At 35.7% G+C, this 144,179-nt stretch overlaps 4 protein-coding genes across 9 annotated transcripts; 3 read left to right on the top strand and 1 right to left on the bottom strand.

The window, feature by feature from the left end:
* The first annotated feature begins 58,255 nt into the window (after positions 1 to 58,255).
* Positions 58,256 to 93,897, top strand: LOC127853711 (fanconi-associated nuclease 1-like). 6 transcript variants are annotated; one of them, XM_052388440.1, is made up of 16 exons: positions 58,284 to 58,404; positions 71,472 to 71,494; positions 72,647 to 73,920; positions 75,834 to 75,974; positions 77,224 to 77,431; positions 80,123 to 80,257; positions 82,096 to 82,194; positions 84,332 to 84,466; positions 84,903 to 85,131; positions 87,517 to 87,678; positions 89,234 to 89,450; positions 90,323 to 90,519; positions 91,142 to 91,240; positions 91,589 to 91,717; positions 92,088 to 92,193; positions 93,390 to 93,897. In XM_052388440.1, exons 3-16 carry the CDS (start codon positions 72,648 to 72,650, stop codon positions 93,431 to 93,433), a joined length of 3,174 nt encoding a protein of 1,057 aa, XP_052244400.1. In that variant the 5' UTR covers positions 58,284 to 58,404; positions 71,472 to 71,494; position 72,647; the 3' UTR covers positions 93,434 to 93,897. The 6 variants fall into 6 exon arrangements, with proteins under 6 accessions (XP_052244398.1, XP_052244400.1, XP_052244399.1 ...); XM_052388439.1 differs by lacking the exon at positions 58,284 to 58,404 and adding an exon at positions 61,745 to 61,969; XM_052388438.1 differs by lacking the exon at positions 71,472 to 71,494 and having other exon boundaries at positions 58,256 to 58,404.
* Positions 93,898 to 101,792: 7,895 nt separating this feature from the next.
* On the bottom strand, positions 101,793 to 110,024 carry LOC127854132 (glutathione S-transferase P-like). The gene is made up of 7 exons (XM_052389136.1): positions 109,899 to 110,024; positions 109,338 to 109,447; positions 108,329 to 108,416; positions 105,274 to 105,377; positions 103,701 to 103,757; positions 103,087 to 103,128; positions 101,793 to 102,616 (listed from the first exon to the last, which is right to left on the bottom strand). Exons 1-7 carry the CDS (start codon positions 109,933 to 109,935, stop codon positions 102,428 to 102,430), a joined length of 627 nt encoding a protein of 208 aa, XP_052245096.1. The 5' UTR covers positions 109,936 to 110,024; the 3' UTR covers positions 101,793 to 102,427.
* Positions 110,025 to 119,093: 9,069 nt separating this feature from the next.
* On the top strand, positions 119,094 to 130,550 carry LOC127853433 (glutathione S-transferase P 1-like). Its single transcript, XM_052387967.1, has 7 exons — positions 119,094 to 119,212; positions 120,503 to 120,535; positions 122,672 to 122,772; positions 124,666 to 124,753; positions 125,679 to 125,785; positions 126,891 to 126,989; positions 130,060 to 130,550. Coding segments are annotated over exons 1-7 (618 nt in total). The 5' UTR covers positions 119,094 to 119,211; the 3' UTR covers positions 130,249 to 130,550.
* A 4,789-nt stretch (positions 130,551 to 135,339) lies between these two features.
* LOC127853803 (glutathione S-transferase P 1-like) lies at positions 135,340 to 141,860 on the top strand. The gene is made up of 7 exons (XM_052388581.1): positions 135,340 to 135,444; positions 136,869 to 136,901; positions 138,296 to 138,396; positions 139,227 to 139,314; positions 139,783 to 139,886; positions 140,187 to 140,285; positions 141,551 to 141,860. Coding segments are annotated over exons 1-7 (603 nt in total). The 5' UTR covers positions 135,340 to 135,443; the 3' UTR covers positions 141,728 to 141,860.
* The last annotated feature ends 2,319 nt before the right edge of the window (positions 141,861 to 144,179 follow it).

Here is a 144,179-nt window from a genome sequence, read left to right as displayed (position 1 = left end):
AATCTATGTTAAAGGTTGCGTACTACCCCAAATATTTCCTATGTCCCTTTACATATTGCTTTCATATTGTGCATACTTCTTTACCAACATGACCCCAATCTATAAAAAGAGCAGACAACTGTATCAAGCATTTTGACAGAATTATGGCCCCTTTTATACTTAGATTAGAATATGCATATTATTGATAAATCTATGTAAAAGTTTGACAAAACAACCCTTACCTGACATACCACAATGCCAAAACCATCCCCCACGCCCCTCCCCAGAAGCCCCCCCCACCCGCCCCCAACCTCCACCCCCCCCCCCTAAATTTTTTTTTCTTATTTTTGAAAGATCATCTCTTAAATGATCACACACCCACATTATACCCCCTTTCCCCCCAACCCACCCAAAAAATTTTTTTATAAAAAAAATGTTTTTTGTCTTATTTTTGAAAGATCATTATTAAATGATCACACACCCACATTATACCCCCCAACTCCCCCCCCCCCATCTCCATGATGGGTTACGTTATTATGTCAAGCACTGGAATAGTCGAATATATCTCAAGATGATTGAAATTATACAAAAATGAATAAAAAATAAATTTGTTACACAGAAATAGAGTCAAGCTGGCAATACAAGGAGGGAGATTATGGGAGATTACAGTTGACAAGGGTTATGGCTAGTATTTCAATGGAATTAAAGATCAAATTCAACTGTGCATTTTAATTACAGTAAAGTAATTTTAAGTATAATATGATAATCATAATGGTTCATAAGTATTGATTTCTTAAACAATGAACAACTGAGCATATCTCAGTATCTGGATTCAATTTAAGCGCACACAGAGATGGATTCCTTTCCTCCTTTTTTAACTTTCCTAAATATCCATAAACACCACCAAAAAAAAGATGTCAAATTGATGCCAGTTACTTATGTTGTGTAATATTTCATACAGAACTGCCAATTAATTTTGTCATCTAGTTTATGGCTATATGGGTGTTGAAATGTCACTTATCAGTTGATGTATCTCAAATTTATTATTGCAGACACAGTATGATATCAGATAAGAGATTACGGTAGCTCTCCCCAATTAAATCAACTTTTTATAATAATTTAAACATATATTAATTGACTTCATTCTCATTCACAATCTTACTTTGTGTAAATAAGACTAAATAATGGTTTGTTTATTTTGTTCAGTTAAAACTATCAACAATGTGCTTAATTAAAAAAGTGCTTCAGTTTTATAAGTTAAGGAAGTTTTTAATAAATTGAGCATTTAATATATGATTTAATTTATAAAATTAGTTTTGATACAATAGTCATTTAATAATTAATATAAGAATTTAATTAATAATTTAGTTTTAATCAATTAATCAAGGAATATTAAATCTAAGAATTTAATTTGAAACAGGTGCTTGTTGATCAATTTATAATATAGGAAGAAAATTTAATAAGGTGTCTTAGCTCAGGTAATATTTAATACCACACAATACCTGGAAATAGGACACAATTTTGTCTTATTACCAGATATTGTGTGGTGTAAATGGTGTATTGGTTGTTTATTGTCTTTCGGTGTTCATTTGCTGAAATATGACAATGAATTTATAAAAATGAAGCTCATTATATTACAAGAAAATGGATTTTGTATTATTGAAGTGTTTTTAAGTTACAATGTTACATACTTTCATGTAACACACATAAATCCTTATTTTAAAGGTAACTGGCTTTTGGGGACGTCAACTGCAGTAGTCTCTTATATCTCATAGAGAAATTGCCATTATTGTCCCCTACCGGTTTTCGCTCTGTCTGTCTGTCTGTCAGTCAGTCACACTTTTCTGGATCCTGCGATAACTTTAAAAGTTCTTCATATTTTTTCATGAAACTTCAAACATGGATGGATGGCTATATGGACTTAATGCAAGTCATTTAATTTCGTTCCTACGTCGAAACTTCTGGTTCTATAGCAACAGCAAAAAAAATATTCCGACAATGGTGGAATTTCTGACAATGGTGGAGCCGGTTTGGGACATATACTGCTTGGCAATAGTCTTGTAACAAGTCAACTGAAAAGCCTGAATGTTGTCAGGTTAAAATGCTGGTAGAAAAAAAAATAATTCACCTATGAAACATTATAAATTGCATACTTATATGCCTTTTTAAAAATTCCATGAGGCCTTTATATTTTTTATTAGCTCAGCCTGATTGCTCAGGTGAGCTTTTCTGACCGGTCTTTGTCCGTCGTACGTCCCTCCGTCCGTCCGTCCGTCCACATTTGTTTGTAAACACTCTAGAGGCCACAATTATTGTCCGATCTTCATGAAACTTGGTCAGAAGCTTTTTCCCAATAAAATCTCGGTCGAGTTTGAAACTGGGTCGTGCCGGGTCAAAAACTAGGTCACCTAAAGGTCAAAAAAAAGAAAAAACTTGTAAACACTGTAGACGTCAAATTTCATGCCCAATCTTCATGTAACTTTGTCAAAATGTTTGTCTTAATCATATGTTGGTTGAGTTCAAAAGTGGTTCCGGTCCATTGAAAAACATGGCCGCCAGTGGGCGGGGCAGTTTTCCTTATTTGGCTTTAGAGAAATATTGTAAACACTCTAGAAGTCGGAATTTTTTCCCAATCATCATGAAAGTTTTTTTTTTTTTTTTTTATTCAATATAATACATACAATGTATACATGTATATTATCATACAACATAATGGTTGTACAAAGCAATTAAGTTTAGACATGTTATACAAGATATGCTAATATATATTTTTTTAAAAGAGAAAAAAAAGAACAACAGAAGAATAGTTATGAAAAATGATGAGTTGTATAAAGTCGGAAGAAAGCATACTGGACTTGTGTGTTTTGTTGTATATTCACAATGATCTTATAAGATGGAAAAAAATTATATACAAAAATATTTTAGAAATATAAACTAACATTAGAGTGACATGTATATAAGTGGACAAACATTATAAGAATTTAATCCGATTCCATTTTTGTTCAAAGATTTGAAATGTGTCATTACTGAGGGCTATTTCTTTCTCAATCTGGATTTTTAGTTTAAGACTATTGACAAAACAATTAAAATTTGGTACTTGTTTTTTGTACTTCATGTTAAAGATAAAATATTTCATCAATATAAGAATAAAATTCACAATATTATTACAGTCTATTGATTTCAATGAGTAAATTCCGAAACTTACATTTAAGAATGATAGTTTAACGTTTAGTTGCTGTTGTTCAAGAAAAGATACTAATTGATTCCAAATAGGCTGGATGTGTTTGCACTCCCAAAAAAGATGTTCTATAGTTTCGATGTTTTCACCGCAGAAGTCACACAGATTTGAGTTAGATAATTTACATTTAAAGAGATATTTATTTGTAGCTATTATTCTATGAATGTATTTATATTGAAAATTTCTCAGTGTGCTTTCAATAGTTGCTTTATATGGCATGGTAAATATATGTTTCCAATTAAGTTCATGTTCTCCGAAAAGGGCTTGCCATTTATTTTGGGGTTTGGAGTTTTCTGTAGGTTTTTTAATTTGCAGTGTGTAAAATATTTTATTCGGTTTATTTTTTCTTCCAAGTATGTTTTCTACGAATGTTGTTTGAGTACATGGTGTATTATTTGTATTGATTTCAGATTTAATATGCATGGGTATGCTTTTGATTAGTGTGTAGTACTTCAGAAAATTATTTGAAGGTATTCCGTATATGTAGCATATATCATCAAAAGAGTAGAAATCCTTGATTCTGTAGTCATATAATTGGTCGACATATTTAATGCTTCGTTCAAACCAATTTTTATAGAAAAACGTCTTATTGTTTGAAGTTATGTCTTTATTGTTCCATAAAATAGTTTTACTGCTGGTTTTGGTTTCTAGGTTATAAGTGACATCACTCCATGCTGATAGAACATCAGACAGAAATATGTTTTTGTTTGCAATTTCATGTAAGATAGTATTGCTGATGTTACATTCAAAGAGTAAGGAGTCACCATATTGTTTTAGGATTTTCTGGTAGAATAATTTCCAATTACTCGTATTGGTATTATCTAGGTATCTTTTAACCCAGCTGCATTTGATTGCATTCAAGAATGAGTCAATGTTCGTTAATTGAATACCTCCATTTTCTACAGATTGAATTAACTGAGTTCGTTTTATTTTATCAGGCTTACCGTCCCAAATGAAATTAAATATTGCTGATTTTATATCGTTAATAACATCATTTGGTGGATTTGGGAGAACTGTTAATACATAAATTAGTTTAGGAAGTGCAAATGTTTTCAATACTGTGTTTTTTCCGATTAGTGTAAGTTTACGGTGATGCCATGATTTTAAGCAGTTTTTGAAATTCTGTAATTTAGGTAGTATGTTTTTAAGAACTGTATCCTTTTCATTATTTGTGAAAGTAATTCCTAACGTTGTGGCTTCATCGGATGTCCAATTAAATTTCATTTCTTTTTTATATACGACATTACTTTGTTTTAATTTACCTACTCGTAGCACAGTACATTTACTTTTGTTTAGTTTAAGACCCGATGTCATTCCGTAGATGGTTAGTGACTCTATTAGGTTATGGAAAGAATCGTAATTGTCGTTTAAGAAATAAGTTGCATCGTCAGCAAATAGGGACTGTTTGATATCTTCATCAGGATCAAGTGATATGCCTTTTATGTGTTTATTTGATTGGATGTGATGTGATAGATACTCGATGCAAATAATGAATAGCGATGATGAGAGTGGACATCCTTGTCGAACCCCTCGTTCGATGTTAAAACTATTTGAAAAGAAGCCATTGTTAATGATTATACTGTTAATATCGGTATAGAATAGTTTAACCCATTGAATGAGACTTTCACCAAAGTTCATATTTTCTAAGCAAGAGAACATAAATGAATGATCGAGTGAATCGAATGCCTTTTCAAAATCTGCAAAGAATATAAGACCAGGATTGTTTGAATTGTTAAAATAGTTTATGCATTCTTGGATAAGACGAACGTTTTCACCAATGTAACGTCCTTTTATGAAACCAGATTGAGATTTTGAAATGATTGATGGTAATTTTTTTTTTATTCTGTTTGCTATACTTTTAGTTGCAATTTTATAATCATTATTTAGTAAACTAATCGGGCGCCAGTTTGATAAGGATTCTAAGTTTTTTCCAGGTTTTGGAATGAGTGATATAATACCTTGTTTTTGTAGCGTAGTTAAGTTTTCGTTGTTAAATGAATAGTTAAGTGAATTAATTAGATGTGTTTTTATATCATTCCAGAATATTTTATAAAATTCGATTGTGATGCCATCAGATCCTGGGCTTTTGTTATTTTGCATATCTTTTAGGGCTAATCCACATTCATATTCATTAAGTAATCCGTCGCACAGTTGTTTTTCCTCTTGGTTTAAAGCGTGATGTGTATTTTTAAAAAGGGTGTTATTTTCAACATTTTTTCGTTTATAGAGTGTTTCGAAAAATAAACGTTGTTCTTCTAGTATTTGAGTCATGTTTGTTATATCTTTGCCATTGACTACTATTTTGTGTACAGTTTTTTGTTCACTTCTACGTTTTTCAATGTTTGCGAAGTATTTTGTATTTTTTTCATTGTGTTCAACATGCTGTGCACGCGCTCTTAGTATTATTCCATTGAGATGTGTATGATAAATTCCGTCTAATATTTGTTTTTTTAATGTTATTTCATTTTCAATGTCGGTGGTATCCTTTGTGTTTTTGTTTTTTGTTTGATGCAATTGTTTTTCAAGTGTTTCAATGGTTTTGATGGTTTCAGTTTCAAGTTTGTGTGTTTCTTTACGTTTAAATGATGTGTATCTAATTGTTGTGTTACGTATATTTCCTTTAATTACTTCCCATAAGGTGTTTGGGTTTGCATCTTTATTATTTTGAACTGTATTTAATATTTCCTGTTTTATTTGTGTTTGATATTGTGTATCCAATAAGATGCTGTTGTTAATTTCAAAGTATCCTGGGCCTCTTTCAGGTTGTATATTGTGCAGTTTAAGTTCAACTATAGAGTGGTCAGTCATAAATCCTGGTTTTATGTTACATGTGTCAATAATGTTGCAAAGAGATTCAGATATTAAAAAATAGTCTAATCTACAAAATATTGTTGGTTTTGTGTTTGAGTGCTAGGTGAATTTGCTTTCGTTTGGGTATACTGTACGCCAGATATCTATCATATTGTAGTTTTCAATTATGTTATTTAAAATGTTTCTATTTTTAGGATGAGTATAAATGTTTCCATTCTTTTTATCTAATAATGGGTTCAGGACAGTATTGAAATCACCGCCGATTATAATATTTTTATCTTGGTTACTAATTATAAAGGATTGTAATGTTTCGTAAAATGCGGAATCATCTATGTTGGGACCGTAAACGTTGATTAATGTAAGTTCTGTTTCATGTATTTTGATATCTATACTTGCTAGTCTGCCAATTATTATTTCGTTAAGATTATCAACTGTGATCCCTATGTTACTTTTTATCAGAAAGGCAATGCCTTGTTTATTAGTACATTGTCCACTGATGTAGATATCCCCGTCCCATTCATTTTTTAAGGTTTGCGCTAAAGTGTGTGTCAAGTGACTTTCTTGTAATAAGCATACATTATATTTTTTTTCGTCTAACCATTTGAAGATTTTTATGCGTTTATCTTTGCTGTTTAGCCCTTTTACATTTAAAGTACATAGCTTGATCATTTAAAAAAGGGTGATGTAAATGATAATGTATGTGTGCTTGTCCAGTTAGTTTCTATTTGAAAACGTGTCCAGTTGGTTTCTATTATAAGCAGTAAGATGTCTACACAACAAACAAAATTAGAAAACAAAAATAAGGGATACAAAAGGATGAATATTCCATAAAAAAGAAGGAGTAAAAAAAAATAATCATAAATGTGAGATTATAACAATAATAAACGACTGGTCTCCAATAGAGACATAAACAGCGCATTTCCTTACACTGGAAATACACAAACTAATTGAATTAGTGATCTGAGATACAAAAAGTATATATGTATAACACCGTAGATTATATGGTAGCTTATAGTAATAATAATAATAATAATTTTATAGCAAACATGAATATGCTAGTCCTTTTCTTTCTTTTTTTTAATATCTTTTCGTTTTTGCTCCCATATAGACCGCGACAGTTCAACGACGCAATATTTTTATCATTCATTGACAAAAATAGGTGGCATTAAATTATAAAGACAGTGTTTTTGTCTCTTCTTCAAAAGATATTTTAGTGAAATAGAAATAAAGGTCAGATAAGTACACTGTACACAACAATTCACCATCCAAGTTACAAAAATAGCTATTTCATAAAGAAAAACATTGTGTTCTGCTAAACATTATCATATGTAAGAAGATTTTTCTTTTAAACAAACATACATAGATTAAAAGAAAACAACACAAAAATGTATATGTACAAACAAAATACAAATATTATGTTAAGGGATGATGATTAAATACGGTTCTGTCAACATCGTATAAATGTAGGTAGTGTTCTGAAAAAAAAACACGTATATATGACACCGTTCAATGGATGATGACTCTTTGAAAAAAAAATCACTGTATAGCGAAAGTCGTTTTCTACCTAATATATAGCATTACAAGTGTACATATCCTGGTTTCCATGTGATGTAGATTTATATTCAAAAATTTCGTTTTCTACCTAATATATAGTATTACAAGTGTACATATCCTGGTTTCCATGTGATGTAGATTTATATTCAAAAATTAAAAAAGAGTCGATCAACTAACGTACTGTGTGTGTGTGTGTGTGTGTGTGTGTGTGTGTGTGTGTGTGTGTGTGTGTGTGTGTGTGTGTGTGTGTGTGTGTGTGTGTGTGTGTGTGTGTGTGTGTATGTGTGTGTGTGTGTGTGTGTGTGTGTGTGTGTGTGTGTGTGTGTGTGTGTGTGTGTGTGTGTGTGTGTGTGTGTGTGTGTGTGTGTGTGTGTGTGTGTGTGTGTGTGTGTGTGTGTGTGTGTGTGTGTGTGTGTGTGTGTGTGTGTGTGTGTGTGTGTGTGTGTGTGTGTGTGTGTGTGTGTGTGTGTGTGTGTGTGTGTGTGTGTGTGTGTGTGTGTGTGTGTGTGTGTGTGTGTGTGTGTGTGTGTGTGTGTGTGTGTGTGATCGCGTATGTATCCGCACGTGTGTGTGCGCGTGCGTGCATGTGTGTGTGCATTTTTGAGTGTGTGCGTGTGCTGGTTTTACTTTGCGTGCGCGCGAGCGTGTGAGTTATGGCCATGCGTACGTGTATATGTTTGTGCGTTTTTGTGTGTTGGTTTTTGCGTGTGTGTATGTTGTTATAATTATTAAGCGTTGATTACAATAATAACTAAATAAATATGGCTATTGTAATTACAAAATATTGTTAATATCAAGAGACACATGCTCTATAAGAAAAACAAATGATTTGTATGGTAAAGCTGTAAAATAACAGATGTATACAGGTACTTTTTCACATCCGTCTCTTTGTCGATCCAAATATACGAAAACGAAATGTGCTTAGATCGACTGACGGATACTCACGCGTTTATTAAATAAAGGGAGACTTGTTAGAAGTTATCTACGTTTGGAATGTAAATCTCATATTTTAGTCAGTCTGTATCCGGCCGTCAGTTAATCTAGTTCCGAAAAAAAGATGAACTAGACTAACCACCGGATGTGTTAATACTAAACTATCAAAGTTATGAGCGTTAAACTTTCAGTAGGAAAGTTGTATTTGGTAAATAAAGAGTTCGAATACTTTTAATTATGTGAACATCTGTATACCATGCCTTTAAAGTGTACCTGTAATAATAATAAAGCACAGTAATACTACTGGAAAAGTATCTTGAAGAAAACTAACAACAACATGGAAAACAAAAAGAAAACATACATAAATAAATATATATGTAAGTGTACTGGATGTATTCAGTACAATAGTTGGCAGGTCCCATGACAGGAAGAGAATGATCTGAGATTATAGAATCAATGATTATGAAGCTATATCAGTCTTTTTTTTAATAATGTGAGGAATCTTCAATTGGCCCATTTAACCGCTTCCAAATAAACTATAAAAAAACATTTTATTCTAGGTAGTGTTAAATAGGAAGATAGAAATGGGGCCATTGATTTATTTAGGTAGTAAGACTTCGCATTTTGTTAACATATAAACATAGAATGAAAACAAAATTTGTTTAAATGAAATGATGCCATGTAGCATGGTGTAAAAGCTGAACTATTAACACTTAGAGTATTATTTCTACAATTTGAATATTTATATTATAAACAGTATTTAAGTAATCGTACTATTAAAAAAAATATGCACGATACTCTAAAGACAGATAGATTAAATAGACTATACATGTATACTAGTAACAGGCGTATATTTTTTTTTCTTTGAAAAGGCAAATCTTAACAGTTATTATGCGTTTTACTACTATGACATTCATAGATGTAATGTTTGCTTTAAAAAAGAAAACACGCATCAACTATATTCAATATAAATTATTTTCTATAATCGAATCACAGTTCTTGAGAATAGAAATCTAAATATACCATACAAACAATAATCATGTACTTTCCATAAACGAATCACAGTTCTTGAGAACAGAAATCCAAATAAACCGTACAGACAATATTCATGTACATATCAAGACAATATTTCATTTAGACATGTAACAGGTGTGAGGGTTCAATTTTATATAAAATACTAGCTATTCCAAAATTCTATAAAAACACTTTATAAAATGTTTAATATTAGTAGATCACTGGCTGTTCAATTATTGGAAAAAAAACACTAAATATTTCTATTATCATAACATTTATCATCAAAAATACCTTACTGAAAGGATCGGGAAACAAACACTACCCTGTTTACATATATAAAGTATACTCCCTCTTAATTGGGTTTGCTTTTTCTCTGCGATACGTTCATTTCGGAAATGTGTACATTTTTAAATTTTATGGCAATGTTTTGAATGAGGTAACAACATACGAATATATACACAATTCCCATTTCAAATAGATAAATTAAGTTATACAGTAAATTGCACGCAGTTTTTGGGGATATGAATAAATCTTAACAAGTTTAATAGGTACGTGTTTTATGATATCCGATGGTTGTTAAGAATGTGATTATTAGTTTGTGACAAAAATTAATAGCTGTCTATAGGTAATGGTTCGTGCGCCAAGTAAATGTGTGTTTGTGTAAGTGTACGGATGCGTGCGCGTGTGTGTGTGCCTGCGTACTTACATGTGTGCGTCTATATGGTAGCATGCGTCTGTGTGGTGTGTGTGTATTTGTGTGTGTTACAAATTACATTTAACTTACAAAAACACAGCTACATGTGATATCACAAAAACATACTTTCTAAAGGGAAAATACACATTGGGTTCTACAGGGTATCTATAGAAAGAGAGTGTGTAATGTCCGGGTCCAGAGTTATCGCCCCTATTTTATTGATTGTGTTCTGTTGGTCGATCTTGAGCTGCTGCCATTTGACACTTTTCGGGCGTAAGTTGTATTGTTTGTCGCATGCTTTTTGTTTGGCCATGCCTTTGCCAGCCAGAGTTTGTATTTATCAAATGTCACTAGCTCGTTACGGTCTTGTCCCCGATAGCGTACGAAAAGTTTCCCGTCGCGGGACCAGGCCTTCTCCACCAACTCAGGTTCTTTGAGACGTAATGAAGCCAGAACTTCTGCATTCATCTTTGTCAGGTCTTCATTAATGAAGATGCCAGTATTCTTTAGACAATTGGCACGCTTCATTATTTCGATTTTCGTTTGGCGTCTGACGAGTTTTACAATGACTGGCCTGCATTTATTCTCTACATATTTTCCGAGGCGATGGGCAATATCGATATCTTTGGTCTCGAGTTGCATGCCTAGCTTGTCATTTAACATTAAGACCGTTTCGTCGGCCACGGCCATTGACGACTGTTGGTCCGAATCATTGGAGAGGCCAGTAATACGAATGCTGTTTCTCCGGCCATATTGTTCAAGATCATTTTGACCGGATGTTTGGCTGCACTCTGTATCGTATTGCAATTTTTTCAGGCAATCGATTTCACTCTTCTGTTCCTTAATTATTTTGTGTAATGAGTCTATTTCGTTTTTAGTTTCAAAAACGCTACTTTCCAGTATTTCAAGTTTTTTTATAACACTTCCTAAAAACTTTTCCTTTATTTCTTCAAGAGTTTCCTTTATTATGGTTTTGATTAGAAAAGTGTCATTTTTTGTAAGCACGTTTGTAAGCTTGGAGCTAATTTCATCGAGACGTTTTCCGATTAATGTTTCCGTGTGCTCGGTCACGGTTTTTGTTGCCCCGCTTTGCACGAAGTCCGTCATGGTTTTCTGATTTTGATTTCCTTGATCTGTTTTCGTCTTTTTACTACTTTTTTTGTTCTGCTTGTTTGGTTTATTTGAGTTTGGTGTATCGAAGACAGGTACTTCACTCAGGCTAGCGTTGCTCTCACTAGCTGTGGATGAGTATTGCCTTTTGCTCATTATAATGTTTATATTTAGGTTTTCTCAAGTTTTTTTCCGTTGATATCTCGGACGAGTTTGAAAATGGTCCAGATCGGTGAAAAAACATGGCCGCCAGTGGGCGGGGCATTTTTCTCTATATGTATATAGTGAAAACATGTGGACACTCTAGAAGTCACATTTTTGGCCCAATTTTCATGAAATTTGGTCAGAACATTTGTTTCCTTGATATGAGAGTTGAGTTCGAAAATGGTTCCGGTCAGTTGAATAACATGGCTGCCGGGGGGGGGGGGGGCAGTTTTCCTTATTTGGCTATTGAGAAACCTTGTAAACACTCTAGAAGTCACAGTTTTTGCCCAATCATCATGAAAGTTGGTTAAAACATTGGTTTTATTGATATCTCGTACGAGTTCGAAAATGGTCTAGATCGGTGAAAAAACATGGCTGCCAGTGGACGGGGCATTTTTTTCTATATGTATATAGTGAAAACATGTGAACACTCTAGAAGTCACATTTTTGGCCCAATTTTCATGAAATGTGGTCAGAACATTTGTTTCCTTAATATGAGAGTTCAGTTCGAAAATGGTTCCGGTCAGTTGAATAACATGGCTGCCGGGGGGGGGGGGCAGTTTTCCTTATTTGGCTATAGAGAAACCTTGTAAACACTCTAGAAGTCACAATTTTTGCCCAATCATCATGAAAGTTGGTCAAAACATTGGTTTTATTGATATCTAAGAAGAGTTTGAAAATGGTCCAGATCGGTGAAAAAACATGGCCGCCAGTGGGCGGGGCATTTTTCTCTATATGTATATAGTGAAAACATGTGAACACTCTAGAAGTCACATTTTTGGCCAAATTTTCATGAATTTTGGTCAGAACATTTGTTTCCTTGATATGAGAGTTGAGTTCGAAAATGGTTCCGGTTAGTTCAATAACATGGCTGCCAGGGGGGGGGGCAGTTTTCCTTATTTGGCTATAGAGAAACCTTGTAAACACTCTAGTCACAATTTTTGCCCAATCATCATAAAAATTGTTCAAAACATTGGTGTTATTGATATCTCAGACGAGTTTGAAAATGGTCCAGATCGGTGAAAAAACATGGCCGCCAGTGGGCGGGGCATTTTTCTCTATATGTATATAGTGCAAACTTGTGAACACTCTAGAAGTCACATTTTTGGTCCAATTTTCATGAAATTTGGTCAGAACATTTGTTTCCTTGATATGAGAGTTGAGTTCGAAAATGGTTCCGGTCAGTTGAATAACATGGCTGCCGGGGGGGGGGCAGTTTTCCTTATTTGGCTATAGAGAAACCTTGTAAACACTCTAGAAGTCACAATTTTTGCCCAATCATCATGAAAGTTGGTCAAAACATTGGTTTTATTGATATCTCGGACGAGTTTGAAAATGGTCCAGATCAGTGAAAAAACATGGCTGCCAGTGGGCGGGGCATTTTTTTCTTTATGTATATAGTGAAAACATGTGAACACTCTAGAAGTCACATTTTGGCCCAATTTTGATGAAAATTGGTCAGAAAATTTGTTTCTTTGATATGAGAGTTGAGTTTGAAAATGTTTCCGGTCAGTTGAATGACATGGCCGGCGAGGGGGGGGGGGGGGCAGTTTTCTTATATTTATATAAAAGCTTGTGAACACTCTAGAAGTCACATTTTTTGCCCAATCATCATGAAACTTGGTGAAAAGATTTGTCTTTTTTATATATCACATAATTAATGCCATAATTATTGCCCTTAGATTGTCCAAATTTTCATTATATTATACAAAATCCTTGTTAACACTCTAGAGGTCACAATTTTGTTTTAGACTTTATGAATCTTGGTCATAATATTTATTTTTGTAAGCAAAGTTTTATGTGCAGTGCAGTCTGCACAGGCTAATCAGGGTCGACACTTTTCGCCTTAACTTGATTTTCTGTAAGGAGGGATTTCCTTGAAACTAAAAATACCATAAAAGCGGAAAGTGTTGTCCCTGATTAGCCTGTGCGGACTGCACAGTCTTATATTGGACGACACTTTATGCACATGTATTAAGCCCAGTTTTCTCAGAACGTGGCTCATATGTAAATTCTTCCGAGCGACTGACATGCATAATCTTGTTTAAGTTTTAATCATAAGATTTATCAAAAGATTTTGTTAGCATGCATGGAATTCAAAGAGAAGTATTCGTGGCTCATGGCCCATGGCCCATTGTTTGGTAATATTTTCTTCATCATAATCTCGGTGATTACCGATTATGAAAAACTACAGAACACTTCTCTTTTTATGCGAGACGTTTGTTTATTTATGTGTTGTAAAGAGACGGTCACATAAAAGTGTCAGCCATTTCTGTGGTATTTATTTTCACGTTTATGAACATTTATGTGCTTCTTTCTGCCATATTGTTGTCATGTTTTATAAATCACAACTGAGTGTTTTACTTAATTACAGACATTTAAAAAAAAAATCATGGCTGTTGCTGATATTGTTACAAATAAATATATGTGATGTTTTTTGTGGTTTTTTTTATTACCTCACCTGATTGCTCAGGTGAGCTTTTGTGACCAGTCTTTGTCCGTCGTCTGTCCGTCCGTCCGTCCGTCCACATTTGTTCGTAAACACTCTAGAGGCCACATTTATTGTCCGATCTTCATGAAACTTGTTCAGCAGCTTTGTCCCAATGAAATCTCGGTCGAGTTCGAAACTGGGTCGTGCCGGGTCAAAAACTAGGTCACTAGGTCAATAAAAACAAAAAAACTTGTAAACACTGTAGAAGTCACATTTCATGCCCAATCTTCATGTAACTTTGTCAAAATGTTTGTCCTAATAATATGTTGGTTGAGTTCAAATGTGGTTCCGGTCCGTTGAAAAACATGGCCGCCAGTGGGCGGGGCAGTTTTCCTTATTTGGCTATAGAGAAACCTTGTAAACACTCTTGAAGTCACAATTTTTGCCCAATCATCATGAAAGTTAGCTAAAACATTGGTTTTATTGATATCTCGGAAGAGTTCGAAATTGGTCCAGATTGGTGAAAAGACAAGGCCGCCAGTGGGTGGGGCATTTTTCTCTATATGTTTATAGTGAAAACATGTGAACACGCTAGAAGTCACATTTTTGGCCCAATTTTCATGAAATTTGGTCAGAACATTTGTTTCCTTGATATGAGAGTAGAGTTCGAAAATGGTTCTGGTCAGTTCAATAACATTGTGGCGGGGTGGCAGTTTTCCTTATTTGGCTCAAGAAAAAAATCTTGTTAACACTCTAGAAGTCACAATTTTTGCCCAATCATCATGAAAGTTGGTCAAAACATTGGTTTTATCGATATCTCGGACGAGTTCGAAAATGGTCTAGATCGGGGACAAAACATGGCCGCCAGTGGGCGGGGCATTTCTCTCTATATGTATATAGTGAAAACATGTGAACACTCTAGAAGTCACATTTTTGGCCCAATTTTAATGAAATTTGGTCAGAGCATTTGTTTCTTTGATATGAGAGTTGAGTTTGAAAATGGTTCCGGTAAGTTCAATAACATGGCTGCCAGGGGGGGCAGTTTTCCTTATTTGGCTATAGAGAAACCTTGTAAACACTCTAGAAGTCACAATTTTTGCCCAATCATCATAAAAGTTGGTCAAAACATTGGTTTTATTGATATCTCGGACGAGTTCAAAAATGGTCCAGATCGGTGAAAAAACATGGCCGCCAGTGGGCGGGGCATTTTTCTTTATATGTATATAGTGGAAACATGTGAACACTCTAGAAGTCACATTTTTGGCCCAATTTTCATGAAATTTGGTCAGAACATTTGTTTTCTTGATATGAGAGTAGAGTTCAAAAATGGTTCCGGTCAGTTGAATAACGTGGCTGCCGGGTGGGGGGCAGTTTTCCTTATTTGGCTTTAGAGAAACCTTGTAAACACTCTAGAAGTCACAATTTTTGCCCAATCATCATGAAAGTTGGTCAAAACATTGGTTTTATTGATATCTCGGACGAGTTCGAAAATGGTCCAGATCAGTGAAAAAACATGGCTGCCAGTGGGCGGGGCATTTTTTTCTATATGTATATAGTGAAAACATGTGAACACTCTAGAAGTCACATTTTGGCCCAATTTTGATGAAATTTGGTCAGAGCATTTGTTTCTTTGATATGAGAGTTGAGTTTGAAAATGTTTCCGGTCAGTTGAATGACGGCGAGGGGGGGGGGCAGTTTTCTTATATTTATATAAAATCTTGTGAACACTCTAGAAGTCACATTTTTTGCCCAATCATCATGAAACTTGGTGAAAAGATTTGTTTTTTTTATATATCACATAATTAATTCCATAATTATTGCCCTTAGATTGTCCAAATTTTCATTATATTATACAAAATCCTTGTTAACACTCTAGAGGTCACAATTTTGTTTCAGATTTTATGAATCTTGGGCATAATATTTATTTTTGTAAGCAAAGTTTGATGTTTGGTAAGGTGGGTCAACTCAAAAAATAGGCCACCAGGTCAAATCTTACAAAAACAAAATCACTCCATATGCCAGAGTTTTGGTTCAATAATGATGAAACTTGACCAGGATGTTTGTCTGGACAATATCTAGGTCAAGTTTGATGTTTGATAAAGATTGAATGAACTGACTACTCTCAGGTGAGCGAACTAGGGCCATCTTGGCCCTCTTGTTAAAAAGATATTTATTGTTTCTTCTCCCCACAGTGTTTCTCGCTTACAGAATAGAGTTTCATCGATAGTAAACATGGGTAAATTGTCTGAAATACCAAATACACACCAACATGCAACATTCTTATACGTTCTGTAATAAGTGCAACAGTAATTAAATATTACTGAAATGTGACATGTAAATAATTTATCATGCTTTTAATGACTGGCTAGGTGCCTTCTAGGGTATTAAACACCTGTCATCCTTAAGAACATGAAATATACCATCCCTAAATGATCTGGGCAAATACGGTCCATCATATCTTTTTACATGTTCACCATTAAATCAGTGAAAATAAAAGAAGATTTATCTTTTTTCACCCTCTTTTGCCCAAGAGTTATATCAGTCTGATACTGCACATGTAGCATCATATGTCGCCAAATCTGCTTAATGCACAACATGTTTGTAGCTAATATAACGCACATTTACGTATCAGCACAGAAATGTAGACATGGCTTCTATTGTTTGCAATACCTAGGGGTTCTCAAATTAATGTTGTTAAAAAATATCTGTGCACATAATTTGTTTAACTAGATTCAGCAAGGTCAAATTTTATGAAGCGATATTTAAACATGGCGTGTTCAATAGCACTATTATATTTTAAATACCAATCCTTTAAATACTCCACTCTTGTTGAACAATATATTTGCATGATGTTAAAGCTCATATGACATATATACGTGATAGACAGCAATGCACCCATTACATGTGTTTTGACACATACACAAATTTTGTAAATTTAGGGTTATCATACATACAGTCAATCTTGTATTAAGAGACCACTCAAGGTCAGTAAGCAAAAGACGTCTCTTAATAAAATGATCTTTAAAAAATGTTAATAAAAAAAGACAAATCTGGAAAAAAGTAAAATCATCATCATGGACAAATCTATAGACCAATTCTGTGACACCAATATCTTGTTTAGCATTTAAATTATATTAAATAATCTAGATATTATAGTGTAGTTACAAATATCATAATAGCTTGCAATTTGACTAGTTATAATCCAACAAAACACCGTTGCCGTTATTGACAACAAATGTGTTTAAAGAATTTTGTAAACACAATATTTTTGGAAATGTACCAGAAGTTGGTATATCGGAACTACTTGGCCTTTTGTGGAAAGCCAAGTTAAATTTATTCATTGGTTCCAAGCTTAGGCGGATTAATTACAATTGTAACTCGGAAATGAACATGCAGGAATCAGACGACACGTTCAATATCAGTGCATCAGGTAGTGCATTCAAACTTTAACTCCATCTTTACTCTCTGTAAAAGATTTAAAAGGCAGAACTTTGCACGTGCTGACTGTCAACACATTTTTAGCTCACCTGAGCTTTTTGTCCATCGTCCGTTGTGCGTTGTGCGGCGTCAACATTTGCCTTGTTAACTCTCTAGAGGCCGCATTTATTGTCCAATCTTCATGAAATTTGGTCAGAACATTGGTTTCAATGATATCTTAGATGAGTACGAAAATGGTTACGTTTGCTTGAAAAACATGGCTGCCAAAGGACGGGGCATTTTTCCTTATATGGCTATATATGGCTATAGTAAAATCTTGTTAACACTCTAGAGGCCACATTTATTGTCTGATCTTCATAAAACTTGGTCAGAAGATTCATCCTAATAATATCTTGGACGAGTTCGAAAATGACGCCGGTTGGTAGAAAAACATGGCCGCCAGGGGGCGGGGCATTTTTCCTTATATGGCTATCGTAAAACCTTGTTAACACTCTAGAGGCCACATTTATTTTCCGATCTACATGAAACTTGCTCAGAAGATTTGTCCCACTGATATCTTGGATGAGTTCATAAATGGTAACCTTTGCTTGAATAACATGGCTGCCAAGGGGCGGGGCATTTTTCCTTATATGGCTATATATGGCTATAGTAAAATCTTGTTAACACTCAAGAGGCCACATTTATTGTCCAATCTTTATGAAACTTGGTCAAAAGATTCATCTCAATAATATCTTGGACTAGTTCGAAAATGATGCTGTTTGGTTGAAACACATGGCCGAAAGGGGGCGGGGCATTTTTCCTTTTATGGCTAAAGTAAAACATTGCTAACACTCTAGAGGCCACATTTATTGTCCAATCTTGATGAAATATGGTCAGAAGATTTGTCTTAATGATATCTTTGATGAGTTCGAAAATGGTTATGTTTGCTTGAAAAACATGGCTGCCAAGGGGCGGGGCATTTTTCCTTATATGGCTTTATAAGGCTATAGTAAAATCTTGTTAACACTGTAGAGGCCACATTTATAGTCCGATCTTCATGAAACTCGGTCAGAAGATTCATCCCAATAATATCTTGGATGAATTCAAAAATGATGTTGGTTGGTTGAAAAACATTGCCAACACGGGGGCGGGGCTATTTTCCTTATATGGCTATCGTAAAACCTTGTTAACACTCTAGAGGTCACATTTATTTTCCGATCATCATGAAACTTGGTCAGAAGATTTGTCCCAATGATATCTTGGATGAGTTCGAAAATGGTTTTGGTTGCTTTAAAAACATGGCCACCAGGGGCGGGGCATTTTTCCTTATATGGCTATATATGGCTATAGTAAAACCTTGTTAACACTCTAGAGGCCACATTTATAGTCCAATCTTCATGAAATTTGGTCAGAAGATTGGTCTCAATGGTATCTTGGATGAGTTCGAAAATAATTATGTTTGCTTGAAAGAAATGGCTTCCAAGGGGCGGGGAATCTTTCCTTATATGGCAATAGTAAAATCTTGTTAACACTCTAAGAGGCCACACTTACTTTCCGATCTTCATGAAACTTGGTCAGAAGATTCATCCCGATAATATCTTGGACGAGTTCAAAAATGATGCCGGTTGGTTGAAAAACATGGCTGTCAGGGGGAGGGGCATTTTTCCTTATATGGCTATAGTAAAACCTTGTTAACACTCTAGAGGCCACATTTATTTTCCGATCTTCGTGAAACTTGGTCAGAAGATTTGTCCCAATAATATCTTGTTATCTCAGGTGAGCGACTTTGGGCCTTTAAGGCCCTCTTGTTTTATAAATCTTTGCCAAGTGTATGAAAAACATTTAAAAAATAAAAAGATAAATAAGAAAATGTAAGCTTTATTTTTTTTCACTTCAGGTGTTCTGTTAATACCAAGGGTCATACATTTAATTTAGTTTGTAATATTGATCATAAAAATTAAAAACAAAATGATTTAGCAAGATCACACCATGTGTAAAAAATGTACAACAAATACTCACCCATGCAAATCATAAAACACTTCTGTCATTATGTTGAGTATATGTTCAAACCATTTAACATGATATTATAACGTGTCCGCCCATGAGAAATGCTAATTTTAATCAATTAGTGTAAATGAAGCTTTGTTAACCATTGGATGAAGTATGGTATTCAACAAAATTATGGCATTTAAAATGAATCATTTTCTAAAAAGATGAAATAAATGTGACTTGTCATTAATCTAAAAAATGCAAATCTGACAATTGAACCATGTGCGCTATACTTTATGTAAGCGGAATGATGTTTACATTAAGTCAGATACTGTTACAAAAGTTTTTATGCATAATAATTCAATAATAAGGAAAATACTATTATATGTCTCCCAACTCACAAGTTAGGGTATACAATGGTATGAAAACTTAACACAATATGTGTATGTTCTTTTCTCAAGTGAGGTCAAAATTACAACAACGTGGAAGCGTCTGTGTTTGTAAAAATACAACCCCATCAAATTTATTGTCTAATTCTATGGCACAACTATTAAGTTTCATATTTGTATTTAATGAAATTATCCAGATATAATTGCAGTTAAAACTATCACCTTGTCTAGGTTGGCGCTCAGGTAAAAAACTTAGTCACCAAATCAAGGGGGGTCCGGGTGCATGCCCCCCCCCCCCATAAATTTGTGGATCCTAGATCGTTTGTGGTGCGTTTTGGGGCAATTTCCTGAGCAAAATTAAGACTATTTTTGTCTGAAATTAGCCCTTTTTTTGCTTGAAAAGTTTTCTTTGCTGGTGAGCCACTTGCTGATATTTTGCAGCCGATTTTTTTGTTTGCATATACACTGGTGGCGTAGTGATAATGATACATTAACACCGTTAAACAGTTTTCGGTACATGTGGTATTTAGGTTTGAAACCACTAAAACAGCCCTCCCGTCTCGGGAGTAATCATACGACATTTTATAAAATCCAAACATTTCTTTTTTTATTTTTTTGTTAGCTCACCCGATTGCTCAGGTGAGCTTTTCTGACCGGTCTTTGTCCGTCGTACGTACGTCCGTCCGTCCGTTAACATTTGCTCGTAAATACTCTAGAGGCCACATTTGTTGTCCCATCTTCATGAAACTTGGTCAGAAGCTTTGCCCCAATAAAATCTCGGCAGAGTTCAAAACTGGGTTGTGCCGGGTCAAAAACTAGGTCACTAGGTCAAAAAAAAGAAAAACCTTGTTAACACTGTAGAAGTCACATTTTATGTTCAATCTTCATGTAACTTTGTCAAAATGAATATCTTAATGATATCTTGATTGAGTTCAAAAGTGGTTCCGGTCTGTTGAAAAACATGGCCGCCAGTTTCCTTATTTGGCTATATAGAAACCTTGTAAACACTGTAGAAGTCACAATTTTTGCCCAATCATCATGAAAGGTGGTCAAAACATTGATTCAATTGATATCTCGGACGAGTTCGAAAATGGTCCAGATCGGTAAAACAACATGGCCGCCAGTGAGCGGGGCATTTTTCTTTATATGTATATAGTGGCAGTTTTCCCTATTTGGCTATAGAGAAACCTTGTAAACACTCTAGAAGTCACAATTTTTGTCAAATCATCATGAAAGTTGGTCAAAACATTGGTTTTATTGATATCTCGGACGAGTTCGAAAATGGTCCAGATCGGTGAAAAAACAGGGCCGCCAGTGGGCGGGGGCATTTTTCTTTATATGTATATAGTGGAAGTTTTCCTTATTTGGCTATAGAGAAACCTTGTAAAAACTCTAGAAGTCACAATTTTTGCCCAATCATCATGAAAGTTGGTCAAAACATTGGTTTTATTGATATCTGGGACGAGTTCGACAATGGTTCGGATCAGTGAAAAAACATGGCCGCCAGTGGGCGGGGCATTTTTCTCTATATGTATATAGTGAAAACATGTTAACACTATAGAAGTCACATTTTTGGCCCAATTTTTTTGAATTTTGGTCAGAACATTTGTTTCTTTGATACGAGAGTTGAGTTCAAAAATGGTTTCGGTCAAACCATGTGATCGAACACTATGGAAGTCACATTTTTATGCCCCCCTTCAAAGAGGGTGTATATTATTTTGCTCATGTCGGTCCGTATGTCTGTTCACCAGATGGTTTCCGAATGATAAGCCAAGAACGCTTAGCCTAGGATCATGAAACTTCAAAAGTACATTGACCATGACTTGCAGATGACCCCTATTGATTTTGAGGTCACTAGGTCAAAGGTCAAGGTCACAGTGACCCGAAATAGTAAAATGGTTTCCGGATGAATTCAAGAACGCTTACGCCTAGTATCATGAAACTTCATAGGTACATTGACCATGACTCGCAGATGACCCCTATTGATTTTGAGGTCACTAGGTCAAAGGTCAAGGTCACGGTGACCCGAAATAGTAAAATGGTTTCTGAATAATAACTCAAAAACGCTTATGCTTAGGATCATGAAACTTCATTGGTATATTGATCGTGACTCAGAGATGACCCCTATTGATTTTCAGGTCACTAGATCAAAGGTCAAGGTCATGGTGACCCAAAACAGTTAAATGGTTTCCGGATGAAAGCTCAAGAACTCTTATGCCTAAGATCATGAAAGTTCATTGGTACATTGATCATAACTTGCAGATGACCCCAATTGATTTTCAGGTCACTAGGTCGAAGGTCAAGGTCAAGGTGACCCGAAATAGTAAAATGGTTTCCGGATGATAACTCAAGAACGCTTATGCTTAAGATCATGAAACTTCATAGGTACATTGATCATGACTTGCAGATGACCCCTATTGATTTTCAGGTCACTAGGTCGAAGCTCAAGGTCACGGTGACTCAACTTAGAAAAATGGTTTCCGGATGATAACTCAAGAACGCTTACGCCTAGGATCATGAAACTTCATAGGTACATTGAGGTGACCCAAAATAGTAAAATTGTTTTACTCAAGAACGCTTATGCCTAGGATGATGAAACTTCATAGGTACATTGATCATGACTCGCAGATGACCCCTATTGATTTTCAGGTCACTAGGTCAAAGGTCAAAGTCACGGTGTTTCAACTTAGAAAAATGATTTCCAGATGATAACTCAGGAAGGTCTATGCCTAGGATCATGAAACTTCATAGGTGCATTGATCATGACTTGCAGATGACCCGTATTGACTTTCAGGTCACTAGGTCAAGATTATGGTTTCTTGACACAGTTAAATGTTTTTTGGATGATAACTCAAGAAAGCTTACGCCTAGGATCATGAAACAATATAATGGTCAAGTTGATAGAATTGTCTTATTAAATCAATCAAAAATGGAATTTACCATGTAGATGTTTTGAACACCTTATAACTTTGTTATCCATCTGGCATGTTTGCATTATAATCATTGCATCTTTTTAGCTCACCTGGTTGCTCAGGTGAGAGTTTGTGGCCACATTTGTTGTCCCATCTTCATGAAACTTGGTCAGAAGCTTTACCCCAATAAAATCTCGGCCGAGTTCGAAACTGGGTCGTGCCGGGTCAAAAACTAGGTCACTAGGTCAAAAAAAATAAAAAACTGTAAACACTGTAGAAGTCACATTTCATGCCCAATCTTCATGTAACTTTGTCAAAATGTTTGTCTTAATAATATGTTGGTTGAGTTTAAAAGTGGTTCCGGTCCGTTGAAAAACATGGCCGCCAGTGGGCGGGGCAGTTTTCCTTATTTGGCTATAGAGAAACCTTGTAAACACTCTAGAAGTCAAAATTTTTGCCCAATCGTCATGAAAGTTGGTCAAAACATTGGTTTTATTGATATCTCGGACGAGTTCGAAAACAGTCCAGATCGGTGAAAAAACATGGCCGCCAGTGGGCAAGGCATTTTTCTCTATATGTATATAGTGAAAACATGTGAACACTCTAGAAGTCAAATTTTTGGCCCAATTTTCATGAAATTTGGTCAGAACATCTGTTTTCTTGATATGAGAGTAGAGTTCGAAAATGGTTCTGGTCAGTTCAATAACATGGCTGCCGGGGGGGGCAGTTTTTGTTATTTGGCTATAGAGAAACATTGTAAACACTCTAGAAGTCACAATTTTTGCCCAATCATCATGAAAGTTCGTTAAAACATTCGTTTTATTGATATCTCGGACGAGTTCGAAAATGGTCCAGATCGGTGAAAAAACATGTCCGCCAGTGGGCGGGGCATTTTTCTCTATATGTATATAGTGAAAACATGTGAACATTCACATGTTTGGCCCAATTTTCATGAAATTTGGTCAGAAAATGTGTTTCTTTGATATGAGAGTTGAGTTTGAAAATGGTTCCGGTGAGTTGAATAACATGGCCGGCGGGGGGGCAGTTTTCCTTATTTGGCTATAGAGAAACCTTGTAAACACTCTGGAAGTCACAATTTTTGCCCAATCATCATGAAATTTGGTCAAAACATTGGTTTTATTGATATCTCAGACGAGTTTGAAAATGGTCCAGATCGGTGAAAAAACATGGCCGCCAGTTGGCGTGGCATTTTTCTCTATATGTATATAGTGAAAACATGTGAACACTCACATTTTTGGCCCAATTTTCATGAAATTTGGTCAGAAAATGTGTTTCTTTGATATGAGAGTTGAGTTTGAAAATTATTCCGGTGAGTTGAATAACTTGGCCGGCGGGGGGGGGGCAGTGTTTTTATATTTATATAAAAGCTTGTGAACACTCTAGAAGTCACATTTTTTGGCCCAATCATCATGAAACTTGGTGAAAAGATTGGTCTTATATATATCACATTATTAATGCCATAATTATTGCCCTTAGATTGTCCAAATTTTCATTATATTATACAAAATCCTTGTAAACACTCTAGAGGTCTCAATTTTGTTACAGATTTTATGAATCTTGGTCATAATATTTATTTTTGTAAGCAAAGTTTGATGTTTGGTAAGGGGGGTCAACTCAAAATATAGGCCACCAGGTCAAATATTACAAAAACAAAATCACTCCATATGCCAGAGTTTTGGTTCAATAATGATGAAACTTGACCAGGATGTTTGTCTGGACAATATCTAGGTCAAGTTTGATGTTTGGTAAAGATTGAATGAACTGACTACTCTCAGGTGAGCGAACTAGGGCCATCTTGGCCCTCTTGTTACAATATATTGCGAGTTTATTTAGGACTTTGGTTTTAGTGTTTGTTAACAAAAGAATAAATTTATGCATACTAGGTCGGTTATAATAGAATTTGTCAATATACATTTTTCTTATATCGGTATAAAGAGTACATACAATTACAAGATGGTATTTGTCTTCAATATCACCTGAGTTACATATAATACATTTGCGTTCGTTTTTAGGACTATTTATATGTCTCCCAGATTCAATTTTTAACATGTAGGACGAAAGTCTTAATTTTGATATGTATTTTCTTAAATTAAAGTTTTGGATTATGTTAAGGTAATCAGATAGTTCAAATCGATGTTTCAATTTTTTTATAGAGTTAATGAACTTTTAACATTTAAATCATTTAGCCACAAACCTATGTAGATATCAATAAGTCTATGTTTAAATATCGGAATAAATACACTTGCATTTACTGATTCTGAATACATCCAAACATCTACTAAACCAGTGTTTTGTAGCAAGTCCCGTACTTTGGTAATCCAATTATAACATCGTATTATATTTTCAGCACCATTTCTCATATAACATAGTGTACTATATAATATACAATTAGTTTGTTTAACAGTATACAATTTTATAAAATATTTTATAATTCGTACATAGCGATTTATATATAATGGGTATCGCCCTAGTTCCCCGTACACAGCTGAATTAGGGGTACTCATTTTGACACCAAGTATTCGTTTAAAAAATATTCTATGAACTCTTTCAATATCATCAGCATTTACAAACCCCGAAACCTCACACGCATAACACAGTATTGAAGTGACATAAGAATCGAACAAATTTAACATTATTTTAACAGGAACATGCATGTCTTTGGTGATTGCATAAAGCAACCCCATAGCCTTCAAGCCTTTATCGGATAAAGTTTGAGTAGTTTGTATAAATTGTTTTGAGAACAATGGTAGCATAAAATGTGCATAAAAAGTGCATAAAAAGTAAAATGGGTCATAATTTCAGTTTGTTAATAACGTGTTTAAGAAAAGAAAATATAAAGAAAGAGTGTATATGATAAAACATATGTGTTTAACGTAAATACATGTATACTTGAACTGAGGGATGTAAAGTCATGAAAGATATATATGCATATCATTTTTAAATATTCATGTGTGTTTTCAGTCCATACATTTACTTAAAGTCCCAGTTCGCGGAATAGATCGTTGTTTTGCATATAAATCGTATAGCGAGAACTAAACTTTACCTCAATTCATTGAAAAATCGAAAACCTGGTCAAAATCGGTTTTGAATCGATAAAATAATACATGTATATAAATGATCATAAATACATGAAAATCATTGCAGCGTCCCGAGTTATGCAAATTATATCTATGTTTAGCTTTCGATAAACATTATTAGCATATGGAATATACATACATAGATTAAGCAAACTCAATCTCCGTCTGTAACAGATTAATATTCTCTCCGCTAAATGCGCCCGTATCCGCAATTTTGTTTGTTTAGGTTTATATTAACGTGTCGAATCATGAATATTTATTAGGTCGTTTTCGCACTTTACCGTCTCGACCCCAAAATAAAAATCGCTATAATTTTGGTTTTCAACCGATTTCAACCCGATTTTCAGTGATATCCTCAATAAAAACACGTTTTCTTATGATTCTGCCCATATATATAGCTATGAACTGGGACTTTAATAAGGTGCTATCGTGTGAACTTTATATGACCTAACAGACCTTGTCTTAAGAGTCAGCCAGCTGAGCATAATTGGGAAACGCACACGTCCATGCCAGGTTACTGTGTGACACATATTGATATAAATATATTTAAAAAAAAAAATACTGGGAATTACAGGCCGTAAACGCCCTGTGTTTACATAGAGTTTTGTCTTCAACATTTGAGCTTTAAATATGAGCTTAAACTGTATGATACTATCTGCGTTTTATGTTAAACCCATAATATAATATAAATTAATATCTCTGCCTAATTTATTTGATTGTTTGCATTTTTATATGGGGACACAATTCGGTCGATCCCCTTTTTACAATTAAATTGTGTTGCCATATTAGGAAATTCACATTAATGGCAGATACGTGGTTTAAGTATTTATCATCTAACATTGTAAGTGTTTACATGTGTTTCAAAATAGTTTTACTCCTTTAATAAATCAGGAAGCTATAGCTTGTAGAAGTCGTTCTGTAAACTAACATTTGACTTGTGTACTTTAACTAATAACTAATCGCCTATGTAAAGCAAAACAGCGAACACAAGCTCATGTCCGGTACTTTAATTAAAGCATTATCTTTAATATCCCAACCCCCAGAGTGCAAAGTTAATTGTCAGGTACAATTCTATATGTACAGCTCACATTACTTGATTTGGGCGGTTAAAACCATAGCACAAATTTACTTTAAACACCATTGTACGGTACAATTGTTTTGTTTTTATCAAATACAAAGCGTGTTATTTTCGAATAGTCATTTTATTTAAACTCATACAACTTAATAACTGATATTGTGATTATCTCATGTGGTTTAATGAGAAATGTCATCAATTAATTGTTTCAAATACCAACAATGACGGTGAACATTATCGATATTGTCAACTGGTACACTGTAAAATGACGAAATTATTTTGACGTAATGACACTATCATTCTCGCAAAAGTATCAAATTTAACTTTTTTTAAATATAAATACACGGCTGAAAAGCATTAAACAGGTATTTTTTAAATGTTGGTTTCCATAGATTGTTGACTTTATTCATTCGCGCTCATAGGAAATAAGCATTTTTACTCATAGCTGCGTCACTGAGAAAAAAAATTATTTTTGTCTCCTCGTGAAAAGCAAGCAATACACTACTTAAACCCACACATACAATCTACATGTATGTATGCACCATCTCAGTAATACTCCTGTTTTAACATTAACCGTTAAACACAGAAGACTTTGATATTTATTAAAAACACATGTTTGTGTACCTTTGGAGGTAGAATAGGACGTTTTGCTCTCTCATAATGTGTTATTAATGTATTGTCAACTAATGCAAGCCATTTAAACAGATATATTTTGCATTATAGGTGCGGTTGAATTGCGTTTACAAATGTCCTTCTAATAAACAAATTTTGGATTTTGTTAACGTTGAATTTTAAAGCCAAGTAATATTTTATCCTTGAGTATAATTTTTCCCTTGTATGCGCCAGCTCATTTCTTATAGTGTGAACAAAGACTAGAAGTGCGTCTCGAAATTAAAAGGCATGTCTTTAACAATACGCCAGCGAGTTATTGTCCATTTATAGCATGTGATTTTATTACAATTCTGAAGTATTAACGACTACGGGAGTAACCTGTATCTGAATAGGTTTTGTTTACCTGTTGCGAAGCATGTAAGATTTGGACACTTGCCAATAAGGAGCAGCCTAGCTACTGCCAAACATGAAAGTTGATAATTCGCAAGCATTGCATAGCTATGCATTGTGAATTTAAAGTTTTAACTCTAAAACATATATCTAGTTCGATAAAGCGTGGTAAACAGAAAAACTTCGCCGTGTTTAGCGCTACGATTTAACACTACATACTGTTTACTCGATGAGATAGTTAAGAAGTACACATCCAGGTACATTATTCAGATGGTGGTGTTCAGAATGAGCACGTTCCCTTTAATTTAACGCCCGCAGAAACATAAACAGTATAAAAACATCGCCTAAATATTGCATTGTAACGCAACGGCTAATAATTAAAATTACATGTTCGGAAAGCATAAAAATCGCTTCGTATGATATAATTAAAGTGTTTATGTAGTTTCAATTTTAATTGTTAATCACGAACATCAATAATTATATTAATAGAAGAAATTAAACCTTGTTCCTCAAAACATTTCCAAAATACGTTTCAAGTAGGGACAACACTATAAGCCAGATTAATTAGGAGAGCGAGCAATCTTATACATCTGAATACATATGTTGTATTTACCGCACAAATATTTCATAATATTTCAACGGCAAATTGTTCTTCCAGTTTTATTTGCAATTCGTAAGTATGTCAAAGGATGCAACAAGTCCGCCTTTATTTACAATAAAAACACAACATTATGTTCAGCAATCGGTCAATTTTTAAGTATGGCACAAACACAAATAATATTAGACATATACACATGAATGCAATCGCATATGGTTTAGTCTATTAGCATCGACCAGCATGTATCCGTGTATAAATACAGCTAATATATACCTGAAGTTTTAATCCCCAAAAAATAATATATATATATATCGTGTCATATAATTTGTAGAAAGCTAAGAGATCCGGGATAGGCCGCAGGTTATAAGGATTGATCGTAATGGGTGTTTATCGAAAGGTAAAATCTAATTTATTATTCAAAGGCATGTAGACATAGTTTCGGTTTTCGAGACATGTTATGTGTTTGTGCACGTACCGTAATACTTGATTTACAGGCCTTTACAAGGTATGGCTAGTAAACAGAGAACACATGCAGAAGCATGCAATACCGGGAATACGTATCAGGTAAACTGTTTACGAGGACGTTACCAAATTTCATCAAAACACCCCATATAATTTTTATGGCAGTGAATTAATTCTGAATTAATTCCAGCATACAAAACCCTGGATCTTTTTATATATTTACATTTCGTTAGGACGCCAAACTGTCGAATGTAGTGCATTATTTAACAGCGCAAAATTATAAATATATATGCTATTTCAAAATGACTTTTTGTTTGTTCAAATATCGGAACGCTGAGCACGCAAGGAGTGTCCATGCAAGCTATTCAATTCAATAGAAAAAAATTGTTTTTTGCCAGAAAACAGAGCCTCGTTTGATAAGACAATAACTTTGAATGATATTTTAAAGAAGGTTTTAAAAAATTTAAACAATCGGACGGTGTATATAAATAAAATATTTTAAACAATAATGAACATTGTTATAATTATGAACTTAACATTTTAAGAGCAAATGATTGCACCCACATGTAATATTTCCTATTGAATGTATGAGAAAACTTGATGCAATTTTATACAATATATGAGTTGAGAAGTTTATTTCAATAGTTGGGTAATTACATTTACGCTAGTTTTTGGGCATTTGCACACAAAAAAATCGGTAAGTCAAACCGAACAGCAAATAACAAGCTGAAACCTTTTTGCATCCTACGTGTGCTGTTCAACGTAATTTGATAAATATTTACAAAACATAACGTACAATACCTACGCCGAGATAATAGGACACTAGCAATTTGCGTTACGTGTCAGATTCGACAAATACAATGACATAACCGAAACTGAAATAAATATCAACTGACAGCTTCAGTATATTGAATACACTATTTTTGCGACAGTTATTTTTAACGCATATAACGAATATCAATCTAAAAGCAGTGCAATGAAGCCAAGATTCGGATAGTATAATTGGGTTTGCACAATTAAATGATCTCTATATACTCTATAGATACATAGCATAACAACTACAACGCATCCGTTTAAGCCTTAGTTATGCATCCGCTTTTTTAACCATCAAACGATCATGCTCGTTTAATGGGAGCCAACTTTAACTACATTATATATTTATTGGTCTTCATTACATCAACGACACAAAAGAGAAACAAAACAAAAAAGAAGATAAATAAGAACCTAATCATCGTTTTTTTCTAGTGGATTTATATGTAATTGTTTCACTTTCTTCCTGCCTCAATAAGTAGTATACGCTTCTTTCAGAATGATGCAAAATCTACCCATTATTAGGAAATTACACATTGTCTCCAGTAAAGATGAAGCATAACAAAACAATAGTGCCCATCACACAAACATGATGCAAGATAATTATTTCACAAAGACTTATGTAGATTTGGGTAGATTTCGGTAGATTTGGGCAGATTTAGGTAGATTTGGGTAGATTTAGGTAATTCGTGTCGCCGCAGTTTTTCTCATTTGGCTATAGAGAAACCTTGTAAACACTGTAGAAGTCACAATTTTTGCCCTATCATCAAGAAAGGTGGTCAAAACATTGATTCAATTGATATCTCGGACGAGTTCTAAAATGGTCCAGATCGGTGAAAAAACATGGCCGCCAGTGGGCGGGGCATTTTTCTTTATATGTATATAGTGGCAGTTTTCCCTAATTGGCTATAGAGAAACCTTGTAAACACTCTATAAGTCAAAATTTTTGCCCAATCATCATGAAAGTTGGTCAAAACATTGGTTTTATTAATATCTGGGACGAGTTCGACAATGGTTTGGATCGGTGAAAAAACATGGCCGCCAGTGGGCGGGGCATTTTTCTCTATATGTATATAGTGAAAACATGTTAACACTCTAGAAGTCACATTTTTGGCACAATTTTCATGAAATTTGGTCAGAACATTTTTTTTTAATACGAGAGTTGAGTTCATAAATGGTTTCGGTCAAACCTTGTGATCGAACACTATTGAAGTCACATTTTTATGCCCCCCTTCGAAGAAGAGGGGGTATATTGTTTTGCTCATGTCGGTCCGTATGTCTGTCCACCAGTTGGTTTCCGAATGATAAGTCAAGAACGCTTAGGCCTAGGATCATGAAACTTCATAGGTACATTGATCATGACTCGCAGATGACCCCTATTGATTTTGAGGTCACTAGGTCAAAGGTCAAAGTCACGGTGACCCGAAATAGTAAAATGGTTTCCGGATGATAACTCAAGAACGCTTACGCCTAGGATCATGAAACTTCATAGGTACATTGATCATGACTCGAAGATGACCCCTATTGATTTTGAGGTCACTTGTTCAAAGTTCAAGGTCACGGTGACCCGGAAGAGTAAAATGGTTTCTGGATGATAACTCAAGAAAGTTTATGCCTATGATCATGAAACTTCATAGGTACATTGATCGTGACTCACAGATGACCCCTATTGATTTTCAGGTCACTAGATCAAAGGTCAAGGTCACGGTGACCCGAAACAGTTAAATGGTTTCCGGATAAAAGCTCAAGAACGCTTATGCCTAAGATCATGAAAGTTCATAGGTACATTGATCATGACTTCCAGATGACCCCTATTGATTTTAAGGTCAATAGGTCAAAGGTCAAGGTCAAGGTGACCCGAAGTAGTAAAATGGTTTCCGGATGATAGCTCAAGAACGCTTATGCTTAGGATCATGAAACTTTTTAGGTACATTGATCATGACTTGCAGATGACCCCTATTGATTTTCATGTCACTAGGTCAAAGGTCAAGGTCACGGTGACTCAACTTAGAAAAATGGTTTCCGGATGATAACTCAAGAACGCTTACGCCTTGGATCATGAAACTCCATAGGTACATTGAGGTGACCCAAAATAGTAAAATTGTTTTACTCAAGACCGCATATGCCTAGGATGATGAAACTAAATAGGTACATTGATCATGACTCGCAGATGACCCTTATTGATTTTCAGGTCACTAGGTCAAAGGTCAAGGTCACGTTGTTTCAACTTAGAAAAATGGTTTCCAGATGATAACTCAAGAAGGCCTATGCCTAGGATCATGAAACTTTATAGGTACATTGATCATGACTTGCAGATGACCCGTATTGACTTTCAGGTCACTAGGTCAAGGTAACGGTTACTTGACACAGTAAAATGGTTTTTGGATGATAACTCAAGAAAGCTTACGCCTAGGATCATGAAACAATATAATGGTCAAGTTGATAGAATTTTCTTATTAAATCAATCAAAAATGGAATTAATCATGTAGATGTTTTGAACAACTTATAACTTTGTTATTTATCTGACATGTGTGCATTATAATCATTGCATCTTTTTAGCTCACCTGATAGCTCAGGTGAGCTTTTGTGACCGGTCTTTGTCCGTCGTCTGTCCGTCCGTCCGTCCGTCCACATTTGTTCGTAAACACTCTAGAGGCCACATTTATTGTCCGATCTTCATGAAACTTGGTCAGAAGCTTTGTCCCAATGAAATCTCGGTCGAGTTCGAAACTGGGTCGTGCCGGGTCAAAAACTAGGTCTCTAGGTCAAAAAAAAGAAAAATTGTAAACACTGTAGAAGTCACATTTCATGCCCAATCTTCATGTAACTTTGTCAAAATGTTTGTCTTAATAATATGTTGGTTGAGTTCAAAAGTGGTTCCGGTCCGTTGAAAAACATGGCCGCCAGTGGGCGGGGCAGATTTCCTTATTTGGCTATTGAGAAACCTTGTAAACACTCTTGAAGTCACAATTTTTGCCCAATCATCATGAAAGTTGTTCAAAACATTGGTTTTATTGATATCTCGGATGAGTTCGAAAATGGTCCAGATCGGTGAAAAAACATGGCCGCCAGTGGTCGGGGCATTTTTCTCTATATGTATATAGCGGAAACATGTGAACACTCTAGAAGTCACATTTTTTGCCCAATTTTCATAAAAATTGGTCAGAACATTTGTTTCCTTGATATGTGAGTAGAGTTCGAAAATGGTTCTGGTCAGTTCAATACCATGGCTGCCGGGGGGGGCAGTTTTCCTTATTTGGCTATAGAGAAACCTTGTAAACACTCTAGAAGTCACAATTTTTGCCCAATCATCATGACAGTTGGTCAAACATTGATTTTATTGATATCTCGGACGAGTTCGAAAATGGTCCAGATCGGTGAAAAAACATGGCCGCCAGTGGGTGAGGCATTTTTCTCTATATGTATATAGTGAAAACATGTGAACACTCTAGAAGTCACATTTTTGGCCCAATTTTCATGAAATTTGGTCAGAACATTTGTTTCCTTGATATGAGAGTAGAGTTCGAAAATGGTTCTGGTCAGTTCAATAACATGGCTGCCGGGGGGGCAGTTTTCCTTATTTGGCTATTGAGAAGCCTTGTAAACACTCTAGAAGTCACAATTTTTGCCCAATCATCATGAAAGTTGGTCAAAACATTGGTTTTATTGATATCTCGGACGAGTTTGAAAATGGTCTAGATCGGTGAAAAAACATGGCCGCCAGTGGGCGGGGCATTTTTCTCTATATGTATATAGTGAAAACATGTGAACACTCACATTTTTGGCCCAATTTTCATGAAATTTGGTCAGAAAATTTGTTTCTTTGATATGACAGTTGAGTTTGAAAATGGTTCCGGTCAGTTGAATAACATGGCCGGCGGGGGGGGGGCAGTTTTTTTATATTTATATAAAAGCTTGTGAACACTCTAGAAGTCACATTTGTTGCCCATTCATCATGAAACTTGGTGAAAAGATTGGTTTTATATATATCACATAATTAATGCCATAATTATTGTCCAAATTTTCATTATATTATACAAAATCCTTGTAAACACTCTAGAGGTCACAATTTTGTTTCAGATTTTATGAATCTTGGTCATAATATTTATTTGTGTAAGCAAAGTTTGATGTTTGGTAAGGGGGGCAAAATCAAAATATAGGCCACCAGGTCAAATCTTACAAAAACAAAATCACTCCATATGCCAGAGTTTTGGTTCAATAATGATAAAACTTGATCAGGATGTTTGTCTGGACAATATCTAGGTCAGGTTTGATGTTTGGTAAAGATTGAATGAACTGACTCCTCTCAGGTGAGCGAACTAGGGCCATCTTGGCCCTCTTGTCTAAATTTAGAATAGCATATAATACATATCATATGATTTGGTGTTCATCTGATATGCTCATTTGTATTTTCAGTTTGGCCATGCCCAGGAGGAAGTGACTGAGTTATGGGGTGCAGAAGAAGCACAAGCCATCTTGACATGATGAATCATCCCCAACAGCGCTTGACGATGATTTCCTGCTCCTTGAGGATGAATCCATAACTGAGAACTGAGGATGATACTTCTCTCAACACTGCATTGTATGAAGACAAAGCAATTCAGTGTGGTTCGTCATCGTCAACAACAGAACCAGACTCAGCTGACGTTGGAGACTGTCAAGTTGAGATCACTGTGCCTATCAGGGTTGAGTGTTACATACTGAACGAAGTGATCCAAAGCCATGTATTGTCAATATGCACGCTAGAGACCTTGACATTCTCTATTTACATTCAGATCAACGCAATGGCAAGACATATTTAAGTATGAAAGTATGTTTTAATGAAGCAGGACACACTACGGTGTATGTTCATGGTAAGGAAGTTGCACATGACCATTTTTTGTGGAAACAAACTTCTAGTGATTATCTTTTGCCCTTTAGCTCACCTGAGCACAATGTGCTAATGGTCCGTCATGCGATGTGTGTTGTGCGGCGTAAACATTTGCCTTGTTAATAATCTAGAGGCCACATTAATTGTCCAAACATCATGAAATTTGGTCAGAACAATTTTCCCAATGATATTTTGGAAAAGTAAAAAAATTGTTCCAGTTTATTGTCCATCATCATGAAACTTGGTAAGATGATTTGTCCCAATGATATCTTGGGCAAGTTCAAAAATGGTTCCGGTTGGTTAAAAAACATGGGCACCAGGGGGCGGGGCATTTTTCCTTATAAGTCTATATATAGCTATCGAAAAACCTTTTTAACACTCTAGAGGCCACATTTATTGTCCGGTCTTCATAAAACTTGGTCAAACAATGTGTCACAATGAAATCATGGTTTAAAAACATGGCCACCAGGGGGCAAAGCTTTTTCCTTACATGGCTATGGTAAAAACATGATAACACTCTCAGTCACATGTGACAATGATTTTTCTTCAGCAACATTAATACCCTGCCTCATACGATAATGGCTCTTATTCTTACATGTTTGTTGCCTGCATAACTGCAGAATATTAGCTGTTTTCTTCCAATATGTTATTTGTAATATCAACAACTTGCTTAATATGTGTAATGTTTGATACATTGCTCAATTTTTTATGCCAGGTGTATTGATATTTGTTCATGAATTATGAAGTTTTGATGAAATATCATTAAACTGTAAAAACTGTGTTCATGCATTCTTTTATGCACAGACTAAAATTGTTACTACAGAGGTTTATTAAGAGACTGTATCACATAAATGGTTGCATAGGTTCCTCTGTAGAAGCCGGGACACATTTCATTTAGTTTATCATTATGTACATAAGGGGACATACTTTTCAATTTTAGATTATGCTTTTTAACAATATATGGAATCCATATATTCTTTGCATTAACTTTTTGAATTCTGGGCACTCATACACAACTGACTGATTAATGTGCTGAACAAATGCACTATCACAGTGCTCATCATTATGGGTATACCTAGAAGTAAATCCAGATTTAAATCCTCGTCATCCTATGACACAAAATCCGTCGAAGACATAGTGAAGAAACACAGAAAAGTGACTAAATAACTTGATCGATATGCTAAATATTGGAGAATGGCACAGTATACGGGTCTGGAGATTTCTAGATTGTAATGTTATTTATAATTGGTAAAATTATGCATTGCATTTAGCGGTAATTAAAGAGAACAAAGACCATATACAGCCGATTATATACAGATCATATATAGACTGAGAATAGATTCTCTCCAAAAGAAAAAAAAAATCAGAGCTTTATTCAAATTATACTACAGGTAAATGGCATTCAGATTAATCAAATTTAAACACTGCAATTTTAAATGAAAAACAAAAATCTAATTAAAACAACCTATTATTAGTTGTTTGTTGCAAGATTCTGATCGCTCCTTTATCGTATTACAAAGGCCATCTTTATATACCGGAAATCTTTTTTTTCAAACTGGAGCCGGATAAAATGGCTTAATAAAACAATGCGGCATGTGATTACTTGTCCTCTACCAGTGAAACCGGAGGGGACTTTTGGTTTGCGCTCTGTCCGTCAGTCAGTCTGTCGGTCCGTCACACTTTTCTGGATCATGCGATAACTTTGAAAGTTCTTCCTATTTGTTCATGGAACTTGAAACATTGATAGATGGCAATAGGGAGATTATGCACGTCATTTCATTTTGTTCCTACCTTAAGAATTGTGGTTGCTATGGCAACAAATAAAAATTGACAATGGTGGAGTTTCACCGGTAGGGGACCATATTACTTGGCAATCTCTCGTTTTAATTGACAAATTACAATTGAGTGATAATACTGCATACATTCTCATTTTAATAATACATGACAGTATATTTGTTTCATATAAAAAAACTGGAATGCAAAAGCGTGTTTTAGAAATGTTGATAAGCATGTTAACTACCTTTGCAACCAACAAACAGTTGCGCGCTTAGACTTGTCTCGCCAAAACCACTCGACATGCGAGAGTTTGCCGATATTTGGCGAGCTGCCTAGCTCTGTTATTTGTCTCTGATAAAACTAATTACTGCTGGTTTTCTTTTCATCCTTTCCATTTGTCTTTTATATAAGTCCGTCTTATAAATGGCATATTAAGGGATTACCTATTTCATGTCGGGGGTCAGGCAGCTTCCAGTCTTTGTCCGGACTATAACTCTTTAACTATAACACCTATTCACATGAAACTTCATATATGGATAGATCTCATTGATGAAAAGTTTAGTGTACAAGAATTATAGCAATAGCCCCTGAATTACTATATTTATCTCGCTTTTTTATTGTCAGGGTCATAACGTAATTACATTAAGGCCTAATGACATTAAATTTCGAATAAAGATAGGTTGTGGTGTATAGAAGTGCAGCGCACAACAATCGTAACTCGAGAACTCTGGCTTGCATATTTCACAATCTACGCATTTGTTGCTTTCACCTTTTTCTTGGTTTCCTGTTTTCTTGAAATTACAAGTTCATGATTGAAATTTTTCTTACATTTAGAAAGGAAATCATGCTGCTGATAAGGTTATATCAAATATGTTTCAGTTTTGTGTGGTATTTTGTATTTTATACACAATAATGAAAGTGATCAAAATCCTTGAGGTAAAATGTCTGTTTGTTTAGAGAAAAAAAAACAGCACAGGCACTGATGTCTGGGATATCATATCCTCATTAGAAACCTTACCCCAGTAAATAACTGAAACTTCAAATATAACTCAAATGTATTTCAACATCATCGATTCTATTGGAGAAGTGGTGTTGTGTCCCATAATTGAAACTGCTTGTATTGGTTATGTTGTAATGTACTGTAGCCAGTACAGTATGTTTCAAGAAGACTCCCTCATTTCTCTGATAATAACCCCACCAGTGCACGGTGTTGTTAAAGATAAAAAACAAACAACTACAGTAACAAAACAATGAACCTAACACACTGCCCTATTCAGGCATTTTGTGTAAAAACTTGTGGAATGTAACCGGTACACTAAGGTACGACATTGCACCGAACATGGTTCCAAGCAAAGTTTCGAGCAAAAAACTTCCAAAACTGTTACACGGGAATAAACAAAGAAATACAAGTCCGGATGACAATAACTATGTTTCCAATGTTATTGTCTTTCTGAATTGTATTTATCATCACAGTAATGGATAAAAGCAACGTTTGGATTATCAAAACGTAAATGTAATATATTTTCGAGACAAGTCACTTTATACAGTGAGTCTTTCATAATTATTGAACGTTTTAAATTCATCTTTACAGAAATATCGATATGTGGGTCTAATCTCTTACCCATAAGGCATTTTATTTATCATAAATCTTGTTACTGATTTAAGAAAATTCAATCATAATAAATTGATTTTGACACCTAAAAAAAGAAAACATAAATTATATAATTAAGTTTGGTGTCTTTATACAATGGAATATATTGCAATGGGTATTAAATGTTTATTGAAGTCTGATTCCCCCCCCCCCCATCAAACTCCCACTGGAGTTCTTTGTAAATGGGCGGGAGGCCCTCGTCAAACTCCTATTGGGGTTCATTGAAAATGGGAGTTTGCAGGGTCCCCCGTCAAACCTCCCACGGGGGACCCGTCAAACCTCCCACGGGAGTTTAATGGAAATGGGAGTTTGGCGGGGGCCCCCGTCAAAATCCCACGGGAAGAGAAAATCTACAAACACTTTATTTTCTTATTTAAGTTCATATTTCTTACAATTATGACTTAAGCATGTGTATATGTAAACATTGAAACAGTTAACAAAGCATAATATTTAAATTTCATTTGTTGTAAAATATAGGACAAATTCTCTCGTCTGGAAAAAAACCCGTGGGGGAATTGCAATTCTTAACGGGGGAGCCAAAACTCCGTTGGGATCCCAAGGGGGATGGCAACTTTATCATCAAATAACTCTACTTTCCAAAACATTTTTACTTTTTTTTTCAGTTATATGTATGTACTCAATGCCCCCTACAAATATGCAAAATTTCATTACAATTGTTCAATAAATATAAAAAATAAGTTTGCAAATAATCTGGATTTGCAAACTTAATCTGGATACTGTTATATGTTAAACGCAATCGTTTGATGACGTTCGCGAACTAATCGGCATGAATTTGCTCGTCACACAGGCAAAAGACATCGATTTACTTTCAATTCTCCACCATGCCAAAACTTATAAAGGTCCCCACGTTCACACATTGGTTGTGATTGTATGTTTATGTAGATTTGTGGGAGAATTAATCTTCGCTGAATCGCACTACATTGCCCGATTTTTAAAATAATGCGAAATGTGTTGGTAAACATATAAAACATATTCCCTCTGAAGAATTACCCGTGAAATTTAAAAACATCAGGTCCTTAGCGCCACCTAGGAAGTAGCATTGGCTCATTTAGTAATGCGTCGCTAAAAAGAGTCATAGCCCGTGATTGGCTGCCGTGTATATTCATATCAGCCTCCCCATAAGGAAAAGCTAGGCTACTTCCGATACATCTCTACTTTATTTATAAGGCTTTGGTGCAGATTGGCGTAGCCTTTAAAGTAGGGAAGCTAGTGTATTTTAATTTAAAAAAAAGATTGACACATCTTCACCCCCGGAAACCCGATATGCTGTGAGAAGTTGGATGTGCTAGGAGAATTGCCGATATATTTCGTAGATTTTCGATAGGGTAAGCAAATCCAGTTCTATAATTGTTTAAAGGCATTTTTGAATTAAAATATATTTTGGTGTATGCAAAGGAGGTATTACCATCTATGTTAAAAAAATCCTGGTTATTAATATTCAGGATTTATTGAAATATGGCTACTAGTATTAAAAGTCGACGATGCAGGGATTTGTCCCATATTTAGCACTTTATTTGCAAATTTCTTTAAAGGTATGCCAGTGAAAAAGCTTTTGCACCGATAATTATATTAATCAATGTCCCCGAGTAACATATCCGCCAGGGTTTCTTAAAAATAATTCGAATTGGTGGAAAAATTCGACTTTACATTCAACATGTTGATGAAAAAATGATATGACATGATGCTGTACAAAGATGTCGAGATATGACATGAGTGCAGTTCATTTATAAACTTAAAAGCTCACTATTACAGCTGATTTATGCCAACTCTGATGCATTGCAGATCATTTTCATTGAACTTTTTTATTTTGTAAATAAAGTGCTAAATATGGGACAAATTCCTGCATCGTCGACTTTAAATAGCCATACTTCAATAAATCCTGAATATTAATAACCAGGATTTTTTCTAACATAGATGCTTATACCTCCTTTGCATACACCAAAATATATTTTAATTCAAAAATGTCTTTAAACAATTATAGAACTGGATTTACTTACCCTACCGAAATTCATCAAAATCTACCGGCAACTTCTCCAAGCACATCCAACTTCTCATAGCATATCGGGTTTCCGGGGGTGATCGTTTGAATTAATCTGCTCGACGTGATACATTTGGATGCTTTAAATCTAAATGCTCTCCGCAAAATATATCGGTATAAAGATATACCTGTTCTCTATACACAATGATAAGCTAAATTTAGATGTTCTAATCACAAATTAAAAAACAAAAACGTTTGCATATAAATGCTTATACATGTGATGGAAATTTTCAAATTTGTAGTTTTTATCACAATATATAAGCAATATTTTGCTTTATGTATCGTCAAAACGCATGAAATAACACGGAAATGTGTTAATATCAGTGTAATATCGCATTATCATTTTATTTATGATAATATAAAACAGATTATTTTGTAAAAGATTGCTAATGTACGGAGAATATATAAGAGTATATTTTGTACAATTTGACTACATAACTACATATTCTTTTGAATGTATCAACTATTTTAAAATTACAGTGTGTTACATTTGTATAAAAACAAATATGATTTGATATTATATGTTCCAAAATCAATTACTCCCTAAAAGTTGTCAAACAGCGACAAAGGTAATCCTGGCCGATAGAGTTGGAACATTGTTAACTGAACATCACATAATAACAGATTCAATGTGGATTGATGAAGAAGGGTGTTCCGTTAATCAATACATATTTATCAATAAGGAAAGGAGTATATTCGTTCACATTTAATGTGAACATTAATTAAGAAAATCTCTGTTATTTTTATTGTTTTGTAAAAGCAACATTTTAACGACATTTTTTTATTTTTACATACAGTCACCGAATTTACATGTGCCCGAAACAATAGCACATAAAATGTCAAGAAAATATATTCTCAAATATGGGCAATTCGTGAACTAGCTGAAAACTATGAAATCAATAAATTAATTGAACAGAAATATGTAAGACCATATATTATTAATCACTTACCTATCGTGAATATAACTCCTGAACATTTTGCCTTGAAAATATTCTTTAGTAAACGAACACAGTGACGTAACATCTCGAGGTTATTACAAAATACGTGTGACTTTTAGCAGTTAGCTAATTAAAAAAATATGCAAAAACGTGTTTATTTTAAATAATCTCAATGTGTATTTTAAATAATCTTCAAATATAAATGTTTCATTTTGAGCTTAAAGTTAGTTCCACAAGTATGTGTTTACAGTGGCGCAGCTAAATGTAGACCTTGATGTGATACACACTTCAAACTGTTCAGCGTGTGAGCATCACTTGAGACTCTTCTGACGCAACACTTTTCAAACTTTAACCCATTTATGCCTAGTGGACTCTCCCATCAATATAAATTGTATCAATTTATTTCCAAAATTAGGGATGTCTTGTATATTTATTTCTATATTTAGAATATTTCTTACAGAAATGCGGCGTCTCATCTGGGTCTACGATGTTTGCCAATGCCTTTTTTCTAGACGCTAGGCATAAATGGGTGAATATCTCAGTTATGAGTTGAGATTTTGATTAAAATTTTTACATGTGGTCATGTGACTACATTATGAGGAATCTCACGTTGTATCCATTCATTCTTGGCGATTTGACGCTGTAGTACGTGGGGTTTGTATAGTTTCGTCTCTTTGCACGTGGAAATGGCGAAACGCAATATTATTCTAAATTTGTTTCAATTTCATTATTGTAGGTGGGTTCTTTGTGTGTTATTTAAAAGAAGAAATTTATTTGTTTGCCAATATCAGTATCGATGCATCATACCTTTGTTAATGTTTACATTAATTCGTTTAGGAGATGTTGCTCAACGTTTTCACTTCTTTTTTTTTGTCAAGCTTATCTCAAGTGATTTGCAAGAACAAGTTGGGTGATCCAGGGACCTATGATTGTATAGGTTGTATTCTTGTGTTGATAAATCGTGTTTTCAGTGTCACTTTCAATAGAATTATTATTATTTATAATACTATAAAACAACTCCAAGTCCTTTTGGATTAACTCATTCTTTTTCTTTCATTTATATTTTTGCATATAAACCATTATTGTTTACTTTTTTTAAAAGTACAAAGTCAGCCGTGGGAAAATCTATTTTTAAACGGATTGACCTACTGGCAATCCTTAATAAGAAATTTTGGCCAATCAGCGCCATCGTTATATAAGCGCATCAACCAATTAAAACGCCGCTTTTTAACCGCGTTAGGCCTATCCACTGTAGAGCACTGCGTCTTTTTAACGCTTTATATAAAGGTTATATATTTTTAAACCAATAGATTTTTATTAAGGCACCGCACCAACACTGCAAAGTTTTATATTTATACCAATGGTACAGCCCAGTAAAATCGGGCTGTCCATTTTATGGCCGTTTTCGGCTTTTTATGCAGAGTTCTATGTTAAGCAGTGTGCTCGGGCAATGGTTTTTAACCGAAGTCCCGAGGGTAAATAACCCCATTAGTCAGACTTTCAATAGACCAGTTTCACAATACTACCGCTGTTGCTATTTTTAGATATCACGTGACGCGTCGAATTTCAGAACGAGGCTGAACGTGTATTGATCTTTGGCGGAGGATACTGATGATTATAAACTAGTTGATTTTTATTAATTACATTAGGGATTTTTATGAGCACTGACACTGGTTGCAATAACGGCAAACATATGCATACATGCATGTGTTGTTTAGTCAATAAATTTATGAGGGGTTATACAATAAACATTCTTACACCTAAGTCATATTTAAAAGCCATAGTATTTAGTACCACTAGTGTATACGTGTATATACATGTTATTTAATCTTTATTAAAATTCAAAATACGCACGATCATCAGAGCAAATGTGGTCTGAAGAATTAACATTGATAATTGCACACAACAAATGCATACATAAGTCGTATAATACAAAACGTTTTTAAATAACTTAAATTATCAAAAGTATATTTGTTGGTTTCAGGGGTCCCTGTTGGTTTGTACTATTTTTTATGAACAATCGAACGAGTAAGAAATGTGTTGACTCAATCAAAAGAAAAAGCAATATAAAATGCAAAAATACAAACATGAAATTATTTAAATGTTCTGTCATTTTCTTTTAATTTGAATTAATTTTCTTTAACAGTTAAACAAGTGAAAAAAACGAACATGGAGCAAACTGAACTGTCTACGCATGCACCTTGATTTCTCTTTAAACGTGATTATGAGTGATAAATATGTCACTTTATTTCATAAATCTCTTTTGTCTGTATTTTTCGGAAACATTATTAAACCCCGTTGTGGTCAACGAACATGCTTGTTTTAATTTTGTTGTTCTATACACTAACGAACACTCTTTATAAGACTACGTAATGACGGCGTTTTATTTTAATGGTACCCGCTAAATAGGTATCCTGTTTAGAATAAAATTTTATAAATAATTCAAATGTATAGGTACACATGAATTAAGCACTTAATTATGTATCCGAACATTCTTTCACAAGAACAATTGTTCTTACGATAATTTTGACAAGGCGGACATTCGTTCATAAGTTGTTTCAACTACCCGGACATTCATTCCCACGCTATTTTGACATCCCGGATCGTTCCAGCATTATTTTGACAGACCGGATATTCGCTCCTTCATAGTTTTCACGCCCCGATTTCTGCAAGGTTTCGCAAATTACAGTTCTCAGTGTATACATGTATTCGAATATATTGTAACGTTATCATTCTTATGATCATGATAAAGTCTTATTGCAGAATAAAGTATTAAACAAAATATGAGAAAAAAATATATATAACGCAACTATTTTAATAACGACACATTAAAATACCGGATAAAATGCCAAGAGTGTAATATTATTTTGAAAAAAATGTGATAATAATGACCGGGATAGCAATTATTCAGGAACGAATCTCCGGGCTGTCAAAATAACGAAGGAACAAATGTCCGGGCTGTCAAAATAACGAAGGAACGATTGTCCGGGCAGTCAAAATTATGTGGGAACTATTATCCGCATTGTCAAAATAACGAAGGCACAACTGTTCAGACCCCGTGTTCACAAAACGATTTTGCAATAGAAAATCGACTTTAACAGTCATTGGTGGTGTACGGAAGAAACCCCCTTCGGAAGAAACCCCCTTCCCGAAAAAAAGCATAGCGGAACAAACCCCCTTTCATATTTTGCATACGCGGAATAAACCCCCTCGCTAGTTTTGCATTTGCGGAATTAACCCCCTTCCATAGCGGAATTAACCCCCTTCCATAGCGGAGCAAACCCCCTTCCATAACGAAAGAATATGCACGTTTTTGTAAAATATTTTGTAAATACGCTAGCTATTCTTACGACACAGGAACAGTAACTCCGATCCTAATAAAAAGACGAATGCTTCGGTTATTGTAGGAAAATATGTACGTAATATCGTCGTCACGATCGGCGGGAGCGCTAATTTGTCCTTGCTGCATTTTATTTAATTCGTCTTCAATGTAAAAAAATTCTTGCCTATTTTGGGTTATTGTAACATATCTGTATCCATATAGTACTATTTAACACATATAAAACTCTTATAATCTCAGTTTAACGAATGCAAGTAAAATTCACACGACCATCTAAACATTGTCAATTTGTTAACAAACTGCCGGTACACTTCATTAATCAGCACAAAGCAGTTTGGAAATAAATTTAATTAAACAGACGAATTAACAACTTGTGAACTAACGACCGGTACACTCCTTTAATCAGTTTTTCACACCTTCTTTTAAAGTGATATTATGCGCGTTTTTCATTGTCGAATTGAGATTCACAGCTTGAATATTTAATGTGTATCTTTAACAACTTGTGAACAAAAGGCCGGTGCACTTCTTTCATCCGATTTTCGCACATTCATTCAAAGTGATTTGATGCGCTTTTTTCACTGTTGAATTGAGTTGAAGCTGAAAAGAAAAGAATTAACATGTCAATATACTGTCCCGTAATGTCCCGAAATTATCCGTATAAAAAAAATTGTGTCTGTGTGTCGTATGAATGAATCTGCACTTAAAGTAAATTAAGATTCACGTCGTACATCGAGTCATTTCGTCAATTGTCAGAACGAAAGTACGGTTTATATTCCAATGCATTATTTTCTCTTTCCTGGATATTGTTTTGTTATGTTGATGCTGCATTTACAAGTATTAGTATATATGAAGTGAAAACACCAAAAAATAAACAACGGTTGCGATACACACTCATAAAGTTTAAAACATAGCATATGCTGCTAGATGCGCATAACACTTTGATAATGGATTTTGGATACCACTTCGGAAGGGGGTTTATTCCGCCAGTCTAAAAACTTGAAGGGGGTTTGTTCCGCTATGGCGTTTTTAGGGAAGGGGGTTTCTTCCGCTATGGAAGGGGGTTAGTTCCGTGTATGCAAAATATGAAAGGGGGTTTGTTCCGCTATGCCGTTTTTAGGGAAGGGGGTTTCTTCCGAAGGGGGTTTATTCCGGTAATCGTCATTGGTTTTCATTTTTGCTTATCAACTACAATGGAAACCATTTTCAATGACAAGCAAAATCGATTTTCGATTGAAAAAAATGTTTTGTGAACAAGGGGCCAGGTTGTCAAAAACATAGGAGCAGATGTCCGCTTGTGTGAAAAATAGGCTAGGAAGAATGTCCAGCATTCACTGTATTATTATGATAAAACTGTCTAATACCTATACAGTATTTAGTTAGAGTATTTGGCGTTACATTAGTCTTAGAAATGTCTACGTAATACTAATACCACGATAAGATATTAGGGTACCATACTTGGTGTTCAATGACCAGGCATCTACCACGGGTGGTTTATGACACCATGCTGTTATTTAGTATTTGTCGGCACAATATCTGATCATAACGAGATAATGGGTTTGTGCTGAACACAGGGGCTATTAAACTACAGATGTATCAATAAACAATATAGATCTTTATTCAAACCGCGCGATAAAAAAGCTGTAGACTGTATCGACAATATTCCCGCGCCAGCGAAACAGGTAAACATGAGAGACGCGACTCTGCAATGCACTACATTACTAGTGGTTTACAACTGTTGAATGGGGTTAAGAAGTATTCTCAACAATTGGCCATGCTTATCAGCAACGGTAATAAATAATCACTTAACACCACATAATCACACATGCATGAAGAATTTACCATCTGCAGGTCAACAACCTGTTTATAGAATATAGTTTTATCCTAAGAATATAATTTAATAAATGTTAAAAGCCCTGTTAAAGCATTTACTGATTCTTAGTTTTAATACTATCTTTTCTTGTAATTTACATTATATTGTAATTTACATAATTTAATAAATGTTCTTGTAATTTTCATAATCTGGTTATTTGCATAATTTAATAAATCCTAAGAATATAATTAAATAAATGTTAAAAGCCCTGTTTAAGCATTTATTGATTCTTAGTTTTAATACTATCTTTTCTTGTAATTCACATTATCTTGTAATTTATATAAATTTAATAAATGTTTTTGTAATTTACATAATTTAATAAATGTTAAAAGCCTTCATTCTAAGAATATAATTTAATAACTGTTAAAAGCCCTTTTTAAGCATTTATTGATTCTAAGTTTTAATACTATCTTTTTTGTAATTCACATTATCTTGTAATTTAAATAATTTAATAAATGTTCTTGTTATTTAAACAATATTGTAATTTACATAATTTAATAAATGTTAAAAGCCTTCATCTTAAGAATATAATTTAATAACTGTTAAAAGCCCTGTTTAAGCATTTATTGATTCTTAATTTTAATACTATCTTTTCTTGTAATTTACATAATCTTGTTATTTAAATAATTAAATAAATGTTCTTGTAATTTACATAATCTTGTAATTTACATGATTTTATAAATGTTAAAAGCATACATTCTAAGAATATAATTTAATAAATTTTAAAAGCCCTGTTTTATCATTAATTGATTCTTAGTTTTAATAACATATTTTCTTGTAATTTACATAATCTTGTAATTTAAATAATTAAATAAATGTTATTGTAATTTACATAATCTTGTAATTTACATAATTTAATAAATGTTAAAAGCCTTCATCTTAAGAATATAATTTAATAACTGTTTAAAGCCCTGTTTAAGCATTTTTTGATTCTTAGTTTTAATTCTATCTCTTTTGTAATTATTATAGCGTATATATGTTCTGAACCTAATAACGGCAGTATGCTACATATGTGTTTTTATGCATAAATTTGGACTTAAGATAAAGAAATAATTAATAACATGGAAACATTTTCATCAAATCCTGAAGCTTTGCAATTAAGAACACAACAATAAAACACCATAATTACAGAGGAATGTATACAAGTCAGTTATAAACTGATATGTACAGCTGGCTGGCAAAATCTTTGTTTACCTGTTTCAATTCACTGGCGGTACGTTGTCGATACAGTGCATAACAAAGAGTGTCAAATGTTTGCAAAATGTAGAAAAACAAGTACTTTGATCAAGATTTTTTTAATGTATTAACACTTTAACTGTGTTATGTACTTAAAAAGTACATATTTATTACTTTTTCTGACTTTGTCACATTGTGTTTTCTAAATCGTTTCATCGCCGAATGTTCAAAAGAGTGAAAGGTTGAAATCAGATGCGGCGTTGCGTGGGACTATTGTAAATGGTTACACGTTCAGCCTCGTTCTGGAGTTCTGCGAGTCACGTGACTTGGGGAGGTATAAAACCCGGAAATATCCGGAAAACTCGGAAATCTTTTAGGTAAAACCCGGAACCAATATAAATGGTTATAAATGCATAATTATTCGTCCGATATTAATTATAATGGTACCGTTGTAAAGAAGATCCTCTACGGTTTCTAATCATATCAAAATATTTTATGGCAGGGTCGTATTCGGCCTGTAAATCGCGGACAAAGTCGGCCTGTTTTAACGGTTTTTTTACACACGCAAATGCCGTAAAGAAAACCCGGAACCGATATAAATGGATATAACTGCATTATTATTCGTCCGATATTAATTATAATGGTACCGTTGTAAAGAAGATCCTCTACAGTTTCTAACCATATCAAAATATTTTATGGCAGGGTCGTAGTCGGCCTGTAAATCGCGGACAAAGTCGGCCTGTTTTAACGTTTTTTTTACACACGCAAATGCCGTAAAGAAAACACGGAACCGATATAAATGGTTAGAAATGCATTATTATTCGTCCGATATTAATTATAATGGTATCGTTGTAAAGAAGATCCTCTACAGTTTCTAACCATGTCAAAATATTTTATGGCAGGGTCGTAGTCGGCCTGTAAATCGCGGACAAAGTCGGCCTGTTTTAACGTTATTTTACACACGCAAATGCCGTAAAGAAAACCCGGAACCGATATAAATGGTTATAAATGCATAATTTTTCGTCCGATATTAATTATAATGGTACCGTTGTAAAGAAGATCCTCTACAGTTTCTAACCATGTCAAATATTTTATGGCAGGGTCGTAGTCGGCCTGTAAATCGCGGACAAAGTCGGCCTGTTTTAAAGGTTTTTTTACACACGCAAATGCCGTAAAGAAAACCCAGAAAAGGTAAAAGGGGTTATAAAAACAGTATTATTCGTCTGATATTAATGATAATGGTACCGTTGTAAAGAAGATCCTCCACAGTTTCTAATAATATATAAAATAGTTTATGGCAGGGTCAGAATCGGCCTGTAAATTGCGGACAAAGTCGGCCTGTTTTAACGGTTTTTTTACACACGCAAATGCCGTAAAGAAAACCCGGAAAAGGTAAAAGGGGTTATAAAAACATTATTATTCATCCGATATTAATGATAATGGTACCGTTGCAAAGAAGGACCTCCACAGTTTCTAATGATGTTAACATATTTTATGGCAGGGACAATGTCAACCTGTAAATCGCGGTAAAAGTTGACCGAAAAATACCGAGTTTTTTTACACAGAACAATGTCTTGAGGAAAACACGGAAAAGCTAAAAGGGGTTATAAAAGCATCCTTTTTCCAACCGACCATACATTTTGTGTACCGTTGTTATGGTATTCTTCCACTGTTTCTAAATATGTAAAAAATATTGTGAGAAAGCATAATATGAAATAAGGCGAAGCATCAAAGCGAAAATGGTTATAAATGCATTATTATTCGTCCGATATTAATTATAATGGTACCGTTATAAAGAGTGTTAGTGTTGTTTGTCGTATTTGTTATCCCGTATGTTATAGGGAGATGAATAATTGCCTTAAATAAAAAAATATCTTTTAGCGAGCGGACCATATAATTGCGAATTACGTTACACGTGAATTCGAATTCAATGCTATATTTAAAACTTGATTTGAATGTAGCTGAATGCATAAAGTTTTATATGTAACGCCATTATATATATAACCAAACGCATTTTGATAAAAAGTTCATATTAAGTTGGTCCAAAAACATTGCATTGAAATCGAAGTCGCTGTACATCAAAGGCTTACCGGATGTACTCAAGAATGTTGTTCAGTCATCCCGAATATTGCAATATTGCAAACGCCCTGATACTTAATTGAAATGAGTATTTCACTGATTGAATCATACACCTAATTATTTCACAAATGTATTCTGGTCGCTGAAATATACACCGTCACTGAGCCTCGTATGTATGAATTACTTTCAGCCAATCAGTGAATTACCCTGAAAAATATTGGAAATCACCCGCTGATTCATGCACACACATTGAAAATAATTTCAGCCAATCAGTAAATTAAATTGAGAAATATGGAAATCACCCGCCTAGTCAAACAAGCATAATCAAAACTTGATTATTTCAAGTAAAAAATAAGACCAAAAAAAGCAAATGATGGTAAACTTCTCCCATCCGTGTACCATATTAAGGCAAAGTAAGATAAATTGGGACTTGTTGTTCAATGTTCAATGATGATTCATAGTAAGAAATCAAAACACATCAATGGAACTGATTGTGACAATTTATTCAAACAGGCAAATCATTTTAAAATCCATATCAAGTCATATACAATTATATCAAATTTTGTTTCCCTAAAATGCTGTCATAAAGAAATCAAGTTTGATGTTATGTTTTCTATCGTTGTTTAGGGGATTTTATAGCAAAAGTTTGGCCGAGTTTCCTTGAGAAAGTGGTTCGTGTCAGTAATCTGGGTCTTTAAGATACAAAACTAGCTTCCATTGAAATGCGCATTGTATAAAGCGTGTGTTCGCATCCGTTATAATATATTATAATATTATAATATTTAATATGTTTATCCACAATTATATATTGCATCAAAGCCAGTAAGCCGTTATTTCTGAAAAAGGAAACATAAATGTGTACAAACTTTCTTCCAGATGGAACCCCACAGTTTGCACGTTTGATAATTCAGTAGAAATGGCCATTTCTATATGATTTGCCTATAAACATGACTCATTTAAAAAGAAGTGCGTTACCTTAATTTCAAAACGCCTTTATTATTTCTAACTCAATCAATAAAACAGGTAAACAGAAAAACACGCAACCGGATATGAAGCATAACATTTCTATTTACGAAAGAAAAGGTCGCTATACGTAGCGAGTTGCCTCGTTTGCAAAACATGCCAGTGTTATTAGAGTACAAATGCCACGTTTTCAATCAAGTGAAATAAAAACCAGTTTATTACACAAATTTCTAACCGAGAATTCGTTTTTTTTTAAATATATAATATATTGATAATTTAAAGGGGCCTTTTTACAGATTTTGGCATTTTTTTAACTTATTCATTAAATGCTTTATATTGATACATGTAAACATTGGATCGTAAAAGCTCCAGTAAAAAATCAAGAAAAAAAATAAAAAAAGGAAAAGAACATTGCCCGGAGCAGGTTTCGAACCAGTGAACCCTGGAGTCATGCCAGAGTCCTGAAGTAAAAACGCTCTAGCCTACTGAGCTAATCCGCCGAGTACACACTCCTAACGTATTTCATACATTATATAAGCAATCTTCGTAGTTTCAAAAAATTTACCGACAAAAACAGAACTCTCCAAATTATTCAATCGTTTCGCGTTGCAACGCTTTATAATTTTTTAGGTTTTAAAATCGTCAAAAGATGCATATAATGGCTACATTAGAGCATGGTTAATGTTCAGTATTACTGTTTCCTCACAAATATCATAACTAAAACGAAAACTTACGAATCTGAAACAACTTTTTTCAATTTTGTCAATTTACCAAAGCGTGAAAAGATCCCTTTTAAGGGGCCTTTTCACAGATTTTTGGCATTTTTTAACTTATTCATTAAATGCTTTATACTGATAAATGTAAACATTGGATCGTAAAAGCTCCAGTAAAAAATCAAGAATAAAATTTAAAAAAGGAAAAGAACATTGCCCGGAGTAGGTTTCGAACCAGTGACCCCTGGAGTCCTGTCAGAGTCCTGAAGTAAAAACGCTTTAGCCTACTGAGCTATTCCGCCGCGTACACATACTGGACGTATTTTATACCTTATATAAGCAATCTTCGTAGTTTCACAAAATTTAACGACAAAAACAGAACTCTCCAAATTATTCAATCGTTTCGCGTTGCAACGCTTTATAATTTTTAGGTTTTAAAATCGTCAAAAGATGCATATAATGGCTATATTAGACCATGGTAAATGTTCAGTATTACTGTTTCCTCACAAATATCATAACTAAAACGAAAATTTGCGAATCTGAAACAACTTTTTTCAATTTTGTCAATTTACCAAAGCGTGAAAAGATCCCTTTAATATTATGTCAAGGCAATTGGTTATTTGACTTAAGTCATGGTAATATTTCTGGGGTTAAAATATTCATTTATATGTAAATATATTTGGCAACCGCGAAATTGCCCATTTAAACAAAATCCACGGAAATAATGTATGTGGCGCCGCCAGAAGAACACAACTAGTGTTTTCGCAGGCAAAACCAATTTTACAAAAACAACATTTAATATATCCTCATCCCATCGCTTATGTTGATGCAGTCAATTAGTCGCAAAACCCGTTTTGATCAAATGTCAAATAAATCCTTTCGCAATACGGTACATCAAGTTGTTTATTTGAAGTGAACTTGTTTCAAAACTTTTAATGATTGTGCAATGTTGCGGTAAAACTACAAACGCGTTGGCCTTTGAACATACTGGTTATACGTTGCAAAAGATGATATCAGTTAATTAAAATGTTATTTTAAAGTGGTATATTCTCCCATGGACTCATCTGTGTATGAACATTTCTACAAATAAATACTCAATTAATGTGCACGCTTATCGACAAAAGGTGCGATAATCCCTATTTATACTAATTTACCGAAACCTCCACGGCATTTACTATATAAATCAATTTACCGAACTTGTCATTTACCGAAACCTCCATAACCCCACAGAATCACCGAAAAGCACTCAATTTCTTCACATTTACATAAAAGTAAGCTATAAGTGCCGTTTATAATGGATTGAAAACATGAACGTATTAATTAAGTCATTAATGACTTCGTTAAATATTGATTAAAGTTTAAAGATAAAGCACAATAGTATTTTATTTGCCACCGAAAAGCACTATCGCGCCAGCACAGAAACACCGAAAAGCACTCAATTATTCTATATACACATGAAAGTAAACTATAAGGGCCGATTTTAATGGAGTGAAAAAATGTACATATTTATTTAGTCAATAATGACTTCGTTAAATATTGATTTCAGTTTAAAAATAAAAAAGGCAGTTTTTCTTTTCATTTGCATCAAATTAAAGGTTAAAGTCCGATTGTTTAAAAAAACTGCTATTTTATGAATATATATCAAGCACGTTCACTTAACAAAAAATACGATATTTCTTTATTTAATGTAGAATTTTGCAAAAGAAAAGCGCTTTATACATAACAATGTTTCTTTCTGGTACTTCTTGAGTAAATAAACAAAACAATGTATAGCATATTATATTTGTACATAATTTATAAAAAGAACTATGCGCGTCCCATTGAACGTTGAGTTAAGCGAGAGTTGCGAATTAAATTACACATGTTCATTGTTTCATTTTTTTATTTATTTAAATGATTGAAAAATTATGTCAGAAAACCAGCTTTTCGCATTAAATGACCTTTTACATAACGCCATCAGACCCGAATGAATACACGTCATTTATTCCAAGCAGGTAAATAACAAATACTATAATAAAACAGGGGAAGTCTACACTGTGTATTAGCAACCTGCTGTGGTGATCTTATCAGCTCAATACACAGGAACATGGCCAGCTTAGAGAAATTATAGTTAAATACAGCGTATCGCATGAAATCATCATAGGAGGAGACATGAATACAGATTTATCAACACAAGCGCCGATGTTAGGGAGAACAGCATACTTAAACGAACTGATCTTTGATTTTGACCTACATTATGACATTTCTGGGAAAACATTCACAAACTCGCAAAATGTTGAGTGTACGGAGATTGATTATTTTTTGATAAAAACCCATGAAAAGGACAAATACACTAAAAAAGTAGTGTTAAATAACATAGACGTTAACATCTCGGACCACCACCCGGTGCAGATTTCTGTGGCGACACAACTTCGGCGAAAGCGACAAATTAAAGATCTTACAACAAATATACTGAAGACAAATTGGAACAAGGTTGATACAGATCTCTACTCTGAAACACTTAGACGTCGTATTTTATCACTCGCTCCTACTGAGTGAGACACTGTGGAACAGATTGAAAACTATTCTTTAAAAATAATGTCGATAATAAAGCAATCTTTGGAAGACCAGGCAAGAAAAGTGAAACCTATGAACTCTAAACCTAAATTGAAAGTTTGGACCGAAAAAATTGGCAATGAACTTAAGAACATGAGAGCAGCGTTTTAAGCTGTGGTCATCACAGGGGAAGCCCAGAGAAGTTGATAATATATTTTTGATGTCTCTTAGACAAGCAAAAAAGTCATTTCGCAGTTCTTATCGTTGTGAGCAAGCGAGAAGATTGACCCAAGACAGGGAAAATCTATTGAATTCTAGAACCAGTGATACAAAACTTTTTCACAAATTAATTAACAAACAAAGAAAGAATAAGTCTCTTATGGTTGACGATCTGTGCGTTGATGGACAGAAATATTCAGGTGAGGAGGAGGTAGTGAATGGCTTCAAAGCCTATTTCCAGAAACTTGCGGAACACTCGATTAACAGTAACTTTGATATTGGCCATAACCAAAATAATGAAACTGAATTTAAACATATTAGTGACATAGTGCGTGAAAAAGATGTCGAACCGATTACATTTGAAGAATTAGAAAAAGCAGTCAACAACATGAATAAGGGTAAATCAGCCGATATATATGGTCTAACTATTGAAAGTATCTTGAATGGTGGAAAAACTGTTTTTATTGCAATCCTTCAAATATTAAATGCTATACTGAAAACTGCTGAAGTACCCAAATGTTTGAAAGTTGGACTTTTAACGCCGGTGTTCAAAAACAAAGGTTGCAGCTCAGAAGTAACAAACTATAGAGGAATCACAGTCTTACCAGTGATAGAGAAACTACTAGAAACCGTAATTAAGTTCAGAATTGTATCAGTGTTGGAGAAACATCAAAGCGTTTACCAAAGAGGGTTTACAGCGAACACTTCCCCACTTCACGCAGCACTTATCGTGGAAGAAATAATGAAGAACTTCAAGGATAGCGGAGAATCAGTAGATCTTATATTTTTAGATGCAAAGGCTGCTTTCGATGTAGTTGATCACCACCACCTACTTCGTCGAATATACCACTCAGGAGTAAAAGATAAAATCTGGTCAATTATAGAGAGTATTCACTCAGAAGCGACTAGCGTTGTGAAGTGTGCAGGGATACGCTCTGATCCATTTTGTGTTCTACAAGGAGTGCGCCAAGGAGGTATTCTCAGCACAGATATGTACAAAGTGTATATCAATCCTCTGCTGAAACGTATGGAACTCACAGACAGCGGTTGTTGTATTGGTGATATACGCTGTAATGCAAGTGCTTGCGCGGACGATGTGACTATAAACTCTACGAAAAGTAACGAAACAGCAACTCTGATCAGTATGGCAGAAGATTTCGCCAATTGTGAGAGATACCTACTTCAACCAAATAAAACAGAAGCCTTAAAAGTATATCCAAATAACTGTAAATCAAAAACATATGAATATTTTGAAATCTATGGTAAACAGATCACAAACTCAGAAACCAGCACTCATCTAGGCCTTAAAAGATCTGAAACCGTGAATTCAACAGCGGAAACCAATGTTGACCATAATATCCAGAAAGCAAGGCGCACAGCATACAGCTTTATGTCAGCTGGACTGCACGGTGCAGGGGGACTCGACATTCCTACTACTTTACATGTTTATAAAACCTTTGTATTACCAGTGTTGGACTATGGTTTGGAGATTATTCTGCCGCGTAAAACTTTATTGGACAGACTTGAACTTTTTCAAAAGAGACTCTTGAAACAACTATTTATGTTACCTACAAATACCTCTGATATTGCTGTATACGTGCTAAGTGGACTATTACCCGTAGAAGCGCAAATCCATAAAAAAGCATTAGTACTCTTTAATAATGTATGTCACCAAAATAAAAACGCTGTAGAACGAAGGTTGGCAGAGAGGCAATTGACAGTTAAGACCGGAAAAAGTAATAGCTGGTTCATTGAATTGAGGCGTCTATTTTGGTGGTATGAACTTGGTGAAGCTGAAGACCTACTGAAAACACCTGTAAAGAAAGAACAATGGAAAAGAACAGTTAGTAAATCGGTGAGTTTATGGTGGTATAACAACTTTCTAGATCAAGCACAACACATGAAAAGTCTTAAAAATCTAAATTTTAAAGCAGTAACTCCAGGAAAACCACACCCACTACTTCAACTACCCTCAAGTTCATCTTATGATGCAAACAGACTATTAGTGAAGCTGAAATTCATGAGTGGCACCTACATACTCCAAAGTAATCGAGCGTCGTTCAACCAAAATAGCGTCGATCCAACCTGTCCTCTGTGTAACGAAGCTCCAGAAACGCTAAGTCATTTTATTCTGAACTGTTCTTTGATGTCAGAAATACAAAAACCCATTATAGCCGACATCCGCTTTGAAATCAAGAGACTAATGCCAAATACATGGGACTCATTCAACACAGACGAGAAAGTACACACAATTATAGACTGTTCTGGTTTAAGACACAGGGGTAAATTAACAAAAACAGAAATACTGAGGCTTCAGAGTGTTGAGTTCCATTGTAGAAGACTTTTATTTACTCTACATACTGAAAGATATAGACACTTACAAATAATAAACGTCATTAAAAACAAGGCTACATCCGCGGTGCACTCTTATAAGTCTAATATAAGTAGGAAGGTCTCAACGGTGTCACAAACTTTACACTAACACTTTGACGTGCTTGTCACGGTTGGCCCATAAGGGCTGTTAAGACAAGGAATACGAATACGATGGCTACTGAACTGGAAAAATTGGATTTACAGTCAATATAACCGATTTCATTTAAGTCTACACTGTGTATTAGCAACTTGCTGTGGTGATCTTATCAGCTCAATACACAGGAACATGGCTACTGTACTGAAAAAATTGGATTTACAGCCAAAATAACTGATTTCATTTATTGCTGAAGTGGTGTGTACTTTAAATTAACAACGAGAATTGATCCACCTCACCGTTGCACATTATATTAAATTAATTAATTTACTGAACTAATTAAAGACGGCGCTAATAAAGTGTGAAGGTGGAAATTAAGAAATAAGATCTATTTTCGCATGACACTGAATACACATGATACATGGATAAAATATAAATAAGACACATTTGAATCTTTCATTTCTCCAAAAAAAATAGCACGTAGTCACATATATAAGATAGCTTAAAGACCAATTTACAGGCCGACTCTGACCCTGCCATAAACTATTTTGTATATTATTAGAAACTGTGGAGGATCTTCTTTACAAAGGTACCATTATAATTAATATCGGACGAATAATAATGCATTTATAACCATTTATATCGGTTCCGGGTTTTCTTTACGGCATTTGCGTGTGTAAAAAAAAACGTTACAACAGGCCGACTTTGTCCGCGATTTACAGGCCGACTACGACCCTGCCATAAAATATTTTGACATGGTTAGAAACTGTAGAGGATCTTCTTTACAACGGTACCATTATAATTACTATCGGACGAATAATAATGCATTTATAACCATTTATATCGGTTCCGGGTTTTCTTTACGGCATTTGCGTGTGTAAAAAAAACGTTAAAACAGGCAGACTTTGTCCGTGATTTACAAGCCGACTACGACCCTGCCATAAAATATTTTGACATGGTTAGAAACTGTAGAGGATCCTCTTTACAACGGTACCATTATAATTAATATCGGACTAATAATAATGCATTTATAACCATTTATATTGGTTCCGGGTTTTACCTAAAAGATTTCCGGGTTTTCCGGAGATTTCCGGGTTTTATACCTGCCCCGTGACTTTGCGCTCTTATCAATTTCGGCCTATTGTGAAAAGGGTCTATTGTTTGTGAACATTTCCCCATTGGTATTAACAGAGATGTAGATAACGTCTCCTGTATTAAGTGCTTTTTCTATAGATGTTTTATTATACAAAGTACTGCCTATCAAACATGTATATTGTTTTAGCATAGTTTATATACTTATATACTTCTTTCTCTTTTCAATCATATCCTGTTTTCCATATTTCAATTGGGAAACATTCATGTTTGTTATTGAAGTTTAGTGATGTTTTCAGTTGAGTGCCGGTTTATTTAGTACATAACTGAAAATGACACAAACAGATAAAAAGGATTTATTTTTCCCATTTGGCTTACATTTGATAACGAAACATCTTTTTGAAAATTTGAATTATTAAACTTATTGATCTGTAACTGTATGTCATTTTTTATTTACGCGTTTTTTTCTTATTGTACATAACTCGTGTGTGAAGAAAAGAAGAAATTGGTCGCTCAAGTATAGTTGATTATCTATCTGGAGTGCATGACTCCAATATTTGATCAGAAAAAAAAGACAACGAAAAACGTTATTCTTCGTCATATATATTACCCTATTTCAAGATCACTGGGAATTGTTATTATTAATATCAGATATATCTGTTGATTTCATGGTCACGCATGAATTCATACGCTGTTCGTTTTCGTAACGAGCCTTTACCCTACGAGTCTTTGCCGCATGCTGAATCTTTTTTCTTTAAAGGGAGGCTACTGTCAATGAGTAACCTCCCTTATTTCCAAAAATGTTCATGGATAGAAAGATAAAACCGCCACTGGTTTGCGTTGTGCAATTTGAATGTTTCAACGCTAAAAAATGCTCCTCTTTAAGACAACACATTTATAATATAAGTCCGTACATATGATCTAGGTAGCTTTCAGGTACGTGTGTGACATCATTGATTTGTTGTGGAAAAAATCTACAGCTTGCATGTTAATTAAAGAGGCCTTTTCACAGATTTTGGCATGCATTGAAGTTTGTCATTAAATGCTTTATATTTATAAATGTAAACATTGGATCTAAAAAGCTTCAGTAAAAATATCAAGAATACAATTAAAAAAGGAAAATAATGTAACCCTCAACAGGGCTCGAACCACTGACCCCTGGAGTTAAAGTTTACCACTTGACCATCCGTGCTCATACAATGAAGAATGTATTTTATACTTGATATAAGCAATCCTTCGCCAAATTATTAAATTGTTTCGTGTTTCAATCGTCAAAAGATGCATATAATTTCTATTTTAGAGCATGGTAAATGTTCAGTATTACAGTTTTCTCACAAATACCATAACTTAAACGAAAAATGTGCAAATCTGAAACAAGTTTTTTTAATTTTGTCAATTTACCAAAACATGAAAAGGCCACTTTAAATTTTCTATCAAAATATTTTATTATTTTTAAAGTGGCACTTCGATAATTGAGGAAAATTTAATACAATAATATTTTCTTTCAGGATACAATTTATTCATGAAAATATCAAACCTCAAGATATTTGTCCATGATTATCTGATAGCAGCGTAAACAAAACATGACTGATTAATTATTTCACCATATTTTTCCGCTTAATAGTTCTTCTTGAAAGCTTTGAGCTTTTATGAGTACATAGGTACAGCTCATAGTTCTTCCTGATAAAACCAAATTCATTGTCAAAAAAATTAAGTCTCAAGTTTGTCTATAAAATCAAATTTAATCAGCCTGCTTGTTGTTAGTGGTTAATGCACAAAACAAAAAGTTGTTAAAAAACGTTATCAAACTGAAAGCCCATGTTTTGAATTTACGATTCAATCTACCTTACGGAGGTTCCAGAGATAGTCAATGTAGCACGATTGGTTGATTAGACATGAAATTTATCATGACCAGAATTCAAGAGTAAAATAGTCGATATATAAATTAGCATAGTTTCAAATTCCAAAAACTCTATGTTTTCTATTGCAAACACTTATCACATTTTCGTTAGAGGTTTACGTGTTTGAAACTTGGATTAATATCATTATTTTGCAAGCACATCATATCAAGTAAGTTGTTTTAATTTGCGCATTAGTGATATGAGCCCGGTTTTTCCGTCCAGCACTTTCTGGTTACATCATAAATAGCTTGATGTCCAACATTTTGTGAATTTTAAGCTGGTGTGTTAACCACAAAATTTTATGTCAGTGCTGAGTTTGTGGAAAGTCCTACGATTTAATAAATTGAAAAAAAAAATATGTTAAAGGGGCCTTTTCACAGATTTTGGCATTTTTTTTAACTTATTCATTAAATGCTTTATATTGATAAATGTAAACATTGGATCGTAAAAGCTCCAGTAAAAAATCAAGAAAAAAATTAAAAAAAGGAAAAGAACATTGCCTGGAGCAGGTTTCGAACCAGTGACCCCTGGAGTCCCGCCAGAGTCCTGAAGTAAAAACGCTTTAGCCTACTGAGCTATTCCGCCGAGTACACATTCATGACCTATTTTATACCTTATATAAGCAATCTTCGTAGTTTCACAAAATTTAACGACAAAAACAGAACTCTCCAAATTATTCAATCGTTTCGCGTTGCAACGCTTTATAATTTTTAGGTTTTAAAATCGTCAAAAGATGCATATAATGGCTATATTAGAGCATGGTTAATGTTCAGTATTACTGTTTCCTCACAAATATCATAACTAAAACAAAAACTTACGAATCTGAAACAACTTTTTTCAATTTTGTCAATTTACCAAAGCGTGAAAAGAATCCTTTAAGGCATTTTGCAAAAACAGACAATTTATATTGGTTTAAAGTCAATGATGTAACAGATTGGACACCACTTAGCAAACATGATTTGTATACAAAATCTTAAAATATTCTCGTTGAAATAAACGGCATTGATTCTTCATCACAGTGTTTCGACCTCATCATTGTTTCTATCAAAACATTTGTAGACGCTAAGTTATGTAAAAACAGTTTGAGATCTGACTTCAAGATGTAACATATTGGACACAAACTGTTACATCACCATTCATAAAAAATAATGATTGTCTGACTGAAAATTGTATAGGTTCAGGCTTTTTCCGCTCCATTTTGGGAAAACGCCACACTGGAATTTTGGGAATTTCGCATCGTGAAAACCCCCATTTTGGGAAAAAAAATTAATCGCAAAATTGGCTCAATTGGGAAAAATTATCGCATGTAAATAGTGTTTCTTATATTTCAAAGAAGCCGTTAAATGGTAAAAAACGACTATTTTGATAACTTATTATTAAAATTTTACAAAATATTATGAACATGTGTGATAAGTGCAGGTTTTTTAATCTGAATTTGGGGAAACTTATATATTTTAAGGTAAAAAAAAAAAAAAAAAAAAAAATTTTTTTTTTTTTTTTTTGGAATTGGGAATATTTTTTTTCAATTGGGAAAAAACAACCAGATTTGCATTGGGAATGGGGCCGAATTTCGGACCCGTGGCATAGGGCGGAAAAAGCCTGCAGGTTTGTGCCTTTTTTAAGTTTTATATCCAAGAAATAACCTTTATTGATAATATTGAAATAAAGGTAAGTAGCCCAAGTTTTTTTGGTAGAGCAGGGGTGGCGAAATCTCAAAAAACTATACTTGTCCACGGACAACCATTTAGGAAATTTAACTTGTCCGTTGCTGAACTACACTTGTCCGTTAATGTTTATATAAATTATAAACGCATTTATTGTTATACCTACACGTGTACCATTCTAACTGACCCTACGGTGTACACCTCCACGATAAAATCGTGGCCAGTTACTTAGAAAACTGATGATGGCAACGGTGTCATCATCATTGAAATTGTGCATTTGTGTATTGTCAAAACATTTTTTCATCACTTTAAGCGTTTTAACAAAGACTTGTGTCATTAATTACACACAACTGTAAACTTTTAGTTTTATTCTCAAATGAGCATAAGTAAATGTGTAATCCGACAAACATTTCCGAATTTTAATGACAGCCATTGCCATATGCAACGTAACTATCCGGCTATGCTCGAATTTGTATGAAGTAAAACATGAGAAAAAAATTATGCTAGAATTTAGCAAACATTTGGTATTAATGCATTTTAAAATTTAAGACGAACATTCAATGTTTAGATATGGAATGAACGAGCAAACCAGCCTTTACACTGTCTGGCCGAATGTTGAAAATGCGGCATGCTCCCGGTCTCTTATAAAATAAGGGAGATCACTGCGCAGGAGGGTGCCCGTATTTTAGCTTGATTGCTCCGCAAAAAGCACTGACAATGTAATCGCGTGTCAACATCCGGTTTTGTAAAATTTAATTACGGCTTTAATACAATGTATTTTGTTGTATTCCTTGACCCGTCTGGTTGTCCACGGACAACTTAATTGAAAAAAATCAGTTGCCCAGACAAGCAAATGTACGACTCGGGCAACTCGAACATTTGATTTTGCCACCCCTGTAGAGTGATGGAAACAGGAACTCATGGGCACTATAAAAGGTATACCTTTTTTGTCAATGCAGAATCCTCATGTATTTGTTACAAATTTGTTTACTAACAGGGTAGAACTTGATATTTATCAACAAGTATTATGTTAATCTTATCAAATATGGCCACAACATTTTTAAATACATTCATGAAATTTATATTTTACATGTTTTTTGGGATGTAACTAAAAAGTGCTGGACGGAAAAAACGAGCTCATACATTTATGATCTGTTTGGGATTATTTATGCTAGAAAATTGTTTTTATTGCTTAGCCTCATTTTAAGTATTAAAGTGACATATGGATTTCGGGCAGCAGAATTGACATGCCGTTACCAGTTGGATTATTGCATCTATTCCTCTGAATTAATATACTGGTTTGCTAATGTTGGTGTGTGTGGGTATAGTCTGTTGGTCAATATGGACCTTGTTGTTTCTGCTCTTGACGTCAAACAGTTTTCATTTGCTTCTCTCCAAATGATTGAATTATTTTGAATTGTTATGGTTAACATTGAGGCCAGAATCCACAATAAGCCAAATCATCAATGGAATTTTTCACACAAAATAAGGGACCTTTTCACAAGTTTTGGCATGTATTGAAGCAGAGGGCCAGATAAGATGCGTAGTTGCATAAAATACACATGAAAAAAAAGAAAATACGCATGACTTAAAATTTTGTTGCGTAAAAAAACTCCTGGCTAAATTCGTATTACGCATCGTGTGCAATTTCAATGCGTATTAGCTGTTAATACATGCATATTAATTCATGTAAACATGACTGGTTCCCGTCATTGTGTCCACACCGGTAAAAACTTTACGACACATTCTATACATACTGTAGATGGTGACGTCACTTCATTATTGTCAGTAAGACCGTTGTGTACACAATGCGTAGTGACATTATATGTAGAGAATGTGGTTCCCGACCTTATTTACTCCTCAGTCAGAACGGTTTAATTTCATTTTGGCCCGCGATAAAGGCCGATGTTGACACAATGGGCTCCCCGCTGCATTGTTGAGAATCAATATACGCTTATGGTGAAAACATTTGACATCACATTCAATAAAACCCGAATCGCCCAACTTCAAGCATATAATGTTTTCTTTCAGTTCATCTCTTGTGTGGCACTATGGAAAAACCGTTTTCCTTCAAGCACTTTTTAAATGGCAGCCAAAATACACATATAATAAACAAGTTTTAAGCATACCACCTTTTTCCATTCAGATAACGTGACTAAGCACATGTTTAACCTGTTAGATATATTGAAAACCAGTTTGCAATCAATGTATCTACTTGAATCATAATGTAACTCGAAAACTTGCTGCTAGCTTGTTTTTCATATGACCGTCACTATCTGTGCCGTCCTGACCGGCAGTGTCTGTCCTGAAAGTGCTTTTCTTTTTGTGACGTATGCCGCAGCGTCTGCATGTGTTTGTGTTTTATTATCATGTAAATAAAACATAAAGTAAAGGCGAGCCAGTTAAAATGGTCGATTTTTTAAGTGGCTTGCCAAATCAAGACGGAAAAAAAGAAAAACTGTTAAATAAAACAAAAGTGATTGCTTTATCGTGTGCACGACTGCTTGTTAAAGCGAGTTAACGCTACATGTACAATTTATTATTAATTCTGATCCTTTGAACATAAATACTCCTTAAAACTATCGGATTTTGATTTTTACTCATCAATTAAAAATTTCATGAGTGAAATACCCCTCGGCTGAAAAAATTATCTGGAGCTCTGTATTGAAGTTTGTCATTAAATGCTTTATATTGATAAATGTAAACATTGGATCTAAAACTCTTCAGTAAAAACCAAGAATAAAATTAAAGAAAGAAAAAAATGGTACCCACAACTGGGCTCGAGCCACTTACCCCTGGAGTAAAGGTCTAACGCTTAGACCACTCGGCCATCCATGCTCATAGAGAAAGTGAGGTATTTTATACTTTATATTAGCAATCCTCGTACTGTCATAAAATATAACGACAACAACAGAACTTTCCAAATTATTCCATCTTTTCGCGTTGCTACGCTTTATAATTTTCAGGTTTTTTTTTAAATCGTCAACAGATGCATATAATGGATATTTTAGAGCATGGTAAATGTTCAGGATTACTGTTTCTATCATAACTACAACAAAAATGTGCGAATCTGAAACAATTTTTTTCAATTTTGTAAATTTACCAAAAAAATGAAAAGGTCCCTTTAATTGTCTTAAATTAAGACCAAGTCTCTTTACCAACTCAATCCAGTCATTATCATTATTATTCAAAAAATAGCTTTGGCCATTCGGGGATTGAAAAGGTATTATGATTGTTTTATTTAATTTATATATTTAAGCCGTTTTTCTGTCTTGGCCAACCTTTTTTTTCTTCAAAATATAATTTTGTAGAATTCTTTCAAATGGTGAGGACACATTTTTGCATTTTTAGCTCATCTATTTTTTGAAAAAAAATTATGAGCTATTGTCATCACCTTGGCGTCGGCGTCGGCGTCAGCGTCCGGTTAAGTTTTGCGTTTAGGTCCACTTTTCTCAGAAAGTATCAATGCTATTGCATTCAAACTTGGTACACTTACTTACTATCATGAGGGGACTGGGCAGGTAAAGTTAGATAACTCTGGCATGCATTTTGACTGAATTATGTGCCCTTTTTATACTTAGAAAATTGAAAATTTTGGTTAAGTTTTGCGTTTAGGTCCACTTTTTTCAGAAAGTATCAATGCTATTGCATTCAAACTTGGTACACTTACTTACTATCATGAGGGGACTGGGCAGGCAAAGTTAGATAACTCTGGCGTGCATTTTGACAGAATTATGTGCCCTTTTTATACTTAGAAAATTGAAAATTTTGGTTAAGTTTTGTGTTTAGGTCCATTTTATTCCTTAAGTATCAGAGCTATTGCTTTCATACTTGCAACACTTATTAACTATCATAAGGGGACTGTGCAGGCAAAGTTATGTAACTCTGACTGGCATTTGGACGGAATTATGGGCCCTTTATACTTAGAAAATTTGGTTAAGTTTTGTGTTTTGGTCCACTTTACCCCTAAATTATCATAGATATTGCTTTCATACTTGGAACACTCACAAACTATCATAAGGGTACAGTAAAAGGACCAGTTGCATAACTCTGGATGTCATTTTTATGGAATTATGGCCCTTTTTTGACTTAGTAACTTTGAATATATGGTTAAATTTTGTGTTACGATCCACTAAACTTCTTAAGTATCAAGGCTATTGCTTTCAAACTTCAAATACTTTCATGCTATCATGAGGTTACTGTACCTGGCAAGTTGAATTTTACCTTGACCTTTGAATGACCTTGACTCTCAAGGTCAAATTATTAAATTTTGCTAAAATTGCCATAACTTCTTTATTTATGATTAGATTTGATTGATACTTTGACAAAACTACTCTTACCTGACATACCACAATAGACTCCACCCAAACCATCCCCAGTGCCCCCCCCCCCCCCCCCGAATCCCCCCCCCCCTATTTTTTTTTTTTTTTAAGATCATCTCACAAATGACCACCACACCCTCACACTATACCCCCCCCCACCCCCCCCCCCATTTTTTTTTAAACAGTTAAAGAACACAACTATTTATTATTATTATTTAAATTTAATGTTTGAAATACCCTACAACCATCGCAGCCAAGAATCCCCCCCCCCCCTCCCCCCCCCCCCCCCCCCGAATCCCCCCCCCCTAATTTTTTTTTTTTTTTTTTAAGATCATCTCACAAATTAACACCACACCCTCACACTATACCCCCCCCCCCCCCCCCCCAACTCACCCCCCCCCCCCCCCCCTCAATTTTTTTTAATTTTTTTCAGATCATCTCACAAATTACCACCACACCATCACACTATACCCCCCACCTCCCCCCCCCCCATTTTTTTTTCAAGCTGTTAAAAAACACAAATATTTATTTTTATTATTTTATGTTTGAAATACCGTCCAACCATCGCACCAAAGACTCCCCCCCCCCCCCTCCCCCCCCCCCCCCCCCCCCCGAATTATTTTTTTGTGCATTTTTTTCGCATTTTTGGAAGATAATGTTATAAATGTCCACACCCCCACACTATACACCCCTCTTCACTCCACCCCTCCCTCCTTTGTGATTGAAAATGAGAGTCCCTTCACCTTTAAAAAGAAAATAGATGAGCGGTCTGCACCCGCATGGCGGTGCTCTTGTTCTTATATGTCTTACCATATTACCAATACATTTAATTGCATTATTAGTAGGATGCAAAATTGATACTAAAAGTAAAAATTGTCTTAAATTATTTAAAATAAACATTTCTCCTGCACAGAACTCAAACTGGAATTTATACTGGTCAGAATACCCAAGGAGACAAATGATATTGTCTTTGTTGTAACAAATTAGATATATCAAAGATATACGCCAATTTGTACGTAGATTTGATTCATACACTGGTATTAGACAATACTATTTGAAGGAATGTTATTTTTAAAATACCTTCTGCTTACAAAGTTCACATATTGCAAAATACAACGGATACATGTGAATTTAAGATAGCTAAATTTGTAAAAGAAGCAATAATTACAACATTTTTTGTGTGTGTGTTTGTGTTGCCTCAATATACAAGTAGTTATCCTCAATAAAGTTTATTGTAAGTACTACCGTTGAAGCTTTTGTAAAATTATTAAATGTCCAACATGCCTTTTTGTATGATTGTAATTGTTCTGTGAAAAGGGGGTTTAATGCATGTGCGTAAAGTGTCGTCCCAATCACTTTCCGCTTTTATGATATTTTTCATTTAAAGAAAGTCTCTTCCTAGAAAAAATCTTGTTTAAGCGGAAAGTGTCATCCCTGATTAGCCTGTGCAGACTGCACAGGCAAATCAGTGGGACGACACTTTACGACGCACATGCATTAAACCCCCTTTTCACAGAGTGCGGCTCATTTATCATTATTATATTACCACTTATTTGACTTAATATATGTACATTTACTGTGTGAACCCTTTACCACCTAGATACGTATTTTGACACATTTGGAGTCCCATAGAAAGTTAAATTTAATTCAAGACCTCTCTTACTAGATTCAAGTTTAAAAGGCTTCATTTCCATGATGAGCAGCAAACAGCATAAAACCTGAACAGACTACGAGTTACTCGTAGGCTGTTCTGGTTTTATACTGTTTGCACATAGCAATGTCACTTTGCTTCTGAGTGGGAAAGGATTTAGAAGTTGTACACTGTACAAGTCTCAATAAATAATTTTCTTGTTTGAAACTAGTGTTGCTGAAGTACACGTTTTGTATTAGTGGTAAAAAGTATCATGCATTTAATATAGGGACTTCACAGATTATCAAAATGACTTTTCCCAACTTTTTGTTGCAGCTTTAAAAAAGAATAACATTAACATTAGGAATCAAACTTGAACAAATGAGATTTAGACTCACAGTGACAATTAAAATACAGTTTGGACTCTGAATAATTATCATTTGAAATTGATAGAATTACAATGTATTAACTACTTAACAATTGTATAATTTGGAATATTTCTGTTGTTTTGGTTACATTTTTTTCAACACTTGGGTCAGTTATTTTAAGCACTCAACCATGCAACAGCCCAGATATCGGAATGGTGAAGGGGATAGCATTTAAACTAAAGGACACTGGTTTGAGCCTTTGTGAGTGAGGAAAAACTTGTTTTCTTCAAGTTTATATTGTTATTACAATGGAGCTATACAGTTCAAATTTTTTAATCTAGAATTTCATTCATTTACCGACACACAACAAAATGCCCCAATCTCTGAACAAGGCGCAGATAAAACAAATTTTCACTCGATTCCAGGGCCGGTATTCATAAAGCACCTAAGGGAAAAAAATAACCTAAGGTTGTCATTTTGCCTTAGGTTTTTACCGTTTTTTCCTTAAATTTGAGGAATTGCCTTAAGTCATATTCACAAACTTCCTAACCTTAGAAATATGCCTTAGGTTCACCGTTTTTTCCTTAAAAGTTAAGGACGTAGACACCTCCCTTAACTCCAAAGAAATCACCTTAAAAATGGCGTCGTAGCGGACGTGTTTCAGAGGTTTTCGTCAAATTTAAACAAAATTTCATCAAACGTGTATGTTTTCTTCAACATTTATTATCGCTCTAAACACAGACCGATGTATGTACTCGAACGGCTCGAAAATCTGACTTTTAAACAGTATAGCAACAACAACTTTAGTGGAAGTAAAATTGTTGTCATTCGTCGTTGGACGTGATTTTCAAGTTTACAATAATAATTTGAGTTTTGTTACCATTTTACGCCATTTCTTTGGATGAATCAATGATCATGTTTCAATAAATGGAAAGAATATGATTTTAATGTGAAAATAGCAGGCGTTATGTACTTGCGACTGGGATATGTTTACATATCTGACATTTGTGGTTATGCTGTATCGCATGTCAGACTGTGTTTGCTTTCCCTTTCACACTGAATGAATGTGTGTTTCATCTCGGAATTATCGAGTAAGTACTAAATATGTTTAATTGATTTATTTTCTAACATAACTGACTGCCCTTTTTTCAGCATGGCCAGACGTTATGTAACAGTAAATATGGTAATGTTCTTGATAAACTTAGAACTATCAAATTACACTCATTAAACGCTACTGTCGCCGGGTGGTGAAAAGTTGCGGCCAATCCGGGACTCGAACCCGGGACACCTCGCTTACATGTTGAATGCTCTCCCAACTGAGCTAACCAGGCCGCCACACATCTTTTCACCAATCCCACTTAAGTTCGGTACAGTGACATTCTCCCCTGCCAAGTTGGAATTCGTCCTCGAATTTAAGTCACAGAGAACAGTGAAATACTGATCTCGACAAACCCACAGTCAAGTTCTATGGAGAACTGCATGTGAATGCGAGCGCCACGGCCCCCCGTTGGGTGCATTGTCATTATAATTCAATGTTTTTATATAGGCAGTGGCTAGGCGTACGGCCCCGTACGGGAAGACACAACGGCTACCCGTACGGCTCTGTTCGTATAGCCTTTCCTATGGAGATTTGACATGCTTATTAAAACCTAAACAAACACAATGGCGGATACGTTCGAATTTAGCAATGAATAGAAGACTTAGAGATGTATATCTTAAATTGCATTGTCGGAAAAAGGTTAACCTGGAAAAATGTTTAATTATGTTCTTTTCATGGAATAATTCGTACGATTTTACTTTTTTTGCCTGACATACTGTCAACTTGAGCTGGCGACTAGTTAGAACAACATGCCGCAACATAGATGGTAATAAATAACGTCACGTGTCAACAATCAAATTAATAAAGCAATTAATCAATACCTTTGTGATAACAAATAGGGGTAAGTATTGATAATTGACACTATTGTTGTTGTTTTTTTGACTCGCTAAAATTTAACTAGTGAACTGCGGTGAGTGGGAGCTATTAGCGAAGACGTAATTGACACGTTTATTGAACTCAATTCCACCATTTCCTAGTTTTATTTAAGAAAGCAAATAATCAACTAATTATATAATTTAAAATCACTTAATAAAATTTTTTTTTTAAATAAACCAGTTAAATTTAGTATTTGTGTAATTGCTAAAAATGTGCGCGCTTTGGTACATTAACAAACATACGTAACTATCAGTATTTGAGATCATAATACTTAGTTAATTTGCATTCGTGTCCTTTATTTTACCCACATTTTTTAATTGTATAATGAAAATCAAGCGATAATACCTCGGCTACAAACGTTTGTTGACAGGATTAATTGATCATTCTTGTGTATTTGCAGTCTGGTTTTTGTTTCGTCTTGGTGGAAATCCGAGTCGTGCATAGTATATAAAGGGTGTAAACAAGTGAGATATGAAAATGTAAATTTATTTCGCCAAACAACAATTACAATAATCAATAGAAATCACAGTTATGGAGTATATAAATACGCATTGTACATGCAAATATCAAATGTTTATAAGCCGTACGGCTAGCAAGACAATCTCCATACGAAAGGCAATACGAACAGAGCCGTACGGGTAGCCTGGTGTCTACCCGTACGGGTAGCCTCGTGTCTACCCGTACGGGGCCGTACGACTAGCCACTGCCTTTTATATATTTCAAGGTTTTTTTGCAATATGAAATGCAAGTAAGTGATATAATTAATTGTTGTCATATAATTATACTATATATAAACAGAGTGATTTCATTATGCACTGCATAATATGCATGTTAGAAATCTGCACACAGATCATTCAGACATGGCTGCCTTACAAGATCATTCTGAAAATTACAATGGAAATGAACATGGCCTTAAATTGTTACAGGAATATGGTGGAAATAATTTTTTAGATCATTTTCACATTATTTATTAAGTTATGTTCACAGACCTATTCATGCAAATAAACTTGCATACTTAATTTAAAGAATTATAAAGCAAACATTGTAATTGAACACTGAAGCCTACAATTTACCCCAAAATCATTTGGAATACACAATGTGGATGAAGTTCAAGGTCTATAGTTTTATCTACATAATAACAAATGAATACTGTGCAGTTTGTTTATCTAAACATAATATAATTATTCCTCCTGCAAATGCGCCAAAAGGACCTTATACAATTTTATATGGAGCTCAAACTTCCTTTTCTTAAGTGCATTCAAATTATCAATTATGCAGATTGCAATTAAAAAAATAATAATGGAAATAACAAAATGATATTTTAATGATAACATTTGCATTTCATTTTCAATAATAAAGTTGATATTTTAAAAATATCTTCTTTTGTGTTTATTTAAAGATTTATTTTTTATTTGCTTTGACATTTCTTTTTTTTATTCAATATAAGACATACAATGTATACATGTATATACAAAGTGATACCATGTAGCAGCAATAATGTTCAAACATGTTACTGTGAAACCATTATTATTCGTCCGACATTAATTTTCGCCTTTTTCGTCCTTCGACCGATGGACGAATTCAAGATCCGAACGAACAATCATGTCCCATATTTGAAACAAATAAGACTGAATTACCGTAGGCCTGAGGCATTTAAATCCAGCGTAATCAACGCATATACACAGGGCTCGAAATTAACACTCGCACACTCGCAAAATGCGAGAAAAAAAGATTGCGAGGTAAGTTATAAGCCACTAGTATTTTTTGCAAATAAAGAAATAGTGAAAAAAAACGAGTTATATTGCTTAATGCGTTCGACGGCGTGAACGCTAACCCGTAGGTCAATTTTTTGAACGTCCGAATACCCAAATGCCTTGTTTGTTCACTGGTATACTTATAATACAGATACACAGATGGTATTGATACAAAGAACATGAAACAGTCGACTATTCACACTCAAGTTAAATCCGGTTTTGACACAAAGGGGTGTTCATCATACAGTGTAATGACAACTGACATTTCCTGTAAAACACGAATGCAATAAGGCTGTATCGAATGCGTCGACTTCGTTTAGGTATAATAGTGTTGATTAGCGCTAATTGTTAACAACTTTATTACCCATTGTGTGTATTGTGTTTTTCAGGGGTGTTGCAGGCGATACCTAAGGTATGTTTTGAATACGAAAGTTAAGGAAATCCTTACCTTAGGAAAATTGTTTGATAAATAAGGAAATTTTCTCCTTAAACCTTAGGTGCTTTATGAATACCGGCCCAGGTTAACACTTACACAAAGTGTTATAGTAAAATTATTACATTTATCACAAATGATGAGATAAGATAAGCATAAATTTGCAATTTTGTTCATGTTTAGATTCAGATAGACACATTTATTTTATTTTGTTATTCTCATAGAAAGCAAAAGGGAATATTGCAGTGATTTTTTTCTCCCAATTGGGAACAAGTCCGGTACCCATGCCATTGGGAATTTTTCGCATCGTGAAATCACCAAATTGGGAAAAAAAGGAGTCGCAAAATCTTCAGATTGGGAAAAATCAAGTTGTGAATTGTACCAATTGAAGAATGGTATTTTAATGACTTTGTTTAACTTTTGTCAGCTTTAAATGACACAGGAAAGCAACATAAACTTTTATTCACAGTCTTGCACAAACAACAACATGCTATCGGAACACAGATGGTGTTGTAATTAGTTGCATTATTTTACCCTTTTAAATTGCTGAATACAAGATGTGCATTAATCCTGCTGATTCAATTCTCTTTATTGTAAATTAAATCAACAATCAAGTACAAAGAAAACAACACAATAAACAACCCTCTTACGGCATTTAAGTGTACATGAAAGTGCTTACAGTGTTTTTTTTGTTAAAAATCCGGGCCGGTATCCGGCCCCATTCCCAATGGAAAATAGTATATATATTTCCAAAATGGGACTTAACAATTCACAATTCAGGAATAAAAAAAATATTTAATTTTTTTTCCCGAAATTGGGACGGGTCCGGTTCATTTTGGGAACGGGTCCGTAGGTCATTGGGAACGTTTACCGGACCCGTCCTTAGAAGGAAAAAAACACTGATATTGTAAAAAATTATACACACACAAACAAAACCAGTCCTGCCATATATAATACACTACTATGCACCATCAATACATATTTTTTCATCATAAGTTAAAGTTTAATTCATTTGTTATTATAAATTATCTATTTTGTGTATTACAATTTTAATTGGTTGTGTGTTCTGGAAATTATCTTCAGTGTGTGTTCACCAATACAGTACATGTATTTTTTTCTTTTTATTAAAAGGATGAGTGCACAAAAGAAAAGAAACAGGTTGTCACTGAAAAAGTCACCTGTTGCATCAACAGCTCAGAACACTATTGTATCTATGTTCAAATGTCAGGCAGTAAAACAAAATCAAGTACAGAAAGATATTATAATAGTATCAGAATCTGACAGTGATGTTGACAGTGTTACTGGAGAAACTGAAGAGAATGGCAACAGCAATGGGAAAAATTGCAACCAATATTTCCAAGCACCTAAAAATATCAATGTTGAAAGCAACCTTGATGTAAAGAAAGAAGCAAATTACAGAGGTTCTCTTTCCAAGAAAATCTCAACTGATGCTAGGAATGAATGTGAAAATAAATTGAATGCTTTTAAGAGTGAGAATGGTAAAGATGAGGAAAGTGGTGACAATGGAAGTGAATCTGAATTTAAAATAAACTTAAAAACTATAAACTCAAGAGGAGAGGCCAACAACACAAAAGCAAATTTGCAGCAGTCTAATTCGGAATCAAGAACTTACAATTTGAGGAAACGAACAACTCGTTTGCGGGATTCTGATGCTGACAATGTTGATACAGCTGAACTTAATGCTAATGAAAAATCGAATTGCAGTGGAGAAGTCATAAAAATAACAAGAAAAAGAATGATGAAGACCTCAAGGATACTTTCACTCAAGAAAGCAAAGATTGATGGCGTCAGCATGGAAAAGAAGGAATCTTTTGTTGGTAAAGATCTTACTGTTGATAATCCAATAGATCTTACAATAAGTGATAGCCTTGAGGTTGAGGAAATGGAAGACATTCGAGGAAAAGGGGTTCATAAGGAAAAGCTGAAAAGTCCAAAAAGACCGTCTATTGGGAATTTCCTTTTAAAGATGAAACAAGATATTGAAAAGCATGAAGTCATAAAGTCTAAAGATTCCAGTAAGACAAGTACAAGAACTCTTAGCAAGAAAAGAAACAGGAATGTGAATCTAGGTGAAGATGAATCCAGTAGAGACAGAAATAAAGTAGAAAATGCTATGTCAATTAAAAATGTTGAAGGAGCCAATCATGAAAGTCACTTTAAGGTATCAGAAAGTGTTAAAGCAGATGATGACAGTCGTGATGTCAACATAGTGGTTACTGAAGACAAAGATGATGTAGCAGGTGGTGGAAGAGTAGAGTTCCAGGTGCCATACTATTTGGAGAACTTCCATACAATCCTGGACAGTGTACTGAGTGACGTGGTGAACAGCAAGCTGTTTGATGACCAGGACATGGCGTACATTGCCAGCTTCAGGAGTCTGGATGGTGAGTTTCACAATATGATTTACCTTACAATAAGTAGGAATATGGACTGTGCTCTGTGGAAACGGGCTTTGATACATGTAAAGTGTCGTCCCAGATTAGCCTGTGCAGTCCGATTAGCCCTGATTAGCCTCTGCAGACTGCACAGGCTTATCTGGGACAACACAGCACGCACAATGCATTAAACCCCCTTTCCACAGAGCTAAGCTCATATACATATGAGCCTTGTTCTGGGAATACTGGGCTTAAAACTGATGACTGATCACTCTAAGCTGGGATGACACTTAATGCACACGTATAAGTATGGTATTCCCAGAGCACGGCTTATATTATTGCATATATGCAATAATATGAACTGTTAAATGACGTAACAGTTGTTATTCAGTATGATGTTGACAATGAATACCATATAATTTAAGTTTGTATTCAGCTAGGTTGAAACCTAATCCTTAAACAATTTGATGACATCCAGGGCTTGTTTCCTTCTTAAGAAAGTTCCTTATATAGGCTCTTTCCCTCAAGAGAAAGGCCCTTCCCCAAAGAGAATTTCTTTAAAATGATGCAATTTTCCCCAACTTTCAAGCTTACTTTGGAAAATGTCTTCCCCTAACAGTTTTGTTGATAAGTTTTTCCCCCAAAATGGAAAGCCAGCTAGGTCCTTCCCAAATCAAGTTCAAGAAAAAAAACTTGACACCATAACTGTTAAGATTATGTGTAAACAAACTGGCACATTTCAAACAGATTTTTTTTTCTCAAAAATGGTCGGAAAATAAATATCAATTGACCCATTTTATGTTGATTTTACTTGTACACATAGATTTATCTTGTCTCTATTTTGGTAATGTTTCTAATTTTGATTTATATACAATATGACAGTAAATAATATAAAATAATATTATTGTACTAGGGATGCCAACAAAATTAATAGCAAAATAGCAAAATTGGTATTTGAATCTTAAATTTGGTCATCAAAGTATTAGAAAACTGAAAAATGCAATGGTCATAAAGGTTATTAAAGTGAACAAGATCAAAATGCTTTTGTTCAAATACTTAATAGATTGTGCTGAAACAAACATCATTATAATGAGAAAAATGTGCAATACGTAATAATAGATCTTTTTATCAAAATACATAAAATTTTAGACATATGTATTGGGAAATGTACATACAGACCTACGTTGCAACTTTTAACAGAACATGAACTATAATCATTACCATTGCTTGACAACAGAAACTGTTTTTAATCATGCAATGGCAATTTTTTTTTTTTATGTTTTATATATATTTATTTTTTTAGCTACCCGTTGTTTATTATAATGCATACACATACTAAATCAATAAAAATCTCTCGAAAAAACTTCTTATTAAAAAAAAGATAGTTTGACTATGTATATAGATTGTCAATATCTATGTACATAAAACTAAATATATATAAAACATAAATAATAAAAAATTGCCTTAGAGCGCCTATGATACAATCTTGTCAATCATGGCACATGAGAATCTGTTCAGCAGTTTGTTCAGCAACCTTCAAGCACACATTATACCCTTGGTAGTTGACCGTGGATGTCTGGATGACACAACCGTGCGGAAAACCGCAAACGGTCATTACAATCATAGATCGATACGTACACATGTGTACTCTCAAGCAATATTTGGCATTGAATTTTGGTAATTATAGGCAAATATGACACTCACTGTACTAATTATCGTGCTAATTTGAAAGTATTCAAATAATTTTTATTACACAAATATTTTGTGTCATCCCTATATTATACAAAACATCTTAAGATAATTACTGAAAGTAAAAAAATAAAAAAGGAAAAATTCCCTCATCTTTTCTGTAAGTGATTTGTATTTTAAGTGGTTTTGATTGATTACAAATTGAGTATATCACTTTGTCTTTCCCCTTACAGAAGCCTCTCAGAAGCTGTATGTCCGGCTGTTCTCACGGAAGTTAGCATGGTTGCCTGTGTCCAGACTGGCTTATCCAGAGATCAGCTCAGAGCTGGGGCTACAAGTGCAGAGACTGCAGGAGGCGGGGCTTCTCATGTCAGGTAAGTGGTACTTGTGTGATTTGTGGGGCTTCTCATGTAAGGGGGAGGGGCTGTCTACTCATCATGGAGAATCTCATTTCAGGTGGGGTAAGATTCTTATGTCAGTAGAAAGGGGCTGGACTTCTTACATTGTAATTTCAGGGGTCTGGGACTGTCAGGTTGGAGGGGCTGCCCGTGTCAGGCTGTCAGGGATTTTAAATATTCAGGGGGCGTCAGGGTTAGCATGTCAGGTTGGAAGGGCTGCCCATGTCAAGCTGTCAGGGATTTTATATTCAGGGGGCGTCAGGGTTAGCATGTCAGGTTGGAGGGGCTGCCCATGTCAGGCTGTCAGGGATTTTATATTCAGGGGGCGTCAGGGTAAGCATGTCAGGTTACGGGGGTGTTGGGCCTTGTTAGGCCAGTGGTGCTTCTTTTTTCAGGGGGGCCAGGCTTCCCATATAAATGTGAGCCGGGTCAAATGGCAGAAAATTCATTGAAACACAAGCATCTATTAAAAAGAAAGTACTTGTATTAAAAGTACTTGTATTTTGTTGAGAACTTTACATTATGGAAGGGGTTTAACAGACCTTATTATTACATCTCTTTTATTTTAATCCTATGGTGTTGTTAAAGCATAGAATTAACTGAATTAGGGATTTTCTGTTAACTCTGTTGATGTCATAGTTGTATATTTTTTACTTTTATTTTAAAAAATTTAGTAGTTTTATCACCTTTAAATGTCAAACAGGATTTTTCCTGGCATATCCACTGGCTTGTTAAATTGTTAAAAGGACCCATTCCCAAAGAGAAATGGCGAAAAAAATCCCAATATCCAAGTATTTTGTGTGTGTGTTTAATATATATTATTGTTACCGGTATATCTGTATTTTATTTCAATTACAGCTAACAAAGTATTTAAGTTAACTATCATTTATATGATTTTGTTCTTCTAATTTTAACTATTCTTAAGAGTTTTATTAAATTAGTTTTTCCCAAATCAGTGGACTTTTTGGGGGAATACAAATTTCCAATCCCAAAATTGCATTTTTACCCAAAATGTCCAGAAAAAGGCCTGTCAAATATCAAAGAAATTTAGTGTCATACCAAATGTATAGGACAAAAATCTTTTATGTGGCTATATTATGCAAGAAAACAATGTACATTTTAAGTGAATATTATTGTCCAATTATATTGTTCCATTCCTCCATTCTCTGTTGTATACATGGTTACTACATATATGTTCTATTCTCTCTTGTATAATTATTGCTAGGAGACCACATGACTGACCTTGGCCTAGTTCTGAAGGTCATGTCCGCCCCCGACCTCCGGGCCCTTGCCAAGTCCCTGCACATCCCCGCCCAGGGACTGCCAAAACCCCGTATTGTAGAGCTGCTGATGAAACGAGCCAAGGAGAGTTCCATATCCACCATGTTCTGTGGAAAGGCAGGTTCAAACATGGAGAAAACCATCCTCAACAGGTACAGTGTCTTTTTTGCTCAATTTTGGGTCGTGTTTTGATAAAAAGTTTGAAATATTGTTTGTTTTTTCTAACAAATACTTTAAAATTAAGAAAAATAGAATTTCCAACCATCCTCAACAGGTACAGTGTCTTTTTCTCTCCATTTTGGCTCTTGATTTGAGTACAAGTTGCAAATACATAAAACAAAATTTGACAAATACTTTAAACTTGAGAAAAAACGTGTTTTCAATTTTTTATTTTCTAAGGTTCAAGTAATACAGCTTTGTAGGTAGAGGAACTAAACCTTGAGGATTTATATATTAAAAATTCTATTTTTTGGAAACCTTTAATTGCAATTTAAAGGCAGTCATTTGGGAATAATATTCACTTTTCTAGATTTGGAATGGGGCTGAATTTTTGCCAAAAATTAAAGCCTCTATAACGCTTAAAATCAACAAAAAATGTGTACAATATTTCATAAAATAAAGTTAAACAATTAAAAATCAGTGTTCCTTATGGCAATTGGCGAAATTTCAACGCCAGATGTGGTCTGTTAAAATAGATGATTGTAGATACAAAATGCTCGTTTTTATTATTGTTTTGCATATTTGATTCCATTTTAATTTCCCGCAACAATATCTATTCATACAACACATGAACACTAACATGGTACCATATTAGTGTTCGTGTCATATGAAAAGATATATTCGCGGGAAATAAAAATGGAATTAATTGTGTCACAAATAAATAAAAACAAGCATTTTGTATCTACAAAAATATATGTAATCATACCACATCTAGGGTTGAAATTGTGGCTATTTCTACAAGGAACACTGATTCTTTAGGTGTTAACTTTATTTTACGAAATATTTACGAATTTTTCGTTGATTTTGAGCATTATAGAGGCTTTAAACAAACAACCGACTGAGAGGTATGCACTGTCTCGCATGTAGGAAACTGATTGGTGTGAACAGGCAGAATGTTAATTTTAGTATTGTTTATCCTTGTTAACCCTTTCCCACTTAGATACGTATTTCAGGCATTTGTAGTTCCTAAGAAAGTTCCATTTGATTTAAGAACTTTCTTACTAGAATTAAGTTTTTTAGGCTTCATCTCCAAATCTTTGATACTGATGAGAAGCAAACAGCATAAAACCTGAACAGACTTCGAGTTACTCGCGAGTTACTCGCAGGCTGTTCTGGTTTTATGCTGTTTGCACATATCCATTTTTACTTTGCTTCTAAGTGGAAAAGGGTTAAGCAGCAACTAATAACCTATTAAAAACATGGGTTTGATGAGAAAGAAATTAAATATAAAAGAGAGTTCGCTTTAGAAGATTACAAAATAATAATGCAAGTGTTTTGATTATAATGGAATGTCACACATAAAGTTGTAATTGAAATTAAAAATAAAGTTTATTAAGCTTTGCTCAGGATTTTTAATTCTCTAATGAAATGTATGTGGTGACTTTACAATGTTTCTACAATTCTCACTGTTTATTAGCTAATATACAGCTCTTTGTCATGATTAAATAGTTATTTATTTTAACGGCTGTGGATTAAACCCTGATTGTTTTATTTTATAAACATTTGTAATAGACTTGGACTGAATGATGAATTCAAAATTATTTTGAAATGGACTTGTTTACTGATGTTTGTGTTGTTTTATTTTTGTAATTTTGCTTTAATAGCAAAAATAATTGTTTTATTGCTTCTAAATAAGTATAATAGCAAGAAAAATAAGTTAAATAAAGAAGTGCCTTTACCTGAATTTGAACCTTTAACCTCTTGGACCACAATCAAGCGTATTTTAATTTCTATGGTAGAAATACACATATTTTTCGATTTATCTACTAAAAGTGTTAGTTACAAACACTTAAAGGCTTCTATAAATTTCAGTTGATGATAATTGATAGATTAACTGTTATTGGTGGACAGGGCAGCTCCTGACTGTACTGTGTCAAAGGCAGGCTGGTCTGGAGCTATCCTGTCCACATATGGTCCATTTTCAAATGACTCGGGTCAAATAGTGGTCCTCTACTATGTTTGTATAATCATATACCTGAGTAAAAAATTGAAGCCAAAGAGTGTCTGTGAGTGAAATGTTTTATATTGAGTTGTATGGAATTATAGCTTAAAAAACATTTATGTGAAATCAGAAAGCAAAAAGCTTTGATATTTGGATTTGTGTAAATCATGCTACTGGGTTCCAAACTTGACATGGCCCATTACATTAAGGTGAGCGATATAGGGCCAGCTTGACCCTCTTCTTTGAATATATGACAATTTGTATTAAAATATTAATATTGTCCTGTAACTGTAAACAATTCACTTTAAAAATAAATGTTAAGACATTTAAATATTTCATGGTGGCTTTTTTATATTTAATTGACTGGTTATTTCAAGTATGTAGCGCATGAATTGAGCCCCGCTCTGGGAAAACAGGGCTTAATGCATGTGCGTTAAGTGTCGTCCTAGATTAGCATGTGCAGTTTGCACAGGCTTATCAGGGATGACACTTTCCTTCTAAATTGGGTTTGTACTCAGAAGAGACCTTCTTGAAAAGAATAATACCATAAAAACGGAAAATGTTTTCCCTGACTAGGCTGCGCAAACTTCACAGGCTAATCTGAGACGACACTTTATGCACATGAATTAGGCCTGGTTTTCCCAGAGAGAAGGTTTAAATTGAAAGTACATGTTTCCCCCAGAGCTCTCACATACCTGGGCGAGGTATGTCACCTATGCAGGGAGGCGCGGGCCATGTTCATACGGGCCATCATGTTGTTCTCACTCTATCAGACCAACTTTGACGAGGATAGTGCAGGCGGCGGACAAAACCAGCTGTATGTTACCTTTTCATTTTAACAAACACCTCATTACAACATGATCAAACCATATGATGAAACATTACTGATTTTGTCGGTTATATGTACTTGAGTATAATATATTTACTATTGATGTTTATAAAAATGATTAAGGTAAATCATAAAAAGACAAAATCGGTATTAAATTTAACATCCATGTGCTTACGCTTTATATAGTTACCAGGAAATACATTATTTAGATGATGCTATAGTAATTTTATAACCATTGAAAGTAAGATGGGAGATTAAAGGTTAAATATTAAGGGAAAGTGATAAATGATAAATAAATTTAAATTAAGTTGTATGTAACCTACATGGAGAGAGGTGATGTTAATTGTCCCATTCTTCCAGTTTAAAAATGTTGTACATTTTCAAACTGTTAACATGTTAAATAGCATGCATAAGCGTTTGCTAAATTAACGTATGATATGTAATGAAAGTGAGATCTAATTAATGCATTGTGAACAGACTTTAAATAGTTTTCAATTATACATATATATATAAAGTGTGCAATATTTAAATGTTAAAAAAATAATACAATTTTCTAAGTTTGTTGTCAGAATATACTGTGTTTTTTACACGGTGAACTTGACAAAATGAATGTTTATGCCATGTAAAACTTATTACATACCTTACTATATCTAGTAACACCATTTTAATGCCCCTGGATCGAATAATCGGGGGTATATTGTTTTTGGCCTGTCTGTCTGTCATTGTGTGTGTGTGTCTGTCTGTTCATTGGTTAAAGTTTTGCAATAACTTTTGCAATATTGAAGATAGCAACTTGATATTTGGCATGCATGTGTATCTCATGTAGCTGCACATTTTGAGTGGTGAAAGATGAAGGTCATCTATCAAGGTCAAAGATCAAAAATACAAATCCAAGGAAAGTAATAAGCTTTAAAGGGATATAATTATCTGTACCTGCCAAATAATAAAAAAAAATATATATAAAGCAAAGCGGCGCAGTAGGGGGGCATTGTGTTTCTGACAAACACATCTCTTGTTATGCTCCCCAAAGAGCATATTGTCGCCGCTTCGTCTGTCCATGCTTGTGTCCGCCCGTCTGTGCACAATTTTTGTCCGGGCTATTTCTCAGCAATTAATGACCGGAATTCAATGAAACTTTATGGGAAGCTTCACTACCAACAGGAGATGTGCATATTATCAGCGGGTTATGGTCTGATGATTTTTCACAGAGTTATGGCCCTTTGAAATTTTCTATAAACTGGACATATAGTGCAATTCTTGTCCGGGCTATGTCTCAATTACTGACTGGAATTCAATGAAGCTTTATGGGAAGCTTAACTACTTTGAGGAGATGCGCATGTTATTTGTGGGTTCTGGTTAGATGATTTATTTAGAGAGTTATGGCCCTTTGAAATTTTTAAGTTGCTAAACCACCCATCGTATTATTTTGTCCAAAGTTATGCCCCTCAAGACGTTTCCTTTTATCTGAATATATAGTGCAATATTGTGACAAAAAAAACCTTTGGGGAGCATCACCAGTCTCTGACGGTTTCCTGTTCTTATATGGATTTGGAATGGACCACATACAAAAAGTGTACCCATATTGCTTTTCTACTTCCTGTAGTGCAACACAAATCCTAAACAAAAAATGAAATCATCAAAATAGTTGCTGTGTATCATACCCCTAAACATTTTAGTAGAATGTTATTTTCTGGATAAGATGGCCAAGATCATGAAAATTGTTGTAAAATTAAACTAAAGTTTTTGATTCATTAATAATGAGGGAGGTTCAAAGGAATTCATGAATTGTTTACACCTGACTACCATCAATTCCCATGTGTTCACAGGTTCCAGATGTTGAGAGTAAACATTGGTCAGGTGATGTACCCACGCTACACGGTGAACAGGCAGAGGGCAGTGTTTGCTGACAGAGCAGCGTTGGTCAGGTGAAAAATAGAATGGGACAGTGGGCCTGTATTCCAGATACATCTTGAGTTTATCTTTTTATATTTTAGCCTTGTTCTGGATAAAAGTGGGTTTAATGGATGTGGGTAAAGTTCTATCTCAGTCTGCTTAAGCTAAAAGTGGAAGCAGAGGGCAGTGTTTGCTGACAAAGCAGCATTGGTCAGGTGAAAAATAGCAGCAGTCTGAAATTGCAAATACATCTTGAGTTTATCTTTAAAATGTGAGCCTCGTTCTGAGACGACACTTTCAGCCCAGATTGGATTTTTGTTTAGAAGAGACTTTCTTTAAATGAAAAATTCCATGGAAGTGGAAGTGTCTTCCCTGATAAGCCTGTGTGGACTGCACAGGTTATTCTTTGACAACACTTTCAGCCCATGCATTTAGCCCATGTGACCTCAGATATGTGTGTCCTGTGACCTCACAATATATATGTCATGTGACCTCAAGTATCTATGTCGTGTGACCTCAGGTATATATGTCATGTGAGCTCAGGTATATGTCATATGACCTCAGGTTTATATGTCATGTTACCTCAGGTACCTATGTCATGTGACCTCAGGTATATATGTCATGTGACCTCCGGTATCTGTCATGAACCTCAGGTATATGTGTCATGTGATCTCAGGTATTTGTGTCAGGTGACCTCAGATAATTATGTCATGTGACGTCAGGTATCTATGTCATGTGACCTCGGGTACATATTTCATGTTACATCCAATATCTATGTTATGTGCCCTCAGATATGTATGTCATGTGACCTCAGATATATACCGTAATTACTTGAAGTTTTTGGACACTTAAAAATAATAATAAAAATTGTGTCTGAAAAATTAGATACGAAAAATATTCAAAAATTACAGGTGTCCAAAAATTTAGTGACAAAAATTAAGGTGTCCGAAAATAATAATTATATTGAAATAAATGCAATGAATCAATGTACAATAATTATCTTGTGATTAACTCTTTTTTTTCTGCTTAAAAAAAATACAACTTCACAGCTTCGCTAACTCTTGCTTGAAATGATATGGAACAAAAATGTAAAAAACAGAAAACATTTTGCTTTCTTTATAGGACGACACTGTTTCAAATGCTGTAGGATGAGTCCATTACTAACTACAGGTATACATGGTTATTTACCCAATTACGCGAATGTAATGGTCCATCGCCCTCAGTCATGAATCTGCAAGGTTTAATCCCGTTGTAAAAATCCATGATCCAAGATAAGCCAAAACAGGGTAGAAGTCTGTAGAAAAGCGAGGTAAAATATACTGTCAGAAAATTAAGAGACATTCACTGTGGACAAAAACCCGAAAATTTAGAGTTACGAAAAATAATTATTTGTGCTAAAACAGAGGGTGTCCGAAAACTTAGAAATAATTACAGTATGTCATGTGACCTCAAGTATAAATGTCATGTGACCTCTGATATATATGTCATGTGACCTTTGGTATTTATGTCATGTGACTTCAGTTATACATGTCATGTGACCTGAGATATGTATGTCATGTGTGCTCAGGTATCTATGTATGTGACCTCAGGTTTGAGGCTCTTTGCCATGTGACCTCAGGTTTGAGGCTCTTTGTCATGTGACCTCAGGTTTGAGGCTCTTTGCCATGTGACCTCAAGTTTGAGGCTCTTTGTCATGTGACCTTAGGTTTGAGGCTCTTTGTCATGTGACCTCAGGTTTGAGGCTCTTTGTCATGTGACCTCAGGTTTGAGGCTCTTTGTCATGTGACCTCAGATTTGAGGCTCTTTGCCATGTGACCTCAGGTTTGAGGCTCTTTGCCATGTGACCTCAGGTTTGAGGCTCTTTGTCATGTGACCTCAGGTTTGAGGCTCTTTGTCATGTGACCTCAGGTTTGAGGCTCTTTGCCATGTGACCTCAGGTTTGAGGCTCTTTGTCATGTGACCTCAGGTTTGAGGCTCTTTGTCATGTGACCTCAGGTTTGAGGCTCTTTGTCATGTGACCTCAGATTTGAGGCTCTTTGCCATGTGACCTCAGGTTTGAGGCTCTTTGCCATGTGACCTCAGGTTTGAGGCTCTTTGTCATGTGACCTCAGGTTTGAGGCTCTTTGTCATATGACCTCAGGTTTGAGGCTCTTTGCCATGTGACCTCAGGTTTGAGACGGCTCTGCAGTTTGACCTTGACCTCCAGCACCTTACAGAGAAAGGGAAGTGGTCAGATGCCCTGGATCTGTACCAGAAAGCCAGACAGGTTGCTGAGGACGTGTGTGGGAATAAGACCTATGTCAAGTATGGGAGGATCTTTGTGATGATATTACTTATATAAAGCCAGTATTTGTCTTTAAGCTATACTTTTCTTTTATTGTCTAAGAATTTGTTTGTTTATAAAACCTTGTTTCAGCGCGGATATATGTAAGGCTGTTTTGCTTTGTTGATTTATAGAGGGGCTAGGAGAAGTATGTCAAACATGGATGTTCAAATAAATCCTAAACTTCAATGACAAACAGAGTTGGTAAAAACCGTCGGTAATAATCTTTTGAGGAGTTTTCACAGACTCGGGCAATCTTTATCACCCTATAACGGTCATAACCTTATTATTGAAGAATAATTCTTAAGAATTGAAGAATGAAGGGGATGAGGTGTAACAGGGGAATCAATTTACTAACCATACCTTAAATAGGCCTTAAAGAAGTCCTAGTAACATCATTCTGCCTCTTTTAACCAGGTGGGATGCCTCGTTGCCCCTGTTCCTGCGCTGCTACACAGCCGGCTGGGTGTACACCCGGGTCCACACCCAGGGGCTGGAGACCCTACAGAGGGCCCGGCAGTACCAGGAGGCAGTGGACCTGCTGGAACAGCTTCTGTCACAGGACGTGTATGGAGATCAGTACCGTGGTCTGTGGTATGAGAGACTGGCACTCAACCTGGAGGCTCATCTCAAGTCTCCTGATAAGGTAGGCCCCTACTTTTTGTCCCCTACAGGTGAAACTGGAGGGGACTTATGGTTTGCGCTCTGTGTGTCCGTGAGACCGTGAGTCTGTCACACTTTTCTGGATCCTGTCATAACGTTAAAAGTTCTTCATATTTTTTCATGAATCTTGAAACATGTTCCTTCTTTTTCCCACTTTTTAAACTTAAGTCCTATTTGTCTCTCTTCTTTTTATGCCCCCGGTAGGGTAGCATATAGCAGTTGAACTGTCCATGGCATGCATGTGTATCTCATGAAGCTGCACATTTTGAGTGGTGAAAGGTCAAGGTCATCCTTCAAGGTCAAAAGTTAAAAAAAAATAGAATCCAAGGGAAGTAATAAGCTTTAAAAGGGAGATAATTTCTAAACCTGCCAAATGATATATTGAAATTGTATTTCAAAGCGGCGCAATAGGGGGCATCGTATTTCTGACAAACACATCTCTTGTTTACCCATAATCCTATTTTCCCCTACTTTTTTAACCTTAACATTATTTGTCCATTTTTCTCACAAGCTGTATGTTAAAAGAAGGAACATTTTTAAGTGTTTGCTTTTCAAAGTTAACATTAAGCTAATATAAACTATTATTGTTTTATAACATTTAAGACTTGTTACTGTGATAGAGACCTACAGAATGCTTCAGTAGGTTGTACTTGTGTGAATGAACAGCTAGGTTACTCTTCAGCAGAACAACTGAACAGCAAATCCCAAGCACAATAATAATAGCCTGAAGCACTGTGGTCTCCTTGTTTCTGTAGCCTGAAGCCCTGTCGTCTCCTAGTTACTGTAGCCTGAAGCACTGTGGTTTCCTAGTTACTGTAGCCTGAAGCACTGTGGTCTCCTAGTTACTGTAGCCTGAAGCACTGTGGTCTCCTAGTTGCTGTAGCCTGAAGCAATGTGGTCTCCTAGTTATTGTAGCCTGAAGCACTGTGGTCTCCTAGTTACTGTAGCCTGAAGCACTGTGGTCTCCTAGTTGCTGTAGCCTGAGGCATTGTGGTCTCCTAGTTACTGTAGCCTGAAGCAATGAGGTCTCCTAGTTACTGTAGCCTGAAGCACTGTGGTCTCGTACTTGCTGTAGCCTGAAGCACTGTTGTCTCCTAGTTACTGTAGCCTGAGGCACTGTGGTCTCCTAGTTACTGTAGCCTGAAGCACTGTGGTCTCCTAGTTACTGTAGCCTGAGGCACTGTGGTCTCCTAGTTACTGTTGCCTGAAGCACTGTGGTTTCCTAGTTACTGTAGCCTGAAGCACTGTGGTCTCCTACTTACTGTAGCCTGAAGCACTGTGGTTTCATCTTATGTGATCCACACATTCCTGAATTATTTGCCCTTGAATATAGCTGGCAAGAAGGTGCAATGGTATAATTCACACTTGGAACAAAGGTTTGGTGATACTAGATTAAATGTCTGTTGTGAAATGATATTTTAACTTTATTTTTAATTCATATCAGGGACAGATCCAACAATTTTAAGGATTTAAATGAGAAAAAAAGACATTGGTCAGCTTCTACCGACGTAGTGTTTTCAAAATTGATCTTGTTGTCAACTGCAAACATGTAAGCCTGTGTTGCCCCCAATGGCCCACAAAGGCGGTCCAAAGAAATTGTTATGACTGGGCAATAATACTTGTCAATTGGACATTTAAGTCTCTAGTGCCCAAAATGCGCCGCTTTGAATGTGCACATTAAGTTTTCCGCCCCTACTCACTTTTCTTTTTAAATGGTGCCTTGTATCAGCAAACGCTGATCAGCCAAGGGGCATCATGGGCTTCTTTTATTTATTTTAAAAATTCAAACTCGAATATATAATTTTTTGGGTTAGTTACATCTGTTCCTGCATATCACTTTTTAAACTGCAGAGATATTCTTGACCAATAGTCTAAAATGCTCCTTATTGTACATGCTTCATTGACTCAATATCCAATCTACATCTAAAAAGTCTTCCTCACCAATTATGACATCTTAACCAAATGTGCTTTCTTCACCATATGTTTCAAAGTAAGATTCTTTCCAGTCTTTAAGGTCCATGCCTATGTAAAAAAAAAGACCTGGTTATTTTATATTTTATAAATACATGTCTGTATAAACCCCTTAACCCTTTCCCACTTAGAAGCAAGTAAAAACGGCTATGTGCAAACAGCATGAAATCAGAACAGCCTGTGAGTAACTCGCAGTCTGTTCAGGTTTTATGCTTTTTGCAGCTCATCAGTATCAAAGGTTTGGAGATGAAGCCTTAAAAACTTAAAATCTAGTGAGAAAAGTCTTAAATTAAAAATAACTTAAGGGACTACAAATGCGTGAAAATACGTATGTAAGTGGTAAAGGGGTAAATCAAAGAATTCTCTTAGTGACAAGCCCCAGATTGTGTTCCTACAGAGCCTATATGTGATATTGCGAGGGCTGTCAGACACCAGGGTCCACACCGGGCGCAGGTACGCCATCTATGAGAGAGCACGCAGACTGTGTGAGGCGCCCAAGTCAAAGTTTGCACACAGGATCGCTGAATTCCATCATGAACCAGTCCAACCAACACCCGAGGTATGGCGCGTAATTTGGTGGAGTGATAACAAGGAAACCAATCAAAGATTTGTTCTTTGTAATTTATTTTGTATAAACACAACACTTCCAAGTCTATAAAAATATTCTTGTCAAACAAGGAATACAGCCTACGGAACAAAATCCATCCACCTTTGAAGGGGTGGAAGTAAGTAAATAACTCCCTAATAAGTTCTGTTCTCTCAACTGTGTTATATTCTGACTGAAAAGACAATTGAGTTTTGGTCTCATATAAACAACATTTGAAAAATTGTAGGTCACGCATGTAAAAAATTGTCAACATTAATTAGCCAAACATTTTGTTAAATTGTATTCACTATTGACGTCGGTTGGTTTGATGTTTGACATATGATGTGCATTTGTACACCCACTGTTAAGCAAGAAACCAATTACTTTCTGTCATTGTAAATGACATAAAACTTTATTTAGTACTTATGTGGTCATGAAGCAAAACAATATTAACTTTATGTAAGGGATTGTGTATATGCATTTGTTGTCATGAAACACTCATCAAAAGGAGATAATCTAAGTGAGGGATAGCGGTCAACTTCATTTATTTATTAACCATCTTGTTAACAATCTTTTGAACTACCTGATAGATAGCTTTGTCTAAACAATAAGGATTCAAGGGGAAACGCATGTTTGTACTGTTGGGATTTATTTTTAGCTCGGCGTTTTCGGAGAAAACCCGAGGTATTGTCATAGCCAGCTTGTCGTGTCGTCTGCCGTCCATGTCGTGCTAAAACCTTAACATTGGTTCAAGTTAACTTTTAATTTTCCAGTCCAGGGAGTTTTTTAATCAGTTGCATAGTTTCTACACTGAAGATACAATGCAACATCACACTATCCTCCTTTGATCAATAGGATTTAGGAATTGCTTAAAGATTTAACGGCTATGAATCAACTTAAAAGAGAATGCACTCACTTCACTTGAAAAAATACAAAAACATATATAGTTGTTATAATAAAAGTATGATTTGTAATTTAATATGTGTATTTGAAAATACAAAGGTATACACTTGTAAACGATTAATTATTGGGAAAAACTGTATTAATATAATGTTAAACTCATTCTGGCCAAAAATTTCCAACTAGAAACCTCATTTTTTTTATAAAGTTATTTTCAGATGGAGTAAGAGGATATGGTGATGTCAAATGCTATATCAGCCGCAAAAGTGTCATGTGAAAATGGCTGTTATATGATTTGCGGCCAGCGTATGTCCAGACCAGCCTGTGCATCTCCATGGTATAATCCGGAGCTACCTTGTCCGCTAGGTTTTGTTTTCTCATTAGCAGACAAAGTAGCTCCTTCAGACTGCGGACTTGCAGACTGGTGTGGAGCTACACCCGCTGCATATAGCATAAGACCAATGTTCACATGAGGGGTCCTATGTTTGCAGGTAGAGATAGAGGGATGGTGATATCAGGTGCAGGTCAGATGAGGGTCAAGTACCAGTTTATGTTGCAGGTAGAGATAGAGGGGATGGTGATATCAGATGCGGGTCAGATGGGGGTCAAGTACCAGTTTGTATTGCAGGTAGAGATAGAGGGGATGGTGATATCAGATGCAGGTCAGATGGGGGTCAAGTACCAGTTTGTGTTGCAGGTAGAGATAGAGGGGATGGTGATATCAGATGCAGGTCAGATGGGGGTCAAGTACCAGTTTGTGATGGCAGGGGACGCTGACTCCACCACTCTGTGTGCTGTAGAAGAACTGGTGCTGGAACACTACAAGAACAACGGATACCCAGAAGGTGGCTGGCATGTAGTGTTAAGTCATTCTATTCATACAGATGTCATGTAATGTTCAGTCATTCTATTCAAAGAGATGTCACGTAGTGTTCAGTCATTCATAGAGATGTGACGTCACTGCCTTCGTATGATCTATGTGCTTGATCTGTAAACATTTTATTGTTTTGGAAACGTGCATATGCTGAGCTATAGTCCATATAAGAATCAAATTTACCAAATAGTTAAAAAAAATTTTTAAATGTTTTATATAAATTGTATGCGTATGTTAATCAATTTTTGGGGTATTTATTTATTCAGGGCTTTTTTTATTGCTGCTTTTTGGTCATTCACAATGGCAAATGTTTTTTGTTTACCAAATTTATGTCCTTAATTCCCAATTTATTGTTTGACTTTCAAATATTTGGAAATAGATCTGTAAAGGATAGAAATAAGACGTTTGAAATTGTAACATCCCTTACACCAATATTTTCAGTTTTAGTATTTTCTGTTTTAATTGAGTTCTATGGATAATTTTTCAAAAGTTATTAATCAAACTACGATACTTTTTCCCAATTTAAAGTTAATTTGTGCTTAAATTCTTAACTTCACAAGTATAGGTCATAATCTCAAGATGGTGAGAAAAGGCCCTGTTATTGTCAGTTAACATTAGGAAACAACTTTTCAAAGTTGCAAAATGGAATAGTAACTTGGTGTAAGCTGATATGTAAGATGAATGCAGCGATGTCACACCTCCATTGAAAGAATGCTGTGAATAAATAAAGCATTACTGTATCTTTACCCATGGAACGTTTCAAAGTTTAAAGTTTCAACGGTCTCTTGTATGATAGTAGCATTGTTTCTTGTCAGAATATTGGATTGTTGTGTCTGCCTATAGGTCTGCATGCAGAGGGCTCAGTGGTGACTAACCTATTTGTGCTGCTCTTCTGGGACGTGATGTTCGTGGATGTGGCAGATGTGTTCCAGGGACCCTACCAGGGGGCTCCACTGGACCTGGCCACTCAGGACTTCTACAGGAACAGGAGTCAGGTTGTGGATGAGCGGCTAGAGTGGATCAAAGGGGCCAGCATCGAGGTATGTAACCTTGGATAAGTTTAAATGGTGCCTACGTTATGAAGTGATGCAAAAATGTAGCAGTGGTTTTAAATGGTGTTTGCATACCAATGCAGAGGTACCGGATTTGATTCTCACTCTGGAAGTGTTATCCAGATTTCCACAAAATACACAGGAATTTCCCAGAAATGGAAGCTTTTAGATTCTGTTGCCATGTAACTGAAATAAATAGTTTTAAACTAGTGCTGCTAGTAAACAACTACATTGTATCTGCTGGACGACACTGGGTAATTAGTTATGACATCTGAAGTGGTGGTGGTGGTGCTGTTGCTATGGTTGCAGCCCAGGGATTGGGAGGTCTGAAGTTCAACCATAATTGTGGAAATGTTCTCCAAATATTTTTCAAACATGCAATATACTTGTTTTCACAGGATATAGACTTAAGACTGTCACAGTATACCTAAGAGCTTTTGATGCAATCAAGGTAAAACAAATTGGCGAAAACTTAATGTGATATGCTGCAAAGGCACTAGCCCAATATGAAAATCTGGAGCAATTAAATACATTTTATTCAAGTATTGATGGTATGTTGCATTATGGTACCACATGCTGATGTGCAGCCCCCTCCCCTTTATTGTTACAGGAGCTGATTGCAGAGGTGGGAAGAGTGTGGACTGAACACAATGGCACTATGGTTGAAGGGATCACATGGGAGAAGTTCTCTGGCCCAGATACACACCAGGTAGAGTGTGACCTCTACTGATAAACACCATGTATAGTGTAACCTCTAGGGATACAAACCAGTTACAGTGTAATCTCTAAGTATTCACACCTTGTACAGTGTAACCATTAAGAGAATACATCAGGTTAAGTGTAACCTCTAGGGATTTACACCGTGTAGAGTTTAAACTCTAGGGACACACATCAGGTAGAGTTTATCCTCTATGGAAGCGAACCAGATAGAGCATGACCTCTTTGAAATGATTTTCTTTTAAATATGACCTGTAATCACTTAAAAAATGTGAAGCACGCAGACGAAATCTATTTTAGTGCTAAGCATTTGACTTTGTCTCCACCTGTCTGTTTGCAGCACCTGGTTAGCTGCATGGGTGGCCTTGTGATATCAGGTATCCTGGGACGCTATGTGAGAGACCCACGACACACCCGCAGTGGCTTCCCTGACCTCACACTGTGGAACACAGACACCAGGACCTTCAAGGTATCATTTAGAGGGCAGAAATTGGCAGACTTGACTGGTGTATCTGGCTTGGATTTAAAATCAGCTGTTCCTTTATGGATGGGAAGAACAGTATAGTTTACTACCGGTTTTCTTGTTATGTTTGTGTTTTCTAATACAGTGAGGTTAAAAGTGTTATTAACCAGAGTGTATAGTAGACTTAATTGGTGTTTCTTGTTCATTGTATGTCGAAACATTTTGAATCACCTTATAATTGTTTGTGGGTCAGTGCTTCTATTCACCCACCACTGAATCCTCTAAAAGATTCATGCTTTGGTCATTTATGTACCGGATTTGCATCATTTGATTCATATTTTGCAAACACTCTCCCACCAAACATTGTCTTCCACAGATCTGTGAGGTGAAGGGACCCAATGACCGCCTCTCCACCAAGCAGATCCTCTGGATAGACTTCCTCTTGAAACTTGGGGTGGATGCTGAGGTCTGCTACGTGAAAGGTACTCTGGTGTTGCTAGTAGATTAACGTTTCAACTTTTAAATTTTCGTAATGCAAAGAAAGCTTGAGGCTTATAGAGATTATCTCAAGTTTGTTTCCTGGGAAAAACAAGTTCTTGGTTTCTCCTAAAGATTCCAAGAATTTGAGAACATTTCTTTAGTGGGGAGATAACCCATGACCGAAACTGCGAGAGAAGGAGGCATATTTGATACCAAACTGGGATCATTATACTTGTGTTCATGTTAGCATTTTGATTGATCATTGCTGCTTGCACAACTGTCTTCCCAACCTCAATGTGTGAAGCCATGCATTAATTACTTTGCTATATTTTTGTTTACTGGTGTTGTTTGGACTTGTACAGTGAAATATTACGTATTCTGAAGAAATACTTGTAAACTAGGAACGCAGTTGTTATGTGTGGTTTGAATTGTGTGTGTCCTTTGACTTCTTGTAGAAAATGAAAACACCTCCAATGGATAATGTTCAGTTAAGGAAAATGTGCAACTTGAAAAAAAATTACTGACAAGCATTGCAATTGTGATCAACATTTTAAAACGAGAAAATAATGGTTAATACCTGTACATGGTACACTAACTGTAGCTTGATTGGTCATTGTCGGCTCAGGTACTACTTTAATGTACCCTGGGTACTCTTAAGTATACTTTTATGTACTCCGGGAACTAACACATAACTGGCAATTTTATACTGTACCCGAGTTATATTCCAGCCCAAAATATGATGTCGTAAAACGCGCTACTGAATACGAAACACAATTTTCTTTGGAAAAAAAACTTCATCGACATGTTTTTGTGAGCAGGAGTTTAGATAACATAGAAGCCATTTTACAAAATATTGACAGAAAAATGAACATAGCTAATTTGAAAAAAAAATAGCCGAGAACGACCAATTTATTGTTAGAATGCCCGGGTACATTTCAGTATATTTTCTGTACCAAGGGTACGTTTAAGTATATTTAAGAGTACCCGAGGTATATCAAAGTAGTATCCAAGCGGACAATGACCAATCAAGCCTAACTATAATGTCTGCAAACATGTTTTGATGGGTTGTCTTTTTTGTTGCTGATGCTTTATTCATGTACTTATTTTGTAGATTCTTATTTTGAGGAGTTACATGCCATTGTACAAGTGCAGTTTTGTATAGTTTGTTATTTTATTCTTATTGTTTATGTACTTGTAGCGGTTGGAGCAAAGCGACTGAAACCTGTGACTTCCATGAAATGAAGTTTTGATGTCTCCATCGTTGTATTCTACATTAATGTAATACTATATGCTGGAACCAAAGGGCATGCCACACTTTCCACATGATGCAAACATATTAGGTGCTTTTGTTAAGTTTTGTCTGTGTTTTTTACATGTGTTGAACTCTTACAAGTCTCTCCAAGACATGTTTTGATATAGTCGCATTGTACGGGTGATCATGTTGTGAAGCATTTATAACTCTGTTTACTTTTATTTCATTTTCTTTACATATTTTCTTAGCATAGAAAGGTTTATTGAAGGGAAATTCTGGCAGATGTACTTGTATTTGATCGCGATATTATTTGTATTTGGGAATCAAATGTGTTCATAGAAGTTTTATTTGATAAAAAAATATATATTATATCAGGTTGATAGTTTCTAAGTTTAAATGATACAGTGTAAATTGTATTTGTTTTCATAAACAGATAAATAAATACAAATGTGTTCTTCTGCCTTATGTCCTCAAAGCATGATGTACATCAGTAAAACAGTATTACAAAGTGTTGCATTGTTAAGTGTACTTTTGACGACATTTGCGTTTGTCCTTCGTAAACGCTTCTCTCCTAGCGCGTCCTTGTTCCGACTATGATTTATTATTGCTGTCACCACTACATCTTACTGAGAAACTTAGGAAGTGATTAACATATAACATTAAAAAATTGAAAGTCCCTGTCACTTTGCTAACGTTTTGAAGGTCCTTGACACATTGCTGAGAGCCTTCTTACAGCGATAGTTTGCATAAAAAGCTATACAATTTCAAGCTTTGGTTTACTAACGGGCTTTACAGATTAGTTCTATGGAAATTGTATTATAGATATTATATATGATTTGTGCACAAAATTGCATAATATTGCATTAAATATCTGTATTATTTTGTTAAATTATTATCAAAGCATTTTAACAGTATTTGTTTCTGTTAGCAAATTAAGGCCAAATAAGCTTATTAGTCGTACATTAGCGTCGCTTCGACCCTGAAAATGGCTTGAAATCGGGTATATATAGTCCTACGTGTCAATTCCAAAGCGATTTTTATACCTTGAAACACATTTGTGGGAATTACATGTAATATGCAACATATGAAAAAAATATGTTGAATGTATACTCTAAAAATAATAATAATAGAAACGTGTTATGCTTTTAAGTGAGATATGCTGACTTTCATCAGGCTAGATTCAATTAAAATTGAAGTTAATTCTGAACTAATATGTAATGCATCCAATTAGAGTTGCCCTTTCCCTGCTTTGGCAGCAAACATTCTGTCGTTGAGAGTTAAGAAATAAAAATTACATATCATTTCGTTTCTTAAGGCTTTATGATCAAATAAATCAACAGCTTTATAAAAATGTTGTAAAGAAACAAATTCAAATAATTAAATTCTACATTAGATGTAGTGAATGGCGCAAACTTTAGAGAGGAAACCTGTAGTTTTTCGTGGTTATGAAGTGTGACAGCAACTCACTATATGGATACAATCATAATGCAAACAAAAAATATCATGTGGTGATATATAGGCCCCGAAAACGTGCGCAATTTTATTCAACTCTTGTGCGAAACTTCAACTTTATTCGCCGGTGCTTCTATCAAGATATATGCAACAGTAGCCAAGAATTAAACTGTGGGGATCTCAAACTTCCAAATAGCCAATCATAGTTAGGTTTCAATATACTTCATGCAGTTCCAATTCTTATGTTGCTGGATTTTTGCTAAGAAGAGAATTCCTTTTAACGAAACATGCAATAAAAATGGAAGTTGTCGTCCCTGATAAGCCTTCGCGGACTGCACAGGCTCATCTGTGATGACACTTTACGTTCATGCATTTAACTCCGTTTTCCCAGAGAGAGGATCAAATATTGTCAAAGTCGATGAATTTGTAGATTTTCACCGCCCATCCATAGGTACCCGGCGCTATCAACCTCAAGATGCCGTCAGCCTCCGTCAGTAGGTACATCAAGAGGCGTCCGTTCTTGTCCAGCAGGTGCACCATGTTGCTGTTATAGTCGCAAACGATCACGGGACCATTCTTGTCGCACGCGATTCCGCGGGGATCAAAGGGCGGCAGGTAAGGCGCGGAGTATGTTACGGTCACAGTCTCTATTGCACCCCTCATACCGCTGAGCGCTTTGGTGTGTTCCGGGACAGGTGCCTATGGTTACGCTGTTTTCGAAGGAGCTTCGTAACTGTAGGTTACGTGCGCCGGTGCCTGGTCTTTTGGACTGTTGTTCAGCTGTAGTTGTCCATCGTGTGTATCTTGTCCATGATGTATTTCGAGGTCGACTCAACGGACCGTCCCGCTCTTTCCGACTCACAGGAATCTTGAAACTGACTTTATCTTTTCTGATGATAGACGAGTTCTTAGTTCTCATGTTAGCGCGTGTCGGCGTTTCGACCAGCGTAATATCTTCGTTCTTCCGGAGTGCTTCAGATTGTCGAAAACACAGAGTTCATCGTTGGTATTCACCACCACCCGGATGGGACACGGCCGTATTTTAGCTTCTTTGATTCGTCGCCGTCTTGACCCAGTTTCAAGACATGATTCTCGTGGCTAAGGTCATAGTCGAAGTACGTAGTAGTCTTGTTGACGCAGATCACCAACTTGTTATCGTTTGTCGTCGCTATACCGCGTGAGTACTCGATTTTCAACGTCATCATTCGACGCCGGAAGTTCATAATTCCTAGTTCAAGGCACAGAGACTGAGTTCTAATGCGCTGCTCGAACCTGCCGAATAGGAACACCTCGGACTTCCAGCCCCCACTACCCAGCACTTATCAACCATCGAATGACAGATGGAGTTGATGGCGTCATACGTATTCTCCTCGCTGAACGTCGCCACTTCGCTGACATATATGTAGCGGTGCGGGGCCAGGTCGGTGGACATACGCCCGACTAGGTACCGCAGACTCGTGTTCGCTGGTGTCTGGAAGTGGAGGTTATAAAGTGGAGTGAAAAAGTCGCGTATTTGTAATATGTGGCGGAAACAACTGGCGCATGGGTAATATGGGTAGGAAAACACTGGCGAGAGGAGCACATTCCCGGGGGGGGGGGGTAACTTTCCAAATTTTAGGGCAGGGGTGTCCCATTGAGACTTCCGAAATGTGACCCATATTTATACCGGAACTCTGATAAAGTAGACCCATTTTGATTCAAGATTTCAGACCCATTTGTATACGATACCGCTGTGAAAGTGGACCCATTTTAATACGTATATGAGCCTCGCTGCGGCGCAGTTTTGCCATGAGAACCATATAATTCTCTACTGTCTCCTTTAAAACGCCGCCCACTTGCTGCAACCTTGTGATGTTTGTTTCTTCGGGCCACTGGAATCATCTTAGGAAACGTCAAGTGAAGTACTGGCTAAAGTTTCACTAAAAGGCAATTTTCAGGTGTTTTCCGAAAATGTTGGGAAGATGTCACATAGATTGAGAACGCGATCCATGGGTTTAAACGTTGTGGACTGTTCCCATTAAGTCCCGAAAATGTTGACCAGTCAAAATTGCATCCATCTGAGGTAATGTTCCCGCCACTGTCTCGTCCATTAGCGACACCGTTGCCATTAGTTAATCAGCAGGAATCACCGAACGCGGCGATTGCGACTCAAACGCAGCTATAGCCTCCCCAATCGTTATATCAGAGAAAACGAATGGCAGCGATACAGACGGCGTGGCGATGTCCTGCACCACGAAGCTTATCGACCAACCTGACACTTTACGCACATGCATTATATTGTCCGATCGTCATAAAACTGGGTTAAAAGATTTTTCTTAATAATATCTTGGCCGAGTTTGAAACTGGGTCACGTTGGATAAAGAAACTAAATCACTTGGTAACTATTATATTCACTTCATCATTCGAATCGGAAATTCGTTGAATACTCTTGTCTGTAACTCCCGAGTACAACAGATAAATAAGATTGGTTTTCTGGAAGTCATTTCTAATATGCTTCCAGTACAGTTCCAATATTACGTGATATTGCAACTTTTAACCTTTATACCATTCAACTTAAGATCCATAAAAAACTTCCAAATACTATGACGCTATTTAAAAACTTGCAACAACCAAAAGCGCCATATGAACGTAAATTTCAATAGACAACCCTTAAACAAGTAATTTTGTGTAAAGAGAAAAGTTAAAATACAAACATTCTGCAGCGTTTAGCATCTAAGAATCGTTTCACGGATAATCTCGAGTCAGGATGAGATTTATTCGGTTTGCGTTAATTTGCATAATTTGGAGAGCACTTGCCTGAGCTTTCTATAATTTCTACGAGCTATTATAAAGATAACAGGCAAGTTCAAAAACAAAGAACAAACCCATTCTTTCCTTGACACAGTTCCTTTCAGTTATGTATTGCCCCACATTCACTTTCATTTTTGCACGCTCTCTTTTCCTGTTTTTCTTGTTGAATAGCTAAAGCAGGACGTCCTCACTTCATCTCCGCTATAGTCCTGTACTTGGAATGTGGACCCGTTTGCAAAATGTAGTTGGGGGCGTTTCTCAGCGGAATTGAGTTTATGGGATTGTAGACATGTAAAAAAACCGAGGTGCTTGTCTGGCATCATGCCACGTTTTTGCTATTATCGATTCAAAGATGGCCGCCATTGACATAATACAATTTCTACTTTGATTTACCGTAACAACAATATACATTTATAATAAATATATATACTGACTAAATAGTGTGAAGGATACATTTATGTTATCAATGTATATTTTCAAAGTCAGAATAACCTTGAAACGGCATGTACACTGTCATTTTGTCATTTTACCGCTCAGTCCTTTGATTCTTTGATTCGTTGATTTGCTGAATTGACAGCTTCAATTTTACTAAAATGTAATGCTTATTTATGCAGTTTTAAAGTGTCAAGTGTTTATTTGCATATGGCATTTGTATTAAAATCTTTAAAAACATGCAATATAACCACTCTTCTTTATAGATAATCATTTACTTTTATGCTTATTAGTGCATTTTGATTGCAAATTGATCAGATCATTTTATTTACAAAAGCAAGAAACACACGGTATTGCGTAATGCGGGTCTGTTTACCACAACATGCTGGCTACTATTTTGATAAACTTTGGTTTATTTAGTTTGTTCCCATGTTTGATTAATTGGCTTTGGTAATGGAGTTCACACATCCTGAGCTTTATCGGCGCTTTACCATTGGCCAATGGGTTGTTCGAGACCGCCCAGGCTGGTTTTGCAGTGTTGCAGGTGATATGAAGGTTGAGCAGACTATTCAGAGAGTATCAATGGGAGGTCACTATGTTGTAGGAGAGACACGCAATGCTGATGCAGTAGCAGAATTTGACCTTTTGTTCCACGAGATAGGGTCCATCACCAGCCTCCTCAATCTTCTAACCACCAACAAGCCGATGGATCACACATAATGTAATCTTCAGCATTCGCTGAGCGCCACTCATCGTCACTCGTTCAACCACAATGCAGAAATGATGTTTGACTATGTGCTCGAACGTCAGAACCAATACACAGTGACGGTCAGTGTTCCTGTTCCACTACACAATTTACTGACAAAACTGGCTGTTGACAAAGGGGTTGCTGTACGGCTTCTCAAATGTATTGAAAATGGTGAACGTGTTTACTGCGCATACAAGCAGGAGAGAATAGTTGAGAAAGCCAAAACAATTAGTGCCACCATTTCAAAGAGTAAGCTTCCCAAGTTCACTGACCATCCTAAACAGTCATTATTGATATCAAAAGCTATTCTTAAGGAACGGTCATCCAAAGATATGGCAGATGCACATAGGAGCATGGACATTGCAAAGGAATGAGGCATGTCCCTCAAGCAGATATTATCTCGTGATTTTATTTATTCATCTCCATTATTTGATGGTGACTTCCCAGCCCATGTTAATAATTCTAATTTTAGGGGGGAAATTGAATCTAGACTGGACATCAGTAAATGGAGTCGGGAATCTCTTCTTCCCACTCATGTCATCTTGGACCTCATGTCTAAGATGCGACATATGCCACTTGCACAATTTGCCACTCTGGGTGGTGCAATCAATGCTGTCATCAACTCAGCGTCAAGCATATGTGAGGGGCCAGAGGACATTAATCTTGTACTAGACTCATATGTTGAAATGTCTTTAAAGGAAGGTGAACGGTTGCGGTGCGGAGACGAAGCAACAGGTATTGCAATTATTGACATGAACAGAGACACACCAATCCCACAACAACTTAATAAATTCTGGGCATCCGAGGAAAATAAGTGTAATATTCTACTATTGGTAAGGGATATAGTGTGCAATGACGTCTGTGCCAACGCTATCATGGCAAGTTCAGTTGTCTCTGACAATGAAGCTCTTCCAGCAATTAAGTTTGGTAATGAAGTCATTCCTGAACTGTTAAACTGGATTGAGGAGGCCGATGCCAGGGTAGTGGCTCATGTTTAGTGGGCTGCTCGCCTCAAACAGTGTCAAAGAGGTGCTGTGATGTCAAATGACACCGACAGCTTTGCATTATTGCTTCACTTCACTCCATATTTTCAGAAACTCTGTATGAAAGAAACATGGCAGCAGTATGGTACTGGTGAGAATCGTCGAATGCTTCCGCTGCATCAGGCAATTTCTCTGCTTGGGACACCGCTGGCAAAGACAATGATAAAGGCTCACATATTGACTGGCGACGACTGCATGAGTAAAGTGGGAACCAAGAATGCTGCTGTGACCTCTGACCCGGTACAGTTTTTTAATTAATTTTGGAGAGACAGATAAATTGTCAGAGCAGGATGAAGCATTAGCAGAAAAGTATCTGGTACGCGTTTGGGCAGGAGCCAGATCGACGACAACTGCGGAAACATTTGACCATGACTAGAGAACTATACCAGTGCTAGTGCTGGACTTGATTGCCTACCTCCTTCAAGCAGTGTAATCAAAGGACATATTCGTAGAGGAGCCTTTCTAATACATAGGGCATGTAAACTGTTTATAAATATTGATGGTCCCGAGACACAGCTGGCACCAGTTTCACATGGTGGATGGGAGGAGCACCTTGGCATGCTGTTGCCCACAAAGTGGATGAAGCCTTTACCACCGATCTTGCTGATATTGTGCAAGTGTACAGGAAAGTGCAATACTCGACGTTGTCCATGCCGTGCTGCTGGGGTGCTTTGCATCACATTTTGTCATGGTTAATTGGCAATTCACCTTGTGGAAACCTGACTTGAAATGACTAACTTTGGAACTGTATGTAATCTATGTGAAACAAAGTATTTTTAAACCTATATAAATGAGAATGATTTCATGTTGATGAGTTGTGTGAGTTTTTGCTATAATGCCATATGGAATAAGGTGTAAGCCCGTTAGCCTGTCTCTAGGACTGAGGATGACTCAGTGATTACCCAACCAACACTTGACATTCGTTCAAAGTATTCCCGACATCAAATAGATGTTACGTCGGTTTGACTTTGAGCCAACGTTGAACAAATATCACGGGTTTGCTTGGTAAGGGGTTTGGTCTATGCTCACATTTTCATACCGTCTGCATTTGCGTTTGAGTCCCGCTCACTGTCGTATTTTTCCACCGAATGTGATAATTTTCTGTGAGTACAACATGCTTAAATTATCTAAATGAGCCAATATTACGTAAAACGTGCACAACAATATTGTTATTTAATTAATTACGTCAAAATGTGTCACATTAAAATCTATACACTGGCTTTAACTGTCCAAGGTCAACTCAAGGTCGTTGATGTATCATGTGACCTTGTACTGGGCCTTTCCGGATCAATTACCCTCCATATTTAACAAGACCTCTAATAACTGAGTTCTTACAAAAACAATACATAATTTAGAGGTAAAAACATTTGATTTTACTCCAAAAGGCAATACTTTTTTCTTTTTCATTATGGCCGTCGGCGGCCATATTAGATTTTGGTATTTTGAGGCTCCTGGCAGTGTGACGGACAATCACCTCGGTGATTTATCATGTATAAGGACTAATTAACTCACATCAAGTGAGAAAATCTCCCAACCCAATTTTGCAAACGGGACTTCAGACCTAGTCCTGCACTACTAATTAATAACATAATGATTATTCATGAGAACCACATCATGCTTCCGCCTTCCGACGCTGCCCGAAGCCAATCTCGCGTTAGCTCGTAAATGTTCGGATATCGTCGCGGTAAATTCAAATGGGATATACTGTCCCAGAAAAAATGAAAACGAGCAGTTTGTATCTCGTTAAATCAATGTTACCAGACCAACTCTATGGTTGAAATTCTGACTATTTATATAAGTAACACTGTTGTTGTTGTGTTTTTTTTGTGTTTTTTTTTTTTTTGGGGGGGGGGGGGGTAACTTTATTTTACAAAGTATAATATGTACTCGTTGATTTTGATTGTTTATGGATCTTTAATAAATCATACGTGGCATTTGAAATTAAAAACGGTCGGTTAGTAGTTGTGTGTCGATAAACAAAACTCAACTTGAACTTGAAATTTGGAGATGGAGAGACAGCTTTTGATAAAACGCACCACTTGGCTGATTCTCTACGTGACTAAACTAAAAGCGGATAAAATGCAAGTGTTAAGAACTCCGGACATTCAGTGTTCGGGCCATGGACTTTAACTGTTTGTATTGGTGATGTCTATAATGTAAACACGATGGGGCCATCAGTTTTTTTGTTTTTTTTTCAGACACAATTCGTTTAATAATATTTACTATTTTTACTTAAAGTTATTATGAACTATGATTATGTCAACATTTTGTGTAAAATCTAATATGAATTCCACAACATTTTGCTAACCAGTGGGCGGAGTCTAAACTTCGCAGGTGCGCGTGCGTCAACTCGTCTATAGATAGATGGTGATGCCACCAAAGTAACACGACATGGCATTAGTGTGTACTGCTTGCTGTTCGATGTAACGAGGCCGACCATATGTGTGACTAAACTAAAAGCGAATCAAGCGTTTGGGACTCCCGTCTGTTATTTGTCAGAACATGGGCGTCAACTGTGTTTACTGCTTGCCGTTGAAGTTGATAGGTCGCGTTTTGAAGCCCTCGCTCTTCCGGTACGCCTGAATGTGGGGCCGGGCCAGGACGCGGGCGTGGTACGCCGTAAGAGATGGGAACTGGGCCAGGCAGCCCGGGGACAGCACCTCGTGGATATCCAGCAGGTCACACAGGTTGTAGTCCGCGAACGAGATCTGTAATTTACGTCAGAAAATCAAATCTTCCGTTACCAAACAGTCTCAGCGCATTTCCATTAATATCCCTTTCATATGGCGCTATCCAATGGAATGTGTGTAATGGTTGAATTTAAATTTAACTTTTTTTCAACGTTAAAAGCACTGACCATCTGAAATCAGAACTCAACATTAATTTAAATGAAGTATGAGTCGTAGTTTTTGCAATTAATACTAAAAAACTTTTTTTAGAAGCATTATATCAGGAAACATAGTGAATAAGTGTTGTAAAATGGCTCCGAACCGTTAGACTGCGTCGTGAAGTATAAGCTCAAAAATTCCCCTGTAATACCCACCCTTGTATATCCTGGGCTATGTACGATTAATGCAAGTGTAAAAGACATGTTCAAACTTTTGTTTCTTTAATTTTAACAAATTTATGCCCACATACTCATCCTGAGGAAGTTAAGTAACATGACGTCGATCCATACCTTTTTGCCGATGTATTCATTTCCCCATGACTTCAGAAATTTCTGAAAACAAAACGAAGAAGATGACTTAACATGTATTGTCAATACCTGGCAATTTAAAAAAGCTGTGTGGACGTGTGGATGCAATGATTGCCATTAAAATAAATAAAATAAAAATTATTTAAAAAAAATTGTTTAAGTGAGAAATAAGAATAATAATAAGAACTGTCTTTCAACAATATGCAAATAATAATATCACAACGTGAAGCAGTATGCCCTGTGTTTTTTGCTTTAACAATAAGGCATGCACTTCTTTTTTATGTTAAGCGTCAGCGCAATTTAACGACGCCTTCACACCTGGAAGGAGAAACAAACCGATACACTATTCGAGATAATTGAACAAACTGAATTAAACAAATGTTTAATATGCAAAAGTTGTACAAATATTATGAGCCTCATTATGAGAACATTAGTCTTAATACATATGCGTAAAGTGTCGTCCCAGAATAGCCTGTGCAGTCCGTATTGGCTAATCAGGGACAGTACTTCCGCCTAAACTGGAGTTTAGTTTAGAAGAGACTTCAATTTGAACAAAAAGCCCATACAAGCGGACAGTGTACTCTTTGATTACTTACTTCGACCGGGGCGAACTTGGTAGGAATAGATTTAATGTACTCGTCTTTGCCGTTGTCCTAGGGAAGAATATGCATGTAAATATATACATATATATATTCTATGTAGTGTTAATTATCATTCCCGTTGTACAGACAACATGATGGTCGGAAATGCATAACAAAAAATAATTGACATCTCAAACAAAATTTGATGGGAATTATTTTAGATATTGTACAGTAGCGTTAAATTGTGTAACTGAAATACAATTCAATTTAAATAAATTAACATTTTCCAAAAAATTTGTCGTGGAAAATGATGTATGTTTTTTTATACAAATCAGCAAAAAACAGTGCTAACTAAGAACACTTGGCAAAAATATGAGCCTCGCTCTGTGAATAGGGTTTAATGCATGTCGTCGCAGATTAGCCTGTGTAGTAGACACGGGCTAATCAAAGACGACTCTCTCCGCTTTAATGATATATTTTGTTTGAAGAAAGTCTCTTTTTAGCAAAATTCCAGTTTACGCGGAAGGTATCGTCCCTGTTTAGCCTGTGTAGACTGCACAGACTAATTTGGGACGACACTTTAAGCACATGCATTTAGCCCCATTTTCACCGAGCGAGACTCAATTATGTGTTCGTCTATGAACAATCATCAATCGAATCATGTAATAATAAAGCGTTTGTTAAGTTTTTCGTCGTTATTTGGCAAAGTATGTGTAATAAATAGCGTTAAAATACTTTTCAAGGGGCCTTTTCACAGACTTTGGCATGTATTGAAGTTTGTCATTAAATGCTTTATATTGATAAATGTAAACATTGGATCTAAAGAGCTCCAGTCAAAAAAAAATACAAGAATTAAACAAGAATTAAACAATTAAAGAAAGAAAAAAAAGTAACCCTCAACTGGGTTCGAACCACTGATCCCTGAAGTAAAAGTCTATCGCTTAGACCACTCGGCCATCCGAGCTCATACAATGAGTGATGTATTCTATACTTTATATAAGCAATCCTCGTAGTATCCTAAAATATAACGAAAACAACAGAACTCTCCAAATTATGCAATCGTTTCGCGTTGCAACGATTTTATAATTTTCAGGTTTTTAAATCGTAAAAAAGATGCATATAATGGATATTTTAGAGCATGGTTAATGTTGAGTATTACTGTTTCCGCACAGATATCATAACAACAGAGACAATTTGCGAATCTGAAACATTTGTTGTTTAAATTTTGTCAATTTACCAAAACGTTAAAAGGCCCCTTTAAACTTCACAATACTGAATGGTCGAGTAGTAGCTATATGGGGTTTGCGTTCAATAGTCTTGGGCACTTATCCTGGTAAGAGCTTCGAAGTTTTTGTTTGTTTGTATATTTTATTTATCTTAGACTGTTTCAAATATTACAATTTTGTAAGTAAGCACATTTAAGGACATTTTTTGCCGAAATTTGAACATCTTTTAATACGTCCCTTTATCTTTCTGTTATCAGTCGTCCAACTTTAAGTCAACGCCATAGTAGAGTAGTTTGTATTAAATAAACGTTTGATGAAAAAATTCACATTGCTGTGAATGTATTAACATCCCATATACGTACATAGTTGTGGTAGATCATGCGGCTGTACTCTGACCGGATGTCCTCTACGTGGTCGGTCAGCATGTCCATCCGGTACTGCTCCAGGGGTCCGTCACCGTATAGATCTGAAACAGGGGACAGCGTACAGAAACATTCGTAGTTACAGTGACATATACGTCTGAAACAGAGGACAGCGTACAGAAACATTCGTAATTAAAGTGACGTATAGGTTTGAAACAGAGGACAGAGTACATAAACATTCGTAGTTACAGTGACATATAGGTCTGAAACAGGGGACCAGCGTACATAAACATTCGTAGTTACATTGACATATAGGTCTGAAACAGGGGACAAGCGTACATAAACTTTCGTAGTACCAGTGATATATAGGTCTGAAACAGGGGACAGAGTACATAAACATTCGAAGTTACAGTGACATAAAGGTCTGAAACAGGGGACAGATTACAGAAACATTTGTAGTTACAGTCACATATAGGTCTGAAACAGGGGACAGAGTACATAAACATTCGTAGTTACAGTGATATATAGGTCTGAAACAGGGGACCAGCGTTCATAAACATTCGCAGTTACAGTGACATATAGGTCTGAAACAGGGGACCAGCGTACATTAACATTCGTAGTTACAGTGACATATAGGTCTGAAACAGGGGACCAGCGTACAGAAACATTCGTAGTTACAGTGATATATAGGTCTGAAACAGGGACAGCGTACAGAAACATTCGTAGTTACAGTGACATATAGGTCTACAACAGGGGCCAGAGTCAGAAACATCGTAGTTACAGTGACATATAAGTCTGAAACAGGGGACCAGCGTACATAAACATTCGTTGTGTCACGTTATGGTAGGAATTTGTAGGTGGACTATTTTGGGATTACTTTATGTATGAAATATTGAAAATTTTATCGATGGGTAGTAAACATGACAGTCACAAAAGTGCAGTCACAAAATGAACAGAGTATAAGATCAAATATCGTATATAGATAGGTTGTGTGTTTAACAACGCTCTTATCTAATAATGGCTTCGACGCTGTTAACATAAAGGATTTAGGCGGTGGTGTTTGTTTGCCTTAGTTACACACGATATTTGTACAGAAACAATACTATTCGATGCATGTAAAAGCTTGAACGCTCTGTTCCCGAATGTAACCCAACCAACCAGAACTAAGCACGTATAGAACACTGACCAATGGAATTCATATCTGAGTTTCACGGGGCAAATTTTGTAGGAAAATAATCAGTTAGCATTTAGATCTAGAGGTGAACAGTTGGAAAAAGACACAATCATGTAGCAATCACAACGTATTTGTATAATTGAAAATATTATTTATGTCAGACTTTAAATTGGACTAGAAACTGATATATGGTATTGTTGAATATTTTTATCCGACATTATGCAGATAAATTGACATTAATAGAGAGGGACGGACTTGCCCCATGCGCAACACGGGAAAATGGTAGTTAATGCAAATCTCGTCATCATGGCAATACGCGCATGACGAGATATTGAATGATAGGCTACACACCAGTAATTTAAGAGTAATGTACATTGCTAGTAACTATGTGTCGTCCATGAACTATGAACGATTACGTGACAGTAGTTACAGTGACATATAAGTCTGAAACAGGGGACCAGCGTTCATAATCATTCGTAGTTACAGTGACATATAGGTCTACAGCAGGGGCCAGAGTACAGAAACATTCGTAGACACAGTGACACAAAGGTCTGAAACATTAGCCAGCATACAGAAACACTCGTAGTTACAGTGACATATAGGTTTGCATAAGGGGCCGTTGTAAAGATTCATTTGTAGTTACAGTTACATACATGATTTTTTTCCAGTCTTGACAATTGACTCACCAACAATGCGAAAAAAAAGCTATACTAATTTTTGGATGTTTTTGTACGACTACATACTTGGAATATTTCCAAAACGTTATACAAACGAATGATCTTGCATCAAGATTTACATACCTACGTATTTTTTACATTAATTTATTTATCCAGAATCGTGTTGACTTTTTGTCGGCAACTAAATACAACTTTAATATATTGTTTATACTAAAACATAGAACCTTTGTTACAATGTTAAATGAGTAGATAGGTAGATTCAAAATCATTTAGGAAACGACTGTCATAAAACAACTCAAACTCCAGCCGCATAAAATTCGGCGATTGCCTGCAACCGATTTTTAGATAAAAAATGTACGCAAGAAAGTAAAATAACGAGACCCGCGAATCTTATGAGCTCGAGATTAAAACGTCCTGGAGCCAAAACACACAACTTGGTCTACAACTACATCAGTGTTAAATCTCACAGTTAGACTCAGTTTAAGCAGGGGGCGTGCGTATACGGGAGCTGACTGAGTGAGGTTAGATGGTACTGGCTTACAAAATGTCGTTTTTGTGATTTTCGCCAAGGAGTAGCGTGTGTTTTCAACCGGTAAACCACTTGATATTTATTCTTTTTTTAAATGAATACGCCCTTTCGGCTATACGGTGTTTGAGTTCCCTCATTTTTTGCAAAATATGTAAAACATTGTTATAGAAGGCATACTCTATATCCGCGTCATGAATATTCATGAATATTCAAGATCGTGAATGGATAATCATTAATTGAAATACATAATAACGGTTTTAAAACGGGTTTTATCGATAATGTTATTCTTATGCGTGTTACAATATCAATGTTTTAATTAGTCGCTGTTGTTTTATGAGCGATTCATTTGTTTAGTGATTGGTGTAAGATTTTGCTGTCAAAGGTCTTGGGTTCGAATCCCGATGTTTGCAACATTGGTAATCCATTTTCTTTATTATAATTGCTTGAGAGTAGCCTATCCTTATATTATTCTTTCGTTAAAATCTACATGTAGCTCATGACATATTCCACGAAATCTGTCAACTAGTTCCTTTATTATTATTTTTTAACTTTTAACATGCTTGTAAAATATGATTTCAAACATATATTGGTAAAATATTCTGGATAGAAAGTAAAACTAAGCTACACATTTTTGCAATTACGGGAACAAAAGTACCCCCAACAATAGCTGCGTACCGTACTTCCGGCCCAGGTATCTCAGTATGGCGTTCGACTGCACTAGCTCCTGGTCCCCGTGCTTCACCATCGGGGCCTGGCCGAACGGCTGAAATAACACGAAAAACAGGGAATTAGTATAACGGCTGAAATAACACGAGAAACAGAGAACCAGTGTAATGGCTGCACTAGCACAATAAACAGGGAACCAGTGTGAGCATCAACCGGAAATCATGCTGGAGAAAACAAAACGATGTGATATATGATAACCAAAAAATTTCATCTCGTATAATTTACTTTTAAAGATGGCATATACATGCAGACAGGCCAACTACATAATATACATGCAAAACATGGACTGCACGTAGCAGCTGTATACTTGGTTATAAAACACGTGTGTGAATTCAATGATGTACTTGAACACATGGCCACTCTAACGTAGCTGTACTTTGTTCACTTCCAATGAAATCCAAGACTTTCTTTAATCAACCCGAACCGATCCGAGAACTGTCATTAAACCACCCAGAGCCTGTCCCTTAATAACACTAAGGTTGTCCTTAATTCACTCCGAGCCTTCCATTAGCAACATTGAGATTTACATTAATCACTCTGAAGTGGTATGTGACCGACTTCAAGCATGTCCGTTATCATATCCGAAACTGTCCATTAATAACTCCTAATTGTCCCTTAATTACTACGAGACTTCACTCATCAACTCCGAGATTTGCCCCTACTAAGTCCGAGCCTTCCCCTTTAAAAAATCAAAGACTTTGCCTTACCATCTTGTGTTTCCTATGACTGACCCTAACCAACTCAATGGCTGCCCCTTACAAACTTAAATACTGCCCCTTACCAACAGAAGGACTGACCCTTACCACGTCAAGTACTGCCCCTTACCAACTCGAGGACTTCCCCTTACCAACTCGGAGCCTTCCCCTTTACAAACTCAAAGACTGTCCCTTGCCATATTGTGTTCTGTCCCTTACCATCTTGTGTTCTGTCCCTTACCATCTCGTGTTCTGTCCCTTACCATCTTGTGTTTCCACTGCTGCTGCCACACCTCCACAGAGGGCGCCACGTTGATCTCCTCGTACGACGCGCCAACGTCTGCCCACAACATCCGGATAGCCTCGCCGCGACCTACATGTAAACAAAGACATAATCCGGATAGCCTCGCCGCGACCTGCATGTACACCAGTATTAAACAATGACAACATCCGGATAGCCTCGCCGCGACCTACATGTAAACAAAGACATAATCCGGATAGCCTCGCCGCGACCTACATGTACACCAGTATTAAACAATGACAGCATCCGGATAGCCTCGCCGCAACCTGCGTGAGGACCAGTATTAAACAAAGACTTCAGAACTCCAAATCGTTGTTTATTAACCAAAAAGATGGTCAGCTACATTATTATTTTTTAATTAAAATGATAATTTTATTGTGATGCTATCAAAATCGAGACCGCTTCTTCTGTTTGCTTTTCTATGTTGATAGTCCTAGTTTGTTCGACGTTGTTTGTATACATGTAACTATCAGCGAGTATAATGTTAGAATAATTTATTAATTGAACATCATTCACAACTCACCTCGAACTGGGAAATAATAAAAAGTGTATTCCGTCATTTCACAGGCACCCTTGAATGGTATGTGATTCACTACATGCAAATCAATCAACTGTATGCAATTGTTCAAGCGTCCTGGACTACTGTAGAAGTCAGATTGTAGAACACTGGGTCTGATAACGGGGTGGCCCTATTGATAACATACCCCATGTCAATCTGCACGGAGCAGTGACTTCCCCTCAGAGAAATGATAAGTTCACACGTGCATTTTGTTTGTTTTAATTTTGTTTGTTTGAATTTTGTTTGTTTGAATTTTGTTTGGCGTAATCAGCAGTATTTCAGTCATATCACAGCGATTAGAACGTACAGACAGTTATGTTGTAAGTAACCCTTTCACTAACTGACAACATCCTTAATTTTATCACAGTGTATTTTATAAACGTATTGAAAGCAACGAGAGTATTGTGATTGCGTTTATTGCAAATAAGCAGGTAAACGCATACTAACTTTTAGAAATGTCATGATTAAATTATATATATAATATATATATATTTGTTTTTTTTTATTGCTGAAGTACACGCTGGTCATTCAGATACTTCGATATAGCGATGGCACTTCGATAACAGAGAAAAAAAGCTGCGCGCGAGAGGTGAGTTCTTCATTTTGCTTGCATTTATGTTCTGTTCATTTGGGGTTTTCAGCCACGGAACATCGTGTGATAGATAGATGGAATAGCACTTCGTATTGCGAATTTTTTAAATAAAAGGACAGTGTAATAGGCAAACATCAAATGTATATGTGAATTATGCTAATATTCTATATGTTATAAAGCAGTTTATTATTTAGACCGTTAGGAATTATAGTTTTTAATTTATGTATCCAAAATGTTTCTTTACATAAACGGTCTAGATTGTTTTCAACAACATCAAAAGGTACAAAAGAGAAATCAGATAAATGCAATCATTTTGAGTAGATCCAAAATGTGTAGCAACATGTAAAATATTATTTATTTAACCGTTTTTTATATTAAATCTATGGCTTTTCATTCTGTTGGATACATTTTGATTAGTTTGCCCGACATATTGTTTACAGCAATTTTTACATGTTATTAGATATATAACATTACGTGAAGTACACTCAACATCATAGCGTAAATCATAGGGTAAACCAGAAACACTACTCTTGAATTTTGAACATATGTTAATATTATTGCAGTGTGTGCATCTTCGTCGGTTACATTTACCAGATAAATGTATTTGAGTATTGTTATAAGACACTGAACATTTCACAAGACTGTTACTTAAATTCTTAGGTCGTTTATAGAATAAAAAAATGAATAATTAATAAACAAAAGTAACATGTTGTACTGATTATTTTATTGTATTGCGATGAAAGAAATTCGCGAAAAAACGGTGGCTTTCGTGGAGCAAAAACGAGAAAATCAACATGTACAAATTTAAACACACACACACACACCCACAGAAATAAATCAAGAACTTGTTAACAATTTGAATTAATAGATAGATAAGTCTTTTTTTATTTAACACACGTTACATTTTTAGTTTACTAACGTATTTGAGGAAATTCACATGCTGATGCCACATTTTTGGGCGACTTCTTTAACCGATCATCTCAGCGACAATGGCACTCCTGTGACCGATTACCGGACACTTTTCAACAGATATATAACACACTCGACCAGAAATGAAAAAAATGCGGTGGAATACTGTTATAGTCAGCATGCAATAAATGACAATGTCTGCACTGACTTTAATTTTAAAACGAATCACCGAAAAGTTTCCTTCTTTTTATAACCCCGTTGTACAATGAATATGGTTTTCGTTTTTTATGGCATATTCAATTAAGATACAACATCTTCGGAATTGAAATCTGACCAATTTAGCGTAAATTCTAAATTTATTTATCTTTTAAATTTATTTATCTTATATCGATTGTAACGTTGGAGCTTATATACACTCCTCTCGATATCTGCTTCCTTGGTACTACACCGGTACCCTTGCCGAATCGTGGGCAAATTCCGGTATCCCCCCTCCCGCTGCTATCTAGGCTTAAACTCGGTACCAGAGGCCGACGTTCTACTACTGGATTCTGTTATCGAAGTATCCGCATGGCCAGCGTGTCGAATAGAAAAACGAATAACATCAGTGGTTACATTTCACGTGTGTTTTAATTAAGTTATGCATACATTACCCTTGTGTCGCGATTGCCTATGCAAACTGATTCGTGCTTTAACACGGTTAGTAAGAATAGTTATTATATAAATAAACGCATTTCAACAAGAAGATAAAACTCATACATCAGAGAGCCACATTTTCGGGAATCAAAGTGTCTACAACATCATGCGTACCACTTATTAAAACAGGACCTATCTAATGGTGATTGCTTATAGATTTTGTGAAAGACTTATAGTTTTTGTTTATATATTTTGTGCTGGAATAATTTTGATTCCTTATAAATTAAATGCAGGACTTATGGTAAATGCGTATAGATTAAATGCATGACTTATTGTGATTGCTTATAGATTAAATGAAGGATTATTGTGATTGTTTATAGTTTAAAGGAAGGACCACGTGCGCCGAATGGAGGATGGACGCCTACCAAAGGACGTCATGTACGGCCAGCTCGCAACTGGCACGCGACCCGTGGGTCGCCCAGTCCTGAGGTACAATGATGACTGCAAGGGGGACTTCAAAGCCTGCGGCGTCGCAACAGACACCTGGGAGACTTTGGCCGAGAATCACATGGCCTTGAGACAGTCAATACATAAAGGAATCGAGGCAGCCGACGCAAGCAGTTCTGAGCTTGCAACTCGAAAGAGAAGCATGCGGAAAGCCCGCGCCGCCATTCCCCCGACTGCAAGCCTTGTTGCGTGCATATTGTACAACACGGACTGCCATTCCCGCATCGGCCAGCTTAGCCACAGCAGGCGTTGCTCCCAGAAGTGACTAACAGAGCGCATCAGCATAGTCTCCCGAGACTCAGCTCTGTCAACACTACTAAGTGCATGCGTTTATTACTGATGTGTGTCGTGGACTTCTTTCATTTTGAAAGAGTTCATCTGCAGTATCTGTGAAAATCTAGCAACTATAAATCTATGCATGCGTTTTGTACCACAATATCCTATATTTTAATGTGTTGACTCAATGAAAGGTTTGTGTTAATAATTAAAATATATTGTATTATCAGTAAGGGTTTATTTTCAGTAATAAATGACAGGTGATCGAATGACTTTCTTGTCATTTTTTAAAATCAACGGTCAATAAAAAGAAAAATAGTTAAACGATTACACTAATTAAATAGACGAACCGTCAGTAAGTGTATTTGATTTCTGGAAACTGGCATTAGTTTACATGTACAATCACAACAACAGCTTGACAGTCAAATCGTTTATACAATGTATTTTATTAGAGGAAGAGGGGTGGAGAGCAGATATAATCTAATAAAGTTATGTGGCAGGGCCGGCAACGGAAACCGCGATCTTCAGATTTTTAGTCCACCGCTTTACCATCTGAACAAGCCGGTGACAAAAGGAAGGTACCCAAGAATAAGATTTATTATGTGTGTTATTTCTTTATTTGATAACCGACAGCATATATGCAGTAAATTCCCTAAAATTATGCATTTTTGTAAAGTATTCATGTTCCCTCTTTTTAGGCACATGTTTTTATACTACACATTTTATATAGATGAAATTGTTAGGAACATATTAATACAACAGCACCAATTTTTCTGCAATACACTCCTTCAGTTGGCTTCAAACTCCCCTTCTTCAATGATGATGTTACTACTCTACAAAGGGATTTAATATCAACAGTTCGCAACCGTATAGCCGTACATTATTCGCGTCGCACTGAAGTGCGGCGACTCGTATGTAATACGTTTGTTTTTCGCTTATGGGAGGAGAAGTTATTTTACGGATCAATGTATATATTTTTGTTGTCAGAATATCTTGCATAGTGGTGATTTTTTGTGTAAATTAGTGTAAATAAGTACTGCATTTGTGCCTATTACATTTACTACAACATTTATTGCCAATAATGCAAAGCTAATTCTTTTAATTAATAACTGATCACAGGGACTGGGCAATAATAAAAGATCACAAGGACTTGGCAAATACGCGAACCGTTGAAACTTTCTGGTTTTGTATAAAAACAAAACATAATCAAAATATACTTATTTTGTGGTTTTTCTAACAATAGCGCAGACTTTTGCTGTTCGAGTTTTGGTTAACGCGTATTTTCTTCAATTTTACAAGACGACAGCCATAACACGGTTTATTGCTTTATTGATAACCGTTACACTACAGTCACTTATTAATATCTTAGTTAGAAGGTGATTTTTCAAGCGGTTCCGTAGTGTAGTGGTTACACGCTCGCTTCACATGTGAGAGGCCCAAGGTTCGAGCCCCAGTAGAATCAAATTATTTTATTTGTGTTCTATGTTAACTTTTTGTTTTGATGTAGACATTTTAGTTTAAATAAATATGCTGTTTTATTGTAACCATTTTTTTGTTTTTATTATGCCCATGAAATATATGTGTGAGAGGGTTGGGGGTTCGTAAACACATTAAAACTTAAACAGTGTCTTCACATCAATGAGTACTCAACCCCTATCGTAAATGAGCAACGTAAGAATAAGTTCAGAATCATCTCCCCTTGAAGTTGAGAAAAATATGAAATTACGCTTACAAAATGAAGCAGATGTTTTAAAACCTACACAGTCCTGTTCCATTAATGAAAACTGCACACGGATGCCAGTAAACAAAAGGAAACCAATGTAAATAAAATGAACTATGAAATATTTGGGGGTTACAACACAAAATCATAGATAATGGTTATTTGGGGGTTATAACACAACATCATAGATAATGGTTATTTGGGGGTTATAACACAAAATCATAGATAATGGTTATACCAGTATCTTTTTCTATTTTGTTTAAAATAATCGGCCAATATATTAATATTTACAGTAGAAAAAAAATCGTTCCATGTAACTTCATTGAGTGCCTTTTACACTGAAATTCCCGACGCCGTTTGATGCTTTGCATCAATACTTATCTTGTGTACATTTAATTCATTCGGTTTCAACATCTGACAGTGTGTCTTAAGTAAAACGCATTATTTCTTAATATTTACTTTCATGTCATGCAACTGTTATCAGGACATACACCTGGATGTCATAAGAATTAATTCATCATACCTACTTCCATGTGTTTAATTGATATTAAGGACATGGGCCATTAGTTAATAAGAAACTCCGTACCAACTACTAAAGGCATTTATATATCTAAAATACTCAACGTATTTATATATCCATAAGATATTTCGATATAAAAAAAATATAGATATTTTTTTTCTATAAAAATACAATCCCGACAATTGCCTCTGTAGGCGGGGGAGAACAAGCCTATTGTTAACAATAACATTAACAAAAACAACAACAACTACTTCTACTAGTACTACTACTTCTACAACTACCACAACATTAACAACATCTTCTGCTGCTACTGCTGCTGCTGCTACTACTACTACTACTACTACTTTTACCTCAACTACAACAACAACTACTACTACTACTACTACAATAACAACAACAACAACTACTACTACAACTACAACAATAACTACTACTACTACTTCTACAACAACTACTAAAATACTACTACTACTACTACAACTTCTACTACTACTACTTCTACTACTACTACTACAACTAGTACTTAAACTACTACTACTACTACTTCTACTTCTACTACTACTACTGCTACTACTACTACTACTACTACTACTACTACTACTTCTTCTTCTTCTTTTTCTTCGTCTTCTTTTTCTTCTTCTTCTTCTTCTTATTCTATTACTACCACTACACACTATTGATGTTACTACTACAACTTTATATAGCTTTACATAGAACAATAAAAGCAGGATATCTCCGGATTGTTCCCTTTTTCTTTCTCAATTGTTGTTTAATATATTTCTTTTACAACAGCAAGACTTCACAATCTTCACAATTTAAAGGGACTTGTTCGCACATTTTCGTTTTAGTTATGATTTTTGAGGTAACAGTAATACTGTACATTTACCGTGCTCTATAATAGCCATTATATGCATCGTTTGACGATTTAAAAACCTGAAAATAATAAAGCGTTGCAACGCGAAACGATTGAATAATTTGGAGAGTTCTGTTGTTGTCGTTATATTTTGTGACACTACGAGGAATGCTTTTATAAATACAAAGTATAAAATTCATCACTCATTGTATGCGCACGAATGGTCGAGTGGTCTAAGCGATAGATTTTTACTCCAGTGATCAGGGGTTCGAGCCTAGCTGAGGGTTACTTTTTTTCTTTTTTTAAATTGCATTATTGTTTTTGTACTGGAGCTTTTTAGATCCAATCTTTACATTTATCAATATAAAGCATTAAAGGACAAACTTGAATACATGCTAAAATCTGTGAAAAGGTCCATTTAATGAATTCATACGAATTTGGAAGTGAACAAACACAAAAAATGTCTTATACTTCAATCTATAGTTAAATTTGTATTCTTGGACATAACAACGAAAACTGCATTTAAATCAGCATTGTTTTGACAAAATACTCGCTAGACTTAGCTCCGTTAAGTAATCTGTATCCTGTACAATGGTTCTCATAATTTTGGCCCTTCTGATCGGTTGATTAGATCTGTTTCTATACAATAAAACAACAGAGAACAATAAAAGCAGGATATCTCCGGATTGTTCCCTTTTTCTTAGAAGTCCTCAATTGTTTTTTAATATATTTCTTTTACAACAGCAAGATTTCACTATCTTCACAATATAAAGGGACTTGCGTGCAAATTTTCGTTGTTGTTATGATATTTGTGAGGAAACATTAATACTGAACATTTACCATGCTCTAAAATATCCATTATATGCATGTTTTGACTATTTAAAAAACCTTGAAATTATAAAGCGTTGCAACGCGAAACGATTTAATAATTTGGAGAGTTCTTATATTGTGTGATTCTACGAGGATTGCTTATATAAAGTATAAAATACATCTTTAATTGTATGAGCACGGATAGCCGAGTGGTCTAACGACAGACTTTTACTGCTGGTGTCAGTGGTTCGAGCCCGGTTGAGGGTTACTTTTTGTTCTCTCTTTAGTTTTATTCTTGTTTTTTACTTGGAGCTTTTTATATCTAATGTTTATATTTATCAATATACAGCATTTAATGACAAACTTAAATACACGCCGAAATCTGTGAAAAGGTCCTTAACGGACTTGTTCTAATAGTTGTGCATTTTAGAAACATGTCATTAAAATGTTGACAAACAAAACTATAATACTTTGAATATAATAATTTGATAAGAAAAAAGTTAAACACAAATTATAACCGTTCCCGTTATTCTCACTCGGACCTCAGAAATCAAATGCTATCGCGCAGGCTTAACATGCGCGTATAATACACGCAATGTTAGTTATAAACTTTTTCTCAAACTAAGCAATTAAAAGCCTTACAAAACGCTTCATTGCTTCATCGATTTCGAATGCTGATTAATTATTCGTGAGCCAGTATTTGTAACATGGTATTTTATTGGAGTTTTATTTCGCTTGTTTTAACAAAATGTATGTTAAAAAATATGACAATTATTGTGAATATCTTCATTTTAACTATGAACGAGTCCCTTTAAATCGCCTATCAAGTTCAGTTTATCAATGTGCTACACAGAGCTATGGCACGCCTGAACCACAAAAAAGAGAAAAACTAAGTTTAAGTAACTTAAACTTAGTTTTTCACTACTTAAACTCAATTTAAGTAACTTAATTCGAATTAACGCTACTAAATGCATTAAGTAGTTAAGAAGAGTTATTTTCTATTTATGTGAGAAAAATGAATTAAGCAGAGAAAAACTTAGTTTAACTCGTTAAGTGCGCCCGAACAACAAAAATTGATTTTAATTACAGTTAAGTTACTTAAATTGCATTTAACGCTGCTTAAAATTAATTTAAGTGCTTTCGCATCGTTAATTGTATTTAATTATTACTTAAGTAATAAAATTTTTACTTAAGTTGAATTATTAATTATCGTTAAGTCAAAACTCGCGTCCGAAAATAAGCATATGAAACAAGCGTTTTGATTGGTTGTCAGGTTTGTTAATAAATTCTGTGGTCACCTTACTGGACCTCCAATTTTTTTACCAGTCATGTCCTGAGGTCCTGTGAGTTTGGCTGGGACTGTAAGATATGCATTGCGGTTTAGATCTATTTAAAACAATTTGCCTAACATTTTTTTATACCTTTATCTGGAATTTGGGAATGAATTTAATTTAATCCAGGAAATCGGGAAAGGACTCAAAGGAGCAAAATAATAGGTACAGGATTTCGGGATGGGACTCCCTCCTTACCCCCTTTATGCATGACAGGCCAAAAAGTTTGTTATATTTAGCATTCTACTCACCATAACGATCAACTGAATGACTGCTGTGTTGAGCATGTTGAGTCAAATCAGGGAGACTATCTCTGACTAACACTACTGACTGGATGGTGCTCTTCAGTAAATCATCTGGGACGGTGTGGTCATTCTCAAGTCTCTGCAAGTTTGTAAGAAGACTGGCGATCTGGGTGCGAGCTGCAGAAACGTCAAGGTTGCCGTTCTGTTTGCCTCTCTGTACATCTCTGAGTGTTATTGAAACTCTTTCAAGAACACTGTCAGCTGTAGGTAAATGCGTGCGTTGTAACCGATCCATTGCAAAATTGTAAATGGCGGTAGAAGAATATCCTTTCCTGTTTACGTTTGTTACGACGTTTCTGATTGGCTTAGGTCTTCCGGATCATTAACTGACCAATCAAAACAATTCGACTTTACAACTTAAGTAAAATTCCTTACTAAAGTTGAATTCGTGTAACTGAAAACATATTTTAAGTAGAAAAACCTATTTTAACGCAACTTAATTGAAAATAGTACAATTGATAGAGAAAATCCTTGTTAAGTTGAATTAATTCAACTTAAGTAAGAAAATTACCATTAAGCACCGTTAATGCATTTTCGGTGTTTTAATTAGCGTTAACGCCGCGGGAACCACAAAAACTACTTAAATTCATTTTAAGCAGCGTTAATTCGAATTAAGTAACTTAAATTGAATTTAAGTAGAGAAAAACCTAGTTTAAGTAACTTAAACTTAGTTTTTCTCATTTTTGTGGTTCAGGCGTGCCATACAGAGCGCTCAGTCGATAATCAACTGGTTTTAACCGGTTTATATCTGCATGATAAAATAGTGGATATTGTGCTCACTTCTTGTACATTCTTTCCAGAAATCACAGGACTACACAACAAGTAAGAGCTTATTTGTATGTTTTGTTGTATTTCTGAATATGTTAATGAATAAACATCAACTGAACGTGAGTGTGCATTTATGACAATATCGACTGCTGTTAAGTTTTATGTGTAATGCATCGTTCGCCCATGCATTGAGACAGAAACATGCACAGGTTTCTTTGTGTTACAATACATGTATACATTTAAAGCGACGTGTCTACTGTGTGCTAATCTTCCGAATAAAACTGAAATGTCATATATATTAAAAAATATGTATACTATATACAATATATATTGTAACAAGCGAAATAATACTATTGACAAAGAAAAATGTTTAAAATATTGGTTCGTTTATGAATAGTCATCAATCAAAATTAGTCCATATAAACGGACTCACAGAGCCTTTGATAATTTTTGCTATGGCGGCTAGCAACCCATTGGGTTATAAAGCTGAGAGTTGAATTATTGCAACTACAATCAAAATCGGTAAAATAATATAGCGAGTATAGCCTATAAGGCTTTTAAACGATAATGTGGAAAATGTGTGTGTATTAAAATGACTATTACGCGATTAAAATGGATGGCTAATATCGACAGCCTGTGTGGTCTAAAGTTAGCTCGTTAAACATATGGGCCGTGTTCTGTGGAAAAGGGTTTAATGCATGTGCTTAAAGTGTCGTCCCATATTAAACTGTGTAGTCATCACAGGCTAATCAGGATCAACAATGTCCACATAGCCTTGATTTGTGCTAAGAAGATACTTTCTTTAATGAAACATATCACAATAAAGTAAATTGTCATCCCTGACTAGCCTGTGCGGTATGCACAGGCTAATCTTGAACGATACTTTACGCATATTCATTAAACCCCCTTTTCCCAGAGCATGACCCATATATATTTATTCTAAAGGTCATGGTTTCGAATCCGTGGCACACACACACGTGTTAATTCTTTTTTTTTCGATTGTATCATTATTTTAAAACTATTCCAAATAGCATTTATTTGTTAGTAAGTGCACTTACAGAAACCGAAAAGATACTTAAATATGTACATAAAAATCCATTTGAAATGTACAGGACAAGTCCCTTTCAGATGCATAGGAACATCAGATGTAATATTTTGTAATTATACTTTCAATTATAGAGACACCAGTCCATGTACCGTACTGGTCCTTCTTATGAAACAGACTTGAGAGCTTACCAATATGCCTTAGGCTTTCGATGCAATCGAGCTGAAATAAATAGGTTTAAACGAAACTAAAACAAAGTGTTTTACTAGTTTCAAATGTTTTATCCCGATTTGTTTCAGTGGCCGTTCAACTGTACTACTTCCCCATTCGAGGTAAGTAATTGGTGACGCTTCAAGTTCATGCCTTCTATTATATATAATATAAATTATGGCGCGTATCTTACAAACGCTTTCAGCTTCAAATCTTACATCAAACTACCAAATCAAATTGGTTTAAACATGCTATGTCATATATTTTATTGCTTTGATCTTTTGAAGAATCCAGGAATGACCCTTATTTTGACCCTTTAACAAATATATTAATACGTTTAAATAGCCTCGCTCTTGGAAAACGAGGCATAATGCAGTCAGCATTAAACCCCGTTTTCCCATAACGAGGCTCATATTTTATGAAGTTTTTACTTAAATAATTGACATAAGTTGAGGTTTCCACACAGTTTAGTAAATATCACCCATTGAAGTTTTTTTTGCAATCACACATTTTTTTACGATCAATATAATCGGATCTTTGTAAAGTTATCGACGGTCGGCATGGCATATTGCTGTGGCGAGAGATCTGCATGCAGGGTGATAAAATATTTAATCTAGAACATACGGTAATAATTCAGAACACAGCCCATGCTATCTATAGCGTGTGATATGGTTTTAATAAATTCATCACAAACTCCAGACGTATAAGGCATATCACTTTAAACCGCTTATCGTGTTGTGTTAGTATTTGGTAAAGTTTAGTGTGTGACCTGGAAGAAGAAAACAACCTAATGTATGGCTATAAATAAACTTTTAAGCTATTTGTGGCAGTGGCCTTGAAATAAATAATACACAAAGGATGGCATTTATCACATGTCGCAACTCGCTGCTATCTGAGATGGAAGGATCACGCGTGAATGTTCGTATTGTCAAGTCAGACATGTGCGTAGCTTGTGTAGTGTCGATATGATTAAAATAATATTTCGTAGGGTAATTTAAAGATAATGTTGTACGCGAAAAGCGATGTAAAAACGCTTACAGAAGATTTGTGAGGAATGAAGCGCACGTAATCGTATACTTGTTTATTTTTTCAAGAAGTAATACTTGTATATCTAAGTTGTTGTTGCATATTAGCCTCGCTCTGTGAAAGGGGCGTTTAATGCATGTGCGTAAAGTGTCGTCCCAGATTAGCCTGTGCAGACCTCACAGGCTTATCAGGGACGACTCTTTCCGCTTAAACTATGTTTTTGTTAAGAAGAAACTTTCTTTAACCGAAAAATATCATATAAGCGGAAGGTGTCGTCCCTAATTATCCTGTGTGAAGTGCACAAGCTAATCTAGGGCGACACTTTACACACATGTATTAAACCCCCTTTACACAGAGCACGACTCATATAAACCTCGGCCGGAGGTTAAGATGCGTATGGGTTAAGTCACTTGTCCGAAGCACGAGTGATTGGATACCACAAATCTAAACTCTCGGCCGTGGGTTATTTGAAAACAAACTATGACATAGGAGTATTTTTTTCGATAATAAAATGCTTTATAATGTCAAGTAATCAGGCATGGCTTCCTCGCGTAAAGTCCCATACACAAAATGTAAAAAAAAAGAAAAACAAGCAAATTTATATATAAAGTAATTAAAATACTAATGAATTAGGGTTGTAACCAAAACAACAAAAACAACCGTTTTTGAAATTTCAAAGTGTATTATTTTATCAATGCACCGGTACAGCAAGGACGATAAGATTATACTAGATTATCGGCCTTTTACCGAGTATTGTAAATCTACAGTTTCATGACACACAACTCACTGTGTGTTTAAACTGTATTCAACATTTTTAAGGTAAAGGAATTATTCTGGCAAGGGAAGATGTTGCATTTGTTTACATAGATTTTCGGCGTGTGACTTTCAATTATTTTCGCATTTTCCGTGGCTTTGGGTAAATGTGTCTGCTCAACTATTTTAATTAATTAAGCGCGAACTTGGAATGTAAAAGCTCCGACGGCCCTAGCGGGATCACAAAATAACAGCTCCTGCCAAGTAAATTCGTAGCGAGTTAAGTCGAGATGTAAAGCGGATAGTAATACAAAATTATCGCTTTCTTACTTATATGGCTGGAAAGTGAGCGGCATCTACAAATTAAAACAAGTAACACAATTTATGGTATACAACGGCGAAAAATGCCTGTTTCGGCACGGACGACGCCATCTTTTATCGTCACGTGATTACCCTCAATGAGCACATATTTCTCACAGGTCGCGGCCAAGCTATCCGCTATATCTGCCTGGACAATGACATCGAGTTGGAGAATGTGAACATCGGAGCCGAATGGGCGACCAAGTACAAACCTCTGATGGTGAGTACTAGCAACGATTTTTTGTCCAATTGGAAAAAGTACCGGTACCAGCACAAATGGGAAAGATGTGTGCGAACAAACCTGAAATTGGTAAAATTCGCGTCGTGAAGTCTTGACATTGGGAAATAAGTGTATTTGATTTTTTGCTCCCAAATACTTTAAAATTGATAACTAAGTGTTGTAAAGTTGTCAATAATATATTTAGGGAAACTTACTAAATGTGAAATGTGTTGTTCTTTCCCAATTAGGAAAATGACGTTTTCTGGTACTTTGTTAAAGAAGGAAAAAATCGTTGACTAGACAAAGTCCAGACAGCAGTGTTGTTTTTCATTCAAACTTGGCGCATGTAGGGGGGCCCATTCCCAATGGAATTTTTTTTCCATAATGGGACCTTAAAATTCCCAATTGAAGATTTTTTAAAAATCGATCTCAGCCTTTAGTTCATCTCCAATCAAGTTCTATAAGTTAACCCATTGCATGCTGGGAAATTTGTCGTCTGCTAAAATGTCGTCTGCTGAATTTATAAAATTCGCATTTTCTTCGATTTTTTTCAAAGAATACTATCAGAATAGCAAACAGTTTGGATCCTGATGAGACGCCTCGTTCTGTGCGTCTCATCTGGATCCAAACTGTTTGCAAAGGCCTTAAAAATTCGGTTCCCGCATTTTAAGGGTTAAACCTTGATACATTTTTATGCCCCCCTTCGAAGAAGAGGGGGTATATCGTTTTGCACATGTCGGTCGGTCGGTCGGTCCGTCCACCAGATGGTTTCCGGATGATAACTCAAGAACGCTTAGGCCTAGGATCATGAAACTTCATAGGTACATTGATCATGACTCGCAGATGACCCCTATTGATTTTCAGGTCACTAGGTCAAAGGTCAAGGTCACAGTGACTCGAAACAGTATAATGATTTCCGGATGATAACTCAAGAATGCTTACGCCTAGGATCATGAAACTGCATAGGTACATTGATCATGACTGACAGACGACCCCTGTTGATTTTCAGGTCATTAGGTCAAAGGTCAAGGTCACAGTGACAAAAAACGTATTCGCACAATGGTTTCCACTACAACTGATAACCCATATGGGGGGCATGCATGTTTTACAAACAGCCCTTGTTTCAAATCACTTTTATTCTCAAATTTAAAGTATCTGTTAGCAAAAAGACAGCAAAACTTATTTCCAAATTTTAACTAAAACGAGACGTTTTTTCCCAACCCTAAGAGACATGGCCTCATTTCCAAAATAGTGAAAAAACACTGGACGGTATCGGCGATACCTGTGTTCAAGCTTACGTAAAACTATAATTTGGCAAACGGGGCTTAATGCATGTTTGTTCAGTCCGCACAGGCTAATCATGTACGACATTTTCCGCTTTTATGAATTTTTTCGGTTAAAAGAGGACTTTCCTGAGCGCTAATGGTACAGGCGGAAAGTGTCTTCCCTGATTCGCCTGTACGGAATTTGCTTATTTAGACGACTGTACTTTTATTAAGGTATTGAAATTATTTTGCTAAATATTTATTAATTTCATTGTTCCTCATGCTGTTTCTAAATACAGGAAACATACACTCTTATTATGGCTAAGCATGTTGATTCTGTCAAATAATGATTTGTATGCGCGTATTTTTTCAGTGCACATGCGCGCCGCGGTCTGGGCAAAATGAGCTTAATGCATGTGCACTCAGTGCCTAGACTCGATTTTCGTTTAAAAGAGATTTCCTTTAAACAAACAATTCCAAAACGGCCACGAAGTGAGATGGATATTTAAGCAGGGCCCTTTTTCCACCTGTCATTTTCATTTCCGCCCCTAGATCGTCTTTACCCTATAAATGGTTTTCATTATACTTTTAGTATTTTATTAACAGTTCAACTATCTGTGCATTTCAGCCGTTCGGTCAGGTTCCAGTGATTGAAGACGGCGGGGTGAAGGTCGCACAGTCCTGTGCCATCCTCAGATATCTGGGAAAGAAAGCAGGTGTGTTGATATCAAGAGGGAATAGGGAAGAATATGGGTTTAATGTTGCAAGGCAGAAATAAGGAACTGGAAGCTGATGCATTAGATATTTTGAGCGTTTATTAACCCATTTATGCCCAGTGGACTCTCCCATCCTTCTGAATGGGATCAATTTATTTCCAAAATTAGGGGTGTCCAGTATATTTATTTCTATATTTAGAATATTTCATAAAGAAATTCATTTAAGCAAACAGCGCAGATCCAGATGAGACACCGCATTATGCGGCGTCTCATCAGGGTCTACGCTGTTTGCAATGTCTTTTTTTCAGGACGCTTGGCATAAATGGGTTAACCTAACGTTCAATTTATCTCAGTATCAATATGGCTTCTTGGCGGTTTTGTTTGTAAAAAACTTGTCTGTCTATCATTCCATCTGTCTGTCCGTTCTTCTGAATTTTGATTTGTCAATATTTAATTCACTTATAATTTGATTCTTATGAGTGAATTTCTTCGTCTCATTAACGGTTCGGCTCATTATTTATAACTCCAGGCTACATTAAAAATGAAATTTCAGAATAAGTATTTAACAGGGAATATGATTGAAGTGGACGTTTAACACATTAAATAACCAACTAAACAGAGACGGACACTAGTTCAGAACGTTACATATAAATACAAATTAATTTTAGACGTGACTACGGTTGCATGGTTATCTCCCAAACTCGCCCGTCACTCAACCGTGAGTGTCAAATCGGCGCGCTTAAGCGTAAAGAATTTTCACAGATTAGGCTATGCTAATCAGGAACGACACTCCGCTATGATGAAATTGCTATTATGGTATTTTTCGTCTAAAGAAAGTCCCTTTTTAGCCAAAGTCTATTTTAGGTGGAAAGTGGCGTCGTTGATTAGCCTGTGCGAGACACTTTTAACTTTTTATCTCCCTTAGGTCTGAAGGAGCCTAGTGACCCGCTGGTGGCGGCCAGGGTGGACATGATCAACGACCAGGGGGAGGACATCCGGGGCGCCTACGTCCGCATGATCTATGGCAACTATGTATGTTACACACCGTGAACAGGAATAGGATTCATGCTCTTGTAAAACGAGGTTTAATGCACGAGCCTAAAGGGTCGTCATAGATAAGCCTTTGCAATGTGCACAGGCTAATCAGGGACGAGGCTTTCCGCATAGACTCGATTTTCGCTAAGAAGAGACTTCCTTGAAACAAAAAACACCATAAAAGCGGAAAGCGTCGTCCCTGATTAGCCTGGGGACTGCACAGGCTACTCTAGGATGACACTTCACTCACATGCATGGCACCCTGTTAACCCAGAGCGAAGTTAATATATACTTACACGCCGTGAATTGAGTTAAGTCCTGTAGTTGTTTTGTTTTCTGAAGTTGTTCAGTTTCACATGCATAATTTTGTATTGGTACTTTTGTGTTCCGATACATCTGAAAAAAAATTACTGTGCAAGTGTCTGGCCTATTGCAATCATATCTTTCTTGAGTTCAAATTTTAATGATAAATTAAAAATATCTTTCACTCTTTGGGGATAACACAGAGTGTTTATTGATAGAAAAATGGTACCTACCTTAACATTTTGTCTAGCCTTGTTTTCAGGGAACTTTTTTGCAACCCATAACGCTAATGAATTTCAGATATGATTTTATTGTTTCAATCTTTAATTTTCTGTATCAAACTTTAGTTAAAAAATAAAACATTAAAAAAATTGTGGTCCGTAAAGAAGCCTACAATGTAATTATTGATCATTGGTGAAGCGTTTCTATGTATTGACCTACATTTGAACCCCAAGTAGCCTTTTCTAGTCAACATATATTATCCTACATCTGAACCCCATGTTGTGGTTGCTAGAAGATACGTTTTGACCTACATTTGAACCCCACGTTGCCGTTGCTAGACAACATGTGTTGACCTACATTTGAACCCCATGTTGTTTTTTTCTGTTGCTAGACAATATGTATTTACAAACATTCGAACCCCACGTTGCTTTTGCTACTCAACATGTATTGATCAACATTTAAACCCCATGTTGCCTTTGCTAGACAACATGTATTGACATACATTGGAACCTTACATTTCCGTTGCTAGGAGACATTAAATATTGACCTCAATTTGAACCCATTTTGCCGTTGCTAGGAGACAGGCAAGGATGACTTGATCAAGGACGCGAAGGCCAAGACCCAGTTCATCGAGACGCTGATGTCCGGATGGGGGAGCGACTTCATCACCGACACGGTGAGTCTTCCGTAATGGTTGCTATCCGAAACACATATTCAAATACCCTTTCTTATAATTACGAATAAAGAATAGGCTTAGAACCAGGATAAATATATCTCGGCTAATATCTCATTTACAAAATGTTCTATGTGAGTAAATTGGGAATAATGTGGATGGAGGTAATTAATGCCCAATTACACCTAAAATTAAAGCAATTCTGGAATATTTCAGTGTAAAGAATGTTCTTTATTATTAGACTTAAGTCAAAGAAATGAATACGGACATTGTTCTCCATAACTTTTTAAAAACCCATGTTGTCGTCCTTGGGTTCAAACAGAGCTGATATGTTAGGAACCAATAGTACACTGAAGTTGCTTTAAATAATTTAGGTTAATGCGGTGAGTGATTTTGAAAGGAATTTTAATGTGTCAGCTAAGTTTGTTTTGTAGGTACCTCCAAAATCAAGTGCATTTAAAACACATTTTTCTAACGCTGTGCTTGCGGATTCTGCAATAGATTGAGGTTATAATCGTTGTCAAATTATCCACAAAAACAGCAATAAAAAGCCTTGATTATAAGAGATGTAAAAGTGAAACCATCATGAGCCTTGCTGTGGAAAAACCGGGCTTAAGGCAAAACTCAAACTCACATAATATTCTATTTATCCTATCATTCCCTCCTATTTTTTATTAATAATAATCAAATATCGCATTTTTTGATGATTTTTTTTTTATTTTACAAAAATGTATTCTCCAAATTTTGGAAAACCCCAAATCTGATCTAAAAATAGCGATATTATAAAGCTCAAGTTTATACTGTTACGCTGTCGGATTACTAGGAAAATTCCGTGTGATTAAAGGGATAGTAACCCGCAACCGTACAAGGGGAAGGTTCTGTTCTTGACAGGAAGTGAAAATAACGAGCCGCTCAAGATCATATGCTTTCATAAGTGTATTTATACTCATCCTGAAAATATATATTAACAATACTAAATCTCATGTAATGTATATCAGTCACATATCCAAATATATCAGAATATCATATATATCATATTTAGTACATTACATTACATATCACATATAATAAGAACAGTACAAGTTAAAACATCATCTTGTGTGTAGTGGCTCATTTCTGTTATTAGACACGTGTACAAAAATGTACTTTAGACACATGTACCTTAGAACATATGTAAACCTACATATAATATACAGATTAAACAAAGTTACGTGTACATCTCAACACAGAGCTTTAGCTTTCTCAGTTGTGGACTGGAATGATACACTCAGACTCTAAACACCAGCTCACCAACACTCTGTCAAAACCCTCAATCTCTCAGTGCAAGTAGTCTGCAAATAAGTAATTTGTTCCAGAGTGCACAGAAAGAATGAAATAGAGATTATGTAATTAATCTGTCATTTATGAACATAAACATTACTGAAAGCACTCATCGTTACAACAATGGAAAAGCCAAACATTAAAAGGTAAAATGACCCAAAGCACTTTATAAGGCCAACTAAACTTATGGAGAATCATAAGTAACTTATACTAACCTAAATCTGATATTCCATCCATTTAAAAACACATATCTAAGTTTTAAAATGTCAACACAATCATCTATGCGTGTTGACATATCGAGTCTTCTTTTCAACTCTCCTACGACCAATGAAAAGCCTCTAATTTGGTGGGAAAAAGAAGTGACCTATGGTCAAGTTTTACACCTGGTTAAACACAGTAATCACAAGTATGGTCCAAGGGAAACAACTCAATCAAAGTATTTAAACTCCAAAATCAAGCCTGCCACATACTTCCCCTGTCTGTGAAATGATGTCCCATCATTCGTCTGTCAGTACTCATGCAGTACATAATAAATAAAAGTCAAATTATTTATAATACATACACCCATAATAGTAAAGGCTAAATTTAAATGAACCTTCCATTTTTTTTTCAAAAATCAGTAATAAGCTCTTAACTTAAGACCTTATTCAAAAATACATCAAACATGTCAAAAATCTTACATGTATTAAGGCTATCGCTGTTATACTATTTATTTTCATCTGGTAATAGGCTACGTGTCATCCCGTATTCCGCACAGGATCATCTGGAACGACACTTTCTGCCTTGACTTGATACATGTTCATAAGACTCTTAATTTAAACGAACGATTCCATAAAAGGGGAAAGTGTCGCCGCCGATTAGGCTGTTCAGACTGCACAGGCTTATCTGGGACGGCACTTTACGCACATGCATTAAGTCCTGTTTTCTCAGAGCAGGTCTCAATTATATGTGTTTGCTACCACGTGCCTATTAATGAGATCATGTTAGAAAATTAAATAATATTCGCATTGTTGTTGTTGCTTTTAAGCCAGTAAAGAACGGTCTTTCCATCACATGTGCGTGTATTAGGCCAACCAATCACGTTTTCAACCTCGTGGAGTTAGTCATTCACATCCGAACTTCAAAACGTTGTAAAATAGCAGATAAACAACGAGTTACCAAGCCTTTTTTAATGATCTCTGGAAAAAAATCTCAAAGATTGTCAAGTGATACACAAATTTGAGACTTTCCAAACAGCTCATTAAGGTTAAGCGGTGAAGAATTGATCCCAAAACCTCTAGCTCTTACCCAACCAGTATTTAGTCGATAATAATTATACTTTACCGAGGAAGGGTATTAAAGTGATATGTCAGCGAAAATAAAAAGTAAATGATGTCCTGATATAAAATAAATCCGTTTACAGTTGTGTGTGGTTCTCACAACGAAGGGACAAGCAGTGTGTATGCGTTCATTGAACTTGTTCGAGCTATTTTTGGAAAAGGAGTCTGGTCATACTAGGAATATTTAAAGCGATAATATGTCACTTATAAATGTGCATTTTTTTTAACAAAATGGACCAAATTGAGATTTTTTTATCAACAAATATTGACACATCAGGATAAAATCATAAAATCATTTAATTAATGTTATATAATTACTTTGTTATATGTTTATGAAATAAAATTGACATATAATTATCATTAGAAACTTTTTTTCGAAAAAAGAATATATGAAAAAAACCTGGTTCCGTTCAAGGCTATTTATGTATTTCCAGATTTCTTTTGCGGACTACAATCTGTTTGATCTTCTCGACATCCTGTGCGTGCTATCCCCGGGGTTCCTCGACGAGTTCCCCACCCTGCAGGCCTACTTCGACCGCATCGCCGCCCGCCCCAACATAAAGAAACACCGTCACTCCGACGAATTCAAGGCATGGCCTGTAAACGGAAACGGCAAGCAGTAACAACTTCCGGTGTAGCGGCCAACCGTCTTCAGCGGTGGCGATGGTGATCTAAGATCACAATCCGTCAAATTTGACTCTAAATTCTCCGTGGAGCAAAGAGTGTTGTTTATTGGAAGGCATAATGAGAATTATACATTTACATACATGTGTGTTATGATTTTTTTTTCGTTTTAATCGGGGAACAGTCTTTTTTTTTTAGCTTTGTTTTGTTTACAATGGAAGTATTATTGCATTGAAAATAATCAACACGTTTGTATAATCCTAGCATGTTTCAACTTATGAAATAAAGAAGTCGAAACTTCCTCAGTTATAATGTTTTTCTCATTCTATAAAATAAATGCCTTACGAGTTGAAAACAGACGCTATTAAAGCCATAATACACCGTAAATAATTCAATCCATTTTTTAATGAATGATATCAGTTCTTATGAAAGTTAATTTTATGACATTTATATCACTGTAATATTTCTTATTTGGTAAGAAATGCATTTAATTGTTCGAACGAGCATTATGCAACAGTACACTCATGATCGCACGATTGGTCATTGTAGGCTCGGGTACTACTTAAATGTACCCCGGATACTGAAAAAATACTAACACGTACCCGGCCAATTTATACCAAACCAGAGTTTTGTTCTAGCCCCAAATCTGATGTCGTAAAACGCGTAACGAAATACTAAACACAATCCTCTTTGAAAAAAACAACTTCCTCAACATGCTTTTTTGTGGAGTTTCGATAATATAGAGGCTATCTGATAAAATATTGACATAAATATGAACATAATTATTTTGAAAAAAAACACCTACAACGACCAATTTAGCGCTAAAATTTTCGGATACGTTTCCGTATATTTCCTGTACCCGGCCTACATTTAAGTATACTTAAGAATACCCGTGGTACATTTAAGTAGTACGCGATCCGACAATGACCAATCGGGCCTTACAAACGTAGTGTTCTCACTTGAATTATTCGTAAGATTTCACCGTTCTCGCGCGTAAAGCTTTTGGAAGATGTACTCCAAATCGTTATTATTTGACTTTCAAAGCAATTTTTATATCTTGGTTCACATGAAGTCGGTTTAAAAAATTGATATCCTAAATTAAAAGATTTTTTCAAGGTTAAATCATCTGTGTTGGGAGAATAAAGCGCGACCCAGTTAACAATTTTAATCAGGGCAATAGATAAGATTTTGGGTTAATTAGTTTTAACTGCAAGCTTTTTGTAACAATTAGTTTTTTCCCTCAACACTATTTGTCAATTAGTTTTTTTTACAATTTGATCAAAACATACATATATTTCTGGATCAGATAAGCGCTTCATTTTTGGATATTGATTATTCTCAGCAATTCTGATTCCAATTAAGTCATTATAAATTCACAGTGACAATGGTTGTTTGTAAATATTATAGTACACATTGTATATTGACAAATGGATGATGGAGTCATTTTGTTTAATCCAGTTTCAACACTCCTGCCTTTCAGTCTCAGATCATACTCACATTGCCAATGACAAGCCAGTGGAAATCACGATGTTGTTAGAATTTGAGACACGGAATCCGCAGCGGTCTTTTGATCCGAATATTTCAGAATCTGTCACCACCTGCGCTTTAAAATGTGATAGCATACTCTTCATAATGTCTTTGCCCGACGAATTGGGTCTCGTAACGAATTGTAAAATATTTGGCGCATGCCGTTTATGAAAGTTTCCTTACCCGACCGCGTTTAACAGAGAACCTTTTCCCGAGCTTATTTCGGAGGAAGTAACTTTTTATATTGACACCGGCCCAAAACGGTGTCTATATGAAATAACTGAAAATATTGAGGCCGCACTAAAAGTTACAATACACTAATTATAATTAAACGCGGTACGGATGAAAACGGAACAACTAAAACGACGAAGACTTGATTTCAATTCGTTTTCTATTTTCATAATCGTTTTCTGTACGATGGATTTTTCATTTCAATTCGTTTTCTGTCAAATACAAATAGTAAAAACGATAAAACGAACCTTATCTGTTGCCCTGTTTAATGATCTCTTTTTAAATAGTTCACCATTTTTAATTGGATGAAGTGGAAAGCCCTTTCATTCGTAAGAGTTTTCTATAGGTATTATGATCTTTTTAAACAAATAAGTATTTGTTCAATAAAGTGCAACCGCGCGTTTGAACGGTTAGAAAAATGTCGAATCAGTGTGGGGACTTCAGATTACAAACCGCGCGTTGCACTTTTCTGAAAAAATACCTATTTGTTTTAAAAGATCATGGTACCTATAGAAAACTCTCACGAATTAGCGGGCTCTCCACTTTATCCCATTAAAAATGGTGAAATATTTATAAAGACACCATTAAAAATGTTAACTGGGTCGCGCTTAATTCTCCCAACACAGATCTTAAAAAGTCACGTGGTATAGGCACCGTGTAAATATTTGACAGCATTAAGGGAAATAGGCTATACGTTTAATTATCATTCCAAAGTTTCACCGGCGTCAAAATTGTTCATTCAGTCCCGGACCCTAACCAGGGAACTTTCGTTCACGTGACGTGACTTGGGAACTCTCGTTCACTTAACGTGACTTAGGAACTCTCGTTCACTGAACGTGACCTGGGAACTCAAGTTCACTTAACGTGACGTGGTTCTCTCGTCCACTTAACGTTACGTGGGAACTCTCGTTCACTTCACGTGACGTGGGAACTCTCGTTCACTTAACGTGACGTGGGAACTCTCGTTCACTTTACGTGACGTGGGAACTCTCGTTCACTTAACGTGATGCGGGAACTCTCGTTCACCTAACGTGACGTGGAAACTCTTGTTCACCTAACGTGACGTGGGAACTCTCGTTCACCTAACGTGACGTGGGAACTCTCGTTCACCTCACGTGACATGGAAACTCTCGTTCACCTAACGTCACGTGGGAACTCTCGTTCACCTAACGTGACGTTGGAACTCTCGTTCAACTAACGTGACGTGGGAACTCTCGTTCACCGAAAGTGACGTGGGAACTCAATTTCACTTAACATGACGTGGGAACTCTCGTTTACCTAACGAGACGTTGGAACTCTCGTTCACCTTACGTGACGTGGAAACTCGTTCACTACACGTGACGTGGAAACTCTCGTTCACCTAACGTCACGTGAGAACTCTCGTTAACCTAACGTGACGTTGGAACTCTCGTTCACCTAACGTGACGTGGGAACTCTCGATCACCTAACCTGACCTGGGAACTCAAGTTCACTTAACGTGACGTGGGAACTCTCGTTCACCTAACGTGACGTGGGAACTCTTGTTCACTTCACGTGACGTGGACACTCTCCTTCACTTCACGTGACGGGGTAACTCTCGTTCACTCAACGTGACGTGAGCTCTTCCGATCAAGCTAACGTTTCTTTCGTTGTCGGGTTCCCACTGTTACTTAAACTTGTATTATCCCCTGCACAATTAATTTTTCCAGGGTGTTGGCAATCGGCAAGATTTTTTATGTAGTTTTATTACTATGACAAATCACACTTCTCCAATGATCCACGTATTGTCATATATTAGCATTCGATTATTTAGGTTAACCAGAAATTATTTAAGTTAACCAGAAGTATATATTGCATGCAACGGTAGTATTTCAATTACAATAACACGTAAATATCCTGGCTGTCACGACTTCGTTTGTGTCAATTTGTGACTCCAATACTCGCATTCACCAACATATGAGACTTATGACTGGACTTTTCTTGAAACTATAACGTTCTATGATGAATACAGGCTTCGTTGTTAAATATATCAGTCTCTCGAATAAAACATGTTTCTATGAGTAAATATTCCTGAAATTATACATGGTATATCCACTTGTAAACATGAAATATTGGATTTCTAAAACAAATGATCGCAAATTCTGCCTTAAGTACGACTTAAGATACGATATTGAGGGAGCTTTGTGATTGCTGGCCCTGACTCAAGTGTCCGATATACTCCCAGCGTATTCTGGTGAAAGGGAGTCATTAACCCTTTCAGCGCTGGAACCGAATTTTGAAGGCCTTTGCAAACAGTTTGGATCCTGATGAGACGCCACAGAACGTTGCGTCTCATCAGGATCCAAACTGTTTGCTATTCTGATAGTATTCTTTAAAAAAATCGAAGAAATGCTTATTTTAGAAATTCAGCAGACGACATTTTAGCAGAAGACAAATTACCCAGCATGCAAAGGGTTAACATTACGCGTCATCCTTGAATAAATCGTAATATCGTCATACGGAATACCGGTGCTACAGGGATACTGTATATCGTAATATCGTCATACGGATAGCGGTGCTACAGGGATACTGTATATCGTAATATCGTCATACGGATACCGGTGCTACAGGGATACTGTATATCGTTATATCGTCATACGGATACCGGTGCTACAGGGATACTGTATATCGTAATATCGTCATACGGATACCGGTGCTACAGGGATACTGTATATCGTAATATCGTCATACGGATACCGGTGCTACAGGGATACTGTATTACTGACCGCCATATGAGTCGCGTTCTCGGAAAACTGGGCTAAATGCATGTGCGTATAGTGTCGTACCAAAGTTGCCTATGTTGTCTACACAGGCTAATCAAGGACGACACTTTCCGATTTTAAGGTATTTTTCGTTTAAGGGAAGTCGCTTCTTGGCGAAAATCAAGTAATGGCGGATAGTGTCGCCCCTGCATGCAACAAAACTGTAACGACACTGTAAGAACCTGCATTAAGCTCCATGTTCCCTCTATTTGTCTTTAAATTCTTCTATTGTCTACTTTGAATTTTACATTAAATGTGCATGTCTAAATTGTTTATAAGTACCAGTTAGCGTAGGTAATCTTTTTTTTTTACAGAAATCAAAATCAAATGTACACATCACATATAAAATTAAATCGATGGTATGTTATAAAATTTTGTTAAATCGTACCCTTAAATCAGTGTCAATTGCATTAAGCTAAGGTAAACCTTGACTTTACACTTTTAAAAGAACGCTGTCATACAATTTAGTTACGCTATCAAAGTAGTGCTTACTCAAGTGTAAAGAAACACAACTCAATAATGCTTTACTATTACGCGACCAGTTGTACACATGTTTATCTCTTACCCTATTTTTGTCGGCTTAAACGCATTTAAGTGTTTACGCGTATTTTTTGTTTTATAATTGAATATTGTTGTATTGGATAATTGCAACTCACAGTAAGTTTACGTTACCAACTCATGTTTACTCTTAGCTTGCTGCAATAGTAATCTCAAGTAAATGTTGACCTGTTTGCTTACAATTTATGATTGTTTACTTTTAGCGATATCACCAAGTTACTTCTCGAATGATAAACCCTATACTGCATGTACATAAATCTTGCAGCGTGGTAAACATATCTCAAGATTACAATATCTCAAGGTTACAATATCTCAAGGTTACACTATCTCAAGGTTACAATATCTCAAGGTTACAATATCTCAAGGTTACAATATCTCAAGGTTACAATATATCAAGGTTACAATATCTCAAGGTTACAATATATCAAGGTTACAATATCTCAAGGTTACAATATCTCAAGGTTACAATATCTCAAGGTTACAATATCTCAGGGTTACAATATCTCAAGGTTACAATATCTCAAGGTTACAATATCTCAAGGTTACAATATCTCAAGGTTACAATATTTCAAGGTTACACTATCTCAAGGTTACAATATCTCAAGGTTACAATATCTCAAGGTTACAATATCTCAAGGTTACAATATCTCAAGATTACAATAGCTCAAGGTTACAATATATCAAGGTTACAATATCTCAAGGTTACAATATCTTAAGGTTATCACATGAGTCTCGTTCTGGAAAAACGGTTCTTAAAGCATTTGCGGAAAGTGTCGTCCCATTATTGCAGGTGTAGTCCGCAAAGGAAGTCTCTTCTCAGCGAAAATCCAGTTAAGATGGAAGGTGTCTTCTCTGATTTGCCTGTGTGGGCTGCAAAGGCTAATCTGGAACGACACATGCATAAAACCCAATTTCCCAAAACGCGACCCATATTTTAAATAATAACAACGAAACAGGAGCTTCGGATTCAACGGAAAAGTTCCCAAAATTGCAATGCCAATTTAAACCAAAAGAAATGCGACTTCAATTAATATAAAAAAAATTCTAAATTTACTTTATTTTGCGCAATCATTTCTTAATTTTTGCGCTTTCTTGACACAATTAATATTAGCCAAAATACAGAAGTGCTTGAAAAATATTCAACCATATCATCATCCAATCTTTTGATCATCAGCATTTACGGTCTGTCAGAGTGCAGGTCCAACTGAACCAGGTCGCCGTGGCGTAATAAAGGGTCCGCTGAACACAGTATACCAAACGAGACTGACTACGGTCAAAACTTGATATGAAACAAGGATATGGTGTCCGCCTAGCGACCGGGAGGTCACGGGTTCGATCCCCCAGTATGGGAGCGTTCTTTAGATCTCCCCGAAAGACACCAAGTACTGGTTCCACTCTCAGGAAACGGACTCGAGAGCGTTTCAAAGAAGCCTTAGACTTTCTAAGTAATTGAGATTAAATAAACAGGTTTAAACTAACAAACAGGTCCGGACGTTTACAACATGTTGTTTTGTCCTTTTCAGTGACTGTCCAGCTGTTCTACTTTTCGTCACGAGGTACGAAATTGTTGTTCTGTATCCGAAAACTAGCAAAGAATCACAAGTAAAAACCGTAGTGATTTACTTGCAATAATACTATTTATTAACCTCACAATAGTTGTACTCCTCCCTCAGAAAGGAGCATATGGATTTGCTATTGTCCGTCCGTCCGTACTTCTGTCAGTCTTTAAGGCCTTCTATGGGGTTTTGTGTCACGCATAGATCGATCCCGGGCCCGGACATATAATTTGTGTAGGGAATTTTAATTAAATCCTCTCTCCCATTTGGTTCCATAAGGGTGGTTTCCAGTTACCGTCATATGCACATGATACTGCAATATCAGCAATATAACAGCATACCCAGGCAAGTCTGAGTTGGTACAGAAACCGCCGCGATCGGACTGAAATAATATTGAAAACGGTCGAAATCCAGCATATTCCTCAGTTCAGTATCCTACAACACCTGAAACCGAAAAATTGAGCCGCGGTCTGGGAAAACTGGGCTTAATTCATATACGTAAAGTGAAAGCCGCACATGCTAATCAGAGACGACTCTTTCCGCTCATATAAGATGTTTCTTTAAAAAAAGTAACATTTTAACAAAAATCCAGTTTAGGCAGATAGTGTCGTCCCTGATTATCCTTTGAGGACTACACATTCTAATCTGGGACGACACTTGGGACGGCACATGCTTTTAGCTCAGTTCTGTCAGACTGATGTTCAAATAATGACTAGTGGCAAGACAGCAATCCTCCCCACAGAGCTTGTCCATTCTCAGCGTAGCTCTTAGAACAACCTACAGTAATTTATTATGGACAACATTGCACTGTTTTTCAGTGAAGAAGACAAACATAGTCTGGAAAGACAAAAAACAACAACACAATTACAAAACCAATTAAAATCAATAAGAACAACAATATAAAAATTTGAACACCATTTACAAAATAGATAATTTAAACAATACCAAATGCGAAATTCTTGCATATCTGCTATAATAATGAGGTTGAGACTGTTTAAATGGTGATACGCCTGAGCCACGCCCTGGTTCAACGGGATTAAATGCATGTGCGTAAATTACCGTCCCAGCTTATCCCGTGCAGTCTGCACAAGCTAATCAGACACGACACTCTCCGCTTTTATAGCATTTTTTGTTTGTTTAAGGAAGTTATTTTAACTTATGTATAATTATATTAATAATGTTTTATTTTTTCCCCAATTTTATGATTTATCGCGCTTTTTTTTGCCAAATCCAAAAGGCACAGCCTGTAAAATATAAAGCAAAATCAATCATCGGATACGCCCGTGCGAACTGCACAGGCAAGTCTGAGACGCACTTAACGCTCATGCATTTACCCCCTTTGTTACTAGAGCGCGGCTCAAATTAAACGTGTAGCACGTGTTTCTCGTGGCCAGGTCGCGCGCAGGCCATTCGCTACCTGTGTCTCGACAATGGCATCGACTACGAAGAAGTTGACGTAGACCAAGAGTGGACGACCAAGTATAAGCCGATGATGGTACGAAGTAAGAGTGGACATTTTTTCATAAAAATTGGTAATATACCACTTTCAGCTTGTATGGAGTTTTCTTTTTAACGAAAATCCAGTTTAGACGGAAATTGTTGCCTTTGGTTAGCTTTGATTAACCTGTATGGTCTACAGAGGCTAATATGGGCAATACGTAGAAACCCATTATCACTCAAAATAAACGAATATTTCGTAAAATATTATTTAAAAAAAGTTAACGCATAAAAAAAGTTTTTCTGGTAGCAAAAGCCACAATTTAAACGTTAGATGTGGTCTGGTAACATAGAGTTAACGAGATACAAAATTTACTGTTTGTGTGACAATCCGTCAATATATTATATGTATATATATCCCGCGACAATATCCGAACATTTACGAGCGAACGCGAGAATGGCTTCGGGAAGCTAATGAGAACTACATGGTGCTTCCGACGCCGCCAGAAGCCAATCTCGCTTTTGGGTTAAATTTATTTTACGAAATATTTTTCGAAATAATTGTTGATTTTAAGTATTTGTATGGCTTCAGCGCGCATGCATTAAGATCGAATTGCACATAGGACGGCTTAATTACTTTTAAGCTTCCACATTACACGTTTGAGAGTGTTCTGTGTTAAATATATTTGGCATAATTAAACACCGTTATAACTTTTTTATCACATACGTTAATACGACAATTGCAGATGTGCTTTTTTAACTATCAACTTCTTTGTTTTATTTTATGAGATATAATCTGGATAATAATTCTGTTCCCAAGCTTGGTATAAGATTTACTGCAGGCAATGTTAAACGTTTGTGATTGTAGATATACATGGTGTATTTTAGCCGTTCGGTCAGGTTCCAGTGATTGAAGACGGCGGGGTGAAGGTCGCACAGTCCTGTGCCATCCTCCGATATCTGGCCAAGAAAGCAGGTGTGTTGTTCCCCAGAGGAAAGAGGGACGAATATGGTTCACCCCGAATTACCAGTCCTTGAATAATGGAAATCAAAAACGTAAAATGATTTGGCTTTGACTTAAAGGGACCATTTCACAGATTTTGTTATGTGTTGAAGCGTGTCATTAAGTGAAATTTTCCAATTGCCAGGCTCAAATATGATTGTATTGAGAGGCGTTATGAGAAAACGGGCCTTAATGCATGTTCATAAAGTCTCATCCCAGATTAGTCGGCACAGGCTAATCAGGGACGACATTTTCCGCTTTCATGGTATTTTTCGTTTCAAGGAAGTCTATTCTACACGAAAATCCAGTTAAGGCGGACAGTGTCGTCACTGAAAAGCCTGTGCGGACTGATCATGCTAATCTGGGACGACACGTTACGCACATGCATTATGCCCAGTTTTCTCAAAACGCGACACTATTGAAGATTCCCTTTTCCTGTAGGTCTGAATGTGCACGAGAATCTAGTGGTGGCGGCACGGACGGACATGATCAATGACCAGGTGGAGGACATACGGGGCGCCTACATCCGCATGATCTACGAACATGTAAGCTAAAAACGTAACGAACACACGCGAGTTGTTTGCCCGTTATCCTATCAATATCCCGTATCCAGATGCAAAAGTATCATGCAGTATGGTAAGATAGCTATAGTCCTCGTGGTTACAAAAACTTCCATTTTAAAAAACTATTTAAAAGGCAAAACAAGTAGTTGTATCGCACTTAAAAAATGATCTGCGATTTAACAGCTTTCTTTATAAATAAACCTCCTTTTTATTTGTGTTTTGATGTATTTGTTTGTTTTGATTTTTAAAATAATAAATGTTATTTAGCATTCACATTTACAGGAAGGGAGTGAGAAAGACTTCCTTAAAACTGCCAAAGTTAAAGTCGAATACATAGAGACCCTGATGTCAAATTGGGGCAGCGACTATATCTTGGACAAGGTAAGCTCTGCAAATGTGCCCGATTATTATTTCATATACTTATAGGTAACCTAAAGGATAAGTGTTTAAGGTACGCGTTCATGACACCACGAATCAAATACCGTTTGTGATAGTGAGAAGAATATTTAATAAATGTGCATAACACATATAGAAAAGAAGCGTGAATTATTGTGGGATTAATGGCTCTAACCTTGTATTATGTTTCGGGGCCAAAGGCCGCTTCGACGCCTTGTTAATATGCCATTGCTATTTCAATTTCAATGAGAACATTAGAAAGATTGCAAGCCGCTACCAGAGAACGTTCGAATAATGTGATAAAGCAGGATACTTTACGAGAAAATTACGAGTCCACTAGGCATAAATGGGTTAAAGAAAAGAGTCGGGTCACATGTTTTAACAGCATCAGCGATCGACCTTCTGTAACCGATGTATTGCGAAATCGAGATGAGAATAAGGGTCCATTTCGAGCCAAGGACGTTTAGTTTCACATAACCATCCTATCAAATCCGAATGTTAAGACATCATTTTGTGATACAATGAAATAATCTGGAAGTCTGATTTTTTATTATAAAATTTTAGTTTATCCGAGCCGTTTTATATGTATTACAGCTATTTACATTGGACACGTAACATTAGACAAGATTGATTTTTTTGCATTTACTCGTTTTCCTGTAAATAGTTCTAACGTCTAGAAAAAAGGCATTGGCAAACAGCGTAGACCCAGATGAGACGCCGCATGATATATATATATATATAAATATATATGACTCAATGTTGGTTGAACTTGGTCAGAATGATTATCTTGACAATACCTAACCCTATCTTGGTCACGTGCATCCGAAGATCAGCACGTCTAACCTGAGAATTTGTTCTCAGCCAATGGAATAAACATATTCGAAATAATAACAATTCAAGTTGGTCAAAATAGAATGTTTATTTTTACAATATCTAGGTAACGGTCGAGTCTTGATCACTTGCGTTAAAAAATTATTTTGTTAGGTTATATCTGAGACAAACCTTGTCAACACGCTAGAACACACATTTATGACTCAATCTTGATGAAACATAATGGTGGATATCTTCAAAATATCGAGTTCATGTTCGGAATTGGGTCAAGAAGGGACAAAACTAGGTCACGAGGGCAAGTCTTTGACACCCTGAAACTGGTGTGCCTAGAACCTAATTGAGCGCTTCGGGACCATCCTGGGCCACTTGTTAACTTTTATTTTTGAACACAATACAAATGTCGCAACCTTTAATAACAGATCTCGTACGCCGACTACAATCTATTCGACATGCTCGACGTCCTGAGCCTCATGTCTCCGGGGTTTTGGGATGACTTCCCCACCCTCAAGGCCTTCCACGACCGTATTGCTGCCCGCCCCGCTCTAAAGGCGTACCGCGACACTGATGCCTTCAAATTATTGCCACAGAACGGATAACCAAGGACTGCTTTACTCTGTTATTCAATGTATTGTTTATTTATACATCATTTGCTTTGATCCGCTCTCGAGTAGATAGTGTTGTCCCACAATTAATGACTTATGTCTTTATAAAAATAAAAGCTTTAAAATATTTCTTTATTTTTACCAAGAGTAGTACTATTGCAATACCGAGGCTTTATGTTGACTTCGAAAACCCAGTCGCTATATATATATACAAATTTTGGACCAACAACTGACGCTTTATCTACGGGTGTGTGTAAATATGTAACTTATTGCCTGTATGTCTTTGCGGGAAAGTTGTAAAATTGTGTAAATATCAACACGACGTAAGGCATGTTTATTTTCAGTTTAAAATTAAAGATAAACGCATCACAAATGCAGTATCTCAGGCCAATCAACCTGTATATTTACGGAACTTCTCATGGAGGTAGCACCTACCCGCATTGCTTTTTGGATTTGATAGACATCGTCCCAAATGATAAAAAACTTGCTATCACGACACCAAATGCAGGAAAGATTTAAGGTCAAAGTACAGCAATTATAGACAAATATAATTTACATTCACAGCTTTAAAAATAAAATCATGGTCTCAAACATGATGATATTTCGTTACTCAGTATAACACGATGTACTCGTCAACAACTGGGTTCAGGTCAAATATCGTCGAGGAACTGAAGAACTTGACATAGCACAAAGACAATCATAAATCAATTACAGATGAAACGAATAAAAACTGTGGACATCTCCTTGTAACGTACAAAGATCAGAATTGCGGATTTTAAACGATTTCATTAACAGCACCTGTCGCACAGAGTTATTCAAATCTTGCTTCATATATCAACGTTATTTTCCTTAACTAAATGTAAGACGTGATATCCATTCAATAAGTAATTGGTTTGATGTAATCGTTAGAAAGCATACTGTAACTCTATAAGGCAAAAGGCAATCAACCACATCTAATTTTTGAGACATAATAAGTATCAAATACGTACTAGTATGAAGATCATCGTCATGTTATTTTAAGAAAGTGCCCTAATCATGATTGTGACAAGCCAGACTACATAACTGTATTTTCATAATTAACTGTATGACAAAAATAATATATCCAGACAAAGCTTCGAGTCAAAAATATATTTCAGATAAGAACAAGCAAGCAATTACATAAAGTCGACCATCATATATGTACGCTCGTTCATAAACAATAACTGATTGATCGGCATGAACAAAATCCTATCGTAGATACTTTATTCCAGAAAACAGATCGCTGCATGAAATCGTGGAAAATAAAGGTATTTGTCATCCTCCAAGTTTTGTATAGTTTCTCTCAGGAATCGGTTTTTAGTACATATCTTTTATTTGACAACATGAATAACTTTTCATGAAGTGAAAACCGTCGCGGTCGTATTTTGCAGACACAACTTTGACAATGGTGAGCAACTCGTACGATACAACTTTATCGTGCGATACAACTTCATATAACTTCATCGTACGGTACAACTTCATACAACTTAATCGTACAATCCAACTTCATACAACGTCATCGTACAATACAACTTCATACAATTTCTTCGTACAATACGACGTAATACAATTTTATCGTACGAAACAACTAAATATAATTTCATTCAACGTCACCGTACGATACAACTTCATACAACTTCATCATACGATACAATTTCATTTAACTTCATCGTACGATACAACTTGATATAATTTCATGGTGAAATACAACTTCATTTTACGAAACAATTTTTAATTACTTTATCGAGCAATTACACTTAATATAACCGATAAGTCTAATAGTAGTTTGCAAATCACCTAATTACATTATAAATACCATTCAATTTGCTGCAGTAATCACATTTATCTAACTTCATTTTGTCTACAGTAAATGTTAGGAAATGATAACTGCGCTCATTTTGTTTTTAAATTTACGCACGTTTAAGATGGACATAGGAACGCAGTCTGTTGTAAATGTTCAAAATGACCTGGATCTTTAAATGACTTCAAATTGCAATCATTTGTTATGATATAAATATTGTAATTAACCTGGTTTATTAGAACACACAATACACGTATATGGATATGTTAAAATACCAAAGCTTTCGAAGGACTAAATATTTGACTAAATCGTGCAATATTATCATCGAGTATACGGCTAGAGCAGCATTTATGTCGCCATGAATGTACTGAGTTATGTCAAAATTAGAATTCGGAAATAAAAGACTATATGATTCCATTTTACGCATATTAAACGTGTGAAAAACGTATTCTGGAGAAGAGTACTTCGACTTACATCCGATACTTTGAGATAGCTCGCCAAAGTTCTTCTATAAGTGCTCATTTTAATACACATATATTTTCAAACGCGCGGACTGGTAAGCGCAGTGGTTAATACGCGTTCCTCACCTAGTTGACCCCGGGTTCAATCTCCGTTCCAATAACCACG

Source organism: Dreissena polymorpha, chromosome 12 (assembly GCF_020536995.1).
Source record: "Dreissena polymorpha isolate Duluth1 chromosome 12, UMN_Dpol_1.0, whole genome shotgun sequence".
NCBI classification, from domain to species: domain Eukaryota; kingdom Metazoa; phylum Mollusca; class Bivalvia; order Myida; family Dreissenidae; genus Dreissena; species Dreissena polymorpha.
This window is presented reverse-complemented; position numbering and strand designations above follow the sequence as displayed.

Excerpts from the sequence above, each read along its gene's own strand:
- LOC127853711 (XM_052388437.1), top strand. The coding sequence starts at position 61,938 with ATGGAAACAGGAACTCATGGGCACTATAAAAG. Across the intron at positions 80,258-82,095 it reads GGCGGCGGACAAAACCAGCT|GTTCCAGATGTTGAGAGTAA; the intron begins GTATGTTACCTT and ends ATGTGTTCACAG. Across the intron at positions 82,195-84,331 it reads GACAGAGCAGCGTTGGTCAG|GTTTGAGACGGCTCTGCAGT; the intron begins GTGAAAAATAGA and ends ATGTGACCTCAG.
- LOC127854132 (XM_052389136.1), bottom strand. The coding sequence starts at position 109,935 with ATGACGGAATACACTTTTTATTATTTCCCAGTTCGAG. Across the intron at positions 109,448-109,898 it reads TTATTATTTCCCAGTTCGAG|GTCGCGGCGAGGCTATCCGG; the intron begins GTGAGTTGTGAA and ends GTTTACATGTAG. Across the intron at positions 102,617-103,086 it reads ATGAATACATCGGCAAAAAG|ATCTCGTTCGCGGACTACAA; the intron begins GTATGGATCGAC and ends CGTAAATTACAG.
- LOC127853433 (XM_052387967.1), top strand. Across the intron at positions 120,536-122,671 it reads GTACTACTTCCCCATTCGAG|GTCGCGGCCAAGCTATCCGC; the intron begins GTAAGTAATTGG and ends TATTTCTCACAG. Across the intron at positions 126,990-130,059 it reads GCGACTTCATCACCGACACG|ATTTCTTTTGCGGACTACAA; the intron begins GTGAGTCTTCCG and ends ATGTATTTCCAG.
- LOC127853803 (XM_052388581.1), top strand. Across the intron at positions 136,902-138,295 it reads GTTCTACTTTTCGTCACGAG|GTCGCGCGCAGGCCATTCGC; the intron begins GTACGAAATTGT and ends TCTCGTGGCCAG. Across the intron at positions 139,887-140,186 it reads TCCGCATGATCTACGAACAT|GAAGGGAGTGAGAAAGACTT; the intron begins GTAAGCTAAAAA and ends TCACATTTACAG.